Source organism: Triticum aestivum, chromosome 4A, assembly GCF_018294505.1.
Source record: "Triticum aestivum cultivar Chinese Spring chromosome 4A, IWGSC CS RefSeq v2.1, whole genome shotgun sequence".
Taxonomy (NCBI): Eukaryota; Viridiplantae; Streptophyta; class Magnoliopsida; order Poales; family Poaceae; genus Triticum; species Triticum aestivum.
This window is the reverse complement of record NC_057803.1, coordinates 658,757,336-658,901,514: the sequence shown is the minus strand read 5'-3', so window position 1 is coordinate 658,901,514 and position 144,179 is coordinate 658,757,336. Positions and strand designations below refer to the sequence as shown.

General features: G+C 45.9%; 5 protein-coding genes across 5 annotated transcripts; 3 read left to right on the top strand and 2 right to left on the bottom strand.

Annotated features, from left to right (window-relative positions):
- Positions 1-72,001: 72,001 nt before the first annotated feature.
- On the top strand, positions 72,002-74,861 carry LOC123084207 (putative F-box/LRR-repeat/kelch-repeat protein At1g11620). Its single transcript, XM_044505930.1, has 3 exons — positions 72,002-72,512; positions 73,650-74,308; positions 74,759-74,861. The coding sequence occupies exons 1-3, from the start codon at positions 72,096-72,098 to the stop codon at positions 74,859-74,861; spliced, it is 1,179 nt and encodes a 392-aa protein (XP_044361865.1). The 5' UTR covers positions 72,002-72,095.
- A 922-nt stretch (positions 74,862-75,783) lies between these two features.
- On the top strand, positions 75,784-79,027 carry LOC123082935 (putative F-box/LRR-repeat/kelch-repeat protein At1g11620). Its single transcript, XM_044505125.1, has 2 exons — positions 75,784-77,370; positions 78,542-79,027. The coding sequence occupies exons 1-2, from the start codon at positions 76,116-76,118 to the stop codon at positions 78,604-78,606; spliced, it is 1,320 nt and encodes a 439-aa protein (XP_044361060.1). The 5' UTR covers positions 75,784-76,115; the 3' UTR covers positions 78,607-79,027.
- Positions 79,028-94,159: 15,132 nt separating this feature from the next.
- LOC123087924 (LRR receptor-like serine/threonine-protein kinase ER1) lies at positions 94,160-97,068 on the top strand. The gene is made up of 2 exons (XM_044510035.1): positions 94,160-96,338; positions 96,412-97,068. The coding sequence occupies exons 1-2, from the start codon at positions 94,196-94,198 to the stop codon at positions 96,714-96,716; spliced, it is 2,448 nt and encodes an 815-aa protein (XP_044365970.1). The 5' UTR covers positions 94,160-94,195; the 3' UTR covers positions 96,717-97,068.
- Positions 97,069-97,258: 190 nt separating this feature from the next.
- Positions 97,259-99,068, bottom strand: LOC123087923 (acid phosphatase 1). Its single transcript, XM_044510034.1, has 3 exons — positions 98,447-99,068; positions 98,137-98,346; positions 97,259-97,602 (listed from the first exon to the last, which is right to left on the bottom strand). Exons 1-3 carry the CDS (start codon positions 98,869-98,871, stop codon positions 97,425-97,427), a joined length of 813 nt encoding a protein of 270 aa, XP_044365969.1. The 5' UTR covers positions 98,872-99,068; the 3' UTR covers positions 97,259-97,424.
- A 5,539-nt stretch (positions 99,069-104,607) lies between these two features.
- On the bottom strand, positions 104,608-107,441 carry LOC123087922 (coiled-coil domain-containing protein 97). Its single transcript, XM_044510033.1, has 2 exons — positions 106,703-107,441; positions 104,608-105,136 (listed from the first exon to the last, which is right to left on the bottom strand). Exons 1-2 carry the CDS (start codon positions 107,369-107,371, stop codon positions 104,876-104,878), a joined length of 930 nt encoding a protein of 309 aa, XP_044365968.1. The 5' UTR covers positions 107,372-107,441; the 3' UTR covers positions 104,608-104,875.
- Positions 107,442-144,179: the final 36,738 nt, after the last annotated feature.

The window sequence follows — 144,179 nt, the reverse complement described above, 5'->3', positions numbered from 1 at the left end:
AGTTGGGTACTGCATCTCTTTTTGCATTCTTTTTTCAGTCAGTGCTTGAATTTTTTTTAAAGATGAATTGGAATACTCCTGGACAGCAGTACATGGAGTATAGCTGTAACTAGTACATGATTGATGGAGTATAGTAGTCCATTAGGAGTATAGCTGGACTATGCTCTCGGTACACTGCAAAGAATTTCCCTATACAATCCTGATGGGATTATGTATATGATCATGTCCTGTAGAATTGGATTTCTTTGGCTGTTCTGTAAACTGAATTTGGTTCAGTTAAAAAAGTGCACTACCTGACAGTTTTGGGTAGCGAGCTTCTAACTGATAAATGAGTTTGTTATGCTCATAATTTCAAGTTGGCCTCTACATATGAGTTGTAAAGCATGTTCTAAGGTTTCTGTAGAGTACTTATTTGCTTCGTTTGGATGTACCTTTTGAGAGTAACTGTCTATTTAGTTTGTTGTCCAGAAATATAGTACAGTTTGTAAAAGCAACCAATTCATGATAAGACTTGGTGAGGCTGATGCACATAGCTACTTTCAGTACCTTGTAACAGTGTTGATTGTTGGACAAGCTAAATCCTGTGTCTTGCTCATTTAGTTTGTTGTTCTGAAATTTACACGGCTTAGGTTTTAATCAATTGGCATGTTCATGTTAGTTGTTATGGAGTAAATATGATAAGAACAGTGGCAATTGAGCACCACCCCTACTAGTATAACTCAGCTTTATTTTCTAATCGGTAGGTATCTAGTACTAGTAGATTCAGAATATGTAGTCCTGAAAATTAAAGGGAGCAGCATTAAATGAGTCAAACAAAAATATTCATCTGCAAATGTCGGTGTGTGTTCGATTTGATTTGGTTTGCTCTGTTGCTGAAGCTCCTCTTTGCTCTAACCATTTCCGCACCAAATGCATAATGTTTTGTTTTTATTTTGTTCCTAATTGTTTTGTTTATAACATGTAGATGTCCTTTGTTCATTGAAGTGCTGATTGCTGCAACAAGTCCCATGATGAAGAAGCTAGAATTCGCACCCAGCAAAGAGAACCTCATTGGAGCTTGTTATTGTTTGATCTTTTTGTGTATTAGAAAACTAGATACTATGTACTATTATTGTAATGTACCAAGTTTGGCTGTATTGAGAAATATTCTGCATTTATAGCCTATATTTGAACTAGAAATTGACTGAAAACGCATATACAGAATGTAAGAATGACGAGTCCTAAATTAAAAGGCAATGGCTGAGTGCCAAAAAAACTAGACGGTGAAAGGCCGAGGCAAAAAAAATAGGACTGTAAAAGGCCGAGGGCCAAAAAAAATACTGGACTGTAAAAGGTCGTGGCCCAACAAGAAATTGAATGTGGATCAACAAGAAATTGAATGTCAAATTTCATAGAAATAAAAGAGGCTAAATTACTGGGCCAGGCCCATGTTGCTAGCCAAAATTAACAGAAAAATATATATTAAAAAGGCTGAATTAATGGGCTTGGCCCATCTAAAACACCTAATCGGACCGGGCTGAATCTTGTCAGTGACCTTTTGAATTGGTCGTAATTTTGCCACGTCGGATCCGACATGGCCTGGGCAGACAGCTAGTGACCAAAACAAAAGGTCATGGGTTCAACGACCTTTTGTTTTGGTCGTAAACGTCTACGACCTTCTCACAGAGAAGGTCGCTATAGTCAGTTTACGACTGCCAGCTTTTGACCTTCTGTTTTTAGTCACAAAAAGGTCGCAAATGAAAAACCATGACCTTTTAGTGACCAATAGTGGTGGTCACAAGTGGACATATTTCTTGTAGTGGCAGCCCTACCTCTCTTTCTCCTCCTCTCTCGCGGTGCTTGGCGAAGCCCTGCAGGATTGCCACGCTCCTCCACCACCACCACGTCATTGTGCTGCTACTGGATGGAGTCTTCCCCAACCTCTCCCTCTCTCCTTGCTGGATCAAGGCATGGGAGACGTCACCGGGCTGTACGTGTGTTGAACGCGGAGGTGCCGTCCGTTCGGCACTAGGATCTCCGGTGATTTGGATCATGACGAGTACGACTCCTTCAACCCCGTTCTCTTGAAAACTTCCGCTTAGCGATCTACAAGGGTATGTAGATGCACTCCCCTCTCTCCCATTTCTAGTCTCTCCATAGATAGATCTTGGTGACTCGTAGGAAAATTTTGAATTTCTGCTATGTTCCCCAACAAGTCCTTCGTGGGCGATGACCATGGTGGGATAGACAAGGTTGCTTCTTCGTGGACCCTTCATGGGTGGAGCCATCCGTGGACTCGCGCAGCCGTTACCCTTCGTGGGTTGAAGTCTCCATCAACGTGGATGTACGATAGCACCACCTATCGGAACCACGGCTCAAAAATCTCCATGTCTCCAAATTGCGTTTGCACACTCCAATCCCATACCTTTACATTCTTGCAAGTTGCATGATTTACATTCCGCTGCCCATATACTCTTTGCATGCTTGCTTGATATGTATTGTGATTGTTAAACTTGTGCCAACTCCACTTCATCTTAAGGAAATTAAAAACTGCAACTTTTGGTACATAGTGTCTAATCACCCCCCCCCCCTCTAGACACCTCTTCTCGATCCTTTCAATTGGTATCAAAGCATTGGTCTCCATTGCTTTGGTTTAAATACCATTGGAGGAAGGTGGATGAGTCTACTTTGGGGAGTCTTAGACATAGAGTGCCTATACTTGATGGAGAGTATTTTCATGAGTGGAAAAACAAGATGCTTGTGATTTTCAATCAATATCATTTGAACAAGTACATTGCTAGCCCTTGTGCACCTCATGTTGATCCTATGCATCCTACCCTTGATGAGTCAATTGACATGATTCGCAATCTTAGAACTGTTAATCTTATCACTAGAGGCTTGCCTAGAAACTTGATTGGAAATTTGCCTACTCTTGAGTGTGCCTACACTATATGGAAATTTCTTGAGGAAAGATTTCCGAATTATTCCTTGAAAAACCTAGATGAAATTCTCCATAAGTTTATTGCCTTGAGTAAGATGAATTCCAATGATCCTATGTTTGGTGAATGTCTATTTGAACTTACAAACCTTATGCATGCCAAACAAGATGTTGGAATCATTAGCGATATTATCTCCGAAGCTACTAGAATTCATAAAGGAGATCATTGTCAAACTCACTCTAACGAATCACCATCTTTAGGAATTGATCCACCACACGACGATGTTGAACATGGATACTATGATGAGGATGATGAGGATGACTTTGATCTTGATGATGCAATGAGACACTTTGGTCTTATGGCAAATCATAGGGGATATATGGCAGGTGGAAAGGAATGGGTTCTTGATAAAGATATGTTTCGTGAGCTTGCTGAAAACGATGGTCCTCGAAAGTTTGTCACTTTCGGTGACAACTCAAAGGGTAAGGTGGTTGGCCTCGGTAAGGTGGCCATGTCACATGATAGCTCCATACAAAATGTCATGCTCATTGAATCTCTTGGATACAATTTACTTTCAGTATCTAGGCTTGCTGATTTCGTTTTCAATGTCCTATTTACTGAAGTAGATTGTCAAGTGTTTCGTAGGGATAATCATAAAATGGTCTTTACCGGTATACGTAGAGGTGATCTATACATTGTTGATTTCACTAAAAAAGCTCAACCTAGAACTTGCTTCATTGCTAAATCTTCTAAAGGTTGGTTATGGCATAGACGATTAGGTCATGTGGGCATGCGTAATCTTGACAAGCTTATTAAAGGTAATCGTATCCTTGGCATTAACGATGTCATATTTGATAAGGATAGACTTTGCAGCGCTTGTCAAGCGGGTAAACAGGTTGTAGGAAGGCATCCCGTGAAGAATATCATGACCCCAAGGAGGCCACTCAAACTACTTCACATGGATCTGTTTGGTCCCAACGCTTACAAAAGTCTCGGTGGAAATTCTTTTGGTCTAGTTATAGTTGATGATTTTTCAAGATTTCCGTGGGTGTTCTTTCTCGATGATAAATCGCAGGTCCAAAAGATCTTCAAAAACTTCGCTAGGAAGGCCCAAAATAAATTTCAAGTGAAGATCAAGAAGGTTCGCAGCGACAATGGAACGGAGTTCAAGAACGCAAATGTGGACACCTTTCTTGACGAAGAAGGGATTTCACATGAGTTCTCGGCTATGTACACACCTCAACAAAATGGAGTTGTTGAGAGGAAGAACCGGACGCTCATCGAAATGCCGAGAACGATGCTTGATGAGTACAAGACGCTGAAGCACTTTTGGGCGGAAGCGGTTGAGACAGCTTGTCACACAATGAATTGCTTGTATCTTCACAAGCTACTCGGCAAGACGACATACGAGCTCCTCACTGGTAACAAACCCCAAGTTGGATACTTTTGAGTATTCGGCTCAAAGTGCTACATTCTTGATAAGCATCGTCGTTCTAAATTTGCTCCTAAGTCTCATGAGGGATTCCTACTTGGTTATGGCTCAAACTCTCACACTTACCGTGTCTACAACAATTTCACCCGAAAGGTTGAAGAGATGGTAGATGTGAAGTTTGATGAATCAAACGGCTCGCAAGTAGAGCGATTGCTAATTGATGTAGGAGACAAAGATCCTTCGAAAGCAATCCAAGACTTGTCTATTGGCAAGATTCGTCCAACGGAGGTGAAGGAGAGTACCTCGTCCGTCCAGGTGGAATCTTCTACCTCACGACAAGGTGAACCAAGAGTTGATATGGAAGCATCCACAAGTGGGACACACCAAGATGAAGAAAACGAGGAAGTACACCAAGATGAACGTCAACAACCTCCTTCTCCACCACAGCAAGAGAACGAAAACGCCAACAATGAAGAAGGCCAAGAAGAAGAACAATATGAAGAAGATGTTCCACCAAGATCCAAGCAAAAGCTTTCACGAGTTCGAGAAAGAGTTGACAGAGACCATCCCGTCGAGCAAATCTACAATGATATCCAAACCGGGAGAATCACTAGCTCTAAAACTCGTTTAGCTAACTTTTGTGAACACTATTCATTCATCTCTAGCATTGAACCTATGAAGGTTGAAGAAGCTTTGGAAGATCCGGATTGGATAAAGGCCATGCATGAAGAGCTACACAACTTTGAGAGAAACCAAGTTTGGACATTGGTTGAGAAGCCCGACAACAACCACAACATCATCGGTACCAAATGGGTGTTTCGCAACAAGCAAGATGAAGATGGACAAGTAGTTCGCAACAAAGCACATCTCGTCGCCCAAGGCTACACTCAAGTCGAAGGTATGGACAACGGTGAGACATATGCCCCCGTTGCTAGACTTGAGTCCATTCGCATCTTACTTGCCTATGCTTATTACCATGATATCACCTTGTATCAAATGGACATCAAAAGTGCTTTTCTAAATGGTGAAATAGAGGAGGAAGTTTATGTTAAGCAACCTCCCAGATTTGTCAATCCTAAGAGGCCTAATCATGTTTACAAACTTCACAAAGCTCTTTATGGTCTTAAACAAGCTCCTAGAGCTTGGTATAAATGCTTGACCAAGTTCCTTATTGAAAAAGGCTTCGAAATTGGCAAAATTGATTCTACTCTTTTCACTAAAAGGGTTAATGGAGAATTATTTGTGTGCCAAATCTATGTCGATGATATTATATTTGGATCAACTAACCCTCATTTTAGTGAGAAGTTTGGAAAGCTAATGTTGGAGAAGCTTGAGATGTCGATGATGAGTGAATTCAAATTCTTTCTTGGTTTGCAAATCAAGCAAACTAAGGAAGGAACCTTTATCTCTCAAATGAAGTACACCAAGGACTTATTCAAGAAGTTCAATATGCAAGAATGCAAAGGTATGACTACACCCATGCCTACTAGTGGACATCTTGACTTGACTAAAGGTGGTGAACCGGTTGATCAAAAAGTTTATCGCTCTATGATTGGTTCATTGTTGTACCTATGTGCTTCACGTCCCGATATTATGCTAAGTGTGTGCATGTGTGCACGATATCAAGCTGCTCCTAAAGAATGTCATCTTAAGGCTCAGAAAAGGATAGTGAGATACTTAATTCATACTCCAAAATTTGGCATTTGGTATCCAAAGAGGGCATCTTTTGATCTTGTTGGCTACTCCGACTCGGACTATGCCAGAGACAAGGTTGATAAAATGTCCACTTCAGGTACTTGTCAATTTCTTGGTAGATCTCTTGTATCTTGGTCTCCCAAGAAACAAAACTCGGTATCCTTATCCACCGCCGAAGCAGAATACATTGCCGCTAGTTCATGTTGTGCCCAATTACTTTGGATGACCCAAACTCTTAAGGATTATGGGATATATGTGAAACATGTTCCATTACTTTGTGACAATGAAAGTGCTATCAAGATTGCTCACAATCCTGTGCAACATTCTCGAACTAAGCATATTGAAGTTTGTCATCATTTCATTCAAGATCATGTTGCCAAAGGGGATACCAATCTTAAGCATGTTCGCACCGATAAGCGATTAGCAGATATATTCACTAAACCACTTGATGAGAAAGTGTTTTGCAGGTTGAGCGGTGAATTGAACATCATTGATGCTTCAAACTTGGAGTAGGAACTCCATTTGGATACGTGCAAGGCATGAGCCTATGACTAATCCTTGATGTTTCTCTAGTGAAGAAAATCTTATGTCTTGGATATATTTGCACCTTGCATGTCATCTAACCCTGGTAGGTACTTGGATAAATCTAAATCTATGAGATTGCAACTAACTCACATCTTGAGCAATCTCTACATCACCAAGTCTCTACACAATGGTGGTTGAAGACAAGGAAGCACCGAACCCTTCAACATATCCTTTGAAAAATTCTATTTTGAAATTTATGATTGTCATATTGGATACACAAGTGCTCTTCCTTGCAAAAACTAACCCATGTAGGTAGATGAACTCACACTCCAAGTGGTGCTCCCAACTCTTGATGAGCAACATCAACCTTGAGAAATCCACACAAGTTCAACTACATGATCAACACCACCACCCAAGGTATGTTATTCCATCTTAGAGAAGCTTTACTCCAAGTCATGAGTCAAAGCAACTCAACAAGATGTGAATACATCAAAATGCTTAAACGAAAAATGGTAACCCCATTATGAGCTTAAAAGATGAGTATGACCTATGATCAATTGATCTCACTTGACTCCTATGTCAATATACTCTAACATAGGTGACTTTGTCGCCGACCAATTCTAAATGAAGTTCTCTCAAGTTCTTTTTTGTGCTCTTGCATTTGTTTCATGCATATTTGTTTCCTCTTTCAAAAAAAAACTTCATCTAGATTCCCTACTGTTTTCCTTTTCTATTCTACATTCCCTGCATCCAATTCCTTGCAAATCTTTGTGAGATCTTACTTATCTAGTGAGCTGAGGTGACAAGTGTTTTTCTCTATGATGAACTCGGTCACACCGGCCTGTTATTCTCGGTCCAACCGAATCCTTTCGGTGCAACCGAAGCTTACAACTCGGTGCCGACGATTTCTCAACAGGAAAAATAGCTTGCCACTTGTTCCTATGTTCTTTTGTTCCATCTCCACTCAATGAATCTTGTCCTCTACCAGCATCACTTTCATCTTGCTGCTTTGTTGTGTGTCTCAAGGACCAAACCCTCTTGTAACAAAATTCTAGAAGGACCCTTCTTGGAAATTGATGTCAAAGGGGGAGAGAGAGATCACATCAAAGCCTTATCATATCTATCGGGGGAGAGAATACTCAAGGAGAGAGAGTAATCTTCAAGGACCCCAGATGACTAGAAGTAGATGACTAGAAGATCATTTCTCCTACTTTAGAATAAATACAATTGTTTATTGAGGTGTGTGCGAATGATTTGTATAATCACTTATGTAATTGGATGTTTATTTCAGTTATATATATATATATATATATATATATACACATGTTATTCTTCTGCAGACAGAGCAAATCACATGGATTATTAGCATCAATCGTCTATGTTATTATTGGTCTTCACGTACATTTCTGATCACGGACCTGTTTGCCGCGTATCACACACATATTGTTCAGTTGAACTGTTTCCATTGTGTTGCACAATAAAGTCTGCAAAGAGGGGTCCACAGCAGCAAGGACCAGCTTCCCTACCGATAGCTCATTTAACTGGAGTCCCAAGTTAACTGTGCTGAGGCTCGAGTAGTCATGAGATGGGTGACTGGATGGAAAGTGGACTCAATATGATGGGTAACTGCAAAGGTTTATTATAAACCTTTGTATTATAAACCTTTATAATGACCCATCCCATCTAGTTAATATTGAGGTCTTTGTTTTGTAATTTTGGACATTTTTTGTTTTTTGAACACATGTTGATTGGCTTGAAGAAGGTCTATCTCGTTACTTTTTAATAATTGTTTATATGAAAGCAACTAGTTTCCATTTTTCTAAGTTTTTTGTACGAAAAGAATTGCACACGAACTTACTATAGTATCCGTTTGTGTTATAGTTTCTCATCGCAAACAGTTCATTTGAGTGGGTTGTTTGTTGTGTATCACACACATCTGGTTTACACGAATCGTTTGTGTTCTTTTGGCTGATCGCAAATGCCGCATATCACACACATCTTGTTAAGATGAACCGTTTCCGTTCTCTTGCCTAATCGAAAATAGTTTGTCCGAGTGAACCGTATGTCGTATATCACACACACCTTGATCTGGCTGACCGTTTCTGTTGCATTCCCTCATAGCACACAATTCATCGGAGCGAACTGTATGTCGTATATCGCACACACATTGATATGGCTGCCTGTTTCTGTTATTCTTCCTCATCGCAAACAGTTCTACTGGATCAACCGTATGCCCTTCATCGCACACACAACTAAAATCTGAATCGTGTTTGATGCATCCGCCATCGTAAATGTTTTGGACATTTTTGCCGGTTTTGTGACACCACCTTTTGCGATTATTTCATCGCACACAGTTTCTCGCAGGGTCGCACCATTCGTTATCAACATCCTGCAGTAGTGGTTGAGCATGAACATTATATCTAGATCCTGTTTGATGCGAGACGGTTATTCATTTAAATCAGAGAATAAGGGTTGTTCTATTTATATGAGTAATATCTTTTATGGTCATGCATCCTTGTTGAGTGGTCTATTTTTATTGAATATCGATCATGGAGATACACATGTTCATAATATTGAAGCCAAAAGATGCAAAGTTGATAATGATAGTGCAACTTATTTGTGGCACTGCCATTTACGTCATATTGGTGTAAAGCACATGAAGAAACTCCATGCTGATGGGCTTTTGGAATCACTTGATTATGAATCACTTGGTGCTTGTGAACCATGCCTCATGGGCAATATGCACTAGTAGAAAAGGGGGCATTGGTCCAGGCCGGGTCAGCCCATAAGTCCTAGTTCAATCCAGAACCGGGACCAATGGGGGCATTGGACCCGGTTCGTGAGCCCCGGGGCCGGCCAGGCCACGTGGGCCATTGGTCCCGGTTAGTCTGGACCTTTTGCTCCCGGTTGGTGGGACGAACCGGGACCAATGTGCCTTGGTCCTGGCCCACCACCATTGGTCCCGGTTGGTGGCCTGAACCGGGACCAAAGGCTTCCCTTTAGTCCCGGTTCAAGCCACGAACCGGGACCAATTAATTGCCTATATATACCCCTCGCCCGCGAGCAGAGCACTCTCACTGCTCTGTTTTTCGTGGCCGGCGAGGAGAGAGCTTTGTGGTGCTCTAGCTCACCTCCTATGCACACGAGGTGTTCGATGGAATGCCCGATCCACACTACTTAAGCTTTCTCCTCTCCAAGCTCGACCTCCAAGCTCCATTTTCCTCAATATTTGTCTAGGTTTAGCGGTCCGTCACGTCCCGTCCCCGTCTTCACCGCCGTCAATCGCCCGCGCCGATCTCGTTGCTGGCATCACCGTGGTGAGCCTCTTATTCTTATCTTCTTTCTGAAAGGAAAAAAATTCTTACTTGTATGTTTATATAGATACTTGTATAATTTTCTTACTTTTATTATCACATCTTATATAGTGTGATGGTTTTGCTATCCGCCCCCATCGGCCCTCGTCCTGTCTATGATTCGGATGTGGTATATATTATCTTTTCATAACTATTGGTTCATCTATTGTTTATGACAATTATGCCGACCAACGTGACATAGATTTTATTTATCTAGGAGGTTGTTGAACCGGAAATTCCAACCGACCCTATTGTCGAGAGGTTAAATTTAGTTGAAGAAGAAAACAATTTCTTGAAGGAAAAAATAGAAAAATTGAGGAGGAGAAGATGATATTGGAGTTGCATGTTGCGGATGTCATGGATGATCACAAGATCAAGATGGATGCAATGCGCTTGAAGATTAGAAAGATTAGAAAATATGCCATTCATACCGAGGCTTGGTATCATTATATCGTTGGATCAGTTGTTACATTGGTTGCGATTATGATCGCATTTGTTTTCGCATTGAAATGTTTTACATAGTTTCAATGTATGGTTTAATTAATTTAGATGCTCTACAGAGCTTTATGTTGTTAGATGAGAACTATGTATGTACTTTGGTTTTAATGTGATGATGAACTTCTATTAATTTGGTCACTTAGTTATCTATTCATGATGTTCTGTAATGATTTTTGATACACTTAATTATATATAATGCACGCAGATGAACCGGCAATGGATGTATGGTTCAAGACACACCTCCGAGTACATTAAGGGCGTGCATGAATTTCTCGAAGTGGCTGAGGCAAACAAGCAGAATGGTTTTTTGTGTTGTCCATGCCCTATATGTGGGAATACGAAGTCTTACTCTGACCGGAAAATCCTTCACACCCACCTGCTTTACAAGGGTTTCATGCCACACTATAATGTTTGGATGAGGCATGGAGAAATAGGGGTTATGATGGAAGACGGCGAAGAAGAAAAGTACGATGACAACTATGTGCCCCCTGAATACGGTGATGCTACTGAAGATCAAGAGGAACCAGACGATGTGCACGATGATGCTGCAATAGGCGAAGCTGCTGAAGATCAAGAGGAACCAGACGATGTGCCCGATGATGATGATCTCCATCGGATCATTGTCAATGCAAGGACTCAAAGCGAAAGTCAAAAGGAGAAGTTGAAGTTCGATCGCATGTTAGAGGACCACAAAAAAGGGTTGTACCCCAATTGCGAAGATGGCAACACAAAACTCGGTACCGTACTGGAATTGCTGCAGTGGAAGGCAGAGAATGCTGTGCCTGACAAAGGATTTGAGAAGCTACTAAAAATATTGAAGAAGAAGCTTCCAAAGGATAACAAATTGCCCGACAGTACATACGCAGCAAAGAAGGTCATATGCCCTCTAGGATTGGAGGTGCAAAAGATACATGCATGCCCTAATGACTGCATCCTCTACCGCGGTGTGTACAAGGATCTGAACGCATGCCCAGTATGCGGTGCATTACGGTATAAGATCAGACGAGATGACCCTGGTGATGTTGACGGCGAGCCCCCCAGGAAGAGGGTTCCTGCGAAGGTGATGTGGTATGCTCCTATAATACCACAGTTGAAACGTCTGTTCAGAAACGGAGAGCATGCCAAGTTGATGCGATGGCACAGTGAGGACCGTAAGAAAGACGGGAAGTTGAGAGCACCCGCTGACGGGTCGCAGTGGAGAAAAATCGAGAGGAAGTACTGGGATGAGTTTGCAAGTGACCCAAGGAACGTATGGTTTGCTTTAAGTGCGGATGGCATTAATCCTTTCGGGGAGCAAAGCAGCAATCACAGCACCTGGCCCGTGACTCTATGTATGTATAACCTTCCTCCTTGGATGTGCATGAAGCGGAAGTTCATTATGATGCCAGTTCTCATCCAAGGCCCTAAACAACCCGGCAACGACATTGATGTGTACCTAAGGCCATTAGTTGAAGAACTTTTACAGCTGTGGAATGGAAACGGTGTACGTACGTGGGATGAGCACCAACAGGAGGAATTTCACCTAAAGGCATTGCTGTTCGTGACCATCAACGATTGGCCCGCTCTCAGTAACCTTTCAGGACAGACAAACAAGGGATACCATGCATGCACTCACTGTTTACTTGACACCGATAGTATATACCTGGGAAGCTGCAGGAAGAATGTGTACCTGGGCCATCGTCGATTTCTTCCGACCAACCATCAATGTTGAAAGAAAGGCAAGCATTTCAAAGGCAACGCAGATCACCGGAGGAAGCCCGCCATGCGTACCGGTGATCACGTACTTGCTATGGTCAATGATTTACACGTAATCTTTGGAAAGGGTCCCGGCGGACTAGCTGTTCCGAGTGACGCTGGGGGACACGCACCCATGTGGAAGAAGAAATCTATATTTTGGGACCTACCCTACTGGAAAGACCTAGAGTTCCGCTCTTTGATCGACGTGATGCACGTGGCGAAGAACCTTTGCGTGAACCTACTAGGCTTCTTGGGCGTGTATGGGAAGACAAAAGATACAGCTGAGGCACGGGAGGACCTGCAACATTTGCACGAAAAAGAGGGCATGCCTCCAAAGCAGTATGAAGGTCCTGCCAGCTATGCTCTTACCAAAGAAGAGAAGGAAATCTTCTTTGAATGCCTGCTTAGTATGAAGGTCCCGACTGGCTCGTTGAATATAAAAGCAATAATAAATATGTCAGAGAAAAAGTTTCAGAACCTAAAGTCTCATGACTGCCACGTGATTATGATGCAACTGCTTCCGGTTGCATTGAGGGGGCTTCTACCGGAAAACGTCTGATTAGCCATTGTGAAGCTATGTGCATTCCTCAATGCAATCTCTCAAAAGGTGATCGATCCAGAAATCATACCAAGGCTAAGGAGTGATGTGGTGCAATGTCTTGTTAGTTTCGGGCTGGTGTTCCCACCATCCTTCTTCAATATCATGACGCGCATCCTAGTTCATCTAGTTGACGAGATTGTCATTCTGGGCCCCGTATTTCTACATAATATGTACCCCTTTGAGAGGTTCATGGGAGTCCTAAAGAAATATGTTCGTAACCGTGCTAGGCTAGAAGGAAGCATCTCCATGGGCCGTCAAACAGAGAATGTCATCGGGTTTTGTGTTGACTTCATTCCTGGCCTTAAGAAGATAGGTCTCCCTCAATCGCGATATGAGGGGAGACTGGCTGGAAAAGGCACACTTGGAAGGGACTCAATAATATGCAGGGACGGATATTCTTGGTCTCAAGCACGCTACACAGTTCTACAGAACTCTACCTTGGTGACCCCGTATGTCGATGAACACAAGAACAGTCTGCGCTCCAAACACTCGGAGCAGTGCGACGACTGGATTACATGTGAACACATCAGGACTTTCAGCAGTTGGTTGGAAGCACGTCTCAGAGGTGACAACACTGTCTGTGATGAGCTGTACTTGTTGTCCAGGGGACCATCTTCGACTGTTACGATTTGGAAAGGATACGAGATAAATGGGAATACATTTTACACGATTGACCAAGATCAAAAGAGCACCAACCAAAACAGCGGTGTCTGCTTTGATGCAACAACCGAGAGGGGAAAGGACACATATTATGGTTACATAGTGGACATATGGGAACTTGACTACGGACATGATTTTAAGGTCCCTTTGTTTAAGAGCAAATGGGTAAATCTGTCAGGAGGCAGGGTACAGGTAGACCCATAGTACGGAATGACAACAGTGGATCTGAAAAATCTTGGGTACACTAACGAACCGTTCGTCCTAGCCAATGATGTGGCACAGGTTATCTATGTGAAGGACATGTCTACCAGACCGAGAAAAAGAAAAGATAAGGAAGCGAATACATCATACGATGAGCCAAAGTGCCACATAGTTCTTTCAGGAAAAAGGGACATCGTGGGAGTGGAGGGCAAGACAGACATGTCTTAAGATTATGAAAAGTTTCATGAAATTCCTCCCTTCAAAGTCAAGGCTGACCCCAGCATCCTGATAAGCGATGAAGATTATCCATGGTTACGGCGCAATAAGCAAATGACACAAGCGAAGAAAAAGTGAAGACTTTCTCCCGCAACTATTATGATGATACCATGCCAACTTTGTAACACACGAGTATGATACCATTGTCCGTTTTGTACATGCACATGCTATGTGGGTGAATTTATGATACCATGCCAACTTTCAACTTTTTCATAGTTCATTTGAAATGCTTTAATGTCTTATGGTTCGGCCCTCGTAATAATTAAAAATAGTAACAATAAGTATTTTGTCGTAATTAGAAACAAAAAAAATAAATAAAGCAAGAAAGAAAACAAAAAAACAAAAAAAAGTGTTTTCAAATTTGAAAACTAATGGCACTAACAGAAAGTTTATAATTTTCTAAAACTAAAAGCAAAAAGAATTAAAAAATAAAGCAAAAAACAAAAGAAAATAAATAATGCAGAAAACAAAACAAAAAACAATTAAAAATAGCAACAATAAGTATTTTGTTGTAAGTACAAACAAAATAAAATAAATAAAGCAAGAAAGAAAACAAAAAAACCAAAAAAGTGTTTTCAAATTTGAAAACTAATGGCACTAACAGAAAGTTTATAATTTTTCTAAAACTAAAAGCAAAAAGAATTAAAAATAAAGCAAAAAACAAAAGAAAATAAATAATGCAGAAAACAAAACAAAAAAACTGGAAAATAATTAAAAATAGCAACAATAAGTATTTTGTTGTAAGTAGAAACAAAATAAAATAAATAAAGCAAGAAAGAAAACAAAAAAAATGCCTCCTACTGGGCCCCCACGGCCCGATTACGACTAGAAACCCTACCATGGGCCAGGATTCAGGCCTGCAGTAGGCCCATTAGGCAAAGCAGTAGCAAATAGGCCCGCAAATTGGACTAAACTTTGGCCCCGACGCTGGCACCACATGGTCCTTTGGTACCGGTTCGTGGCACCAACCGGTACCAATACCCACCCTTTAGTCCCGGTTGGTGCCACCAACCGGGACCAAAGGTCGCCGCTTCCCGCCCTTTGGGCTGCTGAAAAGTGGCCTTTGGTCCCGGTTGGTGGTACCAACTGGGACTAAAGGTGGAATTAGTCCCGGTTGGACTCACGAACCGGGACCAATGCTCTTGCTATATATACAGCACTTAGGAAAATTTGACAAACACATCGCCAGTTGCCCCCGGCCCGCCCGACGACGCCGAGCTCATCGATGCTGCCAGGCTGCCCAGATCGACACCGTCCGCTGCCCCGACGCCGCCTGCCGTCCAGACGCCGTCCGCGCGCCGCCTCGATGCAGTCCGCGCGCCCCCGTCGTCGCCCCTGCCCCATCGCCGCCAGGCACTGCCCCGACGCCGCCGCAGGCCGCCCCCGCCGACACCGTCGTCGTCTCCCGCGCCCGTCGTCGCCGGCCACGCCCCTACCCCGGCCCGCCGTGGTCGTCACCGACGCCCTCGCCGCCACCGCCGTCGCCCTCGCCGGTCTCCCCCGTTGTGAGCCGCCGCCGTCGAGGCTCTGTGTTAAGTGCTTTTTTTTCATACATACATGTGTTTTTTTTTGTTCATTGCATTTTTCATATATATAATTAATGTATATATGTATGTGGTAGCTATATGATGAATGGATGTGGCTATGTATGTATGAATATAATGTTCATAGCATTTTTTTGTTTATATATGTTTTTTCATATATGTATTCATTTTTTATTTAGGTTGTTAGTAGATATCGATTTTAGGTTAGTGCATTTTAATTAGGTTAGTGTAGAGGAAAAAGTAAAATAAGGAAAAGGAAGAAAAGAGGAAGAAGTAAGAAGGAAGAAGAAGAAGAAAAAGAATGAGAGGAAAAAGGAAAATAAGAAGAGGAAGAAAGGAGAAGAAGAGGAGAGGAAAAGAAGAGGAGAAATAAATAAGAAGAAGAAAAAAGAAGAAAAAGAAGAGGAGAAGAAGAAAGGAATAGAGGAGAAGAAGAAAAAATAGAAAAAAAATCTATTTTTTCTTCTTGTCCTCTATTCCTTTCTTCTTCTTCTTCCTTCTTCTTTTCTTCCTTTTCCTTAATTATTTTCCTTTCTTGAGGGAGAAGAAGAAAAAGAAGAGGAGAAGAAGAAAGAAAGGAATAGAGGAGAAATAAATAAGAAGAACAAAAAAGAAGAAAAGGAAGAGGAGAAGAAGAAAGGAATAGAGGAGAAGAAGAAAAAATAGAAAAATTCTATTTTTTTTCTTCTGCTCCTCTATTCCTTTCTTCTTCTCCTCTTTTTATTTCTTCTTCGTTTTCTTATGTTTTATCGGGTCTGTCACCGTCAGGCTGCTCGCCTTCGCCCTCGCCGCCCCCTCGAGATAACTTCGACATGAGGGGCGGTCGATATATATACCCCCTCTCGACCATGATAACCTATACAACGGCAGCACCCTCCTCAGCCCTCTCGCTTGACCAAAACTCTCAAGGCCACCCAAATTTATCAAGTTAAAAGAGCATTGTCGTCGAGGCCACCCCAAACCCTTGAAGCGTTGTGTCGAGGCGATCCCAAACCCTAGAGAAGCAGCATCGAGGCCACTAACATGATTCCTTATTGTGATTAGCTAGCTAGTTCTACATTTGCCACTAACATATATCCATCTGTACCATGTTTGAATAATAATTGACATGTTGTAAATATTTGCAGAAACTATGGAGCACTACCGAGACGAAGCAACAGAAGCGATGTTGGGGGAGATAATCGCAGAAGGAACTGATGTCATTGTGTCATTTTTCACCGACGTCGTTGGTCAGGAAGGACTGGGTGAAGAAGAGGGCTATGTTCATGATGGCTCCGGCCCATTAATGCCGGTACAAGAAGAGGGCTATGTTCATGATGGCTCCGGTGATGACCCAACGGAGGTACAAGAAGGAGGCCGTGCTGACTGCTCCGGTGACCGAACCGAGTCCGGCCAGGTATATATATATATTAGTTAAGCCCGTGCTGACTAGTTAATTGATGCATTCATTGTTTTGGTATATGTACACATATTAATTACTCTCGTCTTTCTTCCTTTTAATTTCTAGCCCTCCGGATCGAGCACAACTTCGGTAAGGAGACGAGGCCCGAAGAAAAAGTTGAGCTCGGATGAAAGGTTTGAGATCATAGAAATCGCGCCCGACGGCGAACCGATTGAACCCATCCGGACAAAGAACGCATTTTCTGCTCAGTGCGGGGTTCTTGTTAGGGACAAGATCCCGATCAGCATCCAGCAATGGTATAAGCCTAAGGACGACCCTGAGGTGTCTTATGTCAATGATATGCAGAAAGAAGATCTTTGGACTCAGCTGAAGGCAAATTTCACCCTACCGCCAGAGGAGGATCCGGAGAAGCCAGTTAAAGAGGAATTAATCAAGTCTTGTGCTCTTAAGAAGATGGCAACCCTATTCGTGAGGTGGAGGGAAGAGTTGAACCATTTTGTCGGAAAAAAAAAGACACCAGAATTCATCGGCAAATATGAGAAGATCAAAGATCACTGGCCCGCATTTGTGGCCCACAAGACATCGGAAAAGAGTAAGAAGATGTCGGCGACGAACAAGCAAAATGCTGCGAAGAAGAAGCTTCACCATCGCACGGGGTCAGGTGGCTACCTCAAAGCCCAGCCTAAGTGGTCCAAGGAGGAGAATGATCTGCTTGAAAAAGGGATCAAACCAGAGACAATGAGATGGCCAAACCGTTGCCGGACTTGGTTCTTCAGGGCTGGCGGAATCTTGGACCCTGTATCAGGGATGTGCCGTTGGACGGACGAGCAACTGGAAATACCAGTCAAGAACCTTCGACACTATATCAATGCAGCGCAGAAAGGGACGTTCGTACCAGACAGGGAGAAGGACGAGCTCACAATGGCCCTCGGGAATCCTGAGCACCCTGGACGGACACGAGGCATGCCAGGCTCCATTCCGTGGAAGGTTGGTTTTCCGGACGCGGGGGCTTACAAAACCCACGAGAGGAGGAAGAAACTGGAGCAGGGCCAACTGCAGGCGCTGCACGAAAGGGTAATGGGGCTAGAGGAACGAGAAGAGGAACGAGAAGCAGCAGATCGCAGCAAACGACCTGCCGAAGCTTCCCCCGAAGCTACCCCGCCATCTCAGCGGAGAAGCAACATGGCTTCCACCGAGCTGCTTCAGCCGGAGCATGTCTTGACGGCTCCTGCCAGCTATCCCGTGGATGCTATCACGGAGTCTCAACATTGCCACATTATGGCGCGATGGATGAATTTGAAGGTCAAGGCGGCTGTTGGCTCTGTTTATCCTACTGGATCCGGAGCAACTTATCACTGCCGGCCGATTCCAGAAGGATGGTGGATGGTGGATGGTGGATGAAATAACGGAGGGATTTGAGGACCTCCTGCTTGACCACCCTACCGGTGAAGGGGAGACTAGGCTGGGTTCTGCTCTGAAGACTCCATGCCTATGGCGGAAGGAGCTCATCAACCTTCCGAACTGGACGCCTCCGCCTCCTCCTCCTCCTCCGGTGAGTCAGGGCACTCCGCCTCCTCCACCGCCTCCTCCTCCGGTGAGTGACGATCAGGGCACGCGTGGCGGCACTCCGCCTCCTTCTCCGGCGCGTGGCGGCACTCCGCCTCCTTCTCCGCCTGCGCCGGCGCTCCCGAGCAGCCAGCAGCCTCCTCCTTCTCCGCCTCGCCAGCAAGGGCGGAAGAGACCCGCCGCCGCCCCGGCTGCTCCGGCGCGTCGTACTCCTTCTCCTCCGCTTCGTAAGCAAGCACGAAAAAAGACAGACGCCGCAGCCGCTCCGTCTGCTCCAGCGTCTAGCAGCACAACCAGAGGCGGGAGGCAATATAGATACGGTCCACCTCTCAAGCCTCTAGAGAAGTTACCGTATGAGAGGATCGAGGAGGAAAACGATACGATTGTGCGGACCCACGTGAAGGAGTTCTTTGAAGGGGTGAAAGCAAAGAGACATCCACCTCCGGAGGAGAAGGTAGATCCGGTGAAAGCAAAGCGCACTATCGATGCTCTGAGGAAACCACCAAAGTCTCCGTCGAGAACCAACTATCAGCGCATTACTGAACAGACATATCTCCATGCCCAGCGGTCGGGAACTACTGTCAGTGATAAAAGGTTAAAAGAACGAGCAAAGGGGAAAAAATTGCCCAGCTCGGCGAACAAGCACAGCAATCGTGCCCCCCGCTCAATGTGTCTAATGCTCCGGGGACGGTGGCCGGTTATGGCAATCTTGCAGATTACCTGCCTGACGATCAACTTCCTGATTTCTTGGAGGTGGACGAACACAGATACGAGTACGGGAAGCCTCTCGTCAAAGATGAAAAATCTCTGACAACAATGATGCGAAGATTCCATAATTGGTACATGGAAACCTGCAGAGAGTCTGGGGGTACAAATGCTTTGTATCTGAATATTAAAGAGGAGCACGACCTCGTTGTAACTGATCTGTTGACTGTTCCATTTGATGAGTTCTTCGCGTTCTTCAATCAAAAGGCCCTCGATAAACTAATGGTCTTTTGCTACTGTCTGTAAGTACTATTTCTGTCATTAAGTCTCTATATATAGCTCGGCTCTTTCATTGCATGTATTTATAATTAATTATCCTCAATATATTATGCAGATTGAAGATCGTCGAGTGCAAAAATCAAGAAATTTATGATATTGGGTTCATTAACACAAATATCATAGATGAATTTCTGGTTAAAAAGGACGTCAAAGAGGCCGAGGACAACTTGCTACGATCGTTGATCAAAAATCAAAACAAAGATACCATACTCTTTCCTTACAACGGCAAGTGAGTGTTACTGTCGTGTGCATATTCGGTTTCCCTTATTACTCGAGCGAGGTTATAGTAATGTAATTGATGAGTTATGCATGCGTGCGCAGGTACCACTATGTTCTTCTGGAGATTAAGCTTGAGCGGGGACTAGTAACCGTCTTAGACTCGAGACGGAAAGATCCCGAAACCTATGCGGACATGACTGAATTGCTCAACAAGTAAGTTCAATCGATCATTATCGCACCATATCGGCAACTTTTTGTTCATTTCCTGATATCTCAAGTAATAATAATTATTTTCTTTGTCTTGCAGGGTTTGGAAACAGTTCACCGCAGAAGCTCCGGGACTGCCGAAGGAGCTGCGATATACATACCCGAAAGTAAGTACTACTGGCTAGCTAGTTGCGCGCATCTCCCGTTGATTCTATAGCTATACTTTCATCAATGCCATTTATAATGCTTCATTATCAGTTTGATTGACCTCTATTTCTCGTAAAGTGCTTGTGGCAGGAACAAGGGAATGATTTCTGTGGATACTACGTGTGCGAGTTCATCCACAACGCGACTTTGAAAAACAAGCGGGGCTACTCTAAAAGACAATATGAAGTGCGTAAGCAATAATATTCACAATTTCATTTTATTACACCATCATTTCTGTTGAGTTTCATTCATATATATGTATTAATTAACCCCCTTCTTCAAATTAGACGTGGCAGATGCGGAATGAACTCCTAGAACCAGATCGCATGAAAGCAATTCAAGAGGAATTGGCGGGATTCTTTCTTGACCACGTCATCAATAAAGCCGGAGAATACCATGTGGAAGTTGATTTCAATTGCTAGGGGATTGTAATTAAGAGATCTTATACATATTGTACATGTATGTAGCCAGTAGCGTCGGATACATGATACGAAAACTTGTTGTTCGACCAATCTCTCGGAGAAGGAGAGGTCGATCGATCACTTCTCTCGGTATGCATGACGAACTTCTGTACTCAATGGTTCTCTCGATCACTTATGTATATATAGTACCAAGCATCGACCAAGCACGGACATAAGAGAGGACACTTCTCTCTATTAATTAGCTAGCTAACACAATATATGAAACACCTAAATTAACCCCCCAAAACCCCCAACCCCCCCCTCCTTTCAAAAAAAACAAAAACCCCAGCCACTGGAATGCTGACGCGTGGATGCCTTTTGGTCCCGGTTGGTGCCACCAACCGGGACCAAAGGCCCCCTGACTGGTCTCGGCGCACAGGGCCACGTGGAGGCACATTGGTCCCGGTTCATGTTTGAACTGGGACTAATGGGTGGAGGTATTAGTAACGACCCATTAGTCCCGGTTCAAGAACCGGGACTAAAGGCCCTTACGAACCGGGACTATTAGGTGTTTTCCTACTAGTGATGACTAAAACTCCGTTCTCCAGAACAATGGAACGAGCTACTGACTTATTGAAAATAATACATACCGATGTATGCAGTCCAATGAGTGTTGAGGCTCGTGGCAGGTATCGTTATTTTCATACCTTCACAGATGATTTGAGCAGATATGGTTATAGCTACTTAATGAAGCATAAGTCTGAAACATTTGAAAAGTTCAAAGAATTTCAGAGTGAAGTGGAAAATCATCGTAACAATAAAATAAAGTTTCTACGATCTGATCATGGAGGCGAATATTTGAGTTATGAGTTTGGTCTTCATTTGAAACAATGTGGAATAGTTTCGCAACTCACGCCACCTGGAACACCACAGCGTAATGGTGTGTCTGAATGTCGTAACCGTACTTTATTGGATATGGTGCGATCTATCATGTATCTTATCGATAGTTTACACTATTGTTTTGGGGTTATGCATTAGAGACAGCTGCATTCACTTTAAATAGGGCACCATCAAAATCCGTTGAGATGACGCCATATGAACTATGGTTTGGCAAGAACCAAAGTTGTTGTTTCTTAAAGTTTGGGGCTACGATGCTTATGTGAAAAATCTTCAACCTGATAAGCTCAAACCGAAATCGGAGAAGTGCATCTTCATAGGATACCCAAAGGAAACTGTTGGGTACACCTTCTATCACAGATTCGAAGGCAAGATATTCGTTGCTAAGAATGGATCCTTTCTAGAGAAGAAGTTTCTCTCAAAAGAAGTGAGTGGGAGGAAAGTAGAACTTGATGAGGTAATTGTACCTTCTCCCGAATTGGAAAGTAGTTCATCACATAAATCAGTTCCAGTGATTCCTACACCAATTAGTGAGGAAGCTAATGATGATGATCATGAAACTTTAGATCAAGTTACTACTGAACCTCGTAGGTCTTCTAGAGTGCGATCCGCACCAGAGTGGTACGGTAGTCCTATTCTAGAAGTCATGTTACTAGACCATGATGAACCTACGAACTATGAGGAAGCGATGATGAGCCCAGATTCTGCGAAATGGCTTGAGGCCATGAAATCTGAGATGGGATCCATGTATGAGAACAAAGTGTGGACTTTGGTTGATTTGCTCGATGATCGGCAAGCCATAGAAAATAAATGGATCTTCAAGAAGAAGATTGGTGCTGACGGTAATGTTACTGTCTACAAAGCTCAACTTGTTGCGAAAGGTTTTCGACAAGTTCAAGGAGTTTACTATGATGAGACTTTCTCACCCGTAGCGATGCTTAAGTCTGTCCGAAACTTGTTAGCAATTGCCACATTTTATGATTATTAAATTTGGCAGATGGATGTCAAAACTGCATTCCTGAATGGATTTCTGGAAGAAGAGTTGTATATGATGCAACCAGAAGGTTTTGTCAATCCAAAGGGGTAACAAAGTGTGCAAGCTCCAGCGATCCATTTATGGACTGGTGCAAGCCTCTCGGAGTTGGAATAAATGCTTTGATAGTATGATCAAAGCATATGGTTTCATATAGGCTTTTGGCAAAGCCTGTATTTGCAAGAAAGTGAGTGGGAGCTTCGTAGCATTTCTAATATTATATGTGAATGACATATTGTTGATTGGAAATGATATAGAATTTCTGGATAACATGAAGGGATACTTGGACAAGATTTTTTCAATGAAACACCTCGGTGAAGCTTCTTACATATTGGGCATCAAGATCTATAGAGATAGATCAAGAAGCTTAATTGGACTTTCACAAAGCACATACCTTGATAAAGTATTGAAGAAGTTCAAAATGGGTCAATCCAAGAAAGGGTTCTTGCCTGTGTTACAAGGTGTGAAGTTGAGTCAGACTCAATACCCGACCACTGTAGAAGATAGAGAGAAAATGAAAGTAATTCCCTATGCTTCGGCCATAGGTTCTATCATGTGTGCAATGTTGTGTACCAGACCTAATGTTTGCCTTGCTATAAGTACATCAGGGAGGTACCAACGTAATCCCGGAGTGGAGAACTAGACAACGGTCAAGAACATCCTAAAATACCTAAAAGGACTAAGGATATGTTTCTCGTTTATGTAGGTGACAAAGATCTCATCGTAAATGGTTACGTCGATGCAAGCGTTGACATTGATCCGGATACAATGAATGGTGGCGCTGTCAATTGGTGCAATTCCAAACAGAGCATCATGGCGGGATCTACCAGTGAAGCGGAGTACATAGCTGCTTCGGAAGCAGCAAATGAAGGAGTCTGGATGAAGGAGTTCATATCCGAACTCGGTGTCATACCTAGTGCATTTGGGTCCAATGAAAATCTTTTGTGACAATACTAGTGCAATTGCCTTGGCAAAGGAATCCAGATTTCACAAGAGAGCCAAGCACATCAAGAGATGCTTCAATTCCATCCGTCATCAAGTGTCGGAGGGAGACATAGAGATTTGCAAAATGCATACGGATCTGAATGTTGCAGACCCATTGACTAAGCCTCTTCCACGAGCAAAACAAGATCAGCACCAAGACTCCATGGATGTTAGAATCATTACTTTGTAATCTACATTATTGACTCTAGTGCAAGTGGGAGACTGAAGGAAATATGCCCTAGAGGCAATAATAAAGTTATTATTTATTTCCTTATATCATGATAAATGTTTATTATTCATGCTAGAATTGTATTAACCGGAAACTTAGTACATGTGTGAATACATAGACAAAACATAGTGTCCCTAGTATGCCTCTACTTGACTAGCTCGTTAATCAAAGATGGTTATGTTTCCTAACCATAGACATGTGTTGTCATTTGATGAACGGGACCACATCATTAGGAGAATGATGTGATGGACAAGACCCATTCGTTAGCTTAGCATATGATCATTACAGTTTCATTGTTACTGCTTTCTTCATGACTTATACATGTTCCTCAGACTATGAGATTATGCAACTCCTAAATATAACTATTTGGCATGACCCGCCCAGGAGGGGCCGGCTCATACCTATGGCGATTTATTATTATGAAGCCCACGACAATACTTGAAGATGGCGGTCCAGTTAAGGGCCCAAAGACATTTATGTATGACTTGTGTTGTAAGGCAAGAATAGATAGTCACCGAGCTGGACACTACTTATGAGCCGGCCGGGACTCTGTGAGCCGCTGGGCGTCGACCTCTGTATATAAAGGGACGACCCGGCGGTGGTTCAGGACAAGTAAAAACAGATCGAGAACCAGGTCAAGCGGAATCGCTCCCTGGTAATCGAGACATAAGCAATACCACCCAAAACTGGATCGTAGACTTTTACCTTCACCGCAAGGGGCCGAACCAGTATAAATCCCATGTCCTTTGTCCCATTTAACCCCTTTAAGCTTCCTAGTTGCAATGGCTCCTCGACTAAGTCCTTTTTCTAGGACATCTGCTATGACAATTCCACGACAGTTGGTGCCCATCATGGGGCCAGCGCACGGTGGATTTGAGTTCTTGAAGGGTAGCTTCGAAGGGCTAAAAGGATACGCAGTGGGCCGGATGAACAAGAGTCATCGCGGCAAGCTCTACATCGACGACGTAGGCTGGGGCCTTGACACCGGCTCAATTGAGTACGGGTATCGGGTCCCCTTCGGCGGAATCCACATCTTCATCGGGAAGATCAGCAAGCCAGGACCTGAGCCGGACATCTGCACCGACATCGTCGAGATGGCTTAGCGTGCGAGACTCACCCGAGCTCAGCCCGCCGTGAAGCATGGCTTCGTGGGATGCATCCATGGAGGGGAATTTTCTGAAGGATCTATATCTGGCGGTGAGACGGCCATCTACTCCGATGGTGAGTCATTCACGGGTGAGACGGATTCATTGTATCAACTGCAAGATGGCGGGCTTGGGGCTATTTCGATGGCAGTATTATTCCGGACCCCTTTGAGCCGCCGAGCAGAGTCAGGATCTTCATGTCTGGTACCCAGCCTGTGTTAAGTTCTTCAACTACGGCAGCAATGACTTCTGGGTCAGTAGTGGTGACAGCAGCCGGGGCAGGAGGCTCGGTCTGCCCACCGGCTTAGGTTTTGATGTCTCTGGTGGATAAATTGACGGCTCTGTTGACAGCCGTGGTTAACCCGGAGAATCAAGCTCAGCATGATGCGGAGGTAGCGCAACTACATGAGGAGATAACGCAAGCTAAAGAAGACCTGGCGGCAGAGGATGTCAGGATGGCCACGGAACGGGCGGCTCTGGATGCTCGGGCTCAGTAGATTCAGGCACAGGCTTTTCAGCTTACAATGGATCAGAACACATCTAATGAGGTCATGAGGAGAATGCACTAGTCCCGTCTTCCAACGGTGTATGAGCCTAGAAACCTTTTTTGCATGCCTGGTGCAGGGCCTAGTAACCCACTGGAGGTAAACCAGACTGCAGCACCTGGGGCAGGAACACCGGTTCAGCCACGTGTGATGGAACCCCCACGTCCGAATACTGCTCTAGCTCAGCATGTACCAACACCACCGTGTCATTATTCTAATCCGCTGGAGAACATGATTGTTGCGGCATCATGATTGGCGGCTCTCCCAGTCGATGGCAACTCTCTGACGGCTGTTGAAACACGAAGGGTTAGAGAACTTCTTCAGACGGCCTTAGCACATCAGGAGGCATATTCTTACAGTAGAGACATGATTCATTCAACGCCACATCCAAGCGGAGCCGGAGTTACAACAGGCACATGGACTCACCCGCCGTTTCAAGCAATGTCCGGCGCCATGATCAGCCACGCGGGCACGACCCGACGCATGATGGGGTCCCTAACTTGTGTAATCAGGACAGAGTGCGTCAGCAAATTGAGCAGGCGGCTCAACTGGCAGCTCAGCTAGCGGCTCAGCAGGCGTCTTATCAGCCCCTTCTGGTTTATCCAACGACTTCAATTGAGGTACGCATGACCGCTAGGACCAGGGGCGTACCTTGTTTGGTACCGGCTCTGTGTAACGAGCGTTTGCCCAAGGATTTCAAGGGACCTCAAAAAGTGCCTAATTACACGGCTGACTTGCAACCTGGAGCTATGAGATGGCCATGGAGCTGCTGGAAGTCAGTGACGCCGCAATGGCCAAGTACTTCACCATGATGCTGGATAGAACGGCCCATACATGGTTGAAGGGGCTGTCACCTAATTCCATCGGTTCATGGGCAGAGTTAAAGGAGCGGTTTGTTCAGAACTTCAAAGATACATGCAAGCAACCCATGTCGATTGTGGACTTGACTGATTGCAAGCAAGAGGAGGGTGAGTCGACGACCCATTGGGTGCGCCAGGTCAAGGCCATAATACATTCATCTGATAAGATGGACGCGGCTCTGCACTCTTAAGGTTGGAGAAAAATTGCCGTTTTGAGCCTCTGAAATAGAAGTTGGGGCGGCTCAAGCGTGATTGTAATGACATGGGCTAGCTGATGGCGGCTCTATTCAAGTATGCCGACTCTGATAGTACCAAGGATCCCGAGTCTGACGATGAGAAGACAGGGAAGGGAAAGAAGAACGGTAACACTAAGGGCTCTCAGCATAACTCGGCAAATCAAGGAGGCAACAACAAACATAAGGCTGATGGTAGCTCGGAGTTTGTGGCTAACACTAATGCGTAGGGCAATAATCAATGACGTAAGGGTATGCCACCTCCTCGGTCTAGTGGGTCAGGTCCCACTCTTGAACAATTGCTAAATGATCCCTGTCCAAGGCATGGCACTTGAAAGAAGTCGTCCACTCACCTGTGGAAGGATTGTATGATTACGAAGGCTTTCAAAAATTCTAACATGTTTGACGATAATCATGGGCCGGGTGGCGGCTCAGGTGGCGACGGTTTTCATGGTCCGAGTCATGGAGGTGGCGGCTCTAATTCCGGTTTTCAGGGCCACCAGAGTAATCAGGATGGTTTTAATCAAGATAGCCAAAGTGGTTACAATCAACAATCTGGACAAGGGGGTCAGGAACAGTAGCAATCTAGATATCAGAGTCATCCAAAACAGTTGAACAGTGGACAGTATCACATTTTTACCACAAGTTTGTGCAAACGGGACCCGAAGCTTCACAAGAGGGCGGTGAACGCCGTTGAGCCGGCAGTTCCCCAGTACTTGCGATGGTCTGAGGAACCCATTATGTGAAGTCGGGCGGATCATCCATTGGTGGTGGCTTTGGTGGTGGCACCTCAAGTTGGTGGTTACAAGTTTACTAAGGCCCTCATGGATGGAGGTAGCAGCATTAATATCCTTTATTATGAAACCTTCCGTCGCATGGGGTTAACTGATAGGAATCTTAAGTAGTCCAATACCGTTTTCCATGGTGTGGTTCCTGGTAAGTTGGCATACCCAGTTGGCAAGATTGAACTGGAGGTACCCATTGGGGATGAACACGATTCCAGGGCTGAGAAGTTAACTTTTGAAGTGGTCAAAATCAAGAGCCTATATCATGCTTTGTTTGGATGGTCGGCTTATGCCAAGTTCATGGCGCGGCCGTGTTATGTTTATCTACAGCTCAAAATGCCAGTTTACAAGGGGACCATCACGGTTCATGGCAGTCTGAAGGTAGCCATCGAGTGTGAAGAAGGAGACGCGGCTTATGCTGAGTCGGTCTATGCAGCGGAAGAGTTGAAGTTTTACAAGGATAATGTTGATCCGGCTTATATGACATCTTTGAAAAATCCCACTACGGAGCATGACCCGATGATGAAGTTTAAATCGGCACGACACCAAGCTTGTTGATTTCGTTCCTGGCGACTCATCCAAGTAGTTCAGTGTCTGTGCTAATCTGGATCCCAAATTGGAAAGCGCGCTCATCTAGTTCATTCATGAGAATCGGGACATCTTTGCATGGAAACCTTCGGACATGCCGGGTGTACCGAGAGAACTCCCTGAGCACACTCTCAATATTGATCCGAAATTTAAGCCGGTCAAGTAGTTTCTTTGGCGGTTTAATGAGGAGAGGCATAAGGCCATTCGTGAGGAGGTGGCCAGGCTCTTGGTAGCTGGGTTCATTATTGAAGTATGTCATTCTGAGTGGTTGGCTAACCCGGTGCTAGTGCTCAAGAAGAATGGCACTTTGCGTATGTGTGTGGATGACACGTACTTGACCAAGGCTTGTCCAGCTAATCCATTTGCTCTCCCTCGTATTGATCAAATCATTGATGCTACGGCGGGTTGTGAGCGTTTGAGTTTTTTGGATGCTTATTCTGAATATCATCATATCAAGATGGCAGTTAAGGACGAGGAGAAGACAACTTTTATTACTCCCTTTGGAGACTTCTGCTATGTTTCTATGCCTTTTGGGCTCAAGAGTGCCCAGCCGACTTATTAGCACTGTGTGCAGAATTGTCTTCATATTCAGATTGGGCGTAATGTTCATGCTTATGTGGATGATATTGCGGTAAAATCCAGAGAGAAGGAAACACTGATAGATGACTTAAAGGATACCTTTGATAATCTCCGGGTCTACAATATGATGCTTAACCTGGCCAAGTGTGTCTTCGGTGTGCCGGCACGCAAGCTTTTGGAATTTCTGGTTTCTAATAGAGGCATTGAGGCTAAACCGGAGAAAATCAAGGTTATTAACTCTCTGGCAAAACCCAAGTGTATCAATGATGTTCAGCATCTGGCAGGTCGTATCGCAGCTTTAAGCAGGTTCATAAGCCGGTTAGGTGAGAAGGCCAGACTGCTGTACCAAATGATGAAGAAAACTGACGACTTTGTCTGGAATGACGCTGCTAACGATGCATTTGAAAATTTGAAGAGGCAGCTGGCTGAGCCGCCGGTCCTTGCTGCTCCTATTGATAAGGAGCCCTTATTATTATATGTGGCTGCTAGCACACGTGCTATTAGTGGGGCCATTGTGGTGGAGGGCAAGGAGGCTGGTAAAGAGTATCCGGTTCAATGGTCGGTTTACTACATCAGTGAGGTGCTTATTAAGTCCAAGTAGAGATATCCACATTGGCAGAAGCTTGCTTATGGGGTGTTCGTGTCCAGTCGAAGCTTAAACAATATTTTTTGGGTAATCCCATCACTGTGGTCAGTTCTACTCCTTTAGGAGATATCATTCAAAACAGAGAAGCCACAGGACGCGTCGCTAAGTGGGCCATTGAGCTTGGGCCTCATGGTTTAAAGTATGTGCCGCACACTGCTATCAAGTCTCAAGCACTGGTGGATTTCATCAATGATTGGACAGAGCTGCAGACGCCTGAAGAGAAGCCGGACAACACATATTGGACTATTCACTTTGATGGGTCCAGACAATTGGAGGGCTTGGGGGCTGGAGTTGTTTTAGCTTCCCCTCAAGGTGACAAATTTTGTTATGTGCTAAGGTTGATGTTTCCTTGTAGTAACAATGCAGCTGAGTATGAGGCCTTGCTCCATGGTCTCCGGATAGCTAAAGAGATGAGCTTAAGTCGGGTAAGGTGCTTTGGCGACTCAGATTTGGTAGCTCAACAAGTCTCAGGAAAATGAGATTCCAAGGATCCCCTCATGGCGTCTTATCGCCGTGAAGTTGATGCTGTTGCTGGGCACTTCAAGGGTTATCAAGTGGAGCACATTAATCGCAGAAAGAACAAGGCGGCTGATGCTTTAAGACGGCTGGGGTCTCAGCCTAAACTGGTACCACCGAACACTTTCTTAGATATTCTGCATAATCCTTCTTTTAAGTTACCTATAGAGGAAGACTTGGTTGTTCCTGACCCAGAAGCACAGTTGGTGGCGGCTCTTCACGTCATCCCAGATTGGACAGTGCCATACTTGCCTTATATGACCCGGGGCGAGTTGCCTAAGGATGAAACCTTGGCTAGACAGATAACCCGGCGGTCTAAGTCAATGACAATTGCCAATGGCGAGTTGCATCATCACAGTGTCACTGGAGCGTTTCAGTGTTGTGTCTCTTCTGAGGAAGGTCAAGAGGTTCTTCATGAGATTCATGAAGGAGATTGTGTCCATCATGCCGGTTCAAAGTCTCTTGTGGCCAAAGCTTTCCGTCATGGGTTTTACTGCCTGACGGCTCACGCTGATGTAGAGGATCTGGTCAGTAAATGCGATTGTTGTCAGAAATTCTCACGACGAGCTCACGTACCGGCTCAGGAGTTGAGCATGATTCCAATTACTTTGCCTTTGGCAGTTTTGGGGCTTGACATGGTTGGGCCTTTTAAAAAGATCTAAGGATAAAAAGACCCACCTCTTGGTGGCGGTTGACAAATACACAAAGTGGGTTGAAGCAGAGCCGGTCAGTAAGTGTGACGCGTCAACGGCGGTTCAATTCATGAAAAAGGTGATTTTCCGTTTTGGTTTTCCCCACAGTATCATAACTGATAATGGCACTAATTTGTCCAAGGGCGCCATGGAGGAGTTTTGTCAACGTGAGGATATCCGGCTTGATGTTTCATGAGTAGCTCACCCCCAATCCAATGGTCAGGCCGAAAGAGCCAATCAGGAGATTTTGAAAGGCATCAAGCCCCGGCTTCTAGTTCCTTTGCAACGGACGCCGGGTTGTTGGGTGGAGGAGCTACCATCAGTGTTATGTAGTATCAATACTACCCCCAACAGGTCTATGGGTTACACCCCCTTCTTCATGGTTTATGGAGCAGAGGCGGTTCTTCCTAGTGACATACATCATGACTCGCCCCGCGTGGCGGCTTACGTTGAAGCTAATAATGAACAAGCGCGTCAGGAGGCACTTGACCTGTTAGATGAAAAGCGTGACTTGGCAGCATCCCGATCGACGATTTACCAGCAGGATCTGCGTCGTTATCCCAGCCGCCGGGTTAAGTCCAGAACCTTTCAAGAAGGTGATTTGGTGCTCCGGCTCATCGAGGATCAAACTAATGCACACAAATTATCCCCACCTTGGGAAGGGCCCTTTGTGGTCAGCAAGAACTTGAACAATAGGTCATACTACCTTATCGATGTTCAAGAGCATAAAGACTCACGTAAGTCAGAGGAGGAGACCGGCTGGCCGTGGAATATTGCTCATCTTCGGCCATACTACAGTTGAGCTACCGGCTCTTATGATGTACATATTTTTGACGATGTATATATTATGATAAGTAATAAAGAAGGACCTTTGTCCTTTTCATCCTCAAATGATTATATGTCTTCTTGATCATAAATCCAAAGACCAATTGGGGGCTACTGATTGTATTCATATCATAGCTTAAACCCTTTTTTGGTCAGACTTTGATCGTATTCGAATCAGAGTTGTTAAAAAATCTCAAGGTCATTTGGGGGCTTCCTGTTCAAACATAGGTCATATTCGAACCAAAGAAAACATAGCTGTTGGTACCCTCTTGATCGGCGCAATGCCAAACCCACAAGGGGGCTTCTTGATCATATTTCAATCATAGCTAAACCCCTTTCTGGGTCCGACCTTGATTGTATTCGAATCAGAGTCGTTAAAAAACTCTCAAGGTCACTAGGGGGCTTCCTGTTCAAACATACGTCGTATTCGAGCCAAAGAGAACATAGCTGTCGGTACCCTCTTGATCAGCGCAACGCCAAAACCAATAGGGGGCTTCGATCGTATTCGAATCATAGCTTAACCCCTTTTGGGCCGGCTTACTCGTCGTATTCGAATCAGAAGCTTCGCTTTTTTCTTTCTGTTTGACTTAAGTTTTTAAAAATACTCTTTTTGGTTTATCTTGAGACCTTTTGTTCATATCTGAGGCATATATATGTGTGGTTTCTATTTAACCAGGCTTAACTTTAGACAGTAACTCGCCAACATATGACAAAAATAGTTGGAAGGCCAGGCTTCTAAAGATTGGGTTATCACCCTTACTTCACAGGTCATCTAAACCGGCAGTATAAATTCGACATCTCAGGTATGATGTTGTTATTACAGCTATGTTTCAAGTTCTGATTCATATCAGGCTTATTTATAAATCTTTTTAGACATCAATGGTTATATATGGGATATTTATGACCCACCCTGTGGTAAACTGACAAGGGATCTTGTGATCTATCTCTGTTTGCAGGATATTTAAGGACTTTCTTTTGCACAAAGAACATAGATGATAAGCATAACAAGGGTGAATATAAAGGAGGCGGCTTAATAGTGTTGAGCACCAAAAACGTGCATGATGGCACGACAGATCAAAGTCATTTCTACCCTGTTACATGACTCCCTGAGTCCAAATGATTGAATAGTTTTTTCAGAAGGCTGCTAATATGAGCCACCCGGCGGATTAATTCTCTTGTTGGCCTGATGCTTCCGGGTCAGTCCTCTCCGCGTCTTTGTCCTGTCCGGCGTCCTGGAAGGTTGATGATGACCAGTCAATGTCATTTAAAGCTTCAAATTCAGCTTCATCATCAATTAGACCGGCCGGGTCAACTTCGGGGGCAAAAGTGTGCTTACGGATTGGAGGGATCAGGCTTGTCAAGTTATAAGTCTGAGTTGGCTGCCTCTAATTTGCTGTGTTATAAACCGGATGATACTTGGTGAGGTCTGCCTCATTGGCAATCATGCTGGCCACAGGACGTATTTCCTTCACACAAGCAGCAAAGTCCGTCTGTTCAAACAGAGTACCATCCTCCTTAAGGCTAGGGTACCCAATGGCGATGTCGGTTGGGTCTAATTTCGGCAGCCATGCTTTGGCCTGGCTTAAGGCAGATACGACTCCGACTCTCGCAGATGATCGATTTAACTCAATTAACCACTGGGGTAGCACAGACAGCCTCTTCAGCACATCACCCAGGAGTGTGGGGGCTTCATTTGACAGGGCAACTATGGCTAAGGCACGCTGGGCTCCAGTGTAAAGTTGTTCCATGAGCATGTAAACCGCCTTCAGCTTCACCAGTATGTCCTGGTTGAGGTTGGTGCTCCTGGGCCTGCATAGCAATAACAGGTGAGTTAACAACAATTCATATGATCACTAGTCAGATTCAATACTTGACACTTGTAGGGCGGCTTACCAAAGATTGCTGAGACCATCTGATACACACGGCGTTTTAAGCCGGTCAATTCAGTGGTCACCTCTTCAAGAGCCGCCTCTACTTTCTTAGCTCATTGGGTTAAGGCAACCATTTCCTCAGCCATCCCTTTTTCTCCACATCCAATTCAGTCCTCATTTTTTCTTGTTCAGACACACTGAATTTGAATTTGGAGTTTGCTCTTTGAGTCTCCGTCTCTTGCAGCTCCAGACGGTTCTTCAATTCAGACAACTCTGATTGAAGTTGAGCAGTTGTGGTCTGTGCATACACCGAGTCAAAATCATAAACATTAGTATACAATATTAAGTCCCGAGCCTTTTGCAAGCAACAACACTTGGCACTTGGGGGCTAATATCAATTGAAAGATTTGTCTAAGTGGCGGCATATGAGAGTAAAGTCCCAAGCACTTTGCAAGCAAGAGTACTTGAAACTTGGGATTAATGTATATTGCAGTTCAAAATTACAGAAGTGCTATCTTCTACACAAGCCTATGAAGGACCGGCTCATTCATGTTGGTTAAACCGGTCCTTGGGGGCTACGGATTAGGCCGGATTTTAAGGTTTTACCAAAGGATGTTATTAATGCTCATAAATTTGTTCTTAGTCTACAACATATTCATCATAAGTAGTAGACTTGGGGCTGGCATAGTAAGGTTATTTCAATGAAGGGAAGGATTTATACCTCAAACTTCTGGTGCATTTGCTTCACCATATCTACTTCAAGCTCCCGGCTGCTATGCACCTGGTTAAGATAACCAGAGAAAACCTCACCAATACTCAACTGGGAGTAACCAGTCATGTCAAATCTGACTTTATGCTCCTCCTTGGCGGAACATTTGGCCAGCACAATGGGTCTCCCCGGCTCAGTATAGCCGATCCTGGTGATTTCCACATCAACGTCTTCTGAAATGGTTGTCTTAACTGGGCTGGAAGCTTCAGGGTTTAACGAGCCGGCGGCGGCTTGATTGACACGCGGGTCATTAGTTATTGTTGGCATGTCATGAGCCGGCTCAGGTGGCGGCTCAGGGACAGAGGCCTCAGACGTTGTGGTCTGGAGCTCCGGCTCATGGATGGTCGACTCTATGATCGGCTTGTTCTTCTTTGACCGCTTGCTGGGTTTTTCTTTTCCACTGCATAAAAGCAAAGAGGTTAGTACAGATTTAAAGGTTTGCAATAAGTACAGGATAAGCAAATCGTCATTACCCTGGAGCGGTTTCAAAATCCGTCATGTTGGACTGAATTGAGTCACCGAAAGAATGTGAAGTTCCCTGATAGTTTGAATCAGAAGAGTTGAGCGATTGACAAGTGAGGCCCGCCAAAGGATAAAAAGAATTTTAATCAGAGGTGACCTCATTCCGGCGTTTCCTTGGCGTATTTGGTAAGCCGGAGGAGAGTTCCGCATCATTGCTGGTCTGGGTCTGCCTCCGGCTCTCATGAATCTGTCGCTTCAAAAGAAAGTGAGGGTCATGGTAAGCTAAGGGGTGTGAAAATCTTACTTTCCGGGTGACTCTTTGGATTTTTTGTCGTTGCAAAGGCTCTGGGTAGGAAATAATAGTTACCTCTTCATCCACTCCGTGACTCATTCCCGTGTCATCCTGATGATAATCAGTATCAATAAGATGGTTAAAAAATGAGCCAATGGAGTCAAGGGCTACCTCCGACTCAGAGGAATCCTCCAGTTGAAGTAGATCAGAAGCGTTGGGCTTCTTTCCTCTTTTCTTGATGGCGGCTTTCCTGGCAGCTTTCTTGGCTTTCCAGGCTCTCTTTGCAGCCTCATGGTCATATTCTTTCTTCCAAAACTTATCATTAGCCTATGAAAATTAGCAAAAGTGTGAGTTATGACAAAACATCAAAGGTAAAAGTAAAGTAACTAGTTTTGGCGGCTTACCGCTGGAGCCGGGTTAGCTTTGCAGAAGGGGCTCAGACCCACCTTGCCACAATCGGCTAAGATCTCGTTCAAAAGTGATTTTGTCATATCATTGATAACATTGTCAGGTAAATCATCAGGGCTGTGGCGCAAAGGATCCTTTTCGTCACCTGTGTAAGTGCACATTAACCCAGAGCGGCGGCTAAATGGGATGATCCACCATGTGACCCAGCACCGGACCAAATTGTTGGGGAACGTAGTTATTTCAAAAAAATTCCTACGCACACGGAAGATCATGGTGATGGTATAGCAACGAGAGGGGAGAGTGTTGTCCACGTACCCTCGTAGACCGTAAGCGGAAGCGTTATGACAACGCGGCTGATGTAGTCGTACGTCTTCACGATCCGACCGATCCAAGCACCGAACATACAGCACCTCCATGTTCAGCACACGTTCAGCTCGATGACGTTCCCCGGGCTCCAATCCAGCAAAGAGCCGGGGATGAGTTCCATCAGCACGACGGCATGGTGACGATGATGATGTTCTACCGGCGCAGGGCTTCGCCTAAACTCCGCGACGATATGACCGAGGTGGAATATGGTGGAGGGGGGCACCGCACACGGCTAAGGAACAATCTGTAGATCAACTTGTGTGTCATGGGGTGTCCCCCTGCCCCAGTATATAAAGGAGCAAGGGAGGAGGAGGCTGGCCCTAGGAGGGGGCGCACCAAGTGTGGAGTCCTACTAGGACTCCCTAGTCCTAGTAGGATTCCACCTCCCATATGGAATAGGAAAAGAGGAAGGGAAAAGGAGAAGGAAGGAAGGGGGCGCCCCCCTTCCCTAGTCCAATTCGGACCAGACCAAGGGGAGGGGTGCGGCCACCCTTGAGGCCCTTTTCCTTCTATCCCGTATGGCCCAATAAGGCCCAATACGTATTCCCGTAACTCTCCGGTACCCCGAAAAATACCCGAATCACTCGGAACCTTTCCGATGTCCAAATATAGTCGTCCAATATATCGATCTTTACGTCTCGACAATTTCGAGACTCCTCGTCATGTCCCCGATCTCATCCGGGACCCCGAACTACTTCGGTACATCAAAACTCATAAATAAAACTGTCATCGAAACCTTAAGCATGCGGACCCTATGGGTTCGAGAATAATGTAGACATGACCGAGAACCGTTTCCAGTCAATAACCAATAGCGGAACCTGGATGCTCATATTGGCTCCTACATATTCTACGAAGTTCTTTATCTGTCAAACCGCACAACAACATACGTTGTTCCCTTTGTCATCGGTATGTTACTTGCCCGAGATTCGATCGTTGGTATCTCAATACCTAGTTCAATCTCGTTACTGGCAAGTCTCTTTACTCGTTACGTAATGCATCATCCCGCAACTAACTCATTAGTCACATTGCTCGCAAGGCTTATAGTGATGTGCATTACCGGGAGGGCCCAGAGATACCTCTCCAACAATCGGAGTGACAAATCCTAATCTCGAAATACGCCAACCCAACATGTACCTTTGGAGACACCTGTAGAGCTCCTTTATAATCACCCAGTTACGTTGTGACGTTTTGTAGCACACAAAGTGTTCCTCCGGTAAACGGGAGTTGCATAATCTCATAGTCATAGGAAATGTATAAGTCATGAAGAAAGCAATAGCAACACACTAAACGATCAAGTGCTAAGCTAACGGAATGGGTCAAGTCAATCACATCATTCTCCTAATGATGTGATCCCGTTAATCAAATGACAACTCTTTTGTCCATTGCTAGGAAACATAACCATCTTTGATAAATGAGCTAGTCAAGTAGAGGCATACTAGTGACACTATGTTTGTCTATGTATTCACACATGTATCATGTTTCCAGTTAATACAATTCTAGCATGAATAATAAACATTTATCATGAAATAAGGAAATAAATAATAACTTTATTATTGCCTCTAGGGCATATTTCCTTCAGTCTCCCACTTGCACTAGAGTCAATAATCTAGTTCACATCATCATGTGATTCAACACCAATATTCACATCTGTATGTGATTAACACCCATAGTTTACATCGTCATGTGACCAACACCCGAAGGGTTTACTAGAGTAAATAATCTAGTTCACATCGCTATGTGATTAACACCCAAAGAGTACTAAGGTATGATCATGTTTTGCTCGTGAGAGAAGTTTAGTCAACGGGTCTGTCACATTCAGAGTCGTATGTATTTTGCTAATATTCTATGTCTACAATGCTCTGCATGGAGCTACTCCAGCTAATTGCTTCCACTTTCAATATGTATCTAGATTGAGACTTAGAGTCATTTGGATTGGTGTAAAAGCTTGCATCGATGTAACTCTTTATGACGAACTCTTTTATCACCTCCATAATTGAGAAACATCTCCTTAGTCCTCACTAAGGATATTCTTGACCGATGTCCAGTGATCTACTCTTATATCAAAATTGTATTCCTTTGACAAACACAGAGCAAGGTATACAATAGGTCTGGTTCACAGCATAGCATACTTTATAGAACCTATGACTGAGGCATAGGGAATGACTTTTCATTCTCTTTCTATCTTCTGCCGTGGTCGGGCTTTGAGTCTTACTCAATTTCAGACCTTTGCAACACAGGCAAGAACTCTTTCTGTGACTGTTCCATTTTGAACTACTTCAAAATCTTGTCAAGGTATGTACTTATTGAAAATCTTATCAAGCGTCTTGATCTATCCCAATAGATCTTGATGCTCAATATGTAAGTAGCTTTACTGAGGTCTTTCTTTGAAAAACTCTTTTCAAACACTCCTTTATGCTTTGCAGAAAAATTCTACATCTTTTCCGATCAACAATATGTCTTACACATATAATATCAGAAATGCTACAGAGCTCCCACTCACTTTCTTGTAAATACAAGCCTTTCCAAAAGTCTGTATAAAACCATATGCTTTGATCAACTCATCAAAGCGTATATTCCAACTCCGAGATGCTTGCACCAGTCCATTGATGGATCGCTGGAGCTTGCACATTTTGCTAGCACCTTTAGGATTGACAAAACCTTCTGGTTGCATCATATACAACTCTTCTTTAATAAATCCATTAAGGAATGCAGTTTTTACATCCATTTGCCAGATTTCATAAAATGTGGCAATTGCTAACATGATTCGAACAGACTTAAGCATCGATACGAGTGAGAAAATCTCATCGTATTCAACACCTTGAACTTGTCGAAAACCTTTCGCAACAAGTCGAGCTTAGTAGATAGTAACACTACTATCAGTGTTCGTCTTCCTCTTGAAGATCCATTTATTTAACATGGCTTGCTGATCATCGAGCAAGTCAATCAAAGTCCATACTTTGTTCTCATATATGGATCATATCTCAGATTTTATGGCCTCAAGCCATTTCGCGGAATCTGGGCTCATCATCGCTTCCTCATAGTTCGTAGGTTCATCATGGTCTAGTAACATGACTTCCAGAACTGGATCACCATACCACTCTGGTGCGGATCTTACTCTGGAAGATCTACGAGGTTTGGTAGCAACTTGATCTGAAGTTTCATGATCATCATCATTAACTTCCTCACTAATTGGTGTAGGAATCACTGGAACTGATTTCTGTGATGAACTACTTTTCAATAAGGGAGAAGGTACAATTACCTCATCAAGTTCTACTTTCCTCCCACTCACTTCTTTTGAGAGAAACTTCTTCTCTAGAAAGGATCCATTTTAGCAACGAATAACTTGCCTTCGGATCTGTGATAGAAGGTGTACCCAATAGTTACCTTTGGGTATTCTATGAAGACGCACTTCTCCGATTTGGTTTCGAGCTTATCAGGTTGAAACTTTTTCACATAAGCATCGCAGCCCCAAACTTTTAAGAAACGACAACTTTGGTTTCTTGCCAAACCACAGTTCATAAGGCGTCGCCTCAACGTATTTTGATGGTGCCCTATTTAAAGTGAATGCAACTGTCTCTAATGCATAACACCAAAACGATAGTGGTAAACCGATAAGAGACATCATAGGTTGCACAATATCCAATAAAGTGCGGTTACGACGTTCGGACACACCATAATGTGGTGGTGTTCCAGGTGGTGTGAACTGTGAAACTATTCCATATTGTTTTATATGAATGCCAAACTCATAAATCAAATACTCTCCTCCACGATCAGATCGTAGAAACTTTATTTTCTTGTTACGATGATTCTCCACTTCACTATGAAATTCTTTGAACTTTTCAAATGTTTCAGACTTCTGTTTCATTAAGTAGATATACTCATATCTGCTCAAATCATCTTGTGAAGGTCAGAAAATAATGATACCCGCCACGAGCATCAACACTCATTGGACCACATACATCAGTATGTATTATTTCCAATAAGTCACTAGCTCATTCCATTGTTCCGGAGAACGGAGTTTTAGCCATCTTGCCCATAAGGCACGGTTCGCAAGCATCAAATGATTCATAATCAAATGATTAAAAAATCCATCTTTATGGAGTTTCTTCATGCGCTTTAGACTGATATGACCTAAACGGCAGTGCCACAAATAAGTTGCACTATCATTATCAACTTTTGCATCTTTTGGCATCAATATTATGATTATGTGTATCACTACGATCGAGATCCAATAAACTATTTTCATTGGGTGTATGACCATCGAAGGTTTTATTCATGTAAACAAAACAACAATTATTCTCTGATTTTAAATGAATAACCGTATTGCAATAAACATGATCAAATCATATTTATGCTCAACGCAAACGCCAAATAACATTTATTTAGGTTTAACACTAATCCCGAAAGTATAGGGAGTGTGCGATGATGATCATATCAATCTTGGAACCACTTCCAACACACATCGTCACTTCACCCTCAACTAGTTTCTGTTTATTCTGTAACTCCTGTTTCGACTTACAAATCTTAGCAACCGAGCAAGTATCAAATACTCAGGAGCTACTATAAACACTAGTAAGGTACACATCAATAACCTGTATATCAAATATACCCTTGTTCACTTTGCCATCCTTCTTATCCACCAAATATTCAGGGCATTTCCGCTTCCAGTGACCATTTCCTTTGCAGTAGAAGCACTCAGTTTCAGGCTTTGGTCCAGCTTTGGGCTTCTTCGGGGGAGTGACAACTTGCTTGCCATTCTACTTGAAGTTCCCTTTATTTTCCTTTGCCATTTTCTTGAAACTAGTGGTCTTGTCAATCATCAACACTTGATGCTCTTTTCTTGATTTCTACCTTTGTCGATTTCAGCATCACGAAGAGCTCGGGAATCGTTTTCGTCATCCCTTGCATTATAGTTCATCACGAAGTTCCAGTAACTTGGTGATGGTGACTAGAGAACTCTGTCAATCACTATCTTATCTGGAAGATTAACTCCCACTTGATTCAAGCGATTGTAGTACCCAGACAATCTGAGCACATGCTCACTAGTTGAGCGATTCTCCTCCATCTTTTAGCCATAGAACTTGTTGGAGACTTCATATCTCTTAACTCGGGTATTTGCTTGAAATATTAACTTCAACTCCTGGAACATCTCATATGGTCCATGACGTTCAAAACGTCTTTGAAGTCCCGATTCTAAGCCGTTAAGCATGGTGCACTAAACTATCATGTAGTCATCATATTGAGCCAGCCAAACGTTCATAACGTCTGCATCTGCTCCTGCAATAGGTCTGTCACCTAGCGGTGCATTAAGGACATAATTCTTCTATGCAGCAATGAGGATAAACCTCAGATCACGGATCCAATCCGCATCATTGCTACTAACATCTTTCAACACAATTTTCTCTAGGAACATATCAAAATAAACATATGAAAGCAACAACGCAAGCTATTGATCTACAACATAATTTGCAAAATACTACCAGGACTAAGTTCATGATAAATTCAAGTTCAATTAATCATATTACTTAAGAACTCCCACTTAGATAGACATCCCTCTAATCCTCTAAGTGATTACGTGATCCATATCAACTACACCATGTCCGATCGTCACGTGAGATGGAGTAGTTTCAACGGTGAACATCAATATGTTGATCATATCTACTATATGATTCACGCTCGACCTTTCGGTCTCCGTGTTCCGAGGCCATATCTGTTATATGCTAGGCTCGTCAAATTTAACCTGAGTATTCCGCGTGTGCAACTGTTTTGCACCCGTTGTATTTGAACGTAGAGCCTATCACACCTGATTATCACGTGGTGTCTCAGCACGAAGAACTTTCGCAACGGTGCATACTCAGCGAGAACACTTCTTGATAATTTAGTGAGAGATCATCTTAAAATGCTACCGTCAATCAAAGCAAGATAAGATGCATAAAGGATAAACATCACATGCAATCAATACAAGTGATATGATATGGCCATCATCATCTTGTGCTTGTGATCTCCATCTTCGAAGCACCGTCGTGATCACCATCGTCACCGGCGCGACACCTGGATCTCCATCGTAGCATCGTTGTCGTTACGCCATCTATTGCTTCTACGGCTATCGCTACCGCTTAGTGATAAAGTAAAGCAACTACAGGGCGTTTGCATTTCATACAATAAAGCGACAACCATATGGCTCCTGCCAGTTGCCGATAACTTCGGTTACAAAACATGATCATCTCATACAATAAAATATAGCATCACATCTTAACATATCACATCACAACATGCCCTGCAAAAACAAGTTAGACGTCCTCTACTTTGTTGTTGCAAATTTTACGTGGCTGCTACGGGCTTAGCAAGAACCGTTCTTACCTACGCATCAAAACCACAACGATAGTTCGTCAAGTTAGTGTTGTTTTAACATTCGCAAGGACCGGGCGTAGCCACACTCAGTTCAACTAAAGTTGGAGAAACAGACACCCGCTAGTCACCTGTGTGCAAAGCACGTCGGTAGAACTAGTCTCGCGTAAGCGTACGCGTAATGTCGGTCTGGGCTGCTTCATCCAACAATACCGCCGAACCAAAGTATGGCATGCTGGTAAGCAGTATGACTTGTATCGCCCACAACTCACTTGTGTTCTATTCGTGCATATAACATCAATGCATAAAACCTAGGCTCGGATGCCACTATTGGGGAATGTAGTGATTTCAAAAAAATTCCTACGCACACGCAAGATCATGGTGATGGTATAGCAACGAGAGGGGAGAGTGTTGTCCATGTACCCTCGTAGACCATAAGCGGAAGCGTTATGACAACGCGGTTGATGTAGTCGTACGTCTTCACGATCCGACCGATCCAAGCACCGAACGTACGGCACTTCCGTGTTCAGCACACGTTCAGCTCGGTGACGTTCCCCGGGCTCCAATCCAGCAAAGCATCGGGGATGAGTTCCGTCAGCACGACAGCGTGGTGACGATGATGATGTTCTACCGGCGCAGGGCTTCGCCTAAACTCCGTGACGATATGACTGAGGTGGAATATGGTGGAGGGGGGCACCGCACACGGCTAAGGAACAATCCGTAGATCAACTTGTGTCTCATGGGGTGTCCCCCTGCCCCCGTATATAAAGGAGCAAGGGAGGAGGAGGCCCAGCCCTAGGAGGGGGCGCACCAAGTGTGGAGTCCTACTAGGACTCCCTACTCCTAGTAGGATTCCACCTCCCATATGGAATAGGAAAAGAGGAAGGGAAAAGGAGAAGGAAGGAAGGGGGCGCCCCCCTTCCCTAGTCCAATTCGGACCAGACCAAGGGGAGGGGTGCGGCCACCCTTGAGGCACTTTTCCTTCTATCCCGTATGGCCCAATAAGGCCCAATACGTATTCCCGTAACTCTCCGGTACTCCGAAAAATACCCGAATCACTCGGAACCTTTCCGATGTCCGAATATAATCGTCAAATATATCGATCTTTACGTCTCGACCATTTCGAGACTCCTCGTCATGTCCCCGATCTCATCCGCGACTCCGAACTACTTCGGTACATCAAAACTCATAAACTCATAATAAAACTGTCATCGAAACCTTAAGCGTGCGGACCCTACGGGTTCGAGAATTATGTAGACATGACTGAGAACCGTTTCTGGTCAATAACCAATCGCGGAACCTGGATGCTCATATTGGCTCCTACATATTCTACGAAGATCTTTATCGGTCAAACCGCACAACAACATACGTTGTTCCCTTTGTCATCGGTATGTTACTTGCCTGAGATTCGATCGTCGGTATCTCAATACCTAGTTCAATCTCGTTACTGGCAAGTCTCTTTACTCATTACGTAATGCATCATCCCGCAACTAACTCATTAGTCACATTGCTTGCAAGGCTTATAGTGATGTGCATTACCGAGAGGGCCCAGAGATACCTCTCCAACAATCGGAGTGACAAATCCTAATCTCGAAATACGCCAACCCAACATGTACCTTTGGAGACACCTGTAGAGCTCCTTTATAATGACCCAGTTATGTTGTGACGTTTGGTAGCACACAAAGTGTTCCTCCGGTAAACGGGAGTTGCATAATCTCATAGTCATAGGAACATGTATAAGTCATGAAGAAAGCAATAGAAACATACTAAACGATCAAGTGCTAAGCTAACGGAATGGGTCAAGTCAATCACATCATTCTCCTAATGATGTGATCCCGTTAATCAAATGACAACTCTTTTGTCCATGGCTAGGAAACATAACCATCTTTGATAAACGAGCTAGTCAAGTAGACGCATACTAGTGACACTATGTTTGTCTATGTATTCACACATGTATCATGTTTCCGGTTAATATAATTCTAGCATGAATAATAAACATTTATCATGAAATAAGGAAATAAATAATAACTTTATTATTGCCTCTAGGGCATATTTCCTTCACAAATCAATGCCATTTAAGCCGTTCCCCAGCAGCACTTTGATCTTTGCAATGGTGGGGGTGAACGTCTGGCATTCAGCGGCTTTCAACTTGTCACGAAGCGGATGATTGGATTCGAGACGCAGAGCACGGAAGCTGGGCAGAGTGTTCTTGTCGGCTGGAGATGTGTCTTGGAAGTAGAACCATGTCTGGTTCCAATCCTTGGGGTGACTTGGTGGTTGCGCACAAGGAAAATGACATCTCTGCGTCGTTGGATTGAGACCCCACTGTCGGTGTCAAAACCGGCGGATCTCGGGTAGGGGGTCTCGAACTGTGCGTCTACGCGGATGGTAACAGGAGACAAGGGACACGATGTTTTTACCCAGGTTCGGGCCCTCTCGATGGAGGTAAAACCCTACTCCTGCTTGATTAATATTGATGATATGGGTAGTACAAGAGTAGATCTACCATGAGATCGGAGTGGCTAAACCCTAGAAGCTAGCCTATGGTATGATTGTTGTTCGTCCAACGGACTAAAACTCTCCGGTTTATATAGACACCGGAGAGGGCTAGGGTTACACAGAGTCGGATACAATGGGAGGAGATCTTCATATCATATCACCAAGCTTGCTTTCCATGCCAAGGAAATTCCCATCCGGACATGGGATGGAGTCTTCAATCTTGTATCTTCACAGTCCAGGAGTCCGGCCAAAGGTCTGAGTCCGGCTTGCCGGACACCCCCTAATCCAGGACTCCCTCAGTAGCCCCCGAACCAGGCTTCAATGACGTCGAGTTCGGTGCACAAGTTGTCTTCGGCATTGTAAGGCGGGTTCTCCTTCAAATTCCTTGTATCCGTCGAATAGTGTCCGGCTTCTAGTGCGTGTTGTCCTCCTCGGCTTCTGTGCCCCATAATGACCATCTTCCACATGTCAAACGAATGCGAAAAGCCAGGGGATTTTATTTTCACTTACCCCCCTGGTTGTGTTAATGAGCCGCCCATAAAAGAGACGGGGATTTAGATCCAATTCGCACCATCCTCCCTCCGCGAGTCTTCATCAGAGCGTCTCTAACAGAGATCCATTGCACCATGGTCAATCAGTGCCGCTCCTCCTCTCGCGCCTCCAGCCCTCGGCCCGGGGATTGGGGGCGGTGCTCCATCCCGCATAGCGAGTTAGTAGTGCTTCAATCCAAGGGGCTCCTCCCCCCAGCATGTATGGTCCCAGTTCGAGCCGGGATCGCTGCTTATAATGGCGGAGACCAGGCGGAGGGCATTCCCAATCCCTCTCAAGGAGAGCGGGTATGTTTAGTCCCTTATTTGATGAGAGGACTTGGGTTTCCAATTCATCCGTTTCTCCGAGGGTTGCTAGAGTTCTACGGCCTCCAGCTACATAACCTCACGCCCGCCTCCATTTTGCACATCGCGGGCTTCGTGGCCCTCTGCGAGCTGTTCTTGGGTGTTGAGGCCCATTTCACGTTGTGGAAGAGGTTTTTGGCCTTGTGCCCCGTTCTCAGGAGGGGTCTATTTATAAGGTGTGTGGAGATGAACTATGGCACATCGCCGGGACCGGATATCTATCCGGCACCCCAAAGAGGGCGTCCGAAGACTGGCCCTCGGAGTGGTTTTATATAGATGACGTCCCCCTGCCGGACCCTTTACGGATCGGCCTCCCCGAGTTCAATAACGCCCCGTTGAAGAAGAGCCTGAGTTGGCGCCCGCGGAACCCTCAGAGGGAAGCTGACAGGGACGTCCTGTACCTGATGAGTCGGATAAGGTTATTGGCTCATTCTGGACTGACCATGATCAAGGTCATGGCCATATGCATTACACGAGGGGTGCAGCCGCTTAAATACAGAGGCCACCTCATGTGGGATTTCAACGGGGAGGATGACGCTACCCGGTGCGGTCGCAAGGGGCCAGATTCGGCCGCCACTTTAACGAGAATCTTATCCGCTTTATATAAGGGGGAAGAGGAAGAATTCCTCTGTGTCAACCTGAAAGGCGGATTCTCCATGTACAATCCACCTAGTTGGGTGAGCGGACACTGTCACTTGCCCATCTGCTTTTGAAATTCCCGTGGTTGAGTACTTAGTGTAGTAATGTTTAAACGCAGGAGCTGTGCCAGGCTGTGAAGGAAATAAACAGCACTGCTCCCTCGATCCGGACTCCCAAGAAGATCCGGACTTATGCGTGGAGTTGATTGATGGAGTATTTCATCAATTGAGTAAGGATAACTCCTTAGTGGCCATCACGGCCGACTATCCCGGACTACTTCCAGCCTCCAAGGTAATTAAGACCGAAGTCCCAGTATTCTCATGCTTTATCTTGCACGCCATGTACTAACAGCATTTCGCAGGGTAAATCCTTGAGGCGGAAGGCCGAGCCCACGGCGGGCAGCCAACAAGGGCCACTGAAGCTAGGCGGGTCAAAAAGAAGTGCGGACCAGATCGAGATTCCGGCGCAACGATATGGCGTGCAAATTTAACGCCTAGGGTTTATGCCCTTGAGTCCTACTAATGCTCATGATTTTTTTAGAAAGAAGAGAGCCCGCCGGACTATGTCCGCCGGCCAAGGTTCGAGGCCGGGTCCGGAAGTGGAGGCGGACACGGGACGTGCCTCGGGCGCTCCTCCGAGAGAGGACGCCGACGGGCTATCTGTCACCAAGTCAGAAGTGGAGAGTGCCCTGAACCACAGGCGTCGCCGGACTATTCTTCATGAAGCGTGTTTTTCCCCGAAGGCGTTGGACGCCTTTAATACAGGAGATGCGTATCTCCGTGCTGCTCAAAATGGTCTAGCCAGAGCCACGGAGCAGTATGTGAAAGACATACAGGTGAGTAGAATTGAAGGTTATATATGTTAGTAGCCCCCGAGACTTGAAACAGTGAAGATAACTGTTTGAAGGATCATGTGTTATGCAGTGTCTTACAAAGAAGAATACGCAATTGTCCCAGGAGCTCGAAGAGTGCAAGGCCCAGCTCGAGGCCGCATTAGCCTCTTCAGAAAATGTCACGGGGACGCCCGCAGGTAATATATACTTCGAAAGGTACTTCCGTTTTGAAATGCGGCAAACGTGCAACCCTGACGATAATAATGCAGATGAGGCCGGAGTAAATCTGGACAGGCAACAACTCCTACGCCAACTAAAGGCTGGCGAGAGCGTGCTGACAAGGGTGAGGCAAGAGAAGAACAAGCTTTAAGACGCCAATACCTAGCTGGGTGAGGAACTGAAAGATGTTCGCATTCAGCTATCTTCTACCGTGAAGGAGAATCGGCGACTTCGACGTGGCATTTTTACTAAGTGCTTGAATGAATCTTCGAAAAAAGAATTCGGCAAGGAAGTCGATTAACAGAGCTATGTATGTAGGTCTGCTGACGGGTTGTCCTGCGGGGGAAATGCCTGGTTCAATGGGAGACCTTCTTCCCGAGTTGTTGCAACTACATGAACGAGTTCGGCAAGCAATGCAAAGCGTCATCCAGGCTATGTGGCCATCCCTCTCCGTGCCCGAAGGCCTTGAGGAGCTTACAAAGAAGCTGGAGGGAGTGCGGCAGCGCTTCCGGTTGTGGAAGATATCGCCTTGCCGTCAAGGTGCCAGGGAGGCCTGGGCCATGGTGAAGACTCGGTACACGAAGACTGACCCAAACCACATGGCCGAGGTCGGCCCTATAGGTCCGGACGGAAAGGAGATACCAGTCAGCTTAGCATATGGCCAGGTGGAGCTGGCTGCAAAGTATTCCCAACAGGACTGCAAATTAGACCGCCTGTTGGATGGTATTGAAGCAGAATATGCCGAGTTGGAATGACTCTGTAAAAATGACATAAAAAATGCCTTCTAGCCGGATTGTAGATCGTTTGTCATTGCGGACCTTTTCACTTCGACCTCTGGACCCTATAGTCTGGAGTGTGTCCGAATACCCTCTCGATTATGTAAGAACCGGGGCATGCATGGAGACAAGGCGTAGGGGTCATAAGTGCTTTAGCAGACAAGTGCCCGACTAGTTATGTTATATTGCATGGTTAGTAAGAAACATCTTCCAGGGAGAATAGTTCCGTTAGGGGTTCCTTTCCCTGGGAGGCATGCCCTAAAGTGCATGTACGAACTGCCATAAAGGGCAGAAAAGCATATCGGGGCAAATGAATAAATACGAAAGATCATCTTTTAGTTCACCGACCGAATATTCCCTTAAGAACGCTAGCTTTCGGCTTCACCCAGTCTGAGGTACACATCCGGCTGACCCGGCAGTAACAATCGCAGAGGTGCTCCCTTTACCACCTAGCCGAACGAACGGGAACGTAGGGGTAAGCACAGGAGCCAGGCAACCCAGCTTGGCCAAAACATAAGTCATATCGACGCATATAATGGTGTATAAAAGGTTCGTGCGGAAGCATCACACATGTTTTGGGCATGAGGCCCGTTTTATATAAACTTCTTGGTAAAGAAGCCCCCAGGTATTATGAGCGCAGGTAGCGCGTCGGGTGTGTGCGAACAATGCACAGGCAAGCCCCTAAGGGCTTGTTAGAAAAAGGGGGTAGGGATAAGGAACAAAATCCCGGATTGCCAATAAAGAAACAAAGGGATGGAGGAAGGAAACGAACATGGAGTCCAGCTCTAGGCGCAGAACCTTCGTAGGCGTGCTGCGTTCCATGGGTTCGGCTCGAGTCGGTTATCCGATGCGTTTCGTAGACGGTATGCTCTGCCGGTTAGTACTTGGTCGATTATGAAGGGGCCCTCCCATTTGGGCTTTAATTTATCCTTTTTCTTGTCCGGCAGGCGTAGAACTAGTTCGCCAACGTTATAGGTTTTGGCCCGTACTTCTCTGCTTTGGTATCTTCGAGCCTGCTGTTGATAGAATGCGGAACGAGCTTTTGCCACATTGCGCTCCCCTTCCAATGCATCCAAGTTGTCCTGCCGATCGAGCTCGGCTTCTCTTTCTTCGTACATGCGCACTCTAGGTGAGTCATGGTTTATGTTGCATGGCAGTACTGCCTCTGCGCCGTATACCATAAAAATGTTGTGAATCCGGTAGTGCAATTCGGCGTGGTCCGCAGCCCCAAGAGTACGGAGTCAAGCTCCTCTACCCAATGCATGTTAGATTCCTTGAGGGATCGCACTAGTCTGGGTTTGATGCCGCTCATGATGAGACCGTTGGCCCATTCGACTTGACCGTTAGTTTGAGGGTGATAGACTGAAGCATAGTCGAGCTTGATGCCCATGTTTTTGCACCAAAGTTTGACTTCATCGGCCGTGAAGTTTGTGTCATTGTCGGTTATGATGCTGTGGGGGACGCCGTAACGATGTACTACCCTGGATATGAAGTCTATCACTGGTCCGGATTCGACCGTCTTTACAGGCTTGGCTTCTATCCATTTGGTGAATTTGTCCACCATGACCAGTAGATATTTTTGCTGGTGGGTTCCTCCTTTAAGGGGTCCGACCATGTCAAGCCCCCAGACCGTGAAAGGCCAGGTAATGGGTATAGTTTGTAGGGCGGTAGGCGGCATGTGGCTTTGGTTGGCGAATAACTGGCAACCAACACATCATTGCACTAAGTCTTGAGCGTCTGCCCGGGTCGTTGGCCAATAAAATCCGGTACAGAAGGCCTTGCTTACAAGGGCCCGGGCTGCGGCATGGTGCCCACCGAGTCTGGCATGAATTTCAGCCAAAAGGTCTCGCCCTTCCTCTTCGGAGATACACCTTTGAAGGACTCCGGTTGTGCTTTTCTTGTAAAGTTCTCCCTCGTGGACTTTGTAAGCTTTAGATTGCCGCACTATGCAGCGGGCCTCGTTTTGGTCCTCGGGAAGTTCATGCCTAGTTAGCTAGGCTAGGAATGGTTCTGTCCAAGGGGCAATCACTGCCATTATTGCGTGAGTTGACGGTGTTGTTTCGTTGGCGGGGCCCTCGTCTGTGTCAGAATGTTCGGTGAGGGGTGGTGTAGCTGTGTCCGGGCTATTGTTTCCGGATTCTCCTTCCCATGATACGGATGGCTTGAACAGCCTTTCTAGGAAGATGTTGGGAGGGACGGCCTCGCGCTTAGCGCAAATGCATGCCAACACGTCTGCTGCCTGGTTATTTTCCTGGGCTATGTGATGAAATTCAAGCCCCTCAAACCGAGCTGACATCTTTAAGATGGCGTTGCGGTAATCTGCCATTTTCGGATCCTTGGCATTGAAGTCTCCATTTATTTGGGATATTGCGAGGTTTGAATCCCCGCGGACCTCTAGGCGCTGAATGCCCATGGAGACTGCCATCCGGAGGCCATGTAAAAGGGCCTCGTATTCGGCTGCGTTGTTGGAATCCGTGTACATTCTTTGAAGTACGCATTGGACTGTGTCTCCGGTTGGGGACGTCAGAACGACGCCACCCCCAGGCCAGCCAACATTTTGTAGCCGTCAAAGTGCATGATCTAGTTGGAGTATGCGTCGTACTCTTTAGGGAGTTCGGCTTCGGTCCATTCGGCGATGAAGTCGGCCAAAACCTGTGACTTAATAGCTCGCCTTGGTTTGTAGGTTATGTCGAACAGGAGGAGCTCGATGACCCATTTGGCAATCCGGCCCGTTGCGTCGCGGTTGTTTATAATATCATTAAGGGGTACTTCGGATGCCACTGTTATGGAGCACTCTTGAAAGTAGTGTCACAGCTTCGGGGATGCCATGAACACCGCGTACGCTATCTTTTGGTAATGCGGGTACCGTGACTTGCGTGGAGTTAATACAGTGGACACGTAGTACACTGGTTTTTGGAGGGGGAACTTGTGTCCGTCCACTTCTCGTTCAACGACGAGCGCCGCGCTTACAACTTGATGGGTTGCCGCGATGTATAAGAGCATTGGTTCGCTTGTGTTGGGCGCGGCCAGGACCGGATTTGTTGCCAGTATGGCTTTTATTTCTTCGAGTCCGGCCGTGGCGGCATCCGTCCACTCGAAGTGGTCGGTGCGCCGCAGGAGGCGGTAGAGGGGTAATGCCTTTTCTCCTAACCGGGAGATAAAGCGGCTTAGAGCCGCCACGCATCCTGTCAGTTTTTTTATCTGTTTGAGGTCCTTTGGGGTATCCAATTGTAACAGAGCTCGGATCTTGGCTGGGTTTGCTTCAATTCCTCTACCGGATACGATGAAGCCCAAGAGCTTTCCGGCCGGTACGCCGAAAACGCATTTTTCCGGGTTGAGCTTGATGTCATATGTTCGGAGATTGTCGAACGTGAGCCTCAAGTCGTCTACTAGAGTATCGACGTGTTTTGTTTTGACGGCCACGTCGTCTACGTATGCTTCAACTGTTTTGCCGATCTGGTTTGCCAGACATGTCTGAATCATGCGCTGATATGTTGCGCCGGCGTTTTTGAGCCCGAAGGGCATCGTGTTGAAGCAGAATGGTCCGTATGGGGTGATGAATGCCGTTGCGGCTTGGTCTGACTCTGCCATCTTGATTTGATGGTAGCCAAAGTATGCATCGAGGAAACACAATGAGTCGTGTCCTACGGTGGCGTCGATGATTTGATCAATTCGGGGGAGTTGGAAAGGGTCCTTTGGACAGGCCTTATTTAGGTCTTTGAAATCGACACATAGGGGCCAAGATTTGTCCTTCTTTGGTACCATCACCAGGTTTGCTAGCCAGTCCGGATGTTTTATGTCTCTGATGAATCCGGCTTCCAGCAATTTTGCTAGCTCCTCTCCCATGGCTTGTCTCTTGGGCTCGAAAAAACGCCGTACAGTCTGCTTGACGGGTTTAAACCCTTTTAGGATGTTCAGGATGTGCTCAGCCAGCCTGCGTGGGATTCCTGGCATATCTGAGGGGTGCCAGGCGAAAATGTCCCAATTTTCTCGCAGGAAGTCTCTGAGTGCGGCGTCTACATCGGGTTTTAGTTGTGCCCCAACGGAGGCGTTTTTGTAGGGTCCGTTGGATGGACTTGGAATTTGACTATTTTGTCCGCTGGTTTAAAAGAGGTGGACTTGGATCTCTTGTCTAGTATCACGTTGTCCCTGTCCACCGTAGAGCGCAACACCGTTAATTCCTCGGCCGCTAGGGCCTCGGATAATGCCTCCAGGGCCAGTGCGGCTGTCTTGTTTTCAGCACGGAGCGCTATGTCCGGATCACTTGCGAGAGTGATAATTCCGTTGGGTCCGGGCATTTTGAGCTTCATGTACCCGTAATGGGGTATGGCTTGGAAAATTGTAAATGCTTCTCGCCCTAGCAGAGCATGGTATCCGCTGCTGAACGGGGCCACTTGAAATGTGACTTCCTCGGATCTGTAATTATCCGGCGTGCCAAACACCACATCCAGTGTGATTTTTCCTAAACAACATGCTTCCCGACTTGGAATTATTCCCCTAAAAGTTGTGTTGCTTCACTCAATGCGGCTCCAGTCAATTTCCATTTTTCGCAGGGTTTCCTCATAGATGAGGTTGAGTCCGCTGCTGCCGTCCCTGAGTACCTTTGTCAGTCGGAAGTCGTCCACTATCGGACTGAGGACCAATGCGGTTGGTGCTCGGGTTGTCCGGAATTTAGGTTCGTCACTGGCATTAAAGGTGATAGCCGTGTCACTCCATGGGTTTATTGTTGCCACTTGGTAGACTTCGGCAAGGTTGCGGAGCGTTCGTTTCCTTGCATTGTTTGATGTGAAGGTCTCGAAGACTGTCGACACCGTACTGGGGAGGTATTCTTCGGGTGCTGGAGTTAAAAGCTCCTCGCCACTGTGGGCCACCTGCCGTAGTATCCAACATGCTCTAAGGTTGTGCGTTGGTGTGGCTTCCCCTGAATTATGAATTTTACAGGGTCCATTGAGCCATCCTTCCAATACGGTCCCGTACCCTGTAGAGGGTTTTTGTTTTTTGATGTTTGGTTCAGATGCCTGGCGATAATGCGCCCTTTTGTTTCGGACTCGTGTTATATTCGGGGCCGGATTGTCCCAAAATTTATCTTCGGTTTTCCGAATGCTTTCAGTCGCACAGTACTTTCGTACTATGGATGTCAAGTCGGCGAATCGTGTAATTTCGCAGCGACTTATGGCGTTGAGGATTCCGATGTACGTGCAATTGTAACAGAAGAGTGAAATTGCTTCTTTCTCACGGCAGTCCTTTATCCTGTTCATAACCAGGAGGAATCTGGCCCAGTAGTGGTGTACTGTTTCTCCGGGCTCTTGCCGTATTAGGGATAAATCCCGTATAGTTGGGTGGGCGGGTGGAGTTAAATCCGGAACCCTGCCCGATGTAAGATTCAGGGGCCCAGCGGTTTCCGAATTCGGAAGCTTGCTTTCTTGGATATTATTCAATAAATCGGGCCTGCTGTCTGACTTTAGGTTCAGGGTTTGGGCGACATCCTCTCCTTCGCGGGTGTCCGTCTTGGAGGGATCGGGAATCCGGACACATCTGGTCCTTAGGGCGGGCGAAGACTCGCCGCATTGTTCTTCCACCACTTCGACGTGATGGGTAATCTGGGGAGAGTCAATCTCTCTCTGATCGGGTTTAAGCCCAATCTGGTCGTAATCAGTAGCGACTCCGAGGGCCGCGATGCGATCCAAGAGCTCGTTCAGGGAGAGGAGCTCTATCGTATCTAACTGCTCGGCAAGCTCCGAGCTGATGTGAAGATTGCTTTCGATGGCCCGAGAGGTCATCGTCGGCGCGGCGGCCGGACAAGCGGTCATCAAAAACCTGCCTAACCGAAGAGTTTGGCCGACAGCCAAAGCTCCTTTAGCAACGACGCCGTCTTTAAAGACGGGATGCTGCATCCTTCCTTGTGGTGACGACACAGCGGAACTCTCAATGAAAGCACCAATGTCGGTGTCAAAACCGGCGGATCTCGGGTAGGGGGTCCCTAACTGTGCGTCTAGGCGGATGGTAACAGGAGACAAGGGACACGATGTTTTTACCCAGGTTCGGGCCCTCTTGATGGAGGTAAAACCCTACCCCTGCTTGATTAATATTGATGATATGGGTAGTACAAGAGTAGATCTACCACGAGATCGGAGTGGCTAAACCCTAGAAGCTAGCATATGGTATGATTGTTGTTCGTCCTACGGACTAAAACTCTCCGGTTTATATAGACACCGGAGAGGGCTAGGGTTACACAGAGTCGGTTACAATGGGAGGAGATCTTCATATCGTATCACCAAGCTTGCCTTCCACGCCAAGGAAAGTCCCATCCGGACACGGGACGGAGTCCTCAATCTTGTATCTTCATAGTCCAGGAGTCCGGCCAAAGGTCTGAGTCCGGCTAGCCGGACACCCCCTAATCCAGGACTCCCTCACCCGCCAAGTTCCAAACTAGGTCCATTACAGTATTCATTCAGGTGGTTTAAGTAAAACAGTTCTCGGAAAAGAAGTAGGTTGGGCTCTTCTCCAAGGTACACTTCACATAACACATGGAAGTTGCATATGTTAGACACGGAGTTGGGTCTAATGTCTTGAGGACGGAGGACAAAAAAGTGCATAACATCTCTGAAGAACTTTGAGTCGGGTGGCGAAAAGCCCGGGTTCATATGATCAGTGAATATGATGAGTCGATGACTTCCCCTTCTTTGGGCTGAGGCTTGTCTTCCGTTGGATCCGGAGCACTGTACGACATGACATCCCTTTTGGGCAGATAGCAGATTTTCACAAAATTGTCAAAAGTACTCTCCATGACAATGGATGTGACCCAGTTACATGAAGTGGTTGTCTTGGGCGGCATTGTGAAGATGGAAGCCTAAAAGAGAGTAAAATTACCGGTTCAAATTTAAGCCAGAGGAAAAGTATTACAAAATATATTCAGAATGGCTTCTTATAAAGGGGCCTAATGGTATATGACTAATTACGTCAGGTTATTTAAACCGCCGTGAGCAGCCAGATTTTTTAAGCCGCCATGAGAAGTTGATGTTATCTATTGAGCATTGCCTTTTAAGCCGGTGATTTGAGCCGCCATGACTAGGTGGGTGTGTCAAAGCGCACATATTTGGCTAAGTATCACACAAACAAGTTTCGCAAATTTCAATCATTATTTTGGATCAGCAGATGTTCAGAAAAAGGAAATAAATCAAGACCTAAAACCAGTACAGATGAGTTCATATGCTCTAAGGGATCTTTTCTTCAAAGAAAGGGGTGTGCTGGTATTGAAAGTAAAGGCAAAAACAACTACCGCATCCGTTCTGTGTCGTTTTTAGATCAAAAAGGCTCACAGTGCAGGCACTGAAGAACAACCATGATGAACTATGAAGAACAAAGGTGAACTACCAAACCCTAATGCGGATCTGGGGTATGGGAAAACAAGTCCTTACAGAGGCAGATCTACTATGGAGGGATGCCGCCGTTCTCTGGTTCGTTCAGGGTGACACAGCGGCCAACGGCGAGGACGACGGAGTGCTCTGCGGCGGCGGCGGAGCTTGAAGCGGCAGGGGGTAACAAGAGGAAGAAGAAGCTGGAAAGGGGGACAATGAGGAAAGACTGGTCATGGCTATTTATAAGGAAGGACTCATAAGTGGGCGCAAAAATCGAGGAGACCAAAACATAGTTATCCACTTGTTCGGGTGCCTCGATTCTCTGGACGGATATTAAGATAAGGATCCATTGAGATATGTTGGACAAAGTGCAAATTAATGGTAGGTGACTTCATGGTGGGTTATCACAGATCCAGAAGATGACGTCACGGTGGGTTATAGACTCTCGCATAAAGAAGCACAGAAGATTTTCCTAAGTATTGAAGATTGACATGAACCAGTTCAAATCAATCTGGGGCCTAATGTTGGGGGTATAACTATTAGGCATGACCTGCCCAGGAGGGGCCGGGTCATACCTATGGCGATTCATTATTATGAAGCCCATGAAGATACTTGAAGATGGCGGTTTAGTTAAGGGCCCAAAGCCCAAAGGCGACTTAAGGCCCATAGAGATAAACCGCCATGTATGTATGACTTGTGTTGTACGGCAAGAATAGATAGTCACCGAGCCGGACACTGTTTATGAGCCGGCCGGGACTCTGTGAGCCGCTGGGCGTCGACCTCTGTATATAAAGGGACGAGCCGCCGGTGGTTCAGGACAAGTAACAACAGATCAAGAACTAGGTCAAGCAGAATCGCTCCCTGGTAATCGAGACATAAGCAATACCACCCAAAACTGGATAGTAGGCTTTTACCTTCACCGCAAGGGGCCGAACCAGTATAAATCTCGTGTCCTTTGTCCCGTTTAACCCCTTTAAGCTTCCTAGTTGTGATGGCTCCACGACTAAGTCCTTTTGCTAGGACATCTGCCGTGACAATTCGACTACATTATATCATGATAAATGTTTATTATTCATGCTAGAATTGTATTAACCAGAAACTTAGTACATGTGTGAATACATAGACAAAACATAGTGTCCCTAGTATGCCTCTACTTGACTAGCTCGTTAATCAAATATGGTTATGTTTCCTAAGAAATGTGTTGTCATTTGATGAACGGGATCACATCATTAGGAGAATGATGTGATGGACAAGACCCATCCGTTAGCTTAGCATTATGATCGTTATAGTTTCATTGATACTACTTTCTTCATGACTTATACATGTTCCTCAGACTATGAGATTATGCCACTCCCGAATACCGGAGGAACACCTTGTGTGCTATCAAACGTCAAAACGTAATTGGGTGATTATAAAGATGCTCTACAGGTGTCTCCAAAGGTCTTTGTTGGGTTGGCATAAATCGAGATAAGGATTTGTTAGTCCGTGTTTCAAAGAGGTATCTCTGGGCCCTCTCGGTAATGCTCATCACTATAAGCCTTGCAAGCAATGTGACTAATGGGTTACTTGCAGGATGAAGCATTACGGAACGAGTAAATAGACTTGCCGTTAACGAGATTGAACTAGGTATGATGATACCGACGATCGAATCTCGGGCAAGTAACATAGTGATGACAAAGGGAACAATGTATGTTGTTGTGCGGTTTGACTGATAAAGATCTTCGTAGAATATGTAGGAGCCAATATGACCATCCAGGTTCCGCTATAGGTTATTGATGGGAGATGTGTCTCGATCATGTCAACATAGTTCTCGAACACGTAGGGTCCTAACGCTTAACGTTCGATGATGATTTGTTTTATGAGTTATGTGTTTTTGATGACCAAAGTTTGTTCGGAGTCCTAGATGAGATCACGGACGTGACGAGGAGTCTTGAAATTGTCGAGACATAAAGATTGATATATTGGACTGTGTTATTCGGACACCGGAAGAGTTCCGAGTGGTTTCGGATAAAAATGGAGTGCCGGAAGGGGTTACCGGAATCCCCGGGGAAGCAATGGGCCAACATGGGCTAGAGGGGAGAGAGAGGACAACCCACATAGGGGAGGCACGTGCGCCCCTCATGGGGAGTCCGAATAGGACAATGGAAGGGGGCGCGGCCCCCCTTTCCCTCTCCCTCTCCCTCTCCCTTCCTTTTGTTGGGGAACGTAGTGATTTCAAAAAATTTCCTACGCACACGCAAGATCATGGTGATGGTATAGCAACGAGAGGGGAGAGTGTTGTCCACGTACCCTCGTAGACCATAAGCGGAAGCGTTATGACAACGCGGTTGATGTAGTCGTACGTCTTCACGATCCGATCGATCCAAGCACCGAGCGTACGGTACCTCCATATTCAGCACACGTTCAGCTCAGTGACGTTCCCCGGGCTCCAATCCAGTAAAGCATCGGGGATGAGTTCCGTCAGCACGACGGTGTGGTGACGATAATGATGTTCTACCGGCGCAGGGCTTCGCCTAAACTCCGCGACGATATGATCGAGGTGGAATATGGTGGAGGGGGGCACCGCACACGGCTAAGGAACAATCCGTAGATCAACTTTCGTGTCCTAGGGGTGCCCCCCTCCCCCGTATATAAAGGGGAGAGGAGGAGGGGGCGGCCAAGGGGAGAGGCGCGCCCTAGGGGGGGCAATCCTACTCCAAGTAGGTTTGGCCCCCCCTTTCCTATTAGGAGTAGGAGAGGGAAGGAAGAGAGGGGAGGGAAGAAGGAAAGGGGGGCGGGCCCCCTCCCAATTCGGATTGGGCTTGGGGGCGCGCCCCCTCCTTTGCTCCTTCTCCCTCCTTTCCACTAAGGCCCAATAAGGCCCATATACTTACCGGGGGGTTCCGGTAACCTCCCGGAGCTCCGGTATATTCCCAATCTCATCCGGAACCTTTCCGGTATCCAAATATATCCGTCCAATATATCAATCTTTATGTCTCGATCATTTCGAGACTCCTCGTCATGTCCGTGATCACATCCGGGACTCCGAACAAACTTCGGTACATCAAAACTTATAAACACATAATAAAACTGTCATCGTAACGTTAAGCGTGCGGACCCTACGGGTTCGAGAACTATGTAGACATGACCTAGAACTATTCTCGGTCAATAACCAATAGTGGAACCTGGATGTCCATATTGGTTCCTACATATTCTACGAAGATCTTTATCGGTCAAACCGCATAACAACATACGTTGTTCCCTTTGTCATCGGTATGTTACTTGCCCGAGATTCGATCGTCGGTATCCAATACCTAGTTCAATCTCGTTACCGACAAGTCTCTTTACTCGTTCCGTAATACATCATTTCATAACTAGCTCATTGGTTACAATGCTTGCAAGGCTTAAGTGATGTGTATTACCGAGAGGGCCTAGAGATACCTCTCCGACAATCGGAGTGACAAAACCTAATCTCGAATTATGCCAACTCAACATGTACCTTTGGATACACCTGTAGAGCACCTTTATAATCACCCAGTTACATTGTGACGTTTGGTAGCACACAAAGTGTTCCTCCGGTAAACGGGAGTTGCATAATCTCATAGTTACAGGAACATGTATAAGTCATGAAGAAAGCAATAGCAACATACTAAACGATCAAGTGCTAGGCTAACAGAATGGGTCATGTCAATCACATCATTCTCCTAATGATGTGATCCCGTTAATCAAATGACAACTCTTTTTTCCATGGCTAGGAAACATAACCATCTTTGATAAACGAGCTAGTCAAGTAGAGGCATACTAGTGACTATATGTTTGTCTATGTATTCACACATGTATCATTGTTTTCGGTTAATACAATTCTAGCATGAATAATAAATATTTATCATGATATGAGGAAATAAATAATAACTTTATTATTGCCTCTAGGGCATATTTCCTTCAGTCTCCCACTTGCACTAGAGTCAATAATCTAGATTACATAGTAATGATTCTAACACCCATGGAGTCTTGGTGCTGATCATGTTTTGCTCGTGAGAGAGGCTTAGTCAACGGGTCTGCAACATTCAGATCCGTATGTATCTTGCAAATCTCTATGTCTCCCACTTGGACTTGGTCCCGGATGGAGTTGAAGCGTCTCTTGATGTGCTTGGTCCTCTTGTGAAATATGGATTCCTTTGCCAAGGCAATTGCACCAGTATTGTCACAGAAGATCTTCATTGGTCCTGATGCACTAGGTATAACACCTAGATCGGTAATGAACTCCTTCATCCAGACTCCTTCATTTGCTGCTTCCGAAGCAGCTATGTACTCCGCTTTACATGTAGATCCCGCCACGACGCTTTGTTTAGAACTGCACCAACTTACAGCTCCACCGTTTAATAAAAATGCGTATCCGGTTTGCGATTTAGAATCGTCCGGATCAGTGTCAAAGCTTGCATCAACGTAACCATTTATGACTAGCTCTTTGTCACCTCCATATACGAGAAACATATCCTTAGTCCTTTTTAGGTATTTCAGGATGTTCTTGACCGTTGTCCAGTGATCCACTCCTGGATTACTTTGGTACCTCCCTGCCAAACTAATAGCAAGGCACACATCAGGTCTGGTACACAGCATTGCATACATGATAGAGCCTATGGCTGAAGCATAGGGAACTCCCTTCATTTTCTCTCTATCTTTTGCAGTGGTCGGGCATTGAGTCTGACTCAATTTTATACCTTGTAATACAGGCAAGAACCTTTCTTTGCCTGATCCATATTGAACCTTTTCAACACTTTATCAAGGTACGTGCATTGTGAAAGTCCAATCAAGCGTCTTGATCTATCTCTATAGATCTTGATGCCCAATATGTAAGCAGCTTCACCGAGGTCTTTCATTGAAAAACTTTTATTCAAGTATCCTTTTATGCTATCCAGAAATTCTATATCATTTCCAATCAACAATATGTCGTCCACATATAATATTAGAAATGCTACAGAGCTCCCACTCACTTTCTTGTAAATACAGGCTTCTCCAAAAGTCTGTATAAAACCATATGCTTTGATCACACTATCAAAGCGTTTATTCCAACTCCGAGAGGCTTGCACCAGACCATAGATTGATCGCTGGAGCTTGCACACTTTGTTAGCTCCTTTAGGATCGACAAAACCTTCCGGTTGCATCATATACAACTCTTCTTCCAAAAATCCACTCAGGAATGCAGTCTTGACATCCATTTGCCATATTTCATAATCATAAAATGCGGCAATTGCTAACATGATTCGGACAGACTTAAGCATCGCTACTGGTGAGAAGGTCTCATCGTAGTCAACCCCTTGAACTTGTCGAAAACCTTTCGCAACAAGTCGAGCTTTATAGATAGTTACATTACCGTCAGCGTCAGTCTTCTTCTTAAAGATCCATTTATTCTCAATGGCTTGCCGATCATCGGGCAAGTCAACCAAAGTCCATACTTTGTTCTCATACATGGATCCCATCTTAGATTTCATGGCCTCTAGCCATTTTGCGGAATCTGGGCTCATCACCGCTTCCTCATAGTTCGTAGGTTCATCATGGTCAAGTAACATGACTTCCAGAATAGGATTACCGTACCACTCTTGTGCGGATCTTACTCTGGTAGACCTACGAGGTTCAGTACAAACTTGATCTGAAGTTTCATGATCAATATCATTAGTTTCCTCACCAATTGGTATAGTTGTCACAGGAACCGGTTCTTGTGATGAACTACCTTCCAATAAGGGAGCAGGTACAGTTACCTCATCAAGTTCTACTTTCCTCTCACTCACTTCTTTCAAGAGAAACTCCTTCCCTAGAAAGGATCCGATTTTAGCAACGAAAATCTTGCCCTCAGATCTGTGATAGAAGGTGTACCCAATAGTTTCTTTTGGGTATCCTATGAAGACACATTTCTCCGATTTAGGTTCGAGCTTATCTGGTTGAAGTTTCTTCACATAAGCATCGCAGCCCCAAACTTTAAGAAACGACAACTTTGGTTTCTTGCCAAACCACAGTTCATAAGGCATCGTCTCAATGGATTTTGATGGTGCCCTATTCAACGTGAATGCGGCCGTCTCTAAAGTATAACCCCAGAACGATAGCGGTAAATCAGTAAGAGACATCATAGATCGCACCATATCTAGTAAAGTACGATTACGACATTCGGACACACCATTACGTTGTGGTGTTCCGGGTGGCATGAGTTGCGAAACTATTCCGCATTGTTTCAAATGTAAACCAAACTCGTAACTCAAATATTCTCCTCCACGATCAGATCGTAGAAACTTTATTTTCTTGTTACGATGATTTTCCACTTCACTCTGAAATTCTTTGAACTTTTCAAATGTTTCAGACTTGTGTTTCATTAAGTAGATATACCCATATCTACACAAATCATCTATGAAGGTGAGAAAATAACGATACCCGCCGTGAGCTTCAACATTCATTGGACCACAAACATCAGTATGTATGATTTCCAACAAATCAGTTGCTCGCTCCATAGTTCCGGAGAACGGCGTTTTAGTCATCTTGCCCATGAGGCACGGTTCGCAAGTACCAAGTGATTCATAATCAAGTGATTCCAAAAGCCCATCAGTATGGAGTTTCTTCATGCGCTTTATACCGATATGACCTAAACGGCAGTGCCACAAATAAGTTGCACTGTCATTATCAACTCTGCATCTTTTGGTTTCAACACTATGAATATGTGTATCACTACTATCGAGATTCAATAAAAATAGACCACTCTTCAAGGGTGCATGACCATAAAAGATATTACTCATATAAATAGAACAACCATTATTCTCTGATTTAAATGAATAACCGTCTCGCATCAAACAAGATCCAGATATAATGTTCATGCTCAACGCTGGCACCAAATAAAAATTATTTAGGTCTATAACTAATCCCGATGGTAGATGTAGAGGTAGCGTGCCGACCGCGATCACATCAACTTTGGAACCATTTCCCACGCGCATCGTCACCTCGTCCTTAGCTAATCTTCGCTTAATCCGTAGTCCCTGTTTCGAGTTGCAAATATTAGCAATAGAACCAGTATCAAATACCCAGGTACTACTGCGAGCATTAGTAAGGTACACATCAATAACATGTATATCACATATACCTTTGTTCACTTTGCCATCCTTCTTATCCGCCAAATACTTGGGGCAGTTCCGCTTCCAGTGTCCAGTCTGCTTGCAGTAGAAGCACTCAGTCTCAGGCTTAGGTCCAGACTTGGGTTTCTTCTCTTGAGCAGCAACTTGTTTGATGTTCTTCTTGAAGTTCCCCTTCTTCTTCTCTTTGCCCTTTTTCTTGAAACTGGTGGTCTTGTTAACCATCAACACTTGATGCTCCTTCTTGATTTCTACCTCCGCGACTTTTAGCATTTCTAAGAGCTCGGGAATAGTCTTGTCCATCCCTTGCATATTATAGTTCATCACGAAGCTCTTGTAGCTTGGTGGCAGTGATTGAAGAATTCTGTCAATGACACTATCATCAGGAAGATTAACTCCCAGTTGAATCAAGTGATTATTATACCCAGACATTTTTAGTATGTGTTCACTAACAGAACTATTCTCCTCCATCTTGCAGCTATAGAACTTATTGGAGACTTCATATCTCTCAATCCGGGCATTTTCTTGAAATATTAACTTCAACTCCTGGAACATCTCATATGCTCCATGATGTTCAAAATGTCGTTGAAGACCCGGTTCTAAGCCGTAAAGCATGGCACACTGAACTATCGAGTAGTCATCAGCTTTGCTCTGCCAGACGTTTTTAACGTCGTCAGTTGCATCAGCAGCAGGCCTGGCACCTAGCGGTGCTTCCAGGACGTAATTCTTCTGTGCAACAATGAGGATAATCCTCAGGTTACGGACCCAGTCCGTGTAATTGCTACCATCATCTTTCAACTTTGCTTTCTCAAGGAACGCATTAAAATTCAACGGAACAACAGCACGAGCCATCTATCTACAACAAACATAGACAAGCAAAATACTATCAGGTACTAAGTTCATGATAAATTTAAGTTCAATTAATCATATTACTTAAGAACTCCCACTTAGACAGACATCTCTCTAGTCATCTAAGTGATTACGTGATCCAAATCAACTAAACCATGTCCGATCATCATGTGAGATGGAGTAGTTTTCAATGGTGAACATCACTATGTTGATCATATCTACTATATGATTCACGCTTGACCTTTCGGTCTCCGTGTTTCGAGGCCATATATGTATATGCTAGGCTCGTCAAGTTTAACCTGAGTATTCCGCGTGTGCAACTGTTTTGCACCCGTTGTATTTGAATGTAGAGCCTATCACACCCGATCATCACGTGGTGTCTCAGCACGAAGAACTTTCGCAATGGTGCATACTCAGGGAGAACACTTCTTGATAATTAGTGAGAGATCATCTTAAAATGCTACCGTCAATCAAAGCAAGATAAGATGCATAAAGGATAAACATCACATGCAATCAATATAAGTGATATGATATGGCCATCATCATCTTGTGCTTGTGATCTCCATCTCCGAAGCACCATCGTGATCACCATCGTCACTGGCGCGACACCTTTATCTCCATTGTAGCATCACTATCGTTTACGCCATCTATTGCTTCTACGACTATCGCTACCGCTTAGTGATAAAGTAAAGCAATTACAGGGCGTTTGCATTTCATACAATAAAGCGACAACCATATGGCTCCTGCCAGTTGCCGATAACTTCGGTTACAAAACATGATCATCTCATACAATAAAATATAGCATCACGTCTTGAACATATCACATCACAACATGCCCTGCAAAAACAAGTTAGACGTCCTCTACTTTGTTGTTGCAAGTTTCACGTGGCTGCTACGGGCTGAGCAAGAACCGTTCTTACCTACGCATCAAAACCACAACGATAGTTTGTCAAGTTAGTGATGTTTTAACCTTTGCAAGGACCTGGCGTAACCACACTCGGTTCAACTAAAGTTGGAGAAACAGACACCCGCTAGTCACCTGTGTGCAAAGCACGGCGGTAAAACCAGCCTCGCGTAAGCGTACGTGTAATGTCGGTCCGGGCCGCTTCATCCAACAATACCGCTGAACCAAAGTATGACATGCTGGTAAGCAGTATGACTTGTATCGCCCACAACTCACTTGTGTTCTACTCGTGCATATAACATCAACACATAAAACCTAGGCTCGGATGCCACTGTAGGGGAACGTAGTGATTTCAAAAAAATTCCTACGCACACGCAAGATCATGGTTATGGTATAGCAACGAGAGGGGAGAGTGTTGTCCACGTACCCACGTAGACCATAAGCGGAAGCGTTATGACAACGCGGTTGATGTAGTCGTACGTCTTCACGATCCGACCGATCCAAGCACCGAACGTACGGTACCTCCGTGTTTAGCACACGTTCAGCTCGATGACGTTCCCCGGGCTCCAATCCAGTAAAGCGTCGGGGATGAGTTCCGTCAGCACGATGGCATGGTGACGATAATGATGTTCTACCAGCGCAGGGCTTCGCCTAAACTCCGCGACGATATGACCGAGGTGGAATATGGTGGAGGGAGGCACCGCACACGGCTAAGGAACAATCCTTAGATCAAATTGTGTGTCCTAGGGGTGCCCCCCTCCCCCGTATATAAAGGGGAGAGGAGGAGGGGGCCGGCCAAGGGGAGAGACGTGCCCTAGGGGGGGCAATCCTACTCCAAGTAGGTTTGGCCCCCCCTTTCCTATTAGGAGTAGGAGAGGGAAGGAAGAGAGGGGAGGGAAGAAGGAAAGGGGGGGCCGGCCCCCCTCCCAATTCGGATTGGGCTTGGGGGGGCGCGCCCCCTCCTTTGCTCCTTCTCCCTCCTTTCCACTAAGGCCCATATACTTACCGGGGGGTTCTGGTAACCTCCCGGAGCTCCGGTATATTCCCAATCTCATCCGGAACCTTTCCGGTATCCAAATATATCCGTCCAATATATCAATCTTTATGTCTCGATCATTTCGAGACTCCTCGTCATGTCCGTGATCACATCCGGGACTCCGAACAAACTTCGGTACATCAAAACTTATAAATTCATAATAAAACTTTCATCGTAACGTTAAGCGTGCGGACCCTATGGGTTCGAGAACTATGTAGACATGACCTAGAACTATTCTCGGTCAATAACCAATAGCGGAACCTGGATGTCCATATTGGTTCCTACATATTCTACGAAGATCTTTGTCGGTCAAACCGCATAACAACATACGTTGTTCCCTTTGTCATCGATATGTTACTTGCCCGAGATTCAATCGTCGGTATCCAATACCTAGTTCAATCTCGTTACCGGCAAGTCTCTTTACCCGTTCCATAATACATCATTTCATAACTAGCTCATTACTTACAATGCTTTCAAGGCTTAAGTGATGTGTATTATCGAGAGGGCCCAGAGATACCTCTCCGACAATCGGAGTGACAAAACCTAATCTCGAATTATGCCAACTCAACATGTACCTTTGGAGACACCTGTAGAGCACCTTTATAATCACCCAGTTACGTTGTGACGTTTGGTAGCACACAAATTGTTCCTCCGGTAAACGGGAGTTGCATAATCTCATAGTTACGGGAACATGTATAAGTCATGAAGAAAGCAATAGCAACATACTAAACGATCAAGTGCTAGGCTAACGGAATGGGTCATGTCAATCACATCATTCTCCTAATGATGTGATCCCGTTAATCAAATGACAACTCTTTTGTCCATGGCTAGGAAACATAACCATCTTTTATAAATGAGCTAGTCAAGTAGAGGCATACTAGTGACTATATGTTTGTCTATGTATTCACACATGTATCATTGTTTCCGGTTAATATAATTCTAGCATGAATAATAAACATTTATCATGATATGAGGAAATAAATAATAACTTTATTGTTGCCTCTAGGGCATATTTCCTTCACCTTTCCCTCTTCCTCCAGGTGGAATCCTATTAGGACTTGAAGTCCTAGTAGGACTCGCTTCTCCTGGCATGCCCTGCAAGGGCCAGCCGGCCTCCCCCTCTCCTCCTTTATATACGGGGGCAGGGGGCACCCCAAGACACAACAGAAGTTCTCTTAACCTTGTGCGGTGCCCCCCTCCACAGTTACACACCTCGATCATATCGTCGTAGTGCTTAGGTGAAGCCCTATGCCTGTAACATCATCAACACCGTGGCCACGTTGTCGTGCTGATAGAACTCTCCCTCATCCTCAACTGGATCAAGAGCTCGAGGGACGTCATCGGGCTGAACGTGTGCTAAACGCGGAGGTGCCGTACGTTCGGTGCTTGGATCCGTTCGATCATGAAGACGTTCGACTACATCAACCGCGTTAACTAAACACTTCCGCTTTCGGTCTATAAGGGTACGTGGACACACTCTCCCCTCTCGTTGCTATGCATGTCCAAGATAGATTTTGCGTGATCGTAGGAAATTTTTGAAATTACTACGTTCCCCAACACTTCTCACTTTACTTTTTAGGACGCCGATATCCACCACAAGTGTGGCATAATAGGCATTCGCCCACACACCATGTGTGGCATCAACGGGGGGCAGCCCACACGGGCTGTGTGTGGGCGAATAGTAAAATTGCACACACGTGTGGACGCAGCTACTTCATGCCACACGCCCAACAAGTACTACTCATCCCCACCCCGTGCGTGTGGCACAAAGAAAATATGCCCACACGTCCTGGCGCAACTACAATAGGTACCCGCGGGATGACAATTTAGTTGCCATCCCGGATGGCAGATGTAGTTATACGGGATGGCAAATATGGTTGTAAAAGCATGGCAACTCTCTCTGTTTTGGTTAACTATAGTTGCCATGTCTAATTTATGGTAGTTGTCATGTGTAATCAAACCATAGTTGTCGTGTGTGATTAACTACTTGCCACATATGGTCAAACAATAGTTGCCATGTGTGTTTACCTAGTTGCCACGTGTGGTTAATCACTGTTGCAATGTATGTTTACCTGATTGCCACATATGCGGAACTGCAGTTGCTGTCTAGCAAACGTATCATAGTTGACATGTGTGTTTACCTAGTTGCCATGTACATGCAACTGGCGTTGCCATCCAACAACGTACGACTGTCATGTGGGCGAAAAGCAGTTCACCCACACGCGCGTGGTCTAGGTGGTGGCTGTGTGGGCAGAAACTAGTTCGCCCACACAGTGCAGCTGGCAACCGTGTGCTGTGCAGCATGTGGGCGACCTCTCCAATGCCCACACACCGGCCTTGTCCTACGTGGCACACGGAAACTGCGTGGGGCGTGTGTCAAGATTCATGCAAACTTAACTGGACGGTGATCCAGGCGTGTGAGTGAGTTGCAATGTTGCCACACGTGTGGGCGTTAGTGTTTTCAATATTTTATTGCAAGTTGATCACCATATTATCTTTTATAAGTGTATTAACAATCTCTATGGGTGGATCTTACATCCACCCCACACACATGTTACTTCTAGCTAGTTTTGCTAAATCAGGAGCAACATAATTAGTCTCTCTAGGAGCATGATTTAAAATAATATGAGAAAAATCACACATAAGGTGATATATATCGCCAAAAATTGTCGCCAATAGACCAAAAGAGCGACCTCCATTCTTTATTTTCTCTATCACTTTGATGTTGTCGAAGTTCACGTGTACACGGTTAACCCGACTGTAGTTGCCAAATTAAGACCGAACCGTAATGCTAGTGCGTCAGCAATAAGTGCATCTTCGCACCAATCGATTTTCCTGTTTCCTGTCACGACTAATTTGCCATTCAAGTCTTTGATAACAGCGACACGAGCCCCGGAGTAAGTCTGGGTCCCATCCACATTTAGCTTCACATAGTTGCTCCTTGGTCTTCCCGAGCCATGTCGCATGATCGTTGCCTTTGCATCACTCACCATAGTACAGTTAGCAACCAAAGCTCTGATTGCCATTTCTATGAACTTAGGTTCTTGGACCTTTTCATTATGCATTAAATTTCTCTTCTCCCAACATAAATACTAGTAACCAGTAGCAAGTGCTTCTGCTGAATTTTCTAGACCAAGGACCACACAGTGTTCAGCTGGTTGTAGCAATAAATATTCAAGCACAACTTCTCCCGCATGATCCACATCACATGCTTTATCAATAGCAAAGTCCAAACTCCATAAACGCCATACCTCTTTAGCTTTTCCATAAGTGAATAACATGTGCTTGGTATCCTCGGTTCCTATACCGCATATAGGACATTGCCCACTGACTTTTATATGTCTATTAGCCAAAGTCATCCGACATGGTAGCGACCCTAGCGAAGTTTTTCAAAGGAAAATTCTAACCTTGGCGGGACACCTTAAGCTCCAGATCGTCCCCCATATTGGTGAATTCCGTGAGGGTCCGACTGTATTTTCTCCTGATATTTTATGTCCATATTGGTTGTGCCACTCTGCAAAGTATGCCAATCACACTGAGAATCTCTCGTTTTTGCACAAGTTCCCTGCTACGAAGTCCGGCATATCAAATTCAGGAAACAGAATCGCGAGGATCCGCGTCACATCAACTTGCCAAATGTTTGAGAAACCAACTCTTCATCCCAACGACCCGTAATAAGGTCAATGAAATCACTTACTTTTGATAGTAAATTGACTACACGAGTCGTGATCACCTTCCTGGTAGGTGAGTTAGGGATCCATTCATCATCCCAAACATTCGATCCGATCAACATCACTGATCCTTCATATATGATCTCTTTTTAGTGTCTACACGCTCGACATAATACTTTGCCATGTGAATGAGGCTCTCTTTTTCAGAGTTGCATTCAAGATATCACAATCTAGATAATATTTGGCTTTGAGAACACATGCACAAAGGGAATCTGGGTTATCAATTAATCTAAGTGCATTCTCCTCTGATTATCACTGTCATCCCACCAATAATGTGACCTTTAAAAATCTGTTTTGGAATTTTGAAAACCGACATTGCATAAGATGGTATAGCATGAACAATTGATTTGAGTACACTTCATTTCCTCCTGTTGAAAGTTGCCTTCCTTCCATCTCATAATTCTTTTCATAACTCGATCCACCAAAAACTTAAGAAAAAAATATATCATATCTAAACCCATAGTGGATGGTAAGCCTAGATAAGTATCTGACAGTGCGTCGGTCATTATATTCAAACTGCTGCAAATTTGCTCCTTCATCTCAACTCTAGTATTAGGGCTAAATACCACACTAGACTTGTCCCCACTAACCTTCTGCCCAGAAGCGGCACAATATGATGCAATGATTTCTTTCAGACACTCAACATTCTCAATATTGGCCTTCATCAAGATTAAAGAATCATCTGCAAACAATATATTAGTGATGGCCGGTGCTTCCATACACACATCCACTCCCTCAAGCTTCCCTTCTTCCTCGGCTTTATTCAATAAAGCAGTCAATCCTCCAGTACAAAACAAAAACAAATAAAGCGACAATGGATCGCCTTGTCTCAAGCCTCTAGACAGTTTAAAAGTTTCTGTTTCTTCTGATTCAAAAGAAGAATTAATGTAATGAATTAGAATTTTCTTTTAGAATGGAGGCAGTGTCCACAACTCAATCCCTTTGGTGTCACATTAATGCGGATTATTCTTTCAACACTTGAATAGATCTTAAGCACATGACACCAAATCTCGCTATACGACGAGAAACCCTAACCTCACCGCCCCAACGAGACGACAGGAATCTACACCAGAGCTCCAGCGACTATCCAGATAGGCAAACTCGAGGAGGATCGGAGCACGAAAGACAAACTTGAAGAAGAAGTGCTGCCATCCACCCGAGACCTGAGCACCGCACCAGCGAGGCCTAAAACACCTAACCTAAACTACTAACTAGAGCGGAGGCAGTGGGATTCCCCTCCCTACCACCGGCCGCTAGAGCAGTAGGCAGAGGGGAGGCAAATCGACAGGCTCACCGCCGAAGCCTAGAGGGAAGAGTTTGCCCTAGTCGGCAAGGGATAATTAAGGAAGGGAAAGAGAAACCCTAGATGTGTGTGATTTATATATTATGTTAAATAAATTTAGAACAACTATGTCATGTACATTAAAATTTAGATGTCTTGGTAAATTTAATTTATAGAGTTATGACAAATTATTTTCCTGGCATTGGTGAGTTTTCATTGATACACACTTGGGCAAATTACTCTTTTGTAAAGCTTTGTGTTTTGGGTCTTTTTTAACTTTGCCATGTGATGTTTATTAGCTACATGGATTTAACATGGAGGTGGGGCCTTACTCGGGTCGTTCGCGTGGAAAAGGCCATCCTAGAGAGAGTGAAGTCTGAAATAAACCTTGAACTCGTATGCCTTGTCGGAATCAAACCCTCACCTTTGAATCCCTGAAATTGATACCCTCTACTCTTTGATCCCGAACAATTCTAACCCTGACCCTATTTGCCGCACCGGGAAGAGGTCGTTCCTGACCAGTATCATAGGATACTGTCACTAACATCTCAACCCCATCTATCATTTTCATCTTCCTCCTCAGATCTTGTTTTGTTTTACGCTGGTTTAAAGAGACAAAGCAAATCTTTCAGATCTTTAGAGTTAACTGGAACTACCTAGACCTAAAAACCATTAAATAAATAAATAAAAGGATTCTCATGGCGCGTGCTTTCTTCTTCCTTCGGCTTCCTCTCTCCTATCCCAAAACTAAAAATCTCACCCATCAAACCATGCCCAGAGACAGCGGATCTGTAAGCTGGTTAGCAAAAATGAGACCTTCATACTCATTAGTGATCATACATCCTATTTTCCCCTTCGTTTAGGCTTTCTAATGTGCCCAATTTCTAAGCTCAAATCCTGAAGGCCTAAAAGGGAGATACAAACTACAAGCACAGGAAACAAGGAGACCACTTTGCCTTCGGCTAGCAGGGCTGCAGGGGATGGAACCCGGCCCCATCGCCTCCGTGCCCGGTGAGCACCCTCACCCGGCTGCCCAGGGCGCGCCAACATGGCGTACTGCATTGACCTGGCTAGGTACGTCTGTACTCTGTAGTTTTGCCCGCTGTTTGCCACGTTCCCGCGGGCCTTCGCGGAGTCCGAGCAGGTGCCAGGACGGGGAGAAAACGCCGCGTTCCGTCTCGTGCACCTCCTCGTCACTTGCGCCGACGCCGTCCAGGTGGCTTTCCGCGGCCGGCAACCTCGCCGAGGCACACACGGTGCTAGCGCCGGTGGTCTCCACGGCCACAGGGATCGGCCGCCTCACCAGCAGCTTCATCGCTATGCTATCCCGGCGCCTCTTGCTGGCTTCTCCGCGCCTCGTCGACTGCGGCGTAGCACGCCGGCGAGCTCTACAACCAGTTCCACCACGAGGCCACCATGGAGGCGTTCAAAGGCTGCACCCGCGTACGCCTTGTGGAGTGAACCAGTACGTTCTGCTCGGAGATGGGGAAGGGTTCATGGAGGGAAGGGCAAGGAAGCGACGGGATTCATGGAGGGTAGTCCTGCAAGGGAAATTTTTCTGGAATGAAACTAGTACGGGCTATGGAAGATAGATATGACAAGTGGGACCACATAGTCATTGAGAGCAAAGAGTTATCCTGGTGAGGATTGGCTTTTTCCGGTGCACCAAACTGATGTACACCGGTATTAGGGTTGAGTTTGATCAAGATCAAAGAGGACAGGGTGTCAATTTCAAGGATTCGAAGATGAGGGTTTGATTTCGTGGAGATGTACGAGTTCACGGTTTATTTTAGACTTCACTCTCCTAGAGAACATAAGTGTTCGTGCTTCTAACGAACCATTCGATCGTGCTGGCTCCCCCCAAATATGACGTTCGCCCCATAACAGGTTCCATTTTTTAAGGTTGCAGTTTTTTTCTTTTGGGAGCAACTTTTATGGTTACAGATTATTACTCCCTCCGTTCTAAAATTCTTGTCTTAAATTTGTCTAGATATGGATGTATCTATATTTAGACAAATCTAAGACAAAAACTTTAGGATGCAGGGAGTATTATTTTGGAGCAACTTTCAGGGTTACAATTTTTTTTAGAGAATTTTGAGGGTTACAGCTTCTTCTTTTTGAGACATTCAGGGTTACAGTTTTTTTTTTGGAGGGGTTCAGGTTTACAGCTGCGTCTCCTTTTTTTTTTTTGAGACATAGCTGCGTCTCCTCCTACTACACAGTGACCATGCCGGGCCAAAAATTATTTCGGCCCAGAGTGCCGGCCCAAGATAAGGGTAGCACAGACATAAAATGCGACCCCGTGCTGCTCGTCTCTCTCTCGCCACCGAGATGCGCGCCGCCAAGCCTCGCCGCCGCGGCCGGAGAAAGTCGGGGATGCAGGCGACCACATCGCGCAGGGCGTAGATTTCGCCCACCTATGCGCCGATGGAGAACGACGACCTCCTCGTGGAGATACTCGTGCGGATCCCCCCGCGACCTTCCTCCCTCCCCCGCGTCTCCTCTGTCTGCAAGCGCTGGCGACGCATCGTCGCCGATCCCCAATTCTTCCGCCGCTTCTGCGCCCACCACCGGGAAGCCCCCATCGTCGGCGTGTTCTTCAGATCCAATTTCATTGAACCCTCCTTCAGGTCGACTCTCGATCCGCCGGACCTCATCCCGCCCGAGCTCTTCTCCCCGCGGCTCGACGACATCGACGGCGGCGGCGGCAACTTGTCCTTCCGCGGCTGCTGCCACGGCCGCGTCCTCTTCACCGGCACGGACGGTGGCAGCAGCAGCTGCCGCCAGGTCCTTGTGTGGGATCCCGTCACAGGCGAACGCCGCTGCACAGGCAGTCCACCACAGGCAGGGTGGACACGGTCCGGGCCGGTCCGGTCCCGGACCGAGCCGCCGTTTTGACCGGCCGCCGGCGGACCGGACCGGACCGGACCGACCAGCTGGGCGGTCCTGATTTCAGGGCTCGGACCGATCGCGCTCCAGCCCGGGCTGGACCGAGAGGACCGGCCGTGGTCAACATAGATGAGGGCACAACGCACAAGAGGGGTTGTCGGAGAGCGCAGGAAGAGGTTTAGGGCGCTCCATGGTCGAGATCGACGGTGCTGCACACATGGAAGCGACAGTACGCGGCGGCGCCGGTCGGGGCGCCATTGTTAGCCATGAACCTGCGAGTTTTTGCTCCTTAGCAGTTTTTCTGACGCATACAAGTATTGTAGGGCGTGCATGAGCCCACGATTTTTTGTGTGCGGGCCTTGCAGTGATTAACCGATCAAATTTGACGTGAAGTTAGTTTTGGCTTGGCGACGTGATTGAAGATTTCGAAGAATGTTTTTTAGGTAAACTTAAATTGGATTGCTACTGTTACCTAAAATCGAGGGGCAGTTATTACAATCCAAACAAAGATACCACGTACAGATTTGGTAAGCATGTCACCTAGGAATAGGATTTTCCTTTGGTTTTCTATTCGACTTGATATAAAAGGAAACGGAAGCATCGGATGGAAGCATGATTATCGGATTCTCTCGTTAGTCGCTAGTAAAAGGAAACGGCAGCGATGGGCTAGTCATGAATGGAGCCGCGATTATCGGATCGAACGCCGGCACTCTCGTTCTTTCTATTCTCTGTTTGACTGAATACAAGGGAAACAATGACAGCGCGTGATCTGCGTCTTCTTCTACCTCTTTGCCCCTGTCTCTCTGTTAATTGAGTGATGAGTACGTGATTCCGATGAACAACGGGGGGCGAGAGGCGGGGAGGGACACGGCCAAGGCGTCGCTGGTGGCCACGACGAAGAAGAACGGCCTTGCAGCTTCGGTCCGCTCGGTCGGACCGGTCAAAGACCGGATCGGGCCGAGAAAATTTCGGGCCGAAATTTAGGAACCGGACCGAACAAAATCTTCAGCGGGCCAGGACCGGACGGTCCGGTCCAGAACGGGCCACGAGCGGGCCGAAAAGCCCGCTCGCTCCGTCTAGCCTGAACCACAGCTGAATGGTCACCACTGGATCGTGAACGATATGCAAGCGGATGCGCTCTGCGTTGCCGGCGACAAGGGCCACCTGCACGGTGCCTGCCATTCGAGCCCCTTCAATGTGGTCTTGGCGTGCGTCAGCGCCGGCGTCGCACGAGCCTGCGTCTACTCGTCGGAGATGGGAGCCTGGGCCGATCCCATCTCAACCTTGGTTCCATTTGGTATGTCTCCTTCTCTGGGCAGTCAAAGCATGCTGCTTGGGAGTTCACTCTACTGGTTTATGTTTGGCCCCGAGGTGGGTATCCTTGAGCTTAATTTCGACAGACAGAGCCTAGCCGTGATCGAGGTGCCACCACATGCCTACGCCAACCATCAGGGACTCTGTTTGAGTACTATGGGTGGCACGCTTGGTTTCATCGTCATGTCGGATTTCCACAGAGCTCAACTATGGGAGAGGATCACTGATTTTGATGGTATTGCTGGGTGGATGCCGGGACGAACTATTGAGTTGCGCAAGCTTCTCCCTCTAAAATCAGGGGAATGGGTCAAAAGAGTAAGGATTATTGCTGGCGATGATAATTTGGTACTTATGTCAACATCTAGGGGCATCTTCATGGTTCATCTCGAGTCATTGCAGTTTGAGGAGATATTTAAAAGCAACCCTCTTCATCGGCTGTCTACTATCTATCCATATCCATTCAAAACCTGTTGGACTAGCCATTTAATTTCCTTTATCTATCAATTACTATTTCTTTGCCTGCTTGATGAAGTACTGTTGTTGTATTTAATACTATTATTCAGAAATAACACAACAAATCGATTATTGCTCACTCGCTTCCCTATTGCCGCTGTTTGAAACTCCAAATGGAAACTTGTGCAACCCAAATGGGCAGCGATAACCATCTGAAGTTAGTATTATTTAGACCATTGCTCTATCAGTTGCAGTCCACGCATACGTACTCACCCGCAACAGGTTTTACAGCATCCGCTAACCCTACTCCTAGCAACAATTGGTGGAACAATAATAATCAGAACAAAAGCTCTGTTGTCCTTAATTCTGATTTTTAACTCTAACTTATTGCAAATGAATGTTTTGCAAAATGATGACTGAATGCTAAACTACAGGAGTGAAAAGGTCATTTGTCTCCCAGGAAGTTTACTGTCAGCCATCGGTCATCACTACCTCTGCCCTGTGGAAATCAATGCACTTTATAGCTCACCTTATTGAAGTAGTAATTTTTGCTATAAACTGTGCAAGATAGAACTGTTTGGAATTTTTTTTTTGTTTCGTAAAAAACAGTTTGGGATTTTCTTTTTGGGAAGTATTTAATAGTTGCTTCATGGAAAGAATAATTTAATGTAGAAGATAAATGGCCATTAACATTGAAACCATGAGCTTCCTGTCGCCTTGGTTGAAATCAATGCACTTATTATAGCTCAATGGAAGCCTTAGAAAAACACTGACCTTATTGAAGTAGTAACTTTTGCTATAAACTGTGCAAGATACAAAAAATTGGGATTTTCTTTTTTGGGAAGTATTAATAGTTGCTTTTTGGAAAGAATAATTTAATATAGAAGATAAACCGACCTTTAAACATTGAAATCATGAGCTTCCTGTTGCGACCGACGAGCCTGTGCTCGCCGGGCTGACGACTGCTGCAGAGAAACCGGCTGGACGACAAATGCCAACCATGAGGAGGGTGTGTTCTTTGTTGACGATGGCCTCCTTCTTCTCGACCTCGGCCTTGCGTCGCGCGGCCTTCATCGCATCGCGCTCGGCGGCGAACTTGGCCGCGGCGGCGTTGCCCTTGACGACCGCCCTCCGGTTCCTCCTCTTCGCCGATTCCGCGTCCAACTTGGCGATCTCCTCCGGCGTGCACTCCGACCGCAGCTTCCTTGGGGCCTTGCCCTTCTTCTTGGCCATTCCGGGCGGGTCGACGGCCAGGCCGCCGGAGTTCGACTGGGAGTCGGCCATGAACGGGGGAGGGAGGGGGACGGCGGGACGTGGGAGGGTTTGGGGGAAAATGGCGCCAAAGGGGGCGGGGGAGGGGGGTTGCTTTGTGCCACCGACAGGCGGGCCAGGGGCGGACCAGCGCGCGCGTCTCGCTCGTTCGCACGCTGTCTGTTTCATCACAAAATCGACGCAAACTTGGGCCGGGGATGGGCCGAAAGCGGACGCAAAGCAGACAAAAATCCGTTTGCTCCCACGCGTTGGGCCTTCTAGTTCGTCCACTTTATTCTAAACGGACATGTGCGGACAGGATGGGGTCACTCGGTGGAGTTGGCCTAAGTTACTCCGCTTGGGTTGGCGAGACCAAAATGCAGCAGTGTGTGTGTACGTACAGTCGCGGTTGTGGCCCAAAGATGTCGTGGCCATCCCAGTGCAGCCCAAGATATACGTGCGTATCCCGGACCAAAAATTTGGCCCACTTAGCGTACCCCATCGCGGTTGCGTGAACGCACCTCCCGTGCCGCCGCCGAGATGCGCACCGCCCAGCCTCGCCGCCGCTGCCGGAGAAAGTCGGGGATGCAGGCGAGTGGCGCGGCGGCGTCGACGCCGGCAGGTTCGACCTACTCGCCGTCATCTCGCAGGGCGTGGATTTCCCCCACCAATTCGGCGATGGAGGACGACGACCTCCTGATGGAGATACTCGTGCGGCTCCCCCCGCGACCTTCCTCCCTCCCCCGCGTCTCCTCTGTCTGCAAGCGCTGGCGACGCATCGTCTCCGACCCCCAATTCCTCCGCCGCTTCTGCGCCCACCACCGGGAACCCCCCATCGTCGGCGTGTTCTTCAACTCCAGCTTCATTGAAACCCCCTTCAGGTCGACTCTCAATCCGCCGGACCTCATCCCGCCCGAGCTCTTCTCCCCGCGCCTCGACGACATCTGGTCCGTCCACAGCTGCCGCCACGGCCGCGTCCTCTTCACCAGCAGCGCCCGTACCGGCAGGGGCCGCCGCCAGGTCCTAGTGTGGGATCCCGTCACAGGCGACCGCCGCTGCATAGGCAGTCCAACGCAGCTGGGTGGTCACGACTGGAGCGAGTCCCGTGTGCAAGCGGATGTGCTCTGTGCTGCCGGCGACAAGGGCCACGTGCATGGTGCCTGCCATTCGAGCCCCTTCAAGGTGGTCTTGGCGTGCGTCAGCAAGGGCGTCGCACGAGCTTGTGTCTACTCGTCGGAGATGGGAGCCTGGGCCGATCTCATCTCAACCTTGGTTCCATTTGATATGTCTCCTTCTCTTGGCAGTAGAAGCATCCTGCTTGGGAATTCACTGTGCTGGTTCATTTTTGGCCCTCAGGTGGATATCCTTGAGCTTAATTTCGACAGACAGAGCCTAGCCGTGATCGAGGTGCCACCACATGCCTACGCCAACCATCAGGGACTTTATTTGAGTACTCTGGGTGGCGCGCTTGGTTTCATCGTCATGTCGGAATCCTACAAAGCACAACTATGGGAGAGGACGACTGATTTTGACGGTGTTGCTGGGTGGATGCCGGGACAGACTATCGAGTTGCGCAGGCTTCTCCCTCTGAAATCAGGGGAGTGGATCAAAAGAGTAATGTTTATTGCTGGGGATGAATCTGATAATGTGGCATTTCTGTCAACATCTAGGGGCATCTTCATGGTCCATCTCGAGTCATTGCAGTTTGAGGAGATCTTTAAAAGCAACCCTGATAATCGGCTGTCCACTATCTATCCATATCCATTCAAAAGTTTCTTTGCTGCTGCTGCTGCAGGTAATAACATGCATTTACATGGCATTATAACGAAAATATAGTATTTCTCTGATGGTTTTGTTTGGCAAGTGTTGGACTGGCTATTTAATTTCCTTTATATCAATTATTATTATTTCTTTGGCTGCTTGATGAAGTATTGTTGTTGTATTTGATATTGTTATTCAGAAAATAACATAGCAGATCATATTATATTGCTCACTCACTTTCCTATTGCCGCTGTTTGAAACTTGTATTATGTAAATTCATATTTGTATGGGCATGGTACAGATCATTGTGGCATCCACGAGATATGTAATAATTGGAAATTGGCAAGAATCTGAACAACTAATCTTTTATTGGTACAAAATGCTGGATTGTGTAACCGAACAAGTTAACATAATAACCACATTGTAACTCAAAGGTCTCAAAACTCCAAATGGAAACTTGTGCAACCCAAATGGGCAGTTATAACCATCCGAAGTTATTATTATTTATGCCGTTGCTCCATCAGTTGCAATCCACGCATACGTAGTTACACACAACACTTTTTGCTGCATCTACTAATCCTACTCCTAGCAGCAATTAGTGGAACACAAAACATCAGAACAAAAGGCTCTGCTGGCCTTAATGCAGAACTGCTGAATTTTAACTATGTAACTTATTGCAAACGAATGTAAACTTGTATGAGTGAGCATCCCCTTGAGTGGTTCTGGTTCAGGGAGGCAGTGTCTTGAGCCTGAAGCCTGAAGATAAGGTTATTGTCTCCTAGGTAGTTTGTTATCAGCCACCAGTCATCACCACCAGGACCTTGCTCTGTGGAAATCAATGCACTTCTAGCTCAATGGAAGCCCTATCGAAGTAGTAATTTTTTCTATAAACTGTGCAAGATACAACAGTTTGGAGCTTTTTTTGGGGGGCAAGTATTAATAGTTGCTTCTCAGAAACAATAATTTAATGTAGAAGATAAACTAGCTTAAACATTGAAATCATGAGCTACCCTGTCACCTTGGTTGGTATAGGAAATTGGAACTTTTGAAGATTATCTAGGAGAACGATCTTTAGGTTTGGAGCTACTGTGCAGTCTTTCTTGAATATTGTAAATTAATTGGCTATTGCACAAAAAATCTTCGTCACCCTGGCGATCGTTGAAAGTCAGTCAATGCTTCTGTAAACCATTTCATTCTTCATGCAGGACTGAGTAATCTTGATGAGCGGGGACAAGGTGAAGGTCGAGCAGGCGGCACAATGCATCAATGAGAATTCTGATCTTTGCGGTTAATTTATATGCGCTTTATGGATTTCGGTTGTATCCTTGATGTTATTAAGTTGTGCTCTCAAGCACCTGACTAAAGTTTGCTATGTCGTTGAGCTGGGCTTTGGGGGTATCACGGTTTACAGAAACTTTTTATGTATTTTCTCTTATCTGTAATGGCACATCCTTTATGCTTCCTGAAATTGTAAGCAAGACCCTATGCTATGTACTTCCTTTTGCCTTTTAAAATAATAAATCGGATGATGTAAAAGCCTTCCGTCTGAATATGCCATGGATAAACTTGATTCTTCTTTCCAATTATTCTATCATGGTAAAGCCGTGGGTGGACAAAGTGTTTCTGATGCGTTCTAGTCTTGCTATTTTTCATATGTTGTTCAGACCCATTCCAAGTAATGTGTTATTTGTATAGGTTGCTCTGCTAATGAAACGGGAGGGACTCTTTTGTTCTTGATTGTGCAGCCGACAGATTCAGGATGTTTGCTAAGTTGGCTAGGTGAGAGGAAATTTCAGGGTAGTTCTTTCATTACTTGCTCTCCATACATAGGCTTGTAACTGGCCTCATGCACACCATCCTCACTGTCCCACCTGCCAGGCACGTCACACATAAATTAACGCACACTACGCGGGCCCACTTGCCAAGTATAGTCGCTAGCCCATGCCCCTCACGACACCGTCTTCCCCTGTTCCACTTCCTCTTGTCATGGCTGCACTGTAGCTGGTCATGACATTGCCTCGTCCAGCTGCCCGCGCTCGCTGCTGGCGAGTCGTGCGCCCGCCTCCTGCTGCTGCCTGCCTCTGCCCGGCCGGCCCCAGGCCGTCTCGGCTCCTCTGCTCCGGCCCTCCCCCGCCACTTCCTCCGCCCGGCCGGCCCCAGGCCACTCCTCCACTCGGCTGCTCCTCTCGCCCCCGACACTCCCTCCGCCCAGCCGGCCCCAGACCATCCCGGCTGCTCTGCTCCGGCCCGGCCCCGGCCATCTCTTCGCTGGCCGTCTCCTCTGCTCAGGCTGCTGGCTCGGTCCCGGCTCCTCAGCATCGCTCTCCCGCAGCTGAGCGCTCGCTCGTTTGGGCTGCCTTTTCCCGATCCAGATTGGGTCTTCTCTAAAGGTTGACCAAAAAAAAGACAGCAATTCCCCATCTCTTCTTCGGGTCATATTGCTGTTCCTCGGTGCTCGGTGATCTTTGATGGCACCAACCATGCTGAGTTTATGGGTTTCATGCGCATCCATTGAAGGAAATATGCCCTAGAGGCAATAATAAAGTTATTATTTATTTCCTTATATCATGATAAATGTGTATTATTCATGCTAGAATTGTATTAACCGGAAACATAATACATGTGTGAATACATAGACAAACATAGTGTCACTAGTATGCCTCTACTTGACTAGCTCGTTTATCAAAGATGGTTATGTTTCCTAACCATGGACAAAAGAGTTGTCATTTGATTAACGGGATCACATCATTAGGAGAATGATGTGATTGACTTGACCCATTCCGTTAGCTTAGCACTTGATCGTTTAGTATGTTGCTGTTGCTTTCTTCATGACTTATACATGTTCCTGTAACTATGAGATTATGCAACTCCCGTTTACCGGAGGAACACTTTGGGTGCTACCAAACGTCACAACGTAACTGGGTGATTATAAAGGAGTACTACAGGTGTCTCCAAAGGTACATGTTGGGTTGGCGTATTTCGAGATTAGGTTTTGTCACTCCGATTGTCGGAGAGGTATCTCTGGGCCCTCTCGGTAATGCACATCACTATAAGCCTTGCAAGCAATGTAACTAATGAATTAGTTACGGAATGATGCATTACGTAACGAGTAAAGAGACTTGCCAGTAACGAGATTGAACTAGGTATTGGATACCGACGATCGAATCTCGGGCAAGTAACATACCGATGACAAAGGGAACAACGTATGTTGTTATGCGGTTTGACCGATAAAGATCTTCGTAGAATATGTAGGAGCCAATATGAGCATCCAGGTTCCGCTATTGGTTATTCACCGAGAATAGTTCTAGGTCATGTCTACATTGTTCTCGAACCCGTAGGGTCCGCACGCTTAAGGTTTCGATGACAGTTATATTATGAGTTTATGAGTTTTGATGTACCGAAGGAGTTCGGAGTCCCAGATGAGATCGGGGACATGACGAGGAGTCTCGAAATGGTCGATACGTAAAGATCGATATATTGGACGACTATATTCGGACTTCGAAAAGGTTCCGAGTGATTCGGGTATTTTTCGGAGTACCGGAGAGTTACGGGAATTCGCCGGGGAGTATATGGGCCTTATTGGGCCATACGGGAATAGAGGAGAGAGGCCAAAAGGAAGGAGGCCTGCGCCCCCCCTCTGGTCCGAATTGGACAAGGGGCGCAGCCCACTTTTCCTTCTCCCTCTCCTCCTCTTTCCTTCTCCAACAAGGAAAGGAGGAGTCCTACTCCTCCTCTTTCCTTCTCCAACAAGGAAAGGAGGAGTCCTACTCCTCCTCTTTCCTTCTCCAACAAGGAAAGGAGGAGTCCTACTCCCGATGGGAGTAGAACTCCCCCCTTGGTGCGCCTCCTCCATAGGCCGGCCACCTCCCCCCTTGCTCCTATATATATGGGGGCAGGGGGCACCCCAAAGACACAACAACAATTGATCCTTGAGATCTATTAGCCGTGTGCGGTGCCCCCCTCCACCATAGTCCTCCTCGATAATATTGTAACGGTGCATAGGCGAAGCCCTGCGATGGTAGAACATCAAGATCGTCACCACGCCGTCGTGCTGACGGAACTCTCCCTCGACACTCGGCTGGATCGGAGTTCGAGGGACGTCATCGAGCTGAACGTGTGCTAGAACTCGGAGGTGCCGTATTTTCGGTGCTTGATCGGTCGGGCCGTGAAGACGTACGACTACATCAACCGCGTTGTTCTAACGCTTCCGCTTTCGGTCTACAAGGGTATGTAGATTACACTCTCCCCTCTCGTTGCTATGCATCACCATGATCTTGCGTGTGCGTAGGAAATTTTTGAAATTACTACGTTCCCCAACAGTGGCATCCGAGCCCGGTTTTATGCGTAGATGTCATATGCACGAGTAGAACACAAGTGAGTTGTGGGCGATACAAGTCATACTGCTTACCAGCATGTCATACTTTGGTTTGGCGGTATTGTGAGATGAAGCGGCCCGGACCGACATTACGCGTACGCTTATGCGAGACTAGTTTTACCGCCGTGCTTTGCACACAGGTGACTAGTGGGTGTCTGTTTCTCCAACTTTAGTTGAACCGAGTGTGGCTACGCCCGGTCCTTGCAAAGGTTAAAACAGCACTAACTTGACGAACTATCGTTGTGGTTTTGATGCGTAGGTAAGAACGGTTCTTGCTCAGCCCGTAGCAGCTACGTAAAATTTGCAACAACAAAGTAGAGGACGTCTAACTTGTTTTTGCAGGGCATGTTGTGATGTGATATGGTCAAGATGTGATGAGATATAAGTTGTTGTATGAGATGATCATGTTTTGTTGAAGTTATCGGCAACTGGCAGAAGCCCTATGGTTGTCTCTTTGTTGCATAGGATGCAAGTGCCAAATAATTGCTATACTTTATCGCTATGCGATAGCAATAGTTGCAAGAGCAATAGTTGGCGAGACGACCATGTAACGACACATTGATATAGATCAAGATGATGAAGATCATGGTGTCGTGTCGGTAACGATAGAGATCATGACAGTGCTTCGAAGATGGAGATCACAAGCACAAGATGATGATAGTCATATCATATCACTTATATTAATTGCATGTGATGTTTATCCTTTATGCATCTTATCTTGCTTTGATTGACGGTAGCATTTTAAGATGATCTCTCACTAATTATCAAGAAGTGTTCTCCCTGAGTATGCACCGTTGCGAAAGTTCTTCGTGCTGAGACACCACGTGATGATCGGGTGTGATAGGCTCTACGTTCAAATACAACGGGTGCAAAACAGTTGCACACGCGGAATACTCAGGTTAAACTTGACGAGCCTAGCATATACAGATATGGCCTTAGAACACGGAGACCGAAAGGTCGAGCGTGAATCATATAGTAGATATGATCAACATATTGATGTTCACCGTTGAAACTACTCCATCTCACGTGACGATCGGACATGGTGTAGTTGATATGGATCACGTAATCACTTAGAGGATTAGAGGGATGTCTATCTAAGTGGGAGTTCTTAAGTAATATGATTAATTGAACTTAAATTTATCATGAACTTAGTCCTGGTAGTATTTTGCAAATTATGTTGTAGATCAATAGCTTGCGGTGTTGCTTTCATATGTTTATTTTGATATGTTCCTAGAGAAAAATTGTGTTGAAAGATGTTAGTAGCAATGATGCGGATTGGATCCGTGATCTGAGGTTTATCCTCATTGCTGCACAGAAGAATTATGTCCTTAATGCACCGCTAGGTGACAGACCTATTGCAGGAGCAGATGCAGACGTTATGAACGTTTGGCTAGCTCAATATGATGACTACTTGATAGTTTAGTGCACCATGCTTAACGGCTTAGAATCGGGACTTCAAAGATGTTTTGAACGTCATGGACCATATGAGATGTTCCAGGAATTGAAGTTAATATTTCAAGCAAATACCCGAGTTGAGAGATATGAAGTCTCCAACAAGTTCTATAGCTAAAAGATGGAGGAGAATCGCTCAACTAGTGAGCATGTGCTCAGATTGTCTGGGTACTTCAATCACTTGAATCAAGTGGGAGTTAATCTTCCAGATAAGATAGTGATTGACAGAATTCTCTAGTCACCATCACTAAGTTACTAGAACTTCGTGATGAACTATAGTATGCAACGGATGACGAAAACAATTCCCGAGCTCTTCGTGATGTTGAAATCGACGAAGGTAGAAATCAAGAAAGAGCATCAAGTGTTGATGATTGACAAGACCACTAGTTTCAAGAAAAGGGCAAAGGGAAAGAAAGGGAACTTCAAGTAGAATGACAAGCAAGTTGTCACTCCCGTGAAGAAGACCAAAGCTGGACCAAAGCCTGAAACTGAGTGCTTACACTGCAAAGGAAATGGTCACTGGAAGCGGAAATGCCCTAAATATTTGGTGGATAAGAAGGATGGCAAAGTGAACAAGGGTATATTTGATATACAGGTTATTGATGTGTGCCTTACTAGTGTTTATAGTAGCCCCTGAGTATTTGATACCTGTTCGGTTGCTAAGATTAGTAACTCGAAACAGGAGTTACAGAATAAACAGAGACTAGTTGAAGGGGAAGTGACGATGAGTGTTGGAAGTAGTTCCAAGATTGATATGATCATCATCGCACACTCCCTATACTTTCGGGATTAGTGTTAAACCTAAATAAATGTTATTTGGCATTTGCGTTGAGCATGAATATGATTTGATCATGTTTATTGCGATACGGTTATTCATTTAAAGTTAGAGAATAATTGTTATTCTGTTTACATGAATAAAAACCTTCGATGGTTATACACCCAATGAAAATAGTTTTGTTGGATCTCGATCATACTGATACACATATTCATAATATTGATGCCAAAAGATGCAAAGTTAATAATGATAGTGCAACTTATTTGTGGCACTGCCGTTTGGGTCATATCGGTGTAAAGCGCATGAAGAAACTCCATAAAGATGGTTTTTTCGGAATCACTTGGTTATGAATCATTTGATGCTTGCGAACCGTGCCTTTTGGGCAAGATGACTAAAACTCCGTTCTCCGGAACAATGGAACAAGCTACCGACTTATTGGAAATAATACATACTGATGTATGCGATCCAATGAGTGTTGATGCTCGTGGCAAGTATCATTATTTTCTGACCTTCACAAGATGATTTGAGCAGATATGGGTATATCTACTTGATGAAACATAAGTCTGAAATAGTTGAAAGGTTCAAAGAATTTTAGAGTGAAGTGGAAAAATCATCGTAACAAGAAAATAAAGTTTCCGCGATCTGATCGCGGAGATGAATATTTGAGTTACGAGTTTGGTCTTCAATTAAAAATGTGGAATAGTTTCACACTCACGCCACCTGGAACACCACAACGTTATGGTGTGTCCGAACGTCATAACCACACTTTATTGGATATGGTGTGATCTACGATGTCTCTTACTGATTTACCACTATTGTTTTGGGGTTATGCATTAGAGACAGCTACATTCACGTTAAAAAGGGCACCATCTAAATCCGTTGAGACGACACCGTATGAACTATGGTTTAGCAGTAAACCTAAGCTGTCGTTTCTTAAAGCTTGGAGTTGCGATGCTTATATGAAAAAGGTTTTCAACCTGATAAGCTCGAACCCAAAACGGAGAAGTGCGTCTTCAGAGAATACCCAAAGGTAACTATTGGGTACACCTTCTATCACAGATCCGAAAGCAAGATTCGTTGCTAAAATGGATCCTTTCTAGAGAAGGAGTTTCTCTCGAAAGAAGTGAGTGGGAGGAAAGTAGAACTTGATGAGGTAATTGTACCTTCTCCCTTATTGGAAAGTAGTTCATCACAGAAATCAGTTCCAGTGATTCCTACACCAATTAGTGAGGAAGTTAATGATGACGATCATGAAACTTCAGATCAAGTTGCTACCAAACCTCGTAGGTCTTCCAGAGAAAGATCCGCACCAGAGTGGTACGGTAATCATGTTCTGGAAGTCATGTTACTAGACCATGATGAACCTGCGAACTATGAGGAAGCGATGATGAGCCCAGATTCCACGAAATGGCTTGAGGCCATAAAATCTGAGATATGATCCATGTATGAGAACAAAGTATGGACTTTGATTGACTTGCTCGATGATCAGCAAGCCATGTTAAATAAATGGATCTTCAAGAGGAAGATATATGCTGATAGTAGTGTTACTATCTACAAAGCTAGACTTGTCGAAAAAGGTTTTTGACAAAGTTCAAGATGTTGAATACAATGAGATTTTCTCACTCGTATCGATGCTTAAAAGTTTGTCTGAATCATGTTAGCAATTGCCACATTTTATGAAATCTGGCAAATGGATATCAAAACTGCATTCCTTAATGGTTTTCTTAAAGAAGAGTTGTATATGATGCAACCAGAAGATTTTGTCAATCCTAAAGGTGCTAACAAAATGTGCAAGCTCCAGCGATCCATCAATGGACTGGTGCAAGCATCTCGGAGTTGGAATATACGCTTTGATGTGTTGATCAAAGCATATGGTTTTATAGACTTTTGGAAAGGCCTGTTTTTACAAGAAAGTGAGTGGGAGCACTACAACATTTCTGATAAGTATATGTGAATGACATATTGTTGATCGGAAATAATGTAAAATTATTCTGCAAAGCATAAAGGAGTGTTTGAAATGAGTTTTTCAAAGAAAGACCTCAGTTAAGCTGCTTACATATTAAGCATCAAGATCTATTGAGATAGATCAAGACGCTTGATAAGTTTTTTTTTCAATAAGTACATACCTTGTCAAGATTTTGAAATAGTTCAAAATGGAACAGTCAAAGAAAGAGTTCTTGCCTGTGTTGCAAAGGTGTGGAATTAAGTAAGACTCAAGACCCGACCATGGCAGAAAATAGAAAGAGAATGAAAAGTCATTCCGTATTCCTCAGTCATAGGTTATATAAAGTATGCTATGCTATGAACCAGACTTATTGTATTCCTTGCTCTGAGTTTGGCAAAGGAATACAATTTTGATCTAATAGTAGATCACTGGACAGCGGTCAAGAATATCCTTAGTGAGGACTAAGGAGATGTTTCTCGATTATGGAGGTGATAAAAGAGCTCGTCGTAAAAGTTACATCGGTGCAAACTTTTTACACTGATCCAGATGACTCTAAGTCGCAATCTGGATACATATTGAAAGTGGGAGCAATTAGCTAGAGTAGCTCCGTGCAAAGCATTGTAGACATAGAATATTTGCAAAATACATACGACTCTGTAATATGACAGACCCGTTGACTAAACTTCTCTCACGAGCAAAACATGATCATACCTTAGTACTCTTTGGGTGTTAATCACATAGCGATGTGAACTAGATTATTGACTCTAGTAAACCTTTTGGGTGTTGATCACATGACGATGTGAACTATGGGTATTAATCACATATAGATGTGAATATTGGTGTTAAATCACATGATGATGTGAACTAGATTATTGACTCTAGTGCAAGTGGGAGACTGAAGGAAATATGCCCTAGAGGCAATAATAAAGTTATTATTTATTTCCTTATCATGATAAATGTTTATTATTCATGCTAGAATTGTATTAACCGGAAACATAATACATGTGTGAATACATAGACAAACATAGTGTCACTAGTATGCCTCTACTTGACTAGCTCGTTTATCAAAGATGGTTATGTTTCCTAACCATGGACAAAAGAGTTGTCATTTGATTAACGGGATCACATCATTAGGAGAATGATGTGATTGACTTGACCCATTCCGTTAGCTTAGCACTTGATCGTTTAGTATGTTGTTGTTGCTTTCTTCATGACTTATACATGTTCCTGTAACTATGAGATTATGCAACTCCCGTTTACTGGAGGAACACTTTGGGTGCTACCAAACGTCACAACGCAACTGGGTGATTATAAAGGAGTACTACAGGTGTCTCCAAAGGTACATGTTGGGTTGGCGTATTTCGAGATTAGGTTTTGTCACTCCGATTGTCGGAGAGGTATCTCTGGGCCCTCTCGGTAATGCACATCACTATAAGCCTTGCAAGCAATGTAACTAATGAGTTAGTTACGGAATGATGCATTACGTAACGAGTAAAGAGACTTGCCAGTAACGAGATTGAACTAGGTATTGGATACCGACGATCGAATCTCGGGCAAGTAACATACCGATGACAAAGGGAACAACGTATGTTGTTATGCGGTTTGACCGATAAAGATCTTCGTAGAATATGTAGGAGCCAATATGGGCATCCAGGTTCCGCTATTGGTTATTGACCGAGAATAGTTCTAGGTCTTGTCTACATTGTTCTCGAACCCGTAGGGTCCGCACGCTTAAGGTTTCGATGACAGTTATATTATGAGTTTATGAGTTTTGATGTACCGAAGGAGTTCGGAGTCCTGGATGAGATCGGGGACATGACGAGGAGTCTCGAAATGGTCGAGACGTAAAGATCGATATATTGGACGACTATATTCGAACTTCGGAAAGGTTCCGAGTGATTCGGGTATTTTTCGGAGTACCGGAGAGTTACGGGAATTCGCCGGGGAGTATATGGGCCTTATTGGGCCATACGGGAATAGAGGAGAGAGGCCAAAAGGAAGGAGGCCTGCGCCCCCCCTCTGGTCCGAATTGGACAAGGGGCGCAGCCCACTTTTCCTTCTCCCTCTCCTCCTCTTTCCTTCTCCAACAAGGAAATGAGGAGTCCTACTCCTCCTCTTTCCTTCTCCAACAAGGAAATGAGAAGTCCTACTCCCGATGGGAGTAGGACTCCCCCCTTGGTGCGCCTCCTCCATAGGCCGGCCACCTCCCCCCTTGCTCCTATATATATGGGGGCAGGGGGCACCCCAAAGACACAACAACAATTGATCCTTAAGATCTATTAGCCGTGTCCAGTGCCCCCCTCCACCATAGTCCTCCTCGATAATATTGTAGCAGTGCTTAGGCGAAGCCCTGCGACGGTAGAACATCAAGATCGTCACCACGCCGTCGTGCTGACGGAACTCTCCCTCGACACTCGGCTGGATCGGAGTTCGAGGGACGTCATCGAGCTGAACGTGTGCTAGAACTCGGAGGTGCCGTATTTTCGGTGCTTGATCGGTCGGGCCGTGAAGACGTACGACTACATCAACCGCGTTGTTCTAACGCTTCCGCTTTCGGTCTACAAGGGTATCTAGATTACACTCTCCCCTGTCGTTGCTATGCATGTGCGTAGGAAATTTTTTAAATTACTACGTTCCCCAACATCCATATGCGGGGTTTTCTTCTGTGGGGCGTTATCTCTGGCGAGGTTCCATGTCCGCCCAGCCCTGTTGCTCCGGTGGCCCCTGTTCCACCGGTACCGCCGGTGCTTGCTGCTGATGCTTCTCAGGCTGATTGGGATGTAGCCAAGGCTCTTGCTGATGATGTAGTTGATGCTTATGATCAGCAGGTATCCGCATATTCTGATGCTCTTTCTGTCTACCGGGATGATCTGTCTGCTTACATTCAGTGGTGCAATGATGATGCTCGAGCTGCTGCTGTTCTTACTGTGAGTGTCCTACCTCAGTTTGCTTCGGAGTTCATGGGCCTCGACACTGTTGCAGCTATGTGGTCCTATCTTTGGCAGCGCTATCAGCCATCTGGCGATGCTCTATACCTCTCTGTGGTGCGTCAGGAGCATGCTCTTCAGCAGGGTGACTCGTCTATTGATGAGTTCTATTCATAGTGCTCTGCCATCTGGCGTCAGCTTGACTCACTGCGGACAGCTGTTTGTGGCACTTGTCGTTGTTGATAGGCTACGAGGTCTGACTTGGAGTTTCAGAGGGCCCACGAGTTCTTATCTCGTCTCTGCTCTGAGTTTGAGCCTCGCCGTGCTCACTTGCTTGCTCGTGGTCGTGTTCCTATCTCACAGATACTTGCCGAGCTTCGTGCCGTGGAGACTCATCTTCGCTCTGCTGGCTTGCTTCTGGTTCCGTCAGTATTGGCTGTCCGGGCACCGATGTCGTCTGCTCGCCTCACTGCTCCGCCGCTAAATGCTGAGAAGGGCACGTCGCACCGTGACACAGCCTGTGGTTACTGCTCCCGGCCAGGTCACCCAGAGCCTGATTGTCGCTAGAAGAAGCGAGACCAGAGGTGCTCCAGCGGGCCTCCTGTGTCTTCCTCGACTCCTTCACTCACTGACCAGGACATTGTTCGCCTCAAGCGTCTTCTTGCTTCCTCAGGCTCCTCGTTGACTGGCTCTGCTGCTGCTGTGACTGCATCCTCCTCCTCACCATCACAGGCATCCACACAGTCAGGTACATCTTCGTGGGTTCTGGACTCTGGAGCCTCCTTTCATATGTCTTCTGATTCTTCCGTGTTGTCTTCTCTCCAACCTCTTGATTCTCCTGTTAATGTTCTTACTGCCGATGGCACATCTCTTCCTGTTGCTAGTCGTGGTATTCTTTCCACTCCTTCTTTTTTTGTTCCGAGTGTTTCACATGTTCCTCGCCTTACCATGAACCTTTTTTCCCCTGCCCAACTTACTCATTCTGGTTGTCGTGTCATTCTTGATACCGACTCTTGCCCCATTCTGGATCGTCGCACCAAGGCTTTGGTTGGTGCTGGCCCCCGGTGCCGTGAGTCAGAGGGCCTTTCGGAGGTTGACTCGCTTTGTGTTCCTTCCGCTGCCACCACTTCTGCCAGCTCTCATGCTCTTGCTGCCTCTTCGTCTGCGTCCTTCCAGCAGTGGCATCATCGACTTGGTCACATCTGTGGCTCTTGCTTGTCTTCCTTAGTTCGTCAAGGCCTCTTAGGGTCTGTATCTGGAGATGTCTCCTTACATTGTAATGGTTGCAGACTTGGCAAACAGACTCAGTTACCTTATCCTACTAGTGAGTCTGTATCTCAGCGTCCTTTTGACTTAGTTCATTCTGATGTCTGGGGTCCTGCTCCCTTTGATTCAAAAGGTGGTCATCGCTACTATGTTTTGTTTATTGATGATTTCTCTCACTACACTTGGCTCTACTTCATGAAATCTCGTAGCGAGGTTCTTTCTATATACAAACGTTTTGCTGCCATGGTTCACACCCAGTTTGCCACGCCCATTCGTACTTTTCGTGCTGACTCCGCTGGAGAGTATATCTCTCAGCTGTTGCGTGGTTTTCTCGCGGAACAGGGTACTCTTGCCCAGTTCTCCTGTCCTGGTGCTCATGCTCAGAATGGCATTGCCGAGCGAAAGCATCGTCATTTGCTTGAGACGGCTCGTGCACTGATGATTGCGGCTTCCCTTCCACCCCACTTTTGGGCTGAGGCTGTTTCCGTCCACCTATCTCATTAACATTCAGCCATCGACTGCTCTGCAGGGTGGCATCCCTATGGAGTGTCTCACTGGTCGCTCTCCTAACTACTCTGCTCTTCGTATGTTTGGATGCGCCTGCTATGTTCTTCTTGCCCCCCGAGAATGCACCGAACTGACTGCTCAGTCGGTTGAGTGTGTGTTTCCTTGGCTACAGTGATGAGCACAAGGGCTATTGATGTTGGGATCCTGTGGGTCGTCGCTTGCGCATCTCACATGATGTGACCTTTGACGAGTCTCGTTCTTACTACCCACGTTCTTCTTCCTCGAGTTTCTCTATGGACGACCTTTCGTTCCTTCTCCTCCCCGATACACCCTGCTATGTTCCTCATGTGTCACCTCTTCCTCCGGCACCTCTCATTCCCTCTCATTCACCACCGGCCTCGTCTTCTCCATCCTCCTCCTCCACATCTCCCCCATCCTCTCCAGTCCATCGCCCTCTCTCACCGTTTCCTCTCCACTATACTCGACGATTCGTACTGAGGATGTCTCCTCTGACGATCCCTCCACCTCTGGTGCACCTCCTCTCACACCTCCCCCAGTTCATAACCTCCATGCTCGGCCTCGCCCTCCACCTGATTGCTACTCCCCTGATCGGTACGGTCTCTCTGCTTTGACTGAGCCCACTTCCTATCGCACTGCCATGACTCAGCCTGAATGGCAGCTTGCGATGGCCGAGGAGCTTGCTACTCTTGAGCGCTCTGGCACATGGGATCTGGTTCCCCTCCCTTTAGGTGTCCGTCCCATCACCTGCAAGTGGGTCTACAAGCTTAAGACTCGCTCTGATGGTTCTCTTGAGCGCTACAAAGCTCGTCTTGTGGCCCGTGGCTTTCAGCAGGAGCAGGGGCGCGATTATGATGAGACATTCGCTCCTATGGCCCACATGACCACTGTCCGCACTCTTCTTGCTGTGGCTTCTGTTCGTCAGTGGTCTATCTCTCAACTTGATGTCCAGAACGCTTTTCTCAATGGCGAGTTGCGTGAGGAGGTTTATATGCAGCCACCACAGGTGTACTATGCTCCCGATGGTATGGTCTATAGACTTCGCCGCTCCCTCTATGGTCTCAAACAGGCCCATCGCGCCTGGTTCGAGCGCTTCGCATCTGTGGTGACCGCCGCTGGTTTCTTGCCCAGTGACCATGATCCCGCGTTGTTTGTTCACACGTCTCCTCGTGATTGGACACTTCTCCTTCTCTATGTTGATGACATGATCATCACTGGTGACGACACTGATTACATTGCCTTTGTTAAGGCTCGCCTTCGCGACCAGTTTCTCATGACTGATCTTGGTCCACTCTGCTACTTTCTTGGGATTGAGATCTCCTCGACCTCTGATGGCTTCTACATCTCCCAAGAAAAATATATTCAGGATCTTCTTGCTCGCGCTGCTCTCGGTGATGAGTGCACGGTTGTGACTCCTATGGAGCTCAACGTTCAGCTTCGTGCCACCGATGGTGACCCTCTTCCTAATCCCACTCGCTATCATCATCTTGTTGGCAGTCTTGTCTATCTTGCTGTTACGCGTCCTGACATCTCCTATCCTGTCCACATCCCGAGTCAGTTTGTTTCAGCCCCCACCTCTGTCCACTATAGTCATCTCCTCCGTGTTCTACGATATCTTCGTGGCACGATCTCTCAACGTCTTTTCTTTCCCCGCTTCAGCTCTCCTGAGCTTCAGGCCTACTCTGATGCTACTTGGGCTAGTGATCCTTCTGATCGACGCTCGCTGTCTGCTTATTGTGTCTTTCTTGGTGGCTCTCTTATTGCCTGGAAGACAAAGAAACAGACTACAGTTTCTCACTCGAGTACAGAGGCTGAGTTGCGAGCCATGGCGATGTTGACGGCTGAGGTGATCTGGTTATGGTGGTTACTTGAGGATTTTGGTGTGTCTGCTACTACCTCGACTCCCTTACTGTTAGACAGTACTGGTGCTATCAGCATTGCGCGTGACCCGGTGAAGCATGAGCTCACCAAGCACATCGGTGTGGATGCCCACTTTGTGCGTGCTGCTGTGCAGGATCAGACTCTTGCTCTTCACTATGTGCCCTCTGAGTTACAGTTGGCGGACTTTTTCACCAAGGCACAGACTCGTGCGCAGCACGGCTTTTTCCTCTCCAAACTCAGTGTTGTTGATCCATCATGAGTTTGAGGGGGGGTGTTAGATGTGTATAGTCCCCCTTTTCGGTATATTTCCATTGTATAAGGGGTTTTCTGCACTTTGACACACATGTACATGTAATGGCCTTTGGCCCTCAGGAAATACTAGTTGCCATTCATCCAACACAATCTTCTCCAGAATGGTATACTGTCGAAGAAAAACTTAGGAAATGGTCACCTGACCACCGATGAGTGCGCATATGATTGTAGCTTCAGATATGCTTTCTCCCCCGCTGAAAACTCAGGAGGTGATCGTCAATGTGCTTCATGTGTGCGGTGTGCCTGAGCCCACGCCAGTTGTTGCTTGACCATACTAGCGTGTTGATGGCGCCCCTGAAGAACTTCCTGGATATCAATACTGCTGGTGGATGCGATATCAGGGATCATTTATGTTTTAGCAAGCACAAATGATGCCCTATGCTTGTAGGATTCATTTGCTCTTTACTGACTCATGCCCGTGCAATTGTGTTTGCTGATCCTGTTTACTTTGAGATTCAGATTACAGTCTGACCACTAACTTGTTAAGCATATGGACATGACTTTTGGTTGAAGGTAAGCTTGCACACTGGAGTTTCCATCCGGTTCCCAAATTATGGATGCGGGTGGCGATGTTGCCCTTCAAAGACTGTTGCCTGTGGAACAAGGAGAAGCGTCTATTCAAAATCTGACGATGCAGTCTCTGAACCCCACCCAAGGAATCTGATGATGACACTTGGTACAGTATAAATTATGCTACATGAAGTTAGTGAATCATTTGTACAGTATAAATTCTTCCATCTCAATATCATTTTCAATTTTGTTTCGCACAGTCAGTACACGGTCAACCAGGCCAGCGTGAATATGCACGAAATAAATGAACACCGCGTTTCTCCACAAGTTGTCTCACGTAGCTAAATGGTTCAAATAAGACTAGCAGAAATGAAAGTTAACCTCAACTGATTATCTCCCTGTGCTTGTTTGCGCGCCAAGTTGTTCACCTATCTGTTGATCTTGAAGACCTTCACAATTATACGAAGTTAAATCAAATTAAGGGCAAGAGAAATCTGAGATGCTAACATATGTTTGAAGAGATGGAAGATTATTAGGCAGTAAATCATACATAAGATTCTTTTGTATGCCCATGGCACAAAAGCTTCCTTCCCAAAAATTATTAACAACTCGTCACAGTTCTTCACTTTAAATAAGACAATGATTGTTGGACCCTTCAAGATCTCAAGAAATCCAAGAAGTAGCCAAAAGCAACTATTCTACGTAGAATGGCCACTGGTCAGAGAAGGCATTGAATGGCGAATTGACAGGAAACCTAACTTCTTCTTTTTTGGAAATTACAGGAACCATAAGTTGACTTGTGTACAGTAGACCTGGACTGCGGGTCTTCTTTCAGCTCCACCACATGTAGTTCCCATTTTTTTCATCATACACATCCCCCATAAGCCCGAGATGGGTGGCATGGCTAGTCCCCACCTTGTTCATCATATCATCCTCCGCAAGCTCAGGATGAGTGTCATGGCAAATTCTCAGAGTGTTCACAGCACCATCCTCCACAAGCTATCTCTACTCCTCCTCATTTGCTCGCTCCTCGGGTACAATTGTGAATCTATGAGCAGGAAGGCTGAAAAGGCAGCACTTCTAAGCCTTGAGAAATACTGGGGCAAACAGACGAAAATCAAGTGGAGCTCCATCATGTACGCAGATCAGTGTAATTGGGATGGAGTCATTTGTAATTTTGATGGCTTTGTTACAGGAATTTCAGTCGGAGGCTACAAGCTTGCCAAGTCAATTCCTTCAGAAATTTGCTCGTTCAAGAACCTTACAGACATTGACCTTTCACACAACAACATTCCAGGTTCTTTCCCTGTGGTTCTTTTCAGTTGCTCAAGCCTTGAACAACTGGACCTCTCTTACAATTCTTTTGTTGGTAGTCTTCCATTAAATATCCATTTACTGTCAAAATCGATTACCTACCTTAACCTTGAATCGAATAGTTTATCCGGTAGTATTCCAAGTTCAATCTACCAGCTTTCATCCTTAGAAGTTCTGAAACTATCTTTCAATCCCTTTGATTCACACAGAATCGACCCACAGCTAGGAAATTTGACAAACCTAGGAGAATTGTCAATGAGTTCTATGAATATAGTTGGTGAAATTCCAGACACTATAACCAAGCTAACCCGACTTACAACCTTAGATTTGTCTTCTAACACATTGAATGGGACAATACCGACTGGGATTTGGAGCATGCAGAATCTAGAGTTCCTTGATCTACAGAGGAACTCTCTATCTGGTTGCATACTAGATGATCCCCATGAGCTCATGAATCTGTCCCAACTTAAAACCTTAGATTTGTCTTCTAACACACTGAATGGGACAATACCGACTGAGATTTGGAGCATGCAGAATCTAGAGTTCCTAAATCTACACAGGAACTCTCTATCTGGTTGCATACCAGATGATCCCCATGAGCTCATGAATCTGTCCCCACTTAAAACCTTAGATTTGTCTTCTAACACACTTAATGGGACAATACCTACTGTGATTTGGAGAATGCAGAATCTGAATCGCCTCGCTCTACACAATAACTATATATCCGGTCGCATACTGGATGATTTCTGTAAGCTTAAGTATCTGTCCCAACTTTTATTGAACGACAATCTTCTATCCGGCCCACTACCAGAAAACGTTACACAGTTACAATTAACCTCCATCTTCCTCGATTTCTCTAGTAACCAACTGACTGGCAAGATTCCATCTTCTTTCGAGTTGAGAAAATTTGAATGGAGCTTTCTTTCCAATCCCGGCTTATGTTCCTCCAACCACTTTGGAAACTTTCCTACGTGCACCAGATTGCACTTGAAGATGTTTGTAATAATTCTCCTGGTCTCTGGTTCAGCCATTCTCATATGCACAGGGCTGATTGGTTTAACTAAGATCAAGGCATTTTTCTCAATGGAAAAGGATGATGCCCCATCTCCACTGTGGAAGCTGACAGCCTTCCAAGCTATTGATTATGACATTGAGGACATCCATTGCAACCTCATTGATGCAAACCTTGTTGGCAGCGGTGGCTCAGGAAATGTGTATAAGATCTGCCTTGACAACACAAACCGTGAGGTTATAGCTGTCAAGCAAATATGGACCAGTGGCAGACGGGAACATGATATGCTGGAAAAGCAGTTTCAAGCTGAAATTGAGATTCTTGGATCCATCCGACACACCAATATCGTGAAGTTGTGTGGCTACATATCCAGCTCCGAATCAAAGCTCCTCATATACGAATACATGGAAAACGGTAGCTTGTATGAATGGCTGCATCACAAAGATGACCCTACTAGTACAACTGGACGGTTGTTGAACTGGCCGACAAGGATGTCAATAGCAATCGATGCCGCAAGAGGACTGTGTTACATGCATGACGGTTGCTCTCCCCCTATAGCACACCGCGATGTGAAATCCAGCAACATCCTGCTGGATCCTCAGTTCAAAGCAAAGATTGCGGACTTTGGCCTAGCTCGTGCACTGCTTAAAGCCGGTGAGCCAGAGTTAGTCTCGGCAGTGGTTGGGTCCTTTGGATACATAGCTCCAGGCAAGAACTTGGTACTAACTTTGGTTATTTTGAACTCGGTAATATGACTGACAAGTGACCTTTCCTTCTCTAGAGTTTGGAAGCTCGAGAAAAATGAATGAGAAAGTTGATGTGTACAGCTTTGGGGTGGTTCTCCTGGAGCTGACAACAGGGAGGCGTGCGAATGGTGGCGGCGGGTACGAGAATTTGGCGCAATGGACGTGGAGGCAATTTAAGGATGAGGGCTTCCATTTGACAAATGTGATCGACGCAGACATAAGTGATCCAGCCTACCTACGCGAGGTACAACTGGTGCTCCAGCTAGGGCTAATTTGCACGGGCACGGATCCATCGTCAAGGCCGTCCATGAAGCAGGTTCTGCAGGTCCTGCAACGCTGAAAAACACTACACGATGCAGCTCGTAAGCCATCTGAACCAGAAGGTCGCCAAAAGGTTCGGAGACACGCCGCGGTGTTATTCTTACTAGATATAATTTGTCCAGTGAAATTGGAAGGGTGGCGACACACACAGTAGTTTTTATTACGAGCAAGAGAAGATTCTGCATATGTTTTTTTTTCTGAATGTGCAATATCAGCGTGTTGTGTGGCTGTTGATCCTGTTTACTTTGAGGTTCAGTTTAAGGTCAATGCCTAAACAGAGTATCTGATGATGCAGTCTTCCTATAAACCTCAGAGATCCTACACAAGTGCTGTAGATGCGAGATCCTGCTGACACAATATAAATCTTCAAAAAAGAGGTGCGCAGAGCAGCACTGCAGTTTTTTTCTTCTTAGCTGGTTCCTTACTTGCAACAATGTAAGAAGATCTGAAGATGTAAACCACTTTTGGAGGCTAGGCTTTGGTAGAGTATGAGCAAAAGAGATTATCTGGTACAATGTGTCCATGAAGTCAACATTCACAAGCCCAATGTATGCACACTCATTCGCAAATTAATTCTTCCATCTCAATTCATTCTCAATTTTGCTTTGCACACTCAGTCAGTCAGTACACACACGGTTCAATCAATCGGGCGGCGTGACGAATGCAACAGACAAATAAACACTGCATTCTTCACACTATGCCCACCGATCATGTTTGCTCTGTTTCGTCAGGGGATGTAGTACATTGGGTTGGGGAGCTTGAAGGAGCGGGCGCTCATGGAGTAGCCCAGCAGGTCGCTCCACTGGTCGCCCGAGTTGCCCAGGATCTTGTACCCCTCCGCCTCCATCTCCTTCCTCTTCTCCGACTTGTAGTCCGTCGCCGTTTTCTCCCGGTCGGCTGCTGCCCTGGACATCATCGAAGAAGGCAGGTTTCAGAATCCCATTATGCAGAAATGAGGAACACTAGATGGCAAAACACTACGGTGCTCTGGAAACAATTGGATGCCGGATCGCTCAATTGACCAAATTGGGATGATAAAACGAGATTATTGGCTGTGAAATTCAGCACTAACTAAAACAATATTATTTCTCCCTTGTTTTCAGTACTAACTAAATTCATATCTGAAACGCAGACCTAGAACAGAGTGTTCAGTCCAACATACTAATGAACTACTGCCTATATGCAGGGGCATTCCTGCAGCACTGAATTTTTATGTATTTTTGTGACAAAGACTGCTGCATTTGGCAATTTGGGCATTCTAATTGATGTCTCAGCCAGTGATTATATAGGGCACACACAAACCACTTCAATATTTGGAAGAGGACAACAGGCATAGCTGAATGAACTGCGTAAAAAAATCCCCACCAAGGCAGGGTGAAAGTGATGTGCAATGGTATAAACAGCAGAAGAGGGAGGGTGAAGGTGTGGGTGGGTACTACCTGAGTATGAGCTTGTCCCAGTCGTGGAAGCCCTGTCTCCTGAGGTTGTCGACGGTGACGGCCTGGTGGGCCTCGCTGCGGCCGGTGAGCAGGAAGGTCTTGAATCCCAGGTCGCGCACCTCCCTGTAGAGGCGGAGGCTGGAGGGGATCGCCGGCGCCTCCCCCGTCTCCACCCACCGGTCGAACTCCCGGTGGTCGAACAGCTCCAGCCTGCATAGCCGTTTCCAAAATCGAACATGTATCAATCTCAGTTGTCGAATCGAGCTTCCCGGCCCGCAATCTCGGGATGTAATATGCGTGGGTCGCCCACCCGTATCCGTGCTGCGCGTAGTAGGGGAGGTTGGAGAGCAGCGTCTCGTCGATGTCGAAGACCCAGGCGCCGGCGGTGGCTTGGTTTGTGCCGGTGGCGGCGGCGGCGGCGGCTGTGGCGCGGGCGTAGGCGGAGGCCTCCCTTGCGACGAGGTCGAGGTCGGAGCGGTAGGCGGGGCCGGTGAGGTATGCGCGCACGTGCGGCACGCAGTCCTCCGGCACGGCCGCCCACGGCGCCAGGTTGTTGGCCTCCCCCGCCGTCCTCCAGCTCGCGCACCGCAGCTCCACATCCTCGGCCCGCTCCGTGGGCAGCTGGATGACCAGCGGGCGCGGCGGCTCCTCGGCCGACGCGTCGTGCGCCTCCACCGCGACGGCGACGGCGACGGCGAGGAGCGCGAGCAGAAACAGGGCGCCGCGGGGCGCCATGTCCACCGGCGCGCGCGCGCTCGCGGGGGCCGGGGCCGGTGGGCAGGGTCGGGGCTGCACGCGCGGGGCGAGGAACAGGCGGGGGGGTTGGGCTTCAGGGGCTGGATGTGGCCGGCGCGCTCGGCTGGCTCCGGCGGATTGGGCGGCGAGGGGAAAGGGAAAGGGGAAAAGCGTGCGGGGCGAAGTGGTCGGGGGCGGCGACGGGTTGTTAAATAGGGTGGGCGGAGGCGTTTGGTTTTGGTTTTGGTGAAGGAAGGAAAGGGGAGCGGGGCGAGGGATTCGAATCTGCGGGGGGAGGATTCGTCCGTGCTCGCGGTTGGTTGCTTAGGGGCGGGGCCACTGGCGGTCTGGAGGGTGACGTGCCGCTCGCGGATTGGGTTATCGGTGCTGGCGCGCTCTGGTGGTCTCTCTGGTCGGCGGCTCGGCGCGGCGCAGCCCTGGCGTGCGCAAAAGCGTGATCCCCATTAAATAAATGATGAGCAAAATCTTGTGTCTTACGTGACCGTCCACGAAAAAGCCATCGCTTGATGCAACCGCGTCATCTTTTTTTGTTCCAAAAGGAAAGAGTGCGACCGCGTTATTTGGTTTATAGATTATTCACTAAAAATGCAAGAGCATCTAACAATCGGGACTTGACAAATCCGGCACCTCAAACACCCGCATTGACCGGGCAACTTTCAAATACTGTCGCCCATATCCGTGTATCTCATATTCGGTCCCTCATATCCATACTAGCATGCAACGTAGATAAAAAATAATAATAGATAATCACACAAACATGAAATCGGACAGGGCAATGCACATTCTGATCACCAAAAGATCACCGACGGATGTCCAAAAGATCGTCAAAGTTCACATAAAACCATAGAAAAATTTAAACTACATTACTAAAAATTAGGAACTGAAGACGGAGACGGCAGAGATTCACCACTTCCATCCAGTGGCGAATCTAGGATGACAGTAAAGGGTAGGCTCAAAACATCAAGTTCCTAAGCCTAATTAGCAATTGCATTGTGATTCTTGCTTGTAAAGCACCTAGATATAATTATTTGGGAGTACTTAGAACTCATCTAGATGAGATATAATTTGGTCTCATTCACTTTGAAAACAAGAACAAATACAACCCACGTCAGCACATACGCATCTTATAGCATCACATACAATGGCTATAAAAGGTGAATGAGACCAAATTATATCTCATCTAGATGAGTTCTAGCAAAACTGTAATTATTTTGTGGTATGGTTGGCTGAAATATGATTTGCGGAGGGTAGGCTTAAGCCTGATGAAGCCCACCTAGTGGACTCGCCACTGCTTCCATCCTTTTTCCCTTTCGGTCACCGGCGCAGCTATAAGCGTCGGCGGCTGGTGGCGGATCATCGGAGTCGGAGAGGATGACGAGCCCATTTACGCTTTAGCTTCGCGAGCCGAGTCGCCTCACGCTCAAACTACTCAATGGCAATCCAGAGCGCCTTGACGTTCTTTCGGCGGAGCGGCCGCGCGTCCATCTACGCGGTCATAACCGACCGGCGGTAGGCCCATTCAAGGAGCCACACGTCCTTGTTAGGCTCCGCCTGCATCCCGCGGCGGCGGCGGCGCACAGACTGCTCCGCCTCCTTCCTCTCCCTTTCTCGCTGCCACTCGCGGCGGGCGCCGCGCACCTCTGATTCCAGCGTGCGAGTCCGTGCCAGCGGGGAGGGCAGAAGTACCCACTACTGCCTGCGAGGGGGAGCAACAGCCGGCTGGGGCAGGGACTGACGTTGGGGAGGCGCAGATTGCGCAGGCCGCCTGTCGGAGCTGCGCCCGGGACGGGAGGGGCCAGCGTCGGCGTCCGAGCTGCGACAACGGCGAGGCTGCAGATCCGGAGATGCCCCCAGTCTCCACATTGGATCGCTCCAAGGCGATGCGAAGGGCAAGCTCATAGTCCGGATCCAGCTCGGAGTCGGAGCGACTGCCGGAACTCGACATTGCGCCGGATTCGATCAGAATCACTACGGGGAGATGAGAGGACAGAGCGAGAGAGAAGAGTGAGTGAGCTAGGGTTTCGAAGCGATGAGTCGGATGGGGTTTTTTGTGGGACATTCGTGGGGTTGGTGGTGGGACGGCCTTGTTAGGCGGATGCGCCGGGCCACCCCATATCCGTCCAATATTTGGGTTGGATATGAGGAATGTCGGTCAGCCCGCACGTTTAAGGCTTTCCTCTCGGTCAAAAAAATCGTGGCCGGGCGGGCGGCCCGGGCGTTTGAGGCCGGTTTGGGCGCCCGGCTGTAGATGCTCTAAGAGCGTCTAGATTACTAAAATAGTAGTAATCTAAACCAAGGAAGCACTTATTATTTATTTACGAACGAAACACTTATTATTATTTTTCTTAATTAAAGAACACAACCCACACGCTCACAAATAGGGACTGAGTCAAGATTTTTTTTTTTGAGGGGCTGAGCCAGGATTTGGACAACACAAAAACACAAGACAAACAATGAATTGAATGTTTTTTACAGTTTATTAAGATCGTAAGCCAGGATTATTATTTCTCTTCCTTTTTTGGTACTAGTACTCGGCCTTCTATTTTTCTCACGGGTCAGCGGAGGTGCCGGTTGACGTTGGTCGCCTGCGTGGGTGTGGAGGTTTTGCCGCTCCGGTCAAAAGCTTGGCCGGTCCTTCCGGCCGGCTGCGGTGGCACCCGTGGATGTTGCTATCTTTCTTGAAGGCGTCGTCAAGGAGTGTGGTGATCTCTCCACTCTCGTTTCAAGATCTTTGGGCGAAAGTCGAGATCCTTGTTGGATCAGGCGGTGGCGTCGGCTTCAGCGTCGTTTTCCCTCTTGGGGACGCCGTCTTCGAGATCTTGGTCTTTTTGTGCTTCTGATAGGTTGGACGTGCACGACATCGCGGTTGGCAGGTGCCTGACTGGCAGTGTGGGAGGTTGGTGTGGCGTTGCGACTGGTGTGGCATCGATGATGGTGGCGAGCGGAGCCAGGTCGCGGCTTGTCCTTCTGATGTCGACGGTCCAGTGCGTGAATGGCGGTGCCTATGTTGGTTTCTTGCCGTGACAAAGAAGTTGGAGTTGCGGGCGGCTGGGCCACTGCGGCAACGATGACTCCATGAGGGGGGTTTTCAGCGGGTGGTGCTCTCCGTAGGTTGCGTTGGACTAGGTTGATGCAAGGCTTCCAACTTTCTCTCGTGAAGCTCTTCAGTAAAATCGGAGCTACCATGTCCTCGACGCTTCGGTCGACCGTTTGGCGTTGCTTTGTTGCTCGGTGCATCCCCTCGATGATTGGTAAGGCTGTGCTTGTCCGAGGTGAAGTCGAAGTCGTCTGATCAGATGGGATGATGATGCCGATGACGGTCCCGATCGGTGTCGACAAGCCGGCTGTGTCAGTGGCTGTGTGCCGTGATCTTGTTTGTGGCCAGGTCGTCTGTGTGTGGTTTGTAATCTAGGTTTTCGCTCGGTTTTCCTTTAATTAACAGAGCACCTCTCTTCTTCTTAATCAATGAAATGACAAATCTTTTGACTCGTTTCAAAAAAAAAAAAAAAACTACACCCTGTTTGTTTCGCCTTTAGGCAGCAGATTCTCCTAGGGAAAAAAAATCAGAAACCGAAACAAACATCAATTAGGAATCATGTTTGGCAATGAAGATAGATCTGGAGTCGGGCCATTTTCAGCGCAATCGTGTGAAGAAGGTCCAGGTGCGCAAATCAGCTTTATCAGTGAAGCTATTCCACGGATGGTTGGAAGCCAAGTGAAGCTGACACAAACAAGGCGGTGAAAGCTACAGAGACGGAGAGTCAACTCTCAACTGGCAGCTGCACAACGCTATTTTGTTTGTGGATAGGACTGATGACAATAAGCAGACGATGCCTAACAAAAAGATATTGTTTCGGTGAAGCTGTTGGCTTCTGCTGGAAGGATAACCAACGCGGCGCAACACGCTCCGATTCAATTCATTCATTATAGGGAGCCACAAGTCATGTGATGGTCTGGAACAGCCATCACAAAGGTCATAATGCAGCAATGCAGCATGCTTAAGCAAGCTTTATTATACAAAAATGAGAGTCATGTCTTGGCACACGGGTAGTGAGGTCATAACACAACATGCCCAAGCATAAGATGGGGACTCAACGGTAAACGGTGTGGGATGCTTGCCGACTCTGAAGAAAGAAAGTAAAGTAAGATTGCAATAGAAGAGGAAAAGTAAAAGCAAGCCAATAAAAGTACTGCCAGGTATCAAGCCAAAAAATTCCACCGAGAAAGATAGGTCAAAAAGGAAGGCTCTAGCCACAGTGGAGAGTAACTTCAAGAGTAACATACGCACACATTATCCTAGGCTATGTTACTACATTCATAGTGAGTAGTAACATAAGTGTGTTGTCATGCAAATCTTCATTTATTAAGTTATCGACTCATATTGTATTCGGATATGTGATGTGACAGTAACTAGCTAAGTTACTCAACTTGCCTCTCCCCTCATTAACTCGATGCCATATAGGCAATTTTGCTGAGTTGAAACTTATGTTACTCTTGAAGTTACTCCCACTATGGCCAGTCTAACCGGCAGCAACAGAGAGACAGATGATTAGCCCCCACCAGCCTGATGCAATACCAGTATACCCTGTATAGAGCTCATCACACCTCCCTCGTGTTTGTAAGTTCCGTCCTAATCATACATGATTCCATATATTTACATGCTGCAGGGTCATAAACCGGAAGAGATCACAATGGAGGAGACGGAGGAGGAGCAAGCGCCCGCTCTGGTGGAGGTGTTGCCAGTATCCAGGTTTAGCCTGCTGCAGATGGAGCAGCACTACAACATGGTGTTGAGGAAGGCGGAGGCGGAGGAGAAGCCACTGGTGTCTGCGCTCAGACTGCTACAGGCAGAGCAACACTACAACCTTCAGCCCCTGGAGGAGGACCAACCAGAGGCGGGGAGCGCACGTCCAAACCTGCCATCATGGCCATTGTTTCGGCGGACACGACGATCATCGATGTCAACCGGGTCGTGCACAATGCCCGCACCATCTGCCGCGAGCGTCCGCGGTAACGAGGCGAAGCGCAACAGGTTCTTCAAGGGGCTGGAAGTGGAGGATGACGATACGCCTGAGCAACACGACGACAAGGCCGGACCGCCTCCAACGGGAAGGAGTAGAGTAGAGTAGGATTTAGTTGTTTTTAGGTCCTTTTGCTATGTAAAAATTATTCCAAGAAATCAATGAAAATCAGTGTCCTCTTCAATTTTCTGACTCCGGTTGAATGGCCGGCGCTCCGCTTGGACACGTCCAAACGTGTCCGTGATGCCATCCATTTGGTGATCCACGTTGTTGGAGTTGCCCTTACGTTTTTCTATTACCAGGATGAGGAGTCAGTTGGTGGCTGTCCAACACTGTTTTGTGGATAGGGCTGTTAATGATGAATCAACACTGCTTAAAGAAAACATCTTTTTATAGGCATATATATATATATATATATAATCTTGGTCCAGAACAACCATCAAAAAGGTCATGATACAACAAAAAGGTCATATCTTATCTTGGCCCGGCACACGGACAGTGAGGTCATAATACACCATGCCCAAGCAAGATGAGAGACTAAACGGTGTTGAATGCTCTGCGCCCGCTGAAGAATAAATAAGGGGGAAAAAAAGGTCAAATGCCACTTCAACTACATTTTGACAAGGAGAAACTAACAGCACCAAGAGTGAAAGCGAGACCGAGAAGTATCAAACTCCACCGAGAAACAAAGGGAGAAAGGTCAAAAAACACCAGCTCTATAAACGGCAGCAACATAGAACCAGACGGATTAGCCTACTGCCTGATACTAGTATACCTCAGATAGAGCTCATCACACCTCATGGGTTGTGTAAACTCTGTGTCTGTGTCCAACACATACACGGTTGCGTCATGTATTTACATGCTGCGAACAAACAGCACTACAGGGTCTATTAAACATGGCCGACGCCGCTTACCGGGTATGCAACTTAAATAGCAGCAGACTACCGAGTTTTTGGACCGTCCTAATCTTCGTTGAAGTACTTGTCCTCCGCGTCGTAGTTGGCCTCTCTGGACCAGTGGTCGTCCAGCATCTCGTCGTTGTCGATCTGGGGGTAGTCCATGTGCTCCGAGTCTTGGCCCGACAGAAACTTCTCCTGCATCACCGAGGTGAACTGCTCCAGCTGATCTTCCATCTCCTCGGGGGATAATATTGGCTTGAAAGTCCCTGCAGGGGGGCCTGCAGGCTCGTTGGGGCACCCACTAGCCTCGTCGTGTGCAACCACCTGCGACCAGGGGTTAGGAAGAAAGTGAACATCTAATGATCTGCTACGGCAGAGTTAACTACTGCTCCACCAGAGTATCTTAGCAAGGGAAACAGAGATAGAAAATAGATCTATCTATACTCAGAAGAAAGATATTCTGGTTTTTCTCTTCAGTCAAATAAGGAAAGGCAAATGCCGCAAGTGCCAGCCAAAAGCGACAGTAACTGAAAGATACACACGCCATAGGTTGACCGAGTCTAGCATATTGGCCTACTGAACTACATTGTCATTTCTCCGCACACCAGCTCTACGTTAAGTTGACACCGACACAGTTGGATCAATATGTTATGCATCTGTTCTAGTCGAGAAATTACCAGTGATCTGGTTTTACTTTCAACTTGTTTCTTCCCCACCGCTTAAATGTACAGTCAAAATGTGAGGTCCATATGTTGTTTTCAGATTCATCACAGGGCCCTAGCCGACAATAAAATACTGCAGAGTAACAATGACAGAGTTTCTAAATCTGACCATACAGCCGTGGAGGCTACACCAACCCCCGGTTACAAATGTTTCAGCATATAAAAAGTTAATCCTAGTTTCCTTGGGTGTTCTGAGGCCGGCAAAGCGGATACGTATGACCAGAGTCCCGATCTTGGCCCTATTGACCCACTTATCTTACAAAGGGTGAAGAGTAGGACTTGAGGGAAGGCTGATACCTATACTAAAGAGAATATCTGAGAATCCAGTCCTATTGCAAAAAATGGTCCGGATAGACTGAGCAAAAAAAGGGCTTCAATTCGATTCTCCAAATTGGAAAGTCACATACAACGGGCAGTGCACTCAAAGATTTGGCGAATGAGGGCTCACCAAAAAGCACTATATCTGAAGTTAGAACTATGTAATAGCAGTTACATGGTGCCATAGTAATCCTACTTTCTTAGAGTGGGTCCGATATATCTGAATTAGAACTATGTAATAACAAACCATATTAATCCTAGTTTCTTAGAGCGGGTCTTATAGATCTGAAGTTAGAACTACGTAACTAGCAAACTAGCAGTTACACAATGCCATACAAAGAACGCAGTTCACACAAAAAAACATGAGTAAACAGAAACCGTATCCTAGCATAAACATAACCAACCAAGAGGCTATTGCAGGGTATCTGCAACTGCAAACTACACTTAAGGAAACTCTAAAGCAGCTCTGCATTAAAAAGCTGATTTTTTTTACCTAACCATTTACTGGATTTGATGTAATACAGCCATACCTGTAAAAAAACTACTTTTCTACAACCTCTGTAACTTAATTAAGGCGCTTTTGCAGCAAAAACGTCTTACATTAAGTTACAGAGGGAGTACATCTGAAGACTTCAGATAGTGTAGATCACTATTTTCCATAGGCAAAGAAGACTACAAAGCAAGATTAATATTCTACAAGTCCCAGCAAGTTTTATATAAGCAAAATCGATGTAAGCGCAACTACATCGCTTCAATGTATCAGTCATAACACAAACTTGCACAGTCAAAGAAATTAAGCACAATCAAGCTAGAACATAGAGAGAGTAAGCCTAATTGGCAGCAAGCAAACCTCAGCCTCGGTGTTCTCCTCCATGCCGATATTCTCTTCATCCTCTTCTTCTTCTTCCTCTTCTTCCTCTTCCTCCTCCTCCTCCTCTTCCTCTTGCCCCATCATCGGCCGCTCAACGGGACCGCCGACCCACTCGCTGGGGTCAACCCCTCTCCTGATCTGCTCCCCGCGGATCTTCTCCACGATGACGGCCTCCTCGGCCCGCCGCATCAGCGTCTCGGAGAACTTCTCCCCGGGCCGCACCATGGCGCGCCCGAAGGGGTCCTGGAACCTGCCGAGGTACTCGTGGTGCAGGTACGGCTCCCGCTCCCGCATCGCCTCCTCGGAGAAGTAGTCCCCCTGGGTCACCAGGCGGTGGAGGTAGGCGCGGCGCCGGTTGCGCACGCGCGCGGGGGCCGGGGCCTCCCCGGCGGCGGCGGCGCGAAGGCGGCGGAGGTGCCAGCCCACCTCGTAGTCGTTCCGGAGCACGTCGAAGGGGGCCAGCTCGTCCGGGCGCAGCGCGGCGCCGTACCGCTCGAGGAAGAGCGGGGCGTCGCGGGAGAGGAGGTCGAGGAGCGCAGACTTGCGCGCCGGCGGCGGCGGCGAGGTGCGGAGGAAGGCCGTCGGGAAGTAGAGGTCGTCGACGGCGGAGAGCCGGGCGGCGATGCGGTCCATCGCCGCGGGCTCCATGGCGAGCGGCGGTGGGTCGGCGCCGGAGGGGGAGGGATGGTTCGGGCTTTGGCGGTGCGCGGATTGGTGGGTTGGGCTTTGAACTTTTCTGTGGGGGCGGTGGGTTCGGTCGGTTTCATTTCCTAATGGGCCGTAAGGCCGTCGTGGTGTGTCCGTTGCTAACAGATCAAAAGGTGACACTTAAGGCCCGTTCGGATTCCCTCCTCTCCACAACTCCGCTCCCGGAGCTGGAGGAGCGGCAGTTCAAAATCGCGGAGGGGGGAAGGAGGCGCTCCGCAGATCCTGATATTTCACGGAGTGGGAGGATTACCGAACAACCCCTTAGATCAACTTAAAAAAGAAGATGACAATTAGACCCATTGTCGAGTAACAATTAGTTTTCTTCTCAAAAGAAGTAACAATTAATATTTGAAGATTTTTTGCGAGGATAATAACAATAACTACATGAACATTATATTTGATAGTGGTCAATAATTCTAAAAAGATACAGTACTTTAGAACATCGATGTACCCCTTCGCAAAGAAAGAACATCGATGTACATTATAAACGTGCTGAATTTGACAAATAAAATAATATTCGTGTGGGAATGCATTTTAAACCAATGGTTGTTTTTGTTAGCATAAAAAAACCCACCATTTGATAGGCTTGAAATTTTGTCCTTAATCTGATGAGGGTTAAATGAACAAAAATGCTAAAAAAACTGAATTCATATTTCTAGGCATAGAAAATCTAAAATTTTCATGGAAATTTATATTTGGCCCGATGATGGCAATTTTAGTTTGCAAGCACAACAATTTCCCGGCAAAAAGAAAATGAAGCCGGTTTGCCATGCTCGCCAACTAAACTTGCCATTCACGATGAACATAATTTTCCATTAAAAATGTTCAATTTATCATGCCTAAAGCTGATTTTCGTGGGTCCTAAATGAATTGAAGTCATTATGTTTGCCTTAACAACCTGATTATCCTATTGTTTATCGCCTCTTTAGCAGCTGCAAATATTTACATACATATATGTCCTAAAAATTTCCTCAGGCTCTCTTTTAAGGCAGAGGCAGAGCAAGGTCGGCGGTGCAACAAGTGATCAACATGCCAGTTGGGAAATGTTGATACAAGTGGTCTCATGCATGGGAAAGCTTGCCTTGGCATGTACAAGAGGAGGTCAAGGTTGTGCTGCAGGGTTACACAAGTATAGTTTGAGCAAAATATTTGGGGCTCCCTACACCAATGGGCCGGATGGCATGAGGGAATTTTCACATCATCCAAGCGCAACTTCTGAAAGGAATGGTGCAATACAGAGAATTTTCTAACGGCGACAAAGAAATCCTCATCGAGGCAGTTATGCAATCCCCGCCGACCTATTTGATGGATGTCTTTAAACTTCTCGGGCCTTTATGAAGAACTCATGAAAATAATGAGAGAGTTTTGATGGGGTACAAGCAAAGATATCCATTGCGCCCACTAGATCTCCTAGGAATGCATGATCCGTCCCAAACCTTGTGGTGGTATGGGTTTCTGACATTTAGAACTCTTTAATCAGACAGTGCTGGCTAAACCGACATCGATGCTTTTGTTGTGAGTTTTCTACCTTATTGCTAGTAGGTTGATGGGTTGCACACCTGGCACACATGTTTTGGCTTTGCTTTTGTGTCCATAACTCAAAATAGGTGACCAAACAGCCCCCGCCCGACTAAACATACCAATAGTCACCAAATTCATACTCCCTCCCTCCATGAATAAGTGTACGTCTAGTTTTTGTTTTAAGTCAAAGTTTTAAAACTTTGACCAACTTTATAGAAAAAAGTACCAATATTTATAGCACTAAATTAGTATCGCTAGATTCGTTTTGAAATGTATTTTCATAATGTACAAATTTGATGTCATATATGCTACTACTATTTTTTATGAAGTTGGTCAAAATTTTAAAACTTTGACTAGGACAAAAAACTTGATGTACACTTATTCATGTAGGAGATATGCCCTGAAGACAATAATAAATGTTATTTTTATCTCCATGCTCATAATTATGTTTATGTTCCATGCTATAACTGATGTGGTTATCAAGTCTACAATAACCACGAGGCTCGGAGGAAGACTCATATGCACGTGTGGAATAATAAACGGTAAAATGTATTCCTAGTCTGGCCTCTAAGACTAGCTCAAGTGTTACATGATGGTTCTGTTTTCCTAATCACGGGCATGTCTATGCCAGCAACTTTGAGGCCACAATGTTGGTAGAACATTTGTGTTGAATCCACCCGAATTGATGTTATGCTATGAGATACTTTCGTCACAAGTTAATGGTAAATAACACAGAGATGGTTAACGTTTGCATGATTCCTTAGACCATGAGAGTATCAAGTTTCTTCATGCTTGCTTCATGAACTTTGGGGTTTGTTAAACGTCATCCGTAAATGGGTGGCTATTACGGCGGCTTACGGGTTCATGGAAAAGTATGTCAAGTAACTTGATAGCTCAAGATTGGGATTTGCCCCTCCGATGATGGAGAGATATCTGTAGGCCCTCTCGGCATTACGGTATCCATCATCGTCTGGCCAGACACAATGTGATTTGATCACAGGGATGCCGGAACACGGGAACGAGAAAAGAGAAAAATGTCGGTAATGAGGTAACTGGCATAGTGGACAAGTTGTTTATCCATGGGGATGCCAACATGTCTCACCTAGGCTATTTGTAACATATTGTGAAGCAACAAGAATAGCACACGACAACTAGAGGTTCACTCGAATATTCATTCGTGTGGGTATAGGGGTCAATATGGGTGTCCACGGCTCCGATGTTGATCATTGATCGGAAAGAGTTCCGGTCATGTCTATACTTCACAAAACCTATAGGGTCACACGCTTAAGGGTCATCTATCTGCTGAATACTAGACAGGGAGTCTGAGAGAATATCACCGGAAAAGTTTCGGACCCAACAGAAACGTTCCCGAGAGGATACCGGAATCATTTCGGTAAAATTGAAAAGTTGTTTCAGGGTATACCATTAAGTAAAATTGGTTTCAGCACATGTTTGGAAATTCTTGGAAGGTGCCAGAATCATTCTGGAAACTTTTAAGATTTTTTCGGAAGAAAAACCCGAAATGTTCCGGAGCTGCCGGAATCGCTTTGTCTGCTTTTCAAAGATGAAAATCACTAATCCGGAATTGTTTTAGAACGTGTTAAAAATTATTTTAGTGGGTACTGAAAATGTTCTAAGCCCACATAAATATTTTCAGTTCGAATGGACGCTGAAAAATGTCGTCGTGAATAGTGAAATCAGCTTTACGGTTACCTTTTGAAAAGCCACTTGTTTGGGCTTTGCCCCAAAATATCTAAGGGTGACATGGATGGATTGGGAACCCCTCATGGGGGCCCCACATGGGTGTGGCCGGCCAGGTTTGGGGCTGCTCCATGCAGCCCCACGTATCCTCTTACCTCCCCATTATGCCCTTGTGAAGGACTTCATTCATGTGCATTTTTGGTATTTCAAGTGCACCCTACCCCTTGGGGGTTTCCTATGAATAGAGATGGAGATGCACTCTCCAAACTCACTCCTTTCTCACATACATGTGCCATTGCAATGATCTGGCTTCTCTCACCCTCCCCGCGAAATAGTTTCATAGAGCCGAAAGGCTGTCTGGGTTCCGGTGGGAACTAGTTCTGCACGGCAAAGCCCTACCGGATAGATGACACTGTATGTGTGCAACTCTATAGAGAGATCGTAGTTTTGGTCTTAGTTCAAGAGTGACTTTCGAAGGGTTGTCCGAGTGACCGTCTGAGTTTCGAGGGTCCTCCTCAAGGGCTGCCCGAGTGACCGTCCGAGTTTCAGAGGTCCTCCCGAAGGGCTGTCCGCGACACTATCCGATTCAGACGGTGTCCGACCGCCTCCCGAAGGGCTATCTGAGGGGCAGACGAGGGTATACATCTTCGTGCTTGGGAGGTTGTAAATCCTAACTGCGGGGATCTGCAGCGCTCTGTGCGGCATTGTCAACAAACGAGAGTCGTCGGAAGAGGACTATACATGGAGAGGCTGAAGCTGGTGAAGGAAATATGCCCTAGAGGTAATAATAAAGTTATTATTTATTTCCTTATATCATGATAAATGTTTATTATTCATGCTAGAATTGTATTAACCGGAAACATAATGCATGTGTGAATACATAGACAAACATAGTGTCACTAGTATGCCTCTACTTGACTAGTTCGTTTATCAAAGATGGTTATGTTTCCTAACCATGGACAAAAGAGTTGTCATTTGATTAACGGGATCACATCATTGGGAGAATGATGTGATTGACTTGACCCATTCCGTTAGCTTAGCACTTGATCGTTTAGTATGTTGCTATTGCTTTCTTCATGACTTATACATGTTCCTATGACTATGAGATTATGTAACTCCCGTTTACCGGAGGAACACTTTGTGTGCTACCAAATGTCACAACGTAACTGGGTGATTATAAAGGAGCTCTACAGGTGTCTCCGAAGGTACATGTTGGGTTGGCGTATTTTGAGATTAGGATTTGTCACTCCGATTGTCGGAGAGGTATCTCTGGGCCCTCTCGGTAATGCACATCACTATAAGCCTTGCAAGCAATGTGACTAATGAGTTAGTTGCGAGACGATGTATTACGTAACGAGTAAAGAGACTTGCCAGTAACGAGATTGAACTAGGTATTGGATACCGACGATCGAATCTCGGGCAAGTAACATGCCGATGACAAAGGGAACAACGTATGTTGTTATGTGGTTTGACCGATAAAGATCTTCGTAGAATATGTGGGAGCCAATATGAGCATTCAGGTTCTGCTATTGGTTATTGACCGAGAATAGTTCTAGGTCATGTCTACATAGTTCTCGAACCCGTAGGGTCCGCACGCTTAACGTTACGATGATAGTTATATTATGAGTTTATGAGTTTTGATGTACCGAAGGAGTTCGGAGTCCCGGATGAGATCGGGGACATGACGAGGAGTCTCGAAATGGTCGAGATGTAAAGATCGATATATTGGACGACTATATTCGGAGTTCGGAAAGGTTCCGAGTGATTCGGATATTTTTTGGAGTACTGGAGAGTTACGGGAATTCGCCGGGGAGTATATGGGCCTTATTGGGCTTTAGGGAAAAGAGAGAGGAGAGGTTGGGCGCCGCCCCAAGGCCTAGTCCGAATTGGACTAGGGGGAGGGGCTGCGCCCCCTCCTTCCTTCTCTTCTCTTCCCCCTTTCCTTGACTCCTACTCCTACTACTTGGAAGGGGGGGGGGGAATCCTACTCCCGGTGGGAGTAGGACTCCTCCTTGGCGCGCCCTCCTTGGCCGGCCGCCCCCTCCCCCATGGCTCCTTTATATACGGGGGCAGGGGGGCACCCCATAACACACAAGTTGATCTACGTGATCGTTCCTTAGCCGTGTGCGGTGCCCCCCTCCACCATATTCTGCCTCGGTCATATCATCGCGGAGTTTAGGCGAAGCCCTGCGCCGGTAGAACATCATCATCGTCACCATGCCGTCGTGCTGACGGAACTCATCCCCGACACTTTGCTGGATCGGAGTCCGGGGATCGTCATCGAGCTGAACGTGTGCTGAACTCGGAGGTGCCGTACGTTCGGTACTTGGATCGGTCGGATCGTGAAGACGTACGACTACATCAACCGCGTTGTCATAACGCTTCCGCTTACGGTCTACGAGGGTACGTGGACATTACTCTCCCCTCTCGTTGCTATGCATCACCATGATCTTGCGTGTGCATACAATTTTTTTTGAAATTACTACGTTCCCCAACAGTTGGGACCCACGAGGTCCATGGTCACACGCAAGGAAAGTTCCTCCTTATTAAGCGAAAAAAATGTTTCCTCCCCCTGATAGTTAGGACCCACCAGCTATATCTTCCCACGCAAGGATGTGCCTACTTATTACACGAAAAAAATATGATTATCAATATGACCATGTCATGTACATCATTTCCCCCAAACAAATATATGTTCAGTAGATGATGTTTCTTCCATCTCCACAACTGTAGTTGATTGTGCAGATCTATACTACAACTTCAGTTTTACTAATGATCAAAGTCTTCACATTTTCTTAGGAATTGCATTACTCATGCTGGACTCTTTTTGTATAAACACCATCTTAGGACTTGCAACATGATCATCAGTGTAGTAATTTCTCTTGATGTGTATACAAACAACTACTTCATTGTATTATGTAGGACGATAGTTGATGCCACTAGAGATACTAAAGTAGTTGGAATATAGCTACAACATCTCGCCATAACGTGTAGACTTGATGTGCTTTCTTCCATTTATGCTTCTAGAGATGCTATGCTCTCCACAAAGAATGAACAAAGTAGTTGTCTTTGTGTAAATTGTTTTTCTTTTCATCATATTGTTATCACTTGTATGTTCTCCACTTTATATGTGTTCATGTTATTAGCATAACTATATTTATTAAATGTGTACACATATATTCATTCTACATATTTTAACTTATATAATTTTGTATTCAACTTTTTTGTCACTTCATATTTACCAAAAATCATATTTATTCTATCGGAAGAGGGGACGGGCGCAACAATGCGCGCCATCATGGTCTAATTAATTTATAATACTACCCATTGCGAGAGATTGTACATTCGTGGTTTGGTAGCAATAACTGCTAGGACCAACAACATTTAGCCCCATCGCAACGGGCACCATCTCGTGAGGCAGGGACCTCGGGGGAGGGGGGGGGGGGGGTGCGTGCTTCCCACAGGGGTAGCAACCGAACCGGGAACTATAAACTTTTTCTTAAGACAGTCCTGATGCCTCACTTTGGAATGTATCTATGTCATCCATGCATATTGTATACTTGGGCCATAATTTTTTATATGTGTGTGGATCAAAGACCCACACCTAGGTAATTGGTTTCGCTGGACGTGTGAAATCACTAGTTATGGGGTATCCCTTACAAAGGTCACTCCTACAATCTCTGATGGTTACAAGTGTCGCACTGCATGGCGACACTTATCGCAACCTGGAAGTTATGGTGGAATTTCTTCTCATGTGCGGGAGGTATGTGTGGGTTTGTTTATGTCTTGAACTGTGCGTCCAAATCATGAACCATTTTCACCTTGTGTTTCTTGCCTCAAGATCTTTGAAACTAGATACCATGTTGATAGGTTTTGACGAACTTTTTTGGGGGAAATATGTGCTTCCACACTCTAAAAACCAGTGCTTCCAAGTAAACTAACTTGTGCTTTTGCGTGATGTGCTTCACGCGGAAGCACACCTGTACTTCAGTTTTGGGGAAGCACAGGATCACATCACGCGGAAGCACATCTATACTTCACTTTTTTGGGGAAGCGCAGAAGTGCAATTTATGCTTCACACAGAAGCAGAATTGTCTTCTCGCGTGAAAGTCCAGCTTCACGTGGAAACCGAAAAAAAACTGAAAACCTGATACCAAAAATAAATCAAAAACCAAAGAAACCAGAGAGAAAAAGGAAAAAGAAACCAGAAATAAAAAAAAACTGGAAACCAAAAAAACCAAAAATAAAAAACTAGAACCCCCCCCCCCCCCCCCCCCCCCCCCCAAAAAAAAAGCATGGAAGCACATTTGTGCTTCACTTTTTTCGGAAGCATGAAAACACATCTATGCTTCAATTTTTTTGTAAGCACAACTATTGTTCATGCGGAACAGAACAAACACCGAAAAAAATACCCAAAAAACCTGTAAACCCTGGAAACTCAAAAAACCCGGAAATAAAAGATAAAAGCAAAAATGATATATGAAAAAATAGAGAAACTTTTTTCCAATGAGAGAAGCACCCAACAAGCGCCACGCGACGGCACCGAGGCACTCTGCACCAGAAAAGTGCCTTCCGCCAAGGGTACCCATATGTTAGTTGCTCCCCTGGACGCGACACCCTCGTTTTCCTTAGAGTGAGATGTGCATATGCCGAACTCGAAGGAGTCCATGTTGTATGGCACAAAAAGCTATAACGCCACCGAGCTATACCCCTGTAAGGTCACCTGCCGCCAAGACAAAGGACACATTGAAGATCTGTCAAATACCTAGAATAGCTACCCAAGCAAACCAATCTAGACATTTGTCGAGAACGGCCATACAGGACTCGTCGAATTAATCCTCAACTCGCCGAGACCCTCAAAAATCCTCCATTGTACTCTGCCTTGAGATAATCACACATCAGCAGGAGTAGAGCTATGAGCCTGGGCAAAACATGTGTCCCGTGTTCATCTCCACAGGGAAATTATTATTTGAGGAGATTATTTTCTATAACATCTAAGAATATATGTAAGGAATAAAATATATTGGTTTTAGCGAGAGAACTCTCAAAGCAAAAAAAATTGTACCAAAACAACATCTAAAAAGAGTGATAACACATATGAAAGAAATGGAAATTGAAATGAGATCCCAATGAAAAAATCTCTCCTACTACCCACAAACTTACGCAGCTGCGCAGCGGGCACAAAGCGAACTATTCTTTCGCCTTCTACTACCCACAAACTTAGGAAAATAAGGAAATAATGAATGATAGAATGTCCAAGCAGAAAGAGTACGAGAAATACAGATGTAATGTGTTTGAATTCTATTTTAGAGAATTTTAAGTGATGGAGAACTAGGAGAGGATTACAAAAAAAAATTATACAGACTTGCTTTCGGTTATCATTGTAGAAAACGAGGTTCATCCCACTAAACAAATCTCTCTAATGACAGAATGTCCGAAATCCTTTTTTTACCTCAAATGATCAAAACCTTGAGCATTTAGAGTGATTTTTCTAGCTAAAGTATTCGTGCTTCAGGAGGAAGGTAGGGTGTAAACACATGAACGTTAGCACGGTGCTCTAATTTTTTTATAGAGAATTATGCAACTCACGATATATTGATCGGGTGCAATATGCACGTATATATAAGTACAAAGGGTAGCCACGTCCTCAACTATACATGGAAGGAGGAGGGCTTGTTGTACAAGAAATACACATGTATTATCTACATCTCAACAGCCCCCCGCAGTCGAAGCAGCACCATGGTCGACGCAAAGACTGGATCGGAACTCCTCGAAAGACGCAGAAGACAAGCCCTTGGTCATGATGTCAGCAAACTGTTGGGATGTAGGGACATGTAGCACGCGTACATGACCAAGAGTTACCTGTTCCCGAACAAAGTGGATATCAATCTCAATGTGCTTGGTGCGTTGATGATGAACCAGGTTGGCGGAGAGGTAGACCGCAAAAACGTTGTCACAGTAGACGATCGTGGCCTTGTCAACCGGAGACAAGAGCTCATGCAGCAGCTGACGAAGCCAGGTACACTCGACGAAGACATTGGCAACGGCGCGGTACTCCGCTTCAGCACTGGAGCGGGAGACAACGGGCTGTCGCTTGGACGACCAGGAGATGAGTGATGGTCCAAGGTAGACGCAATAACCAGAGGTCGAGCGGCGCGTCAGGGCAGCCGGCCCAATCGGCGTCAGAATAAGCCGTCAGATCCATAGATGATGAAGCCTGAAGTGACAACCCAAGATCCAAGGTGCCACGTATATAGCGCATAATGCGCTTGACCACGGTCCAGTGAGCATCACGAGGAGCATGCATATGAAGGCACACCTACTGCACATCGTACTGGAGCTCCGGACGAGTAAGAGTGAGGTACTGAAGAGCACCAACAATTGACCTGTAGAACGGAGCATCTGAAGCAGGAGAACCATCTGTGTCAGAGAGCTTGGCCTTCGTATCGACAGGTGTGGCAGCCGGTTTGCAATTAAGCATCCCGACACGGTCCAGAAGCTCATGAGCATACTTCCGCTGATGAAGAAAGAAGCCATCTGCTCGACGAATAACCTCGATCCCATGGAAATAGTGGAGAGGACCTAAGTCCTTAATGGCAAACTCAGCATGAAGACGATCAGTGAGCTGTCGAAGAAGGGCAGTCGAGCATGCTGTCAAGATGATGTCGTCGACATAGAGCATCAGAAAAGCAGTAGCATCATCCTGGTGGTAGACAAACAATGAAGCATCAGAGCGAGTGGAGCGGAAGCCAAGCTGAGTAAGAAATGCTGCGATGCGCTGGTACCACGCGTGAGGAGCTTTCTTGAGCCCGTACAAAGACCGAGAGAGCAAGCACACATGATCCATCAACGAACCCAGTCGGCTGCTGACAGAACACCTGTTCCTCAAGATGACCATGAATAAAAGCATTCGAAACATCCATCTGGTGCACAAGCCAGGAGCAAGAGACCGCTAGCTGAAGAACAGTCCAAACCGTCCCGGGTTTGACAACCGGGGCGAAAGTGTCGGTGGAGTCAACACCTACTCGTTGACGAAAACCCCGAACGACCCAACGGGCCTTGTGTCGGTCAAGAGTACCATCCGGATGAAACCTGTGCTTGAACACCCACTTTCCGGTAATGATGTTGGCCCGAGGAGGACGGGGGACAAGCTGCCAAGTGTGATTGCGTTGCAATGCGTCAAATTCCTCCTTCATCGCGGCGAACCACATGGGGTCACGAAGCGCGGAACGAGCGGAGGTCGGTAGGGGTGACGGTGACGAGGAAGACGTCGAAGCCACGCAGGTGTACTCATTCGGAGGGTAGCGAGTGCTCGGTCGATGGACACCCAGGCGCGACTGAGTGACAGGGCCAGCGGGTGGTGGCACAACAGCAGCCACATGTGTCGGCGCCAAGCCCGGCGGTGAGGAAGCCGGCGACACGCCTGGCTGCAAAGAGGCCGGCGACACGCCTGGTACGTCTCCAACGTATCTATAATTTTTGATTGTTCCATGCTATTATATTACCCCTTTTTGGATGTTTATGGGCTTTATTTTAAATATTTATATCATTTTTGGGATTAACCTACTAACCGGAGGCCCAGCCCGTATTGCTGTTTTTTTGTCTATTTCAGTATTTCGAAGAAAAGGAATATCAAACGGAGTCCAAACGGAATGAAACCTTCGGGAGCGTGATTTTTGGAACGAACGTGATCCAGAGGACTTGGAGTGCAAGTCAAGAAGCAATCGAGGCGGCCAGGAGGTAGGAGGGCGCGCCCACCCCTCCTGGGCGCCCCCTGTCTCCTGGGCCCCATGAGCGGCCACCGACGTACTTCTTCCTCCTATATATATACCTACGTACCCCGAAAACATCCAGGGAGCCAACGAAAAACAATTCCACCGCCGTAACCTTATGTATCCGCGAGATCCCATCTTGGAGCCTTCGCCGGCGGTCCGCCAGAGGGGGAATCGACCATGGAGGGCTTCTACATCAACACCATAGCCCCTTCGATGAGTTGTGAGTAGTTTACCACAGACCTTCGGGTCCATAGTTATTAGCTAGATGGCTTCTTCTCTCTTTTTGGATCTCAATACAATGTTCACCCCCTATCTTGTGGAGATCTATTCGATGTAAACTCTTTTTGCGGTGTGTTTGTCAAGATCCGATGAATTGTGGGTTTATGATCAAGTTTATCTATGAGAAATATTTGAATCTTCTCTGAATTCTTTTATGTATGATTGAGTTATCTTTGCAAGTCTCTTCGAATTATCAGTTTGGTTTGGCCTACTAGATTGATCTTTCTTGCCATGGGAGATGTGCTTAGCTTTGGGTTCAAACTTGCGGTGTCCTTACCCAGTGACAGAAAGGGTTACAAGGCACATATTGTATTGTTGCCATCAAGGATAAAAAGATGGGGTTTATATCATATTGCTTGAGTTTATCCCTCTACATCATGCCATCTTTCTTAAAGCGTTACTCTATTCTTATGAACTTAATACTCTAGATGCATGCAGGAGTCGGTGTATGTGTGGACTAATAGTAGTAGATGCACGCAGGAGTCGGTCTACTTGTCATGGACGTGATGCCTATATACATGATCATGCCTAGATAATCTCATAATTATTCGCTTTTCTATCAATTGCTCGACAGTAATTTGTTCACCCACCGTAATACTTATGCTATCTTGAGAGAAGCCACTAGTGAAACCTATGGCCCCCGGGTCTATCTTTTATCATATTAGCTTTCAATCTACTTTTATTTGCATCTATATTATAAAATACCAAAAATATATTTATCTTATCATACTATCTCTATCAGATCTCACTTTCGCAAGTGGCCGTGATGGGATTGACAACCCCTTTATTGCGTTGGTTGCGAGTTCTTTGTTTATTTGTGTAGGTGCGTGGGATTTTTGAGGAGCCTCCTACTGGATTGATACCTTGGTTCACAAAAACTGAGGGAAATACTTACGCTACTATTGCTGCATCACCCTTTCCTCTTCAAGGAAAACCAATGCAAGCTCAAGACGTAGCAAGAAGGATTTCTGGCACCGTTGCCGGGGAGGTCTTTGCTCTAGTCAAGACATACCAAGTACCCATCACAAACTCATCTCCCTCGCATTTACATTATTTGCCATTTGCCTTTCATTTTTCTCTCCCCCACTTCACCCTTGCCGTTTTATTTTCCCTCTCTTTCCCAATCTTCTCCTCTCTTTTTCGCTTGCCTTTTTCTGTTTGCTTGCGTGTTGGATTACTTGTTGCCATGGCGCAAGATAATACCAAATTGTGTGATTTCTCCAATACCAATAATAATGATTTCCTTAGTACTCCGATTGCTCCTCTTAATGATGTTGAGTCTTGTAAAATCAATACTGCTTTGCTGAATCTTGTTATGAAAGATCAATTCGCCGGCCTTCCTAGTGAAGATGCCGCTACTCATCTAAACAACTTTGTTGATTTGTGTGATATGCAAAAGAAGAAAGATACGAATAATGATATTGTTAAATTGAAGTTATTTCCGTTTTCGCTTAGAGATCATGCTAAAGTTTGGTTTTCGTCTTTGCCTAAAAATAGTATTGTTTCTTGGAACAAGTGCAAAGATGCTTTTATCTCTAAGTATTTTCCTCCCGCTAAGATTATCACTCTTAGGAACGATATTATGAATTTTAAACAACTTGATCATGAGCATGTTGCCCAATCTTAGGAAAGAATGAAATTGATGATTCGCAATTGCCCTACTCATGGTTTGAATTTATGGATGATCATACAAAATTTTTATGCTGGTTTGAACTTTGCTTCTAGAAATCTTTAAGACTCGGCCGCGGGAGGCACGCTCATGGAAATCACTTTAGGAGATGCTACAAAACTTCTAGATAATATTATGGCTAATTATTCTCAATGGCACACCGAAAGATCTTCTAGTAAAAAAGTGCATGCTATAGAAGAAATTAATGTTTTGAGTGAAAAGATGGATGAACTTATGAAATTATTTGCTACTAAGAGTGCTCCTTTTGATCCCAATGATATGCCTTTGTCTACTTTGATTGAGATAATAATGAATCTATGGACACTACAAAAAATACACTTTCGTGATGATACATGTTTGTCACAGTAGGTCGCGTGTTTTGTCATGCATGTACATCCATGACGATTTTATGACAGAATCAAGATAGTCATACCTGTGCTGTCGTAGAAGTGTTCCATGACATTACCAAAATCATCATCACGGAAGTGTCCACTTCCATGATGATAAATCGCACGTCACAGAAGTGTTTTCGTCAAGGGTGACCAACACGTGGCATCCACCGCATCGGAACGCCGTTGAGCTATCGGGTCGGGTTTTGGATCCGATAACCCATAAATAGCCCCGACCAATGGGGATTTTCCACGTGTAAAATCATCATTGGCTGGAGGAAACACGTGTCGGCTCATCGTTGGGACAGATGTCATCCACTCATTGGACAGAAGGTTCCTATGATACGTCGACACATGGCACGACCCAACAGAGGCCCATTCCTGTGAAAAGGTCGGCCCGTTTGACTTGGTCAAAAGATGGCGGGTCGTCCCATGTAAAGCGTGTTAATGGCCTGTTCGCATATAGCCCATTTACAGCCCGCTAACACAAGGCCCGTTACGCCCTCCGAATTAGGCCCAGTAGCATCATCTGGGCCATCCAATATGATTCCAGCCCGTTTTCACTTCTGGCCCATGTATGGCCCATGACGTCTTTCTGCCCATATGAGGCCCTATGTAACTCTTGGCCTATTAACGGCCCGTGGTGAAACTGGCCCGTAATGAATAGTGTATCACTTTACACCCATTAACGGCCCGTGGTGAAACTGGCCCGTAATGAACAGTGTATCACTTTATACCCATTAACGGCCCGTTATTCCGTTGGGCTGTTTCCAGCCCATGTTATCTTTCGGCCTTCTCAGAGACCATTTATTCTTGGGCTCATTTCTAGCATTCGTTTACTTACGACCCGTTACTGTCATTTTCTGCTTGTGGGCCAAATTCAGCCCGTGGTTACAGTCGGCCCGTTTGTGGTCCGTTAATACGCTAGGCCATTTTCATAGCGTCATCAAATACGGCCTATTAACGATGGCCCGTTATGGTCGGCCCATGAACGGACGGTTCCAACTCTAGCCCGTTTATGGCCATATTGCAGCCTGTTATTGGCCCATGTTTGGCCAATCGATCATACTGCCCGTATAAGGCCCATTGATGATATGGCCCATAGAAGGCCCATTGTTTCTACGGCCCGTAGAAGGCCTATTGTTTCTATCACGCGTAGAAGGCCCACTGTTTCTACGGCCCGTAGGAGGCCCAGTGTCACTACAGTAAATATTAGCCCATGGTTATTGTGGCCTAGTTTTAAAAAATAGGTTATTGCAGCCACTAGCAAACCGCGGAAAAAGAACTGCTATGACTACAAGCAAACAAATAAACAAGACAATAAGAAAATAAATAAGCAAGCAACATATGTAGGCTATCACGGCTATCACACATATTACATCCACTGGGCATCAAAGTTCGCCACCAGTGCAAATAAACGCGCCGGCAAAAGAATATACAAAACTGAGAGCACTTCAGAAGGCACTAGGCCTGGCCAGGTCGGGCCCCCCAAACAGCTGAAGAAGCTGAGTAGACCTCAATTGTGTCAATGATAGATGCATCAACACTAGATTTAAGGCATGATGGTGCGCACGGCAGTCCTCTGACATCTTCATTGCATCTTTGACTTCAAGTCGGAGCTGAGCTGAAGCAAGCCTTTCCGCTTTAAGTTGAGACTGAAGAAGTCGAACTGATTGAGGCAGCGACTGCACAGAGGTTGTCTCACACCTGCTGGTGAGTAGCTTCAACTCACTGTCTTCATCAAGACAGGACCTTGGGGTCATCTCGCTGTCCTCAAGATGGTTTGGCTCACTATCTTCCCTAAAGTTCTGCCTGGCGTAAGAGATACGACTCTGAAAGAGAAACAAGGAGACACGTAACAGGTTTCACAATTATATAAGCAAATAAATGGATCTGTTCTGCATAAGGAACATGTTTTTACAACTACAATTTGAAACTGGTAGTTGTTGCAAACATCCAATCAGATGTAAACAGCAAAGCAAACAGCAGTGGAGGAAATGATGCCTATCCAAATCTATACTAGAACAAAGTTTGAAGGCTTGAGAAGGATGAACTTACATTACATGTTAACACGGGCTGGACAAAGCCCTTCTCCATGTTGATGGAAGGATAATTCAATAAATTCCCCAAAGAAAATTCTTTATAAGCGTTGCCATTATTCTACATTTTGCAAAGAGTAAATATAGATCAAATAATATTGGAAGAAACAGAGGATAATGAAGCTCAGGTGCAGACTGATGATACATAATCAAATAGCAATTAATTAAGTACAGCGTTACAAGGCAAAAGGGAGAGAGGTACTGACAAGAGCAATGCAGAGCCCATTATTGTTTTGAGATCGTATGATCCTTTGAGCAAGGAGATTCATCTGAAATTAGTTTTCATACAAGAGAGAAGGTAAGGCACAAGCAGAAATTTAGGAGTTCAAATTTTGAATTGATATCATAGACAGTACCTGACGCTGGGCTCCCAGCAGTTCTAATAGGGGTTTGGCCACTGGAGTAGGGGTAAAGTGTGGTACAGTTGGGCCTGTGTTTTCTGTGGCTGCTGATCTATCTGATTTAACAGGTATCACTACCTTTTCCAAATACCTAGTTTGTACTCCTTGAGGATCTGCACTCACCCTCTTCCTTTTGGACATCTATTACGAAAGAACAACATTTGACTGGAAAAACATAGTGTGACGACACATGGAAAAGGTACAGAAAATGGATAGGTATGGCATATACTCATATATGATGCTTAAACTAAGCAGATGGTGTAACAAAGTGGAAGTAATGCAAGAGGTCAGATGCAAAATATGTGCGACCAATACAACTTTGCAAAGTTAGAGCAAGCACCTTGATGGGTGAATAAGATAGGCCATCCTCCACCATGCCAAGTTTGTTAGCCAGTGGATCGTTCCGCAATATTCCTCTCGTGCGCCCATTCTCATATTCATTTTGATAATGTTCAATATCTGACATGCATGAAAACATAAAAACAAGTGAGATTTTCTTTGTAATGCAGAAGTGATTCTAATCCAATACTGCCTCCCTGTAAACCCCTTTGTGCTATCTCTGCAATTCTTTTAAAAGATGCCATGCATGCTGTAATTTGTTGTGTGCATTAATATAATGTGGCCTACTACTCAAAATATGAGAGCTCCAGAAGTGATGACACTTCGCAGATGACAGCTTCAACATATAGTAAAGAAGAACAAGTCGACCTGACCTGACAGATTCAAAATATACTAAGGGAGAACAACTCGACCTGACCAGTCAACCGCAAGAGAAGAGTATCATCTTAAAGAAGAGCAGAAGAGCAAGCAGATTGAAGATATTACAAGTCTTTCAATACAATGTTGGTTGGCCACCCATGATGAACCAGAGCGCACAGAGAAATACTATTCTTTCCGGTCTCTCCATATGTGGCTCACATGCATTTCAAAACTAAAGTAGGAACATTTAGCTAACCAATTAAACATCTCTCAGTTTTACTAATATCAGCAATAATATCATATATGAATTTGTACAACTAAGCTTGTTTAGCTCGATGGGTGGAGCAGTGCTATTATGACACAAACCACGTAGGCTGATTGTGGTTATCATAAAATGGGGAAAACATAAGCATGATGAGTACAATGTTGACCGTGGCAGTGGGATGGCAGATCTGAAGCTGCAAACTGCACAAAGGGTAGTTAGCAACCCATGTTTGCTTTGAAATAACAACTAAGATTTGGTATGGACAAGAAAGTATGGTCAACAAGTGACAAAGAAATGCAATTATGCTGTCTCTCTATATGTCACGACATGCATTTGGAAACTCAAGTGGGACCTTTAGCTAACTAATTAAATGTGTCGGTTAACTAATATCAGTATCATATCACAATCATATTTGAACAACTAAGCTTTCGAATTCTGCGTGCGTGTTGTTTAGCTTGAAGGGTGGAGTAATGCTAGTACGACAGAAAGAACCTACACAGATCATAGTATAGTAGATAAAAGGGGAAAACCCTAAGCATCAAGAGAAAAATCAGGAAAGTGGAACTAGCTGGACCAGTGGGTGGCACACATGCTTTTCGAAACGAATATAGGAACATTAGGTGACCAATTAAACGTTCTCTATTTTAGTGATATGAGCATCATATCAGATTCGTATTTCAACACGTAAGCTTTGGGTTGAGGTCTTGAGGAGCAGTGCTAGCACGACACGAAGCACCTACAATGATGGTAGTGAATATAAATGGGGAAACCATACGCTTTACGAGTATAGTGCCCGTGCCATGGCGGATCTGAAGGTGCAAACCGGACAAAGCTACTTCGCAACCAATGTTTGCTTTCAACTAGCCACTACAATTTGGTACGGACAAGAAAAGTACAGTAAACAAATTACGATCTATTTTGCGGGTGAGATCAATAACTTAAGCACATATGGAAGAGTACCACCTCTCTTGCGACGCCGTGTAGGCCTATGTTGATACGTTGAGGGTGTTGCGGGTGCAATGGTTATCGGCGGCGGGGAAGAAGACTTTAGACGGCAGACGGCCGGGTCGGGGGATATATCCTGTTGCCGTGGACGAGGCGGTCGTAGGAGCGGCAACGGCAAGGTGGACGACGACGCCAATGAAGCAAGAGGAGGCGATGAAAGGATCCTGGTCCAGTGTCGTGGATGAGAGATGTCCATCTCTTGCAGTGGACGACGGGGTAGGGGTAGCGGCTCCGGCAAGGTGGAGGATGGGGTGGCGGACAGAGGAGGCTGGCCGCAGTGCGGAGGTTGTCGTGCCGCCGACGGTGTATGGATGGGGAAATGGGGTGGATGGGGGATCTCAAACTTTGGGACACGCTTCTCTGAAATGGGGGAAAGTTACGAACTTATCCGCCGTTTAAAATTTCGGACATCGCGTCGGATGGGGATAGGACGATAATCTCACATCTCCCAAATATTTGCCGGTAACTATTTCGGGCGAGGAGAGGGTGTTTTGCCGCCCACGGTTGGCACCCATGGTGTATGAACGGGGCTGACAGGTAGGGCGGTTGTGTCACGTTTGATGTTAGTTACACATCTGCCCCTATTTAAAATATTAGCCTACATCGATTTCGGACGAGGAGAGTTTGTTTTGCCGCCCACCGTGTATGAATGGGGAAATGGAGGAAGAGACACATGTCTTTCGGATGAGCTTGAATCAAATTTTTTTTGCCGCCCACGTTTGGCGCCCACCGTGTCTAAATGGGCTTAGACGCCATCGTGTCACGTCTGATTGAAGTTACTATTCTACCCCTATCAACAGCAGCCTAAATCCGGTCGATAAGGATGTCAAGTGTCAGGGGTAGACAGTAATTTCCATCTCGCGAACACTTGCTTCGGGCATCCCACAAATTATAGTGGGTGTTTAGCCGCTTCGTTCAAAACTTGGGAGAATTAGCATTCACATTTGCCCTGGGCCCTGGCAAACTAAATTCAAATCCAATTTGTATTCGATTACGAATATCCATAGATAATTATATGTTTTGTTATTTATTTCTTCAAAACCACAACAAAGATTTATTCCACCTTTATATATGATTATGATTTAGAAATGCCGTGATCTTCAAATTCAGTAGGTTGGATACACTCTGAGTCAAACAGTTATTTCATCCAATACAATATGCTAACACAAAAATAGTTCACTTTATGTCAACCATACAAGTACTGAGGATTACCTCGCCTAAAAAATCCGGATCATTACAACACATGGACAACATAGGGGGTCTTGCAACATAATCCATTCAGAGACATGACACAACATGCAAGTACAATAATCTAATGACAATTTCAACTGGTATCTAAAGAAGAACCGGGATTACCTTGGGCTTCAGATAGCAGAAACAGCAGGACCTCCTCCGTCTTCAAATGAAACATTCTTACTTCCTCCAATTCTTGGGTTGCTTGCATAATGCGTGTCGCTAATTCCGTAATTTCCAGCCTCAAGATAAAGATTACCTCATTCATGGCAGCCACACCATCTCTTTGTGCCTCTAGTAGAGCCTCAAGCACTATAATATCTGTGCTCAGACGGCTCTCCGGCGGTGTTGCCTCTGAACTGCTACCATCTGGTAACATGGATGGCGCACTGCTTCCACAAATAGATTCTGGGGTTGTACATTGTGTCCTAGTGTGAACGTCATCCTGAAAGGTTTCTGTTGGACATAAGTAAGAGAAAGTTATCATATGATCCAGGCAGTAAGCTTACATGGTAAACAACAGACGAATTATTTCCGAGCATGGCAAACTATATTTAAATGGCTCGAAGCAGCATCAACCAAAAAGAAATTAAAATGGTAAGAAGAAACTAGGGATGTAAGTGGCAAATAAACGAGATCCTCCAGTCCCATCTAGTTAGTTTTTGCTACCTCCCTAGTTCATTTTCCTTAAAAAACAAAAACTCTTTTGAACTATCATACCACTAGTGGACTTTAATCAGGATTAAATGGGACCCAGTTGACATCCCTAGTTGAAGGGAGTGTACCACCACTATATTTAAGTTGCCAAGGCATCTAAGCAGTTGAAATAATCTGAGAAAGCACTTAACAGTGTGGCCTCATATAAACTACGAAGGCAGTCTTGTGATGAAGTTGAGAGGAAAAGTTAAGGACTCAAATGAAATAGGCATGCATTTCTTTACGATAGTACAACAGGCACTGCTAACATATTGGCCAACTCAGGTATAGTGTAACAACAAATAAGCATTCGAATCAAGCAATACAGCAAAGCAGACAACTGAACTATTTGTAATTCGGTAGGATTACAGGTTGAGGGCACAAGCCAAGAAAGCAGCCCACTCGCATTACATTTCACATGTACTAAAACACACTGTCTTACCATATGTTGTTGTGAAGCCTCGCTGCTGTTGCAATGTTCTTTGAAGATATCGTCAGCATCCCGTGGTTGCAAATCTAGTTGTTGTAGTTTATTCTGCACCCTCTATTTAGGTAAAATTAATTTTAATCGTATGCACTGGTCCGAATTGATCATCAATGGTTCATGTAAACTAATGAAAGAAGGGTGTGTGCATACACGACAATATATCTGCTTCCATCTATTTTTATGCTTGTTCGAGGTGCCAGCCCCAAAAGAACAAATATTTTGATTGATGGGGTTGGCAGCTCCATAATTAATAGAAGCATCAAATTAGTCATGCAACTTGGGAAGATCAAGAACACACAAACAAGTAATGAACAGAGGCTCGGAGCAGTGATGTAATAGCTAGCATCAGAAAATGTAGGGTAAAACGAACAAAAAGCAGCGGAACCACATGCTAGTTTGCTGATGTGTAATTAAGCATAGAGAACATTAAGCAGTCTGATGGAACCAACAGGTGGCATCAGAACAAAACTAAAGCATATTAACTATATGCGCACTGGTATGTAATTTAGCACATGTAATGTGTTCACTGCCAGAAGTATGGCCCTACAGGTGCAAGCAGAATAACGCCTCTCATGAAAAACTGAATGATGCCCTGAAGAAATTCAAAGGTGCGGTGCTTATGCTAGGTAAGTGAACGTAGGCGCCGGCCGTTGGATAATAGTACCTGATTCTCGGCGGCGTATGGGTATCGTTGTCATACTTGATAGCTAAGGATCGTCGATGGTGCTCGTGTTGCGGTTGAGTTTGGGCCGGCTGTCACCGTCGCTGAAGCGGCTCCGTTGCTACGGTTGCGGCGCCTGTTGACATACAAGAAAGCTCATCTGTTGTAAATGAATAGTTGCACGATAAAGAGAAAAACGAAGAAATACAAATCGAAATAACCTGATGAGGCTGCGGCGTCAGTAAAGCAGGGCCGGTGGAGTTGAATATGGCGTCCGTGGAGCGGGTCCGGTGCTGTGGACGAAGGCTTCGACGGGCGCGTTGTATAGTGCTTTCGGTGAGGCGGATTTGTTGCGGCGGACGAGGGCTTGTATGAAGGGCCAGCGAAGGGGCGGACGAGGGAGTCAGTGAAGGGCCTACGCTGTGGTGGACGAGGGCGCCGGTTAAGCAGATCCGGTGCGGTGGACCATGATGGCGGTCAGGGAGATCTGGAGCGGTGGACAAGCCAGTCGCTGAAGCGGCTCCGGTGAAGTGGTGAGTTGGCAGTTTGGGGTTCCAAGGTGCGGAAGGTAGATCCGGCGGGGTGTGAGGTCCACCGCTGCGGCGGAGGACTAGATTCGGCGGCTTGCCGTGGTTGGGGGGTCGGGAAGGGGAAGGGGAGGGGCAAAGAGGGGAAAACAATGGAGTTACCAAAGCAGCCCTTTTCCGTTCATGTGGCAGGGGTAAAACAGGAATATCGCAGGGCTAAACTTTCGGGTGCGTGATATTTCGATGTCAGCGGGAAGTTTGAAAGCTTTTGGCGCCTAAAATTATAAGTATTCTGCTCTCGTACGGCCGACTATGACATCATGGCCGACAATTTGTTTGTTTTGCACGCAAAAAAATGTGCAAGTTTTGAAAATCAATGTCTCCAACTCGAAACTTAGATTGTCCATTCAATTCAAATATGGATCATTGAGCTACTACAAGCAAATACCATCATACGGTCCAATTCAAATGAAATTCCAAATGTGTTTATCCTAAATATGATGACAAAAGCAAAAATGTGTATGTGTATGAATAAAGTGGATGATTATAAAGTTTGAACATGCCCATATGTGTATGTCTCTAGGTTTGATATATGAATTTGAAATCACGAAATCCCGGCTTAAAAAATGTACCTCCGTTTAAATGAATTACAAAAGCTAATGATGGAGTCGAATTCCAAAATTCCAATCTTAGGTTTATAATTCTGGTAGATCAAGGTATATCACGCATGTTCAAAAGTATCGTTATATCATAGTACAAAATGTGAAACAAATTGCTCAACCATGAGTGCACAATATCTCAATTACGCTAAAGTCCCTCAAATATAGACACCTCACTCTTCATCTGAAGTCAACCCCCCCCACCACACACACACACACACACACATAGAGAAGTCGTTCTCTCCCCCCAAAACCAACACACGAGCACATTAACACCCCTCTCTCTTCTAAAGTTCGGACCCCAACATAGGTCTTTATCACTTTGTCTCTCGGGCATGCACACATATCTTCCCTCACTCTCTAGGTCTCCTGTTATCTCTCTTACCCAAGCACACGCACTATGTAGAGTGTATATTTCCCATACACACAAAACGTTGCCCCAAACGTCTATCTCCCTAGTTATGTGGTTCTCGCGCACTCACCTCACACACCACCCCCACTGCAAACAAGCACACTTTGTCTCCTGTGCACCACTCTCCTCTTTCTATCTCTCCCACATGCGGACCCGCCCCAGCTCCTTCCCTGTATACATATATGTCATGACTCTTTGCATAGCTCCCTAATGTATAATCGTTCTCGATTTCGCACATTGTTCTCTACACCATCTATTCTAGATCTCTCATGAAGTCCCTATCACACACATGATGACTCGCTTTCCTTGCATCTCCGTTCATAGGCCAATTTCGGATAACATCAACATTGTCTCCCTATCTATACACCATTTATGGACACAAACGACCCTCTCGCCCCCTCTCTTCCTCTCTATCTTTCTCCGTCGCTAGCTCTCTCTTTCTCTCGCTCTCACACCCCTCTCCCACACACACTCGATGTCTCTTCCAAATAGTCTGCTCCCCCCGCCCACACCCGTGCTATCCCGCTACTACACATGTCACACCATTCCCCCTTCCCTTATACTAGGTTTACATCATCAGTGGTCTCTCTACTCCACATACACTCTCTCCCTCTCACACACAAACCCGTGCACAAACACACACAGACACGCACAAACACCCATTTATCTGGATCCTCATCTCTCCCCATGTCCGCATGTGTATCTCACACACTCACTCTCTAATTATGTATATGTGTCTCCATGTTACACAACACAAAGCCCCATGTACATGTCTCTCTCTATCCTCCACACACATAGACACAAAGAATCTATTATCATTGCCTCAGTCTCTAACATATCACACACGCACACACTCTCTCTCTCTCTCGCAAACACGCTCAACAAGGGTTTCCACATGAATAACTTACCGTCTATTCATCAATAGTCATGGCAGTACGGCGAACACGAGACGTGAAAAAGAATAAATCTACACGTGCTTAGACCACCTAGTATGACTACTAGGACTAGACCAAGCAAAAAAGCGCGCCGCCGTCACCCCCTCCTTGTCAGCGACGGGAAAATCTTTGTTTTACACAGTTGAGAAGTCATTGTGCTAAGGCCCCACATGCCGAGGCATTGAATAGAATGTAGATGCTAGTTTACGGAAGCAAGTATCGATAATACGTTTGTATCTCCATACTTATATTTCTTCTCTTATAAAAAGCCGAGTTGGTGATGATGGTACGTGTGCCATCTTGCAATACAGACCGTCCGATCTATATCTGACGGATCGAAATTAAACTAAAAGATACCCGCACCCCTCTCCTCATTTGCAGACAAGGCCTTCCCTCGTTCCTCCTTATCTCCAACAAACCTCATTGTTGAGCAACTAAGAAAGGAAGCCTCTGGAACAAACTGGCCTTGTGGCCGCTGCCGGCGTCGTCAATCCCCATGCCTCCGCTTAGTCCCCCACCAACCACCACCACACCCCACTCCTCTTCACCTTATCTCATATTTCTCGAGATATCATTAGTTTTTACACATGGGATTACTCTCGCAAGGGTCAATCACAACAAGTGTTTTATAAAAAAAATGCATCTTGATGTTCCGTGCAATGCACAGGTCTTGCTAGTACTCCTAAACAAGACTAAGTTGGTGATGCTGGTGTGTCTGCCATCCGTCGTTTCTGACCATTAGATCTACATCTAACGATTGTGAGGTAAGTTGTTGCCTTTTATCACCAACATGCCACTTGTCTACCAATTTGCAGAAAAACCCATAATTAGTATCTTAAAACCAACCACATCCCTCCCTGACCTCACCAAAACAGCCCAAGGAATATATTCTAATTGAAACATAATATATCTCTAGTGACATATGTATATCAAAATTAGAGTGTTTTGTACCAAGTTTGTGAATAAGTATTATTCTAATTATGATTTGTTGCAACGGACATGAACATTGCTAGTATTTCCAACCATTCATTTTTTCCTAGTATTCCATAGTTTTGAGTTTTCCATCAAGATATTAGTCACTCATGGTTGATATTTACTTTCAATCATGTACACATATGCGCTATGTAACTAGCCTTGCTTATTGGCTTCCAAAGCTTAACTTTCACTACTACTTACAATATGTAGAGTATTTAACAAAAAACTACCACCTTCAACCAGCCCTAGGAAGAATCTATTGTACAAAGAATAGCAAAAACATACCCAAAATTTCTTAATCCATGCCAAAAACTACTACCTAGTACTCCTACCAATTAGGTTCATTTAAACCCATTTATGACAGGGTTGGCCCACACGTCCGTGCTGACGAGGCAGCTTAAACCAACACATTTTGTTTGACCGTTGACATGAGGGACCCACATCTGACCTTCTATCCTGTTATTCCCCCTCAAATCATTATTTTTCCTGAACATTACTTCAAACAGTAGTGATGCGTGTTGGCGCTGGTGATGAGCGAGTTGGCCGCCGCTCCGCCGGACAGGCCGGACGCCGCGCTGGCCTCCACACGGGTTGGTAGGCTGGCCCGAGCGTGACTCACGAGCGACCAAGCCGCCGCGCTTGCCTTCACTCGAGCCAGATGGCTGGCCTTAGTGCGGCGTGCGCGAGCAAGCCGCCGTGCTACCGTGCCAATCTAGTTATCAAACCTTGCAGACAAGCAGCTGGACGGAGCTATCTTGGCTAGCTAGCGGCCGCGAGTGCCGGACGGAGCTGGCATCCGGGCTGCCGCAACATGGGCTCCGCACCGCCGGCAGTTTTGACCTCGCCTTCGACCAGTGGCGGTATCTGCGTCCCATGGCCGAGGATGACTAGGTGGACGGGCCGGAGGTAGGAGGTCACTCAGGGGATTTTGTTGGTAAGAGCATGTACAATGGTTGATAAGGTAGTTTTATCTTAAGTCTGCCACGTATGCAAGTGGTAGTAGTTTCTTGGCATTTTAGTGGTTCTTGCATTATAGGGGTTTCTTGTAAGAACAATGTACGTACTACTACGACAAAAGGTGGTTCTAGTTGCGTTGTACTCCAACGATACTAATAGTGTCGCGGGAGTGTATACCTCGTTTTGTGGGTTCGATCCCGACCCGAACACACAGCGGCCTTTTTTTTAAATAGTACTACTACACTTCGCTGCGAGCCAATATTTTACCGGGTAGTTTGATTTGAAGTCAAACGACGTGCGGGCCCCACAATCTGGTGCACTGATAGCCTAGCCACGTGAATGGGTTTTCCTCCCAGCATCCCGTGGCTCGGGTGCTTGCCCTAGCCGCACCTCGCTTGCAGCTTGCTCATCAGCTAGTAGCATATTTAAACTATCGCCTCCCAATAGCCCGAGGAACTGGAAAAGCCTGGCGGGGCATTGAGAACTGTGCAATATGGCTCTGCAGGTAAAGTGCTCTACTACTACTCTGTAGCTTGTGGCATTGATGCATGGACTTCACTCCATTTATCGCTCTACTATAAAGGAAATTCCTATTGACGTGTTTTTTTTGATAACGGAGGCAAAAGCTTTGCTTCATCTCTTCATAAAAAGGAACTACTGACAAAGTTCGACGAGATCCATACACCTCCACAAATGGAAGCAAAAGCCTAGTCTCGCTGTATCAAATAACACAAATGTTCTGCCCCCGCAGTAACCATCGCTGATAAACAGGCTGCTAGTGTGTGCATGAGAGGAGCGGTTGAGTAGGCCAGCTACGTGAGAGGAGCGGCTGAATAGAGCACTGAGAGTACCCACTAGGCCACTACGTAGGTGTACTTTCCCTGCATTGATAGTACAATAATGGTTCTAGAGAACAGTAGTACCCTCCACTTCCAACTGTAGCTCCTTGGCCCTGAGATTCAAGAGTTAAAAACTGGTGCACTATACTAGAACTAGACAAGAAGTATAGTACATCGCACTACTAGTTGAGAAAAGTAGTAGTAGTACTGCTACAGTACGAGTACATACTCCTCTGTCACATAATGTAAGACGTTTTTTGACACTAGTTGGCGTGTACAAAAAATGGCAAAAACATACCCAAAATTTCTTAATCCACGCCAAAAACTAATACCTAGTGCCAAAAATTTATTAGTAGTGCTATTGTTTACAGTATAATGCAATCCCATAACGTTCCATAATGGTAGTACTAGTAGTAAATAAAGCCTCACCCCTTCGCCGAGGAACGATCTACAGTTGAAGGGACGAGGCCCTGCGGTTACTACACTCTTATATCTCTCCCGCCAGTTCCCCTCCCCCCAAAGAGAAGGCAGTTCGTCGCTGCTCCATGGATTCGCCAGGCAGGTTCTCCTCCCTCCTCGGGGGCTGGGAGACCTTGGACGACGATCCTGTGGGAGAAATTGCACGCCGCTCCGACGTCCTCACCGCCGCAAGACTCGGTGCTTTCCTGCACCAACTCGGTGCTTAAAACAGGCTTGGGAAAGGCCATGCTTGTTGGTCTTCCATGCGTCCTCGAGGAGAAGGTTTCTCTATGGGACCAATCCTTCGAACAGTCCACTGCTCCCTGGCCATGTTGCACGCTGACTCCGCTATAGTTGCTGACGTGAGAGGTAGTCGGATTTTGTCTGATGAGCAGGTCAATAATGAGTTTGATCATGGAGTACTTATTATTCCATTTCCATCCCCATAATTTCTCCACTGCCCACCATCTTATATATAGGGTCTGGGTCGGTGCCAACGAAGATTGGCTTGCATACCTCCGCCCGGATACCACCCATCATTTTGGCACAAACATCACAAGCAGTGCGGCCGTTCCGGTAGACCCCTTCTCCACCATTGGGATCGCCTTCCGGACTGGCTGGGCTTGAATACGTATGATGATGCCTACATGAAGATGAAGAAGATAGCAATTGCAGACCCGCCAACAAAGCGACGTGGCTACGACAATTACTATCTCATCGCGGTGTTCGACATAAGGATTGCCATCAATGCAAAGCAGTAACGCAGAGGCTGGCGCATGTGGGCGGCGACAGATTTTGTTACCCCTACATGTTCGAAGATGCCATGCGCCATCTAGCCCATCTTCGCGGTGACAAGCCAGGGGAATTGTTTCATCTGGTTGCCATCCTATGGTACGGGAGATTACAAACAGAATGCACAAACCATCATTTTGCATCCCTAATGGTACTCCATTATTTTGCACGGACCAGTCATCCCCCGATCAAAATAAGATTGCCGATCCTGGATGTGCATTTGCATCCGCGATTCGGTCTAACCTGGAAACCTTGTAGCTAACTTTGGCATACTTGGATCAAACTATCTTAGCAGTCGTTACCCATGGTACCACTGATGTGTAACATGGGTCACACAATCTACCACGATTGGGACCATCACCATCTACCCAGGTATTCCATTTTTTAACCCTCTCGCCTTCTCCTTTCATTGTTGTACTAGTAGGTACTTAGTAGTACTAGTAGGAGTACTTTTACCTTGGAGGACACGTATAGCTAGCTAGCCCTTGAATACTTGAACCCACTAGCTACCACATTTTTTGTTTTTCCATGTTTTACTATCTCATCCATGTAGCCAAGAGTGTGGCTATATATAATAAGCCGGTTATCTTTACTTCCTCTATACCGGAGTAGTACTATTTGCTGCACAGTATTACTGACCGCCATATTTGAGCACAAACACTATTATGCATGACCTTGACTATGTACATCACCATGGTCCAGATCTGGGATGCCTCGTGTACCAGTATGAACGGCGCCGAGTTTGACCCCCGTGATGCTACGTGGGTGCCGAGGAACACTCTTGGAGAGTACTCGCTTTTCATCGGGGACAGCTACCCCATTGTGAAGCGGATGCCACCTTCTATGCACGACACGGAAGGCCTTCCTTTCATGAAGCATGGTTGTGTCTTCATTGCACACCGCCGGATGAACGTAATGCTGGGACACGCTATCCCTGATTTATGCCGCTTCAGCTTGGATGAGTCTCCATCGTGTGGAACCGGACTAGAAAGCTGCGACAATGATTCCCATTGCCCACCGCTATGGATCGTGCCATCCATGAAGAACACATGGGGCTGGAACCTGGAGGAGTTCATGTAGCCCATCTAACGTGTAAGTGGAGTACGGTAATTGTGAACGGTAGCGCTGTGAATATATGTGGACTAGCCATGCACAAATTTATCACATGAATTGGAGATGAACTTGTGTGGCATAGTGGCATTTGTCCTGTAGAATTTATTACTAGTAAATATGTTATGTGTACGTGCAACTTGTGTGGTTGTTGCACGGGCTCCAACACGCTCTTTGAGAAAAAAGTGGCACAACTTTGGATATACTTGACGTGGCGGCATCATACAGTAGCATCATTCGCTATAGTTGTAGTACACTCCTACTAGGGCGACAACTCCTATAAAACCTTGCGCTTGACTCTTTGCCTCTTCGGGAGGTTCAATAGTTCGTACTCGTGTGAACCTTGCACTTGGCTCTTCGCCTCTTCGGAAGGTTCAACAATGATGATACTACAGTACAATATGCTTCTGGCAATCTGACACCGATTGAACTGCTGCACGTCGAATAGCATATGTCAATAAATGTTATGCTACTACTCAATGGGAGAGGGTGCTGTGTGCCGCATGGGTGCGTCGTGTTGTGTCCGCCATGTGTACGTGTGAGTGTTGCATGTTGCATGCATGCATGCATGCATGGGGCTTACTCCCTCCCATTGACATGTTCATATTTCAAGCTTCCTCTGTTCCCTCCATATGGTGATACTCCCTCTGTTCCAAAATACGGAGTAAAAGTCTCCCTCTGTTCCCAAATACGAAGTATTTGTCTTTCTACAGATTTCAACAAGTGACTAGGTACGGAGCAAAATGAGTGAAGTGAGCGTAGATGCATAGGGATACTGTAGAAAGGAAGTCCTCGCGATCCATTATTCCCCATCTCGGCCAGAGAGAACTATTCAACTAGTCTTTGCAGTGAAGTGACAATACACGCTGCAGCAGATGGGACACGTAATTAATAAGCTGAACCAGCGTGTTGGTGTTATTAAATCAGCCTTACCCAGTACTGCCATCATGTTTGCCAGTAGAGCACGCTTCCGCAAATAGCCTACGCACCTCTGTCCTCCATTAACTGACATGTGGGTCTAGACCCACATGTCATCAGTGTAACTATTTACACTCCGAAGGATGGTATATCCTGGTAGTAGTACTAGTAGAATTGAGATTTAATGCACTTTCTTCCCCGTCTTCCACTCTTCTTCTCCTCTCTTCTTCTTCCTCCTCTCTTTCCCATCGTCGGCCACATACCATTTACCCCCGCTCACTGCTCTCCCGCCCACGCCATCTTCCTTGGTAGCTCGCGCGTACCATATCCCCCCGCTCACTGCTCGGCCACACGAGGAGAAGCTTCTTCGCTCGCCCGCCCGAATCCACTTCCTCGCTGGCTCGCGGGCACCGAAAACCCCAATGGCAGAACCGACTAACATGCAGAGCCGCGATTGGAATTCCCCCCTGATGTTCTCTTGGAGCAGATCTGTAGTCGTATGGACCTACTCAGCACCGTCCGTCTGGCCGCATGCTCGGTGTCTTTGTACCGTCTACTCGTCTGCAACCGACCGGCTCTTTTCAAGACACCCTGCTTGCTGATGCCCGATCCTCGTAGGTGGCCCAGACACCGACTTGACAATCCTACGGAGGTTGCCGTGGTGCCCCTCGACATGCTACCACTACCCGTCCACCTGTCCTTCATGCGCGACCACTATTGGGCGGGCATGAAGGCCAACTGGATCGTCCTCATCCACCACTCCGGTAGTTCGTGGCGTTTCGTGGATATCTACACCCAGCGAGAGATCACCCTTCCATCGTTGGATACCGCTGCCATCGAGCCTCGCGGCCCGCCGGACACTCCTGCCTACTACGCACGAGATGCGTCAAGCTTTTGGCTCGACCTCTGTTTGCAGAAAGTTGTAATCCGCGAAGTTCCCACACCATCAAAAGACTACATGGATTACAAGCTCATTGCCTTGTTCAACATGGGATTAGTCTATCTGGAATCCGGTCGCCATACATGGTTATGGCTCATCATCAATCCTGTTGAGGCAACATTTCTGTCTGATGCTATAGTGCACGATGGCATCATTTACGCGGTCGACGCACAGATTGCCTGCCTATACTAGTGGAATCTATCGTCGTGTAATTGTTCTATCTCATCTCATCTTTACCTTATGAATACGACTGCCTGTTCATTTGTTACAAATTTAGAATACATAGCATGTCTATAACCACATCATTGCTATATGTTCCTCTCATTTCCTAGATTTTTATGACCACACATGTTATTGTTAGAGTTGATATGAGAACAATTGGCATCTAATGATTGTTAGAATACATATTATGAGCATAACATCATGATTGCTATATGTTACTCTCGTTTACAAGATTTTTATAACAACACATGTTATTGCTTAGAGTTGATATGAGAACAGTAGTAGTAAGTGCTATGGTAGAATATGAGTAGGCCCTGTCATAGCTATTTTCCTCTCATTGTTAGATGATGTTTGAACCATGACATATTGCTAGAATATGAAAGCCATTGGCTTATTTTTTAACTTGGGTATGATTATGACCACAACATTGCAATTCTCTGTCTATGATATGTGTCACTGTTATAATAATCTTAATTCCACACATACTCTGAACATGATTGTTTATTTTTGTCCTTTTGGTATCCAATTTGAATTGTTGCAGCAGACGCAAATGCTTGGCCTTCATGATTCCAGGACCTGGAATCGTACCAGCCGATGGGTGGTGGTTTATCGCTCGTTCAGCTGACGGCGGTCATTTGATGCTCATTCGCACGTACCAAATTGACCAAACCATTACATCGAACCACATGCAGTACAATGTGTGGGGCGTTCGTGACATTGATGGCTATGGCTGCTTCGTGTTCGAGAAAGATCCCAGCTCCATTGGGCCAGGCGTATTCAACTGGAGGCGGTTTTACAACCTCGGCAACCACTCCTTGTTCCTCGGACTCAATTATCTGATCATCCAACCAATCATCGATAGTATCACCGGCGATGATTACAGTGCTATGCAACTTACATTCGCGAGGGGGGACTGTGTTTACACATCATACCATGGGTTTCATGAATCACCATATCTAGAGATTAGTCGACACAGCTTGTTGCCAGATAATCTTAAGTGTGTGAAAGGCATCAAGCTTCCATGCGATGGATGGCTTTTGCAAACCCGACATGCGGTGATGTGGTTCATGCCAACAGCAAATACACACAACTTGATTCATGTTGTTATCTAGACCGAGCCATTTATTCTGCTGCTGTAGCACGATCCTCTTTTGCTGGATATTATGTACTGTTGTTAGTTTGAAGCACTCATCTGGTTTGAAGGATAGTAGATACCTTCCTGGGATCAAGTGCATCCTAACTCACCTGCGTAGGATGTACTGATAATGATGATGGAGATGCTGTATAAATTGTGACACTAAATACGACTAATAAGTAGTACAGTAGCAGTACTAGTATATGTCGGTCAAATTATTCATCATGTCCACACATTGAATTGACGTGACAACACGCTGCACGTGAGGTGACACAAGAATCCCGGCGGCGTGTTCGGGTAGTCTGGACTTCAGATTTGGAGTACCACTTATCTGTCGAAATCTTTCATCATTCACTTAAAACAGTCGATTGATCATACATTGAGTACCATATAACTGGAATTACCGATGCAAATCGAAGAAGGATTGGCCGGTGCTGCCGACTGGCGTCAAGTTCTTTCCCACGGATCAGGAGCTGATCGAGCACCTTGAGGCCAAAGTGAGTGCTGACAACGCGAGATTTCAGTCTCTCATCGATTTGTTCATACCAACCATCGACAGCGAGCACGACATATGCTACATCCAACCTGAGAAACTTCCAGGTAAGACACCGATCAGCCGTCTACTTGCACAAACATATTCCTTTGTTTGTAGCTCTATTTTTCTTTTTAGACGCAGACCTGGTGAAGCAATTACAAGTTGACAGTTAATAAAAAGTGAAACAAATGACTGCAACATGCCAAAGATGTTATGAAAATGCAAACTACGTACACTAAAACCTGTATTCCACAATACTGCAGGTATCACAGTGAGTGGCCTAAGGAAGCATTTCTTCCAACACAATTCCAAGGCATTCAAAAGGGGCACGTGGACGCGTCACAAGATATAGTCGGAGTGCGGCATGCACGCGATGTGGCACAAGACCGGCAATACCTTGCCGGTGATGGTCAACGGCCGGCAGACGGGCAGCAAAAAAGGTTCTGGTGCTGCACACCAACAAGAACTTCGACCAGCAGAGGACCAACTGGGTGATGCACCAGTACCACCTCGGGGACCTGGAGCAAGAGAAGGAGCGGGAGCTGGTCCTCTGCAAGATTTTCTACCAGACGAACACTAGGGCCAGGAGTAAAAAGATTATAAGTTAGTTTGGTATTGGTAGTTGTACTACCTTGTCGTCCGCAAGTTGGTATTGTTGTTAATGATCTTTTGGTATGAACTTGCATTTTCTTCCAACCATCATGCCGAGGGTCGACGTGGATATAAAGCTGAATCATTTGTTTCGAAACAAGTTTTCAGGCACCTGATTTTTATTTGATGGGTAGCATAAGCACCTGCCATTCGAATTCCCAGTTCTCCAATTTTTTTGAAACAAGTGCGTGCACTTATTATCACGATAAAAAAACAATATCCGTGCTGCATCCCAGTTATCAGTCTGTACTTGCAGAATTCTCTCGTTTATTGAGCACGTATATTGTTTTTTCAGGTTGAGCAAGTTTCAATTGGGTTGTAGACTGCCCAGGGTTGGTTTTGTTTTTACCAGGCCCAGCCCAGGACGACAACGGGGCACAAAGATCCAACAGGTATCTACTGGCCTCTGGCCCGCCAGCGTTAGTTATATTTTGTCTTACAACATCCACATATAGTTTTTTACTGAATCAAACACACAGCCCAGTTCTATTTTCCTCTTGAAACACATGTCCTACATCCGTTTTCTAATCTCTACCTATAGTTTTACTAGTTCATATACACATATCATTATATTGAAAACACATAAAATTCCCTTTTCATATTTACATCCTTATTTTTGTTGTTTTTTCCCACCCAACGCTGATTTTTTTACCACTGGTTTTCCCTTAAACCAACTCAATTGTCCCCCATCTTATTTGCTTACAAAAACAAAACGATTTTTTGGCAAATCAATAAGTTCTTAAAAAATGTTTAACATTTTGGGATTACAACTGTTCAGAATCCATCGAAATATGCAAAATAAGGTTGACAGCTGGGTCCACGGCCACAGCCCAGTTTTTTTGTGACTTGCCAAGTAAGTCGCTTTGTCAGGCCTGTTGGGCTGCAAATATTTCAAGACGAGGAGAGCTTTCATTCGGCTGGCCGAGAAAATGGCCCATCAGTAACGAGAAATGGGTTGTACATTTTTAAAACACATCAAACCGGCAATTAGTTTCAAATATCTTTTTTTTTCATTTCGAGATTTTAAATTACATTAATTTTTATGCATGGAGAATTTGTTGGATTTTATATTGATATACATTTATTTTTTAAATCAATTTGAATGTGAGTCGAAATTTCGGGATTAAAAACAGTTCGGACCGCACCGAAATATGCAAAATTTCGTATAATTTTTTAACCGTGGCCACAATATGGGATGTAATGCTAACAAAAAGAATATGGGCTCCAAAAAAACCTTAAGAATTAGCAAATGTGCTGTAAATTATTAGAAATAATGGTAGATGGGCTGTATGCTGTTTTCCACAGATTTGAGGCTTTCCTAAAAAAAGGTTGACGCACAAGCAGTGACTGTTGGATGTCCATCCAACGGACGTCGTGCTTCTTCAATCTCTGCTCTTCCTGCTCCAGCCGCTCAAACAAGCGCTGGCGGGACTGCCTGCTCCCTCCTCCCCGCGGCCGGCTGTGCTGCCGCGCAGGCCTCACCGCCCCACCGTACTCCCATCACTGGCCTAGCCATCCCTCTACTCACCCACACCTGCTGTTATTCTCCGGCGACGGCAGACGAACCAGTAAACCCTCGTACAGTCGTACTCCCCGCCGCATGGGAAACAACTGCCGTGTCTTCCCTGCCTCCGTGTCGTTCCCTTCCTAGGCCTCGCCGTCGTCCACCTCCCTGGTGCTCTCGGCGCGGCCTGGTTAACGTGGTCAACGACCGACATGCATCTGAAGTGGACTGTACGTGGAGAGGCCGACAGCTGGGTCCACGGCCACACGCAAGGAAATGCCTCCTTATTACGCGCAAAATAATGATTCCTCCACCTGACATCAAGGACCCACTGAAAGGGCCTCTGTATTTCGTGAAAAAAATTTTTACCGCCGCTGACAGCTTGGACCCACCAACTATATCTTCGCACGCAAGGAAGTGCCTCCTTATTATGCACAAAAAAAATAAATACTCCCCCTGTTAGCTGGGACCCGTTATAGTGGCAGGCTGACTTGTGGGCCTACTAAGTTGATGGGGACGGAGGGCTTTGTCAACTTAGTCAATATGCACGATTCTAGCTCCAGTGACCGTACGATGTCCATCCAATGGCTGTAGTGCTTCTTCAACCTTTGGTCTTCTTGCTCCAGCCGCCCAAACCAGCGCTGGTCGTGCCTCGTGCTCCTTCCTCCCGTGGCCAGCTGCGATGCGGCGGAGGCCTCACCGCCCCTACTACTCCCACCGCTGGCCAGGCCATCCCTCTACTGACCCACACCCCCTGTTAACTGTTATTCTGCGGCGACGGCAGCCTCGCACCGTAGCGAACCAGTGAACCCTCGTACTCCTCTATGCGTGGGCATTCACTGCCGCGTCTTCCCCGGGTCCGCGTCGTCCCCTTCCTAGGCCTCGCCGTCGTCCACCGCCCTGGTGCTCTTGGTGCGGTGTGGTCAACGTGGTCAAGGAACAACTTCCATTGGACGTGGACTGTACGTGGAGAGGCTGACAGCTGGGTCCACGACGGCCGCAAGGAAGTGCCTCCTGTTGGGGAACGTAGCAGAAATTCAAAATTTTCCTACGAGTCACCAAGATCTATCTATGGAGAGACTAGCAACGAGGGGAAGGAGAGTGCATCTACATACCCTTGTAGATCGCTAAGCGGAAGCGTTCAAGAGAACGGGGTTGAAAGTCGTACTCGTCGTGATCCAAATCACCGGAGATCCTAGTGCCGAACAGACGGTACCTCCGTGTTCAACACACGTGCAGCCCAGTGACGTCTCCCATGCCTTGATCTAGCAAGGAGAGAGGGAGAGGTTGGGGAAGACTCCGTCCAGCAGCAGCACGACGGTGTGGTGGTGGTGGAGGAGCGTGGCAATCCTGCAGGGCTTCGCCAAGCACCGCGGGGGAGGAGGAGTACTTTGGGAGAGGGGAGGGCTGCACCAGAACTTGGGGTGCGGCTGCCCTCCCACCCCTCCATTATTTATAGGTGGGGAGAGAAGGGGGCCAGCCCCCCTAGATCCCATCTAGGGTTGGGGGCGGTGGCCAAGGGGGGGAGTAGTGCCTCCCAAGTCAAGTGGAGGCCCTCCCCCTTAGGGTTTCCCCTCTCCCATGTGCATGGGCCTTGGGGGGGGGGGCTGGTGCCCCTGGCCCATTAAGGCTAGGGCGCCCCCTTACAGCCTATGCTGCTATATTGGACGTGGTGGAACAATTTCCGGACCTCCGGACCCCTCCGGAATCCTCCGGAACCTTTTGGAAGCTTCCCGGTACAATACCAGAAAAACCCGAACTTTTCCCGGAACCCGAACAACAACTTTCCATATATAAATCTTTACCTCCGGATCATTCCGGAACTCCTCGTGATGTCCGGGATCTCATCCGGGACTCCGAACAACATTCGGTAACCATGTATATCTATTCCCTATAACCCTAGCGTCATCGAACCTTAAGTGTGTAGACCCTACGGGTTCGGGAACCATGCAGACATGACCGAGACGTTCTCCGGTCAATAACCAACAGCAGGATCTGGATACCCATGTTGGATCCCACATGTTCCACGATGATCTCATCGGATGAACCACGATGTCGAGGATTCGATCAATCCCGTATACAATTCCCTTTGTCTAGCGGTATTATACTTGCCCGAGATTCGATCATCGGTATCCCGATACCTTGTTCAATCTCGTTACCGGCAAGTCTCTTTACTCGTTCCATAACACATCATCCCGTGATCAACCCCTTGGTCACATTGTGCACATTATGATGATTTCCTACCGAGTGGGCCCAGAGATACCTCTCCGTCAACCGGAGTGACAAATCCCAGTCTCG

Excerpts from the sequence above, each read along its gene's own strand:
- LOC123084207 (XM_044505930.1), top strand. The coding sequence starts at position 72,096 with ATGGAGAACGACGACCTCCTCGTGGAGATACTCGTGCGGATCCCCCCG. Across the intron at positions 72,513-73,649 it reads GCACAGGCAGTCCACCACAG|CTGAATGGTCACCACTGGAT; the intron begins GCAGGGTGGACA and ends CCTGAACCACAG. Across the intron at positions 74,309-74,758 it reads AGCAACCCTCTTCATCGGCT|GAGTGAAAAGGTCATTTGTC; the intron begins GTCTACTATCTA and ends GCTAAACTACAG.
- LOC123087924 (XM_044510035.1), top strand. The coding sequence starts at position 94,196 with ATGGGTGGCATGGCTAGTCCCCACCTTGTTCATCATATCATCCTCCGC. Across the intron at positions 96,339-96,411 it reads CTTTGGATACATAGCTCCAG|AGTTTGGAAGCTCGAGAAAA; the intron begins GCAAGAACTTGG and ends TTCCTTCTCTAG.
- LOC123087923 (XM_044510034.1), bottom strand. The coding sequence starts at position 98,871 with ATGGCGCCCCGCGGCGCCCTGTTTCTGCTCGCGCTCCTCGCCGTCGCC. Across the intron at positions 98,347-98,446 it reads TACGCGCAGCACGGATACGG|GCTGGAGCTGTTCGACCACC; the intron begins GTGGGCGACCCA and ends ACGGCTATGCAG. Across the intron at positions 97,603-98,136 it reads TGGGACAAGCTCATACTCAG|GGCAGCAGCCGACCGGGAGA; the intron begins GTAGTACCCACC and ends GATGATGTCCAG.
- LOC123087922 (XM_044510033.1), bottom strand. The coding sequence starts at position 107,371 with ATGGAGCCCGCGGCGATGGACCGCATCGCCGCCCGGCTCTCCGCCGTC. Across the intron at positions 105,137-106,702 it reads AGGAGAACACCGAGGCTGAG|GTGGTTGCACACGACGAGGC; the intron begins GTTTGCTTGCTG and ends CCCTGGTCGCAG.
- LOC123082935 (XM_044505125.1), top strand. The coding sequence starts at position 76,116 with ATGCGCACCGCCCAGCCTCGCCGCCGCTGCCGGAGAAAGTCGGGGATG. Across the intron at positions 77,371-78,541 it reads CTTTGCTGCTGCTGCTGCAG|GACTGAGTAATCTTGATGAG; the intron begins GTAATAACATGC and ends TTCTTCATGCAG.